The 144179-nt window shown below is 35.5% G+C and overlaps 6 protein-coding genes across 9 annotated transcripts; 3 read left to right on the top strand and 3 right to left on the bottom strand.

Annotated features, from left to right (window-relative positions):
- Positions 1-25681: 25681 nt before the first annotated feature.
- LOC121408739 (trafficking protein particle complex subunit 11-like) lies at positions 25682-51065 on the bottom strand. Of its 3 annotated transcripts, none has more exons than XM_041600352.1 (28): positions 50999-51065; positions 49776-50074; positions 47783-47955; positions 46439-46509; positions 45653-45867; positions 44477-44550; positions 43570-43666; positions 42997-43130; positions 41962-42103; positions 41100-41270; positions 40467-40545; positions 40074-40128; positions 39215-39295; positions 38738-38802; positions 38129-38190; positions 37515-37732; positions 36611-36848; positions 35609-35790; positions 34953-35078; positions 34023-34072; positions 33322-33416; positions 32373-32567; positions 31531-31638; positions 30810-30861; positions 30084-30192; positions 28818-29037; positions 27679-27846; positions 25682-27331 (listed from the first exon to the last, which is right to left on the bottom strand). In XM_041600352.1, exons 2-28 carry the CDS (start codon positions 50049-50051, stop codon positions 27299-27301), a joined length of 3489 nt encoding a protein of 1162 aa, XP_041456286.1. In that variant the 5' UTR covers positions 50052-50074; positions 50999-51065; the 3' UTR covers positions 25682-27298. The 3 variants fall into 3 exon arrangements, with proteins under 3 accessions (XP_041456286.1, XP_041456288.1, XP_041456287.1); XM_041600354.1 differs by having other exon boundaries at positions 49776-50065; XM_041600353.1 differs by having other exon boundaries at positions 51003-51024.
- Positions 51066-52556: 1491 nt separating this feature from the next.
- On the bottom strand, positions 52557-78192 carry LOC121408738 (MAP kinase-activated protein kinase 5-like). Its single transcript, XM_041600350.1, has 11 exons — positions 78056-78192; positions 67096-67452; positions 66287-66376; positions 65649-65744; positions 64748-64828; positions 63975-64162; positions 63052-63172; positions 62341-62471; positions 61690-61811; positions 59505-59609; positions 52557-58690 (listed from the first exon to the last, which is right to left on the bottom strand). The coding sequence occupies exons 1-11, from the start codon at positions 78080-78082 to the stop codon at positions 58599-58601; spliced, it is 1410 nt and encodes a 469-aa protein (XP_041456284.1). The 5' UTR covers positions 78083-78192; the 3' UTR covers positions 52557-58598.
- Positions 78193-86404: 8212 nt separating this feature from the next.
- On the top strand, positions 86405-97989 carry LOC121408737. Its single transcript, XM_041600349.1, has 2 exons — positions 86405-86593; positions 94195-97989. Exon 2 carries the CDS (start codon positions 94220-94222, stop codon positions 97208-97210), a length of 2991 nt encoding a protein of 996 aa, XP_041456283.1. The 5' UTR covers positions 86405-86593; positions 94195-94219; the 3' UTR covers positions 97211-97989.
- Positions 97990-103292: 5303 nt separating this feature from the next.
- Positions 103293-120527, bottom strand: LOC121408736 (protein CUSTOS-like). Of its 2 annotated transcripts, none has more exons than XM_041600348.1 (6): positions 120394-120527; positions 113925-114021; positions 113257-113370; positions 111568-111638; positions 110405-110540; positions 103293-105024 (listed from the first exon to the last, which is right to left on the bottom strand). In XM_041600348.1, the coding sequence occupies exons 1-6, from the start codon at positions 120488-120490 to the stop codon at positions 104337-104339; spliced, it is 1203 nt and encodes a 400-aa protein (XP_041456282.1). In that variant the 5' UTR covers positions 120491-120527; the 3' UTR covers positions 103293-104336. The 2 variants fall into 2 exon arrangements, with proteins under 2 accessions (XP_041456282.1, XP_041456281.1); XM_041600347.1 differs by having other exon boundaries at positions 103297-105027.
- A 117-nt stretch (positions 120528-120644) lies between these two features.
- On the top strand, positions 120645-133203 carry LOC121408735 (prostaglandin reductase 2-like). Its single transcript, XM_041600346.1, has 7 exons — positions 120645-120793; positions 122439-122557; positions 125521-125715; positions 126368-126538; positions 129681-129890; positions 130246-130458; positions 131514-133203. The coding sequence occupies exons 1-7, from the start codon at positions 120751-120753 to the stop codon at positions 131619-131621; spliced, it is 1059 nt and encodes a 352-aa protein (XP_041456280.1). The 5' UTR covers positions 120645-120750; the 3' UTR covers positions 131622-133203.
- Positions 133204-138925: 5722 nt separating this feature from the next.
- On the top strand, positions 138926-143014 carry LOC121406928 (spore wall protein 2-like). Its single transcript, XM_041597803.1, has 5 exons — positions 138926-139103; positions 140291-140391; positions 141107-141436; positions 141684-142550; positions 142892-143014. Exons 1-5 carry the CDS (start codon positions 138926-138928, stop codon positions 143012-143014), a joined length of 1599 nt encoding a protein of 532 aa, XP_041453737.1.
- Positions 143015-144179: the final 1165 nt, after the last annotated feature.

Below are 144179 nucleotides of genomic sequence, written 5' to 3'. Positions count from 1 at the left end.
ATATGTCCGCTTGAGTGAGCACCACTTAATTTTGAAAAGTTGGTGAAAAATGATTTGCGCAGAACTTTGAAATAGTTATGCAAATGAAAGTAGACCTTAATCATGAAGAACAAGTGAAATGTAGCTAGTAACATTGATTTGAAGATATCTTTTACCTTTTTAAACTTGTTTCCTTGCCCAAAACACTTCGAAAAGTGCATTGCACCCCACCCCACTCCCCCACACTGAGGCCATCGTGACGATATTTGATTTACACTAAACTGTGATTTACATGAAATGGCTTAGGCTTGATTTTCATTTTGTTAATCATTGCCAAGCTTTGGAAAAGTGTGGAGAAACAAGTATTAAATGAAAAATGAAATGTAAACCAACTTTAAATGATAAAAACTTAGTGAAAAATGCTGGAGAAGTGTGATATGAACTTTTGTTCAGATTCAGTTAGGTCCTCAGATCAAGCCGGCACAAAAAGGGTAAAGGTTGTGCTTACTATGTGTTGAAATTTCAAATTTGGGCAGCAAAATTGTTACAAAATGCTTGAATGTATCCGTTTCATTTCAATTGGCTAAAGGGTGCTCGGGAAATTTATGAGAAATGCTTCGCAGGGTAAGTTTGATTTTGCCCTTTCCCCTTGACACAGCGTGAAAACAAGCATTTCTGCGCAAACATATTTCTGCGAGCTTTACAAAAATGGAGAGTGCTCACTCAAGTGTAACGTTCTGTCAAAACTTTTACTTTCATTGGATAGATGAGACCCAAACCCATAATTATATGTGAAAAATTTACCAACATGTTGTATATTTTTTAATTCCCAGGGCTTTTTCAAAGTGTAAACTTTTTTTTGATACGCACTGTATATGACAGAACTCATCTCATTCTGATAATGAAATTCCTCCATGAGACAGAACTCATCTTACTCAGATATGAACCTCCTCTATAAGACAGAACTCATCTTACTCAGATAAGAACCTCCTCTATAAGAGAGAACTCATCTTACTCTGATATAAACATTTTCCATGAGACCTGACCCTTCTATGATAAATGAACCTCTCCCATTAGAAAATACTCATCCAACTCTGATTTTATAAACCCATTCCACGAGACGAACCTATCTGACTGTGATATGAACCTCTTCCATAAGACAGAACTCATGTTACTCTGATATGAACCTCCTCTATAAGACAGAACTCATCAAACTCTGATATGAACCTCCTCCATAAGACAGAACTCATCTTACTCTGATATAAACCTCTTTCATGTGACAGAACTCATCTCAATCTGATATGAACCTCCTCCATAAGACAGGACTCATCTAACTCTGACATGTCTGATATAAACCCATTCCATGAGACAGAACTTATCTAAATCTGATATGAACTAATACTTTCTAAGATTGATCTCATTTAACTCTGATACAAACCTCCTCCATAGGACAGAACTCTCCTCACTCTGATTTAATCCTCTTCCATGAGACAGAACTCATCTCACTCTGATATGAACCTTCTCCATAAGACAGAACTCATCTCACTCTGATATCAACCTCCTTCATGAGACAAAATTCATCTCACTCTGATATTAACCTCCTCCATAAGACAGAACTCATCTTACTCTGATATGAACCTCTTCCGTAAGACAGAACTCATCTCACTCTGATATAAATCTCCTCTATATGAACTCATCTCTATTAGACGAAACTCATCCATTTAATAATTTAGTATAGCTATCATTGTATCAATATTGAACCCTGATTTTCATATCCATACCACTATGCGACAAAAATCTTTTAACTCCGATATACACCTATTTTAGAACAAATTCGTCAAAAACACTTGCTCGTAAAACAACGGTCATGTAACTGTTGTAAACCTCTTCCACTTGATAGGCAGAACTCATCTAACTGCGACATAAACTTCTAATAAACAGAGCAAATATAACTCTAAATCATTTCCATGATACATCTCTTTTCCAACTATCATATTCATTAATAAACTTATTCTGAAGTAAACGTCCTTTATAAGATACATAACTACGTCTAAAATGATCTAACTTTGATATAAACACCTTCTGTTATGACAAATAACAAATATCGTTGATATTAACTTCGTCTTGAGACAGACCTGGGCCCCGTCTTACAAAGAGTTGCGATTGATCAATCGTAACTGTATGGAAATCCGTCAGTGTCATAATTTATTCTATGGGAAATTTGCACGATGTCCTTGGTAAACAAAAAGAAGCACAGTGAATTTTCAAGAAAACTATGAATGCATGAATATAAATCATAGTTAGAAAATATTTTGAACAAATATGCATAATAGATGTTGATGTTGCTGGCCATCCATAGTTGCGATTGATCAGATCAATCACAACTCTTTGTAAGACGGGCCCCTGATCTAACTCAGATATAAACATTATCCATAATTATGTCAGAGCTCATCTGAATTTGATGCATAATTTGTCCAAAATATAACTCTAGACCCCCTCGATAAGACAAAACTCATCTGACTCCAATCCGCTCTCGCTAAAACATGGTTAAATGATATACACACATCCTACACTTACATAACTCCTCTAAATATGGTATAAATCTCATATAACAGGCAGAGATCATCTGACTATATTCGAAAAATCATCCATATTGAATTTGATTTAAATCTCTTACTCAAAAATCTTGATTAAAAATGAAGCATGTTTATTTGGCATTACAACACCAAATGCAGGGTGAATTTTACGCAACGTTGCACAATATTATTACCCATGAAACATGCCTTTTACTTGTTCGTTTACCCTACAATCATGCCTGTACAATCTGTATATGGGAGGATTTTTTTAACTCTACATTATTTTACTCAACAATTTATTGTATTACAAGGCAAAACTGATATATCTTATATATAGGCCTATATGTTCTTTGTCTCGTATAGGTAAGGGGTATAGGTCTATGTGGGTTTTCTGTTTTTCTTCGAATCATCGTCTTCTTAGAATATGACTGCACGAATCGTCTTCACTGACACCACCCCGTCCCTCCAATCAATACTAAACCCTCGTTTATATATGGGCAACACTCAAACCATGTTTCTTATCTGGTGATCTTGGCCTGGTAATAAAATAATTTTCATATCGCACCGGCAGTTAATTATTTTCTCCAAGTGTACTCGGTGCTACAGGAGAGACGTGATCCTATGTCGTATTGATCTCCTTGCAGACTGCGGAGCCGTACAAGGACACCATACTGTGCGTCCATGGAACATATAGAATACACAGCATCAACATGTATCCCTATGTATCTGTATTAGCATAAACTCAGTTGTCGCTATTCCGTATTATTACCTCAGGAGAATTACTAAATTAACGGTAACAAATTTGAATTTTTATAATTGATTTAAAATCATAGGTCCGTAGAAGGGAATGAAGGGAACCTGCTACATGACTGCCATGCATGTTACACTCATGTCAAGAAGCCTTGTATTAACCCCATGCAATTAAGAGATGACCATCGAGTTAAACCAATGTTCAACCAATTCCAAGTACTCTTTTCGCTTTTTTGATTAATATTGCCATGTATATAGTATATTTCGAGAATAACTTTTGACTCTTCTTTTCTCATTTTGCATCACCATTCATTCTTTTAATTTAGCACTGACTTAGATCAGATAACGAAATTTCATTCCATCCTCCATTATAAATTGCCCCAAATGTTTCCAAAAGCTTGGACGCATGTGAACCCGTTACTTAAAACTTACTGTCAAAGGTTATTTGATTATCATATAACTTTGTCATCAATGTCTCCCATCGTGGTAGTAGATTTATGTCATAGTTTCCATCTTTACTGGCGATGAAAATATATGATCGAATGTATTGGACCTGTGAGCCGATTCGTAACGCTGTTCATGAGTTAAGAGTGACTTTAAGAACGACTGGTGATCCTTTCTTGTGGTAAATGATATTCACTATTACAAGATATGCAAATGAGATAGGTCTAAGAGGTTTCACAGTGATGATTTTAAAACGTAAACGTTTATAAAGACAATATACTTGAATCATATTTTTATACCCATGATATAAAAAAGGAATTTGTCAAAGCAGTTTATACACATTCAAAATCTAAAAACTTATGATGAAAAATATTTCGTAAAGTCATAAATGTCTGTTGTAAGGGTGGATCACATAGTAAAACCGTAAAAGGCCTTAGAAAGCCCATAAGAAAATAGAAGAAATTATTTTGCCTTAAATTTTTATTTTATTCTAAGCTCACTGAATAATCATTAGCAAATATGTAAACAGTGTATCATGACTTTCTTTTCAATAAATCTCTACCTACACTGTTAACTATTGCATTGATACTCACGATAGGGGTATATATCCTTTCTTTAAAAACTGTGTTCAATTTCTTACCCGCCCCCACTTATTTAATACTTGAACGTATGGCAAGAAAAACGCGCCAACTAAAATTGCCACGTCGAAATTATTCGCAATCATTCTGGCCTTGTAGTACTATTTTATTAACGGGTTCTACATGAAGGTTTTAATAATAACGGTGACATGCGACACAAAATAGAAGGTCACAGCCTTTTCAAGAGAGAACCAGTTAGAATTAACACAAACAGACAACTCATATCAATGCTGATTTCCTTCTGTTACTATATACAGCAGGTATTCATAATTAAGACTGGTACAGGGTAGCGTTTGTTTGATAAGAAACCCAACTCACCCCCCTAGATAAAGTATTAAAAAAAATGTATTTAAAAATAAAACGACATTGAGAGTTGTATCGTTTAATTTTTCTATTCATACTTAAGTTTTGTTTTAAGTTTTCGACACCTTGGTGATATCAACTAATCTGATAGGGACCTCCTTACAGGGTGGAGATAATAATAATAATAATACTAATGATAGTACAGTTCTTCATACGCATAACACCTACAGGTCTCTATATGCGTGAGGAAAGCGAGAAATGTGGTTGGAATTATTTATCATTGGAATGATTTTACATCAAATAATATTAAACATGGATCGAACCTACATGTAACTAAGTTAAACATTCCAGGGAGTATGCCCCCCCCCCTCTCCTCCCCTTCATTCTATCCTATACAGTAGACAATGATGATGAATAATGCCCCCTACACATGCACCCACCCACCAACTTTTGAAAGTGAGAATGAAATTAGGCTCCTTTTTAGATTGGAGAGCTTTATTTCTTTGCCCCGAAATTTTGAAATCGTGAATTTGCTCTTGCTCAAGGGTATTATATAAAAAGGTTACTTAGGCGTGCCCTCCCCCTCCTTAATGTAACGCTCACTGTTTCAAAACCCTCGATACAGCTTCAACTATTTTTCAACTTAAAATAAAAAGGAGTAAGGACTCCACATCAAATGGACAAACTATCAATTCAAGCAACAGGTGTTTACCTACCGGTGTATTATGAAATGTCTTTTGATTCCGGTTATCTGACCCCGACCCCAACCTTAAACTTAAACTCACCCTCGCACCTCATAGTAACTTCAAGACCACCTCATTATCAATTTGATTTGAATATAATAGAGATAAATCAAAGAAACTTATTCAAAGTTTGTATGTAAAAATAATAAAGCAATATCAAAATTTACTAATTTTATGTAAAATGATTTTTTGTTCATTTTATAGTTTTGTAGATAAAGAAGCTCTTGGTTCACAGTATGGTCTATTGAGTAACCAGGGTCGGCGCCGGATGGGGGGGGTAACTGGATAATTATTGTGAAATTGAAATATTTCTGATAACAAAATGGAAAAGGTACATGCAAGTAAATGGCATTATGGTCTCCCCATTTGTATAATGTTTATGAGGCCCAATTTACGATTTTGTAAAAAAAAAAAAAAGTAATTTGTTTGGCTTTCGATTTTACCATGTTTACTGAGATTTTACAGTATACTTTTTTTTCCTACAATGACTTTCAAGGTTACAATTTTGGGAAATGGTTGCCAAATATAGCCAAATGTTTTTAAGTATGATCTTATTTTAAAGTGATGATGTACCCCAAGATAAAATGTTTATATAGGTCTACCCGTAGCTTTTTAATCATTATCTAATGTTCTGGTGATGCAATTACGTAGCTTCATATTAAAAGTGTTAGAGCAAGCAGGGGAGATGGAACTGAATTTTAATAGGGGACAAGTTGACCCAAATCTGTTATCAATGTGACATTTTATTAGTAAAAATACAAATATTACAAAAGTTACATCACGAAGGTGGATGTTAAATGGGATAACTTTGTTATACGAGTCTTTTTTTAAGGAATACATCTTGTTCATATTCATAGATACTTGATATAGGAAAACAGTGAAATTCCTGTTAATCCATGAAGGACTGCTTGTCTCAATAAAGAATCCCCCCCAAAAAAAAAAAAAACACGATATGATTCTGTAATTTACGCACTCATGTAATAAACGTCTTGAACAATTGATTAAATTAAACCACTGTCATTATCATTGTCATGATTGTTATGATTATCATTCATATAAATTGTGTAATTAGTCTTTTATCATTGTTTTTTTTCATCAATAGTTTCATCATTATCATTATCATAATCACCACCTTCATCATCATCATCATCATTAATATTGTAATGCATGCACATATTGTAAACGAATGAGTTATTCATGTTAGGCCTACTCCTCCTTCATCCATGAGTATCTAGTTATCTCCTCGACTTTCTTCGCATTTTAGTCTCCATGTCTAACTATGAATAATTGCTTTAGCAATCCTTTATTTGTTTGTTGTTTATTTCCTCAGCTTTCTATGTAAGTCGAATCCAATCCTCTTAACTGTATTATCCATTTCAGTCTTTCGGCTTAGAAAGTAAATGATTTAGATGAATATTTTAGAATATTGTATTTTAAGAGAGTAAAAATGTGACAAAACTAGTTGAAAGGGAGACGCAGAATAATTGGTAAGATTAAAAATAATCCAGTTGCCAATTAATATCTTCACAAGAAAGGTTGAGCATGTTAAAAATGATAAATAACATACAATATAGGTTTACATAATGGTATTCTCTTTGACTGAACTTGCAACTGTATAATATTAACTGTTGCTTGCCTGTGTCATTCCATTATTTACCTTTTTTAGTTTCACTCTTTATTTTCACTTTCTTCCCTTGAGAAACCAACTCAGAATTAATGTTTTTAATATAATTTTGTGAATTTCTCGTTTCCAATATTCATTTCCCTTCTTACAATTCATTTTGTCTAGACGGCATCTAACTTGTTCTGGGGTTCATGAAATAGGGGAACGATGTATTATATCAATGTACGATATTTCTGTCTCAAAATTGATATCACATAATCATTTAAATCTCCTTTCAGCCCAAATAGAGGTGTATAATTATTTTCTTTAACTCATTTGAATTATATAAAGGTGATATTGCATGGAAGACTCATGTCATAGACATTAACTAAGAATGCTCTGCAATGATCCATCCTACTGTATTATCATTTTATTATAATTATAATTCTATGATTGTGTTAAAATATGTTCTTGAATTTCAGGTATTGGGCGAACAATCTGGAATCTGTCAAACATGCTCATGATTTCCTCAAGATAATTATCATTAATACATCGTAAAGTAAGAGACTTGCCCTAAAGGCATATTTGAAACTTCCTTTTGACATTATCTTGATAGTCACCATACCAAGGTGTAGCGTTTATAGAGTAGTCGTTGCTGAAGGGCTGATTTGCTTTTTTTTCTATAAATGTTTAAGCGAGTAAGAACAACAGCATAAGAAGATGTTCAAAAAGTATGAGTTGGTGTTCTGTAATGATCATAATCAGGTGTTAAGGATTGAGGTGTTAAGCATGTGGCTTAAAAAACAACAGTGTTAAAATAGAATGTGTCATAACACGAATGGGTTTTAAACTAACACTGCGAGTTTTACAATGGTGTATATAGTGAGTGCATGGTCCTCTGTAAACCTTTTATGGTGTAGTTTTATACCACTGTTTTAGCAGTGTTGTTTTCAAGAGTGTAAAGGCCTAATACTAAAACTGGTTATTATGCTCCCGGCGAAACCAGTTTATAGTCTGGGCATATTGCGACGAAGTGAAAATATTAATAATTATTCTAATTATCACTTGAATTACTAATGTGGCAAACAGTTGGCATAATCTATGTCGACGTAGAATCTTTGTAGTCAATTAATTCCGACGACGTTTTATCAATTTACGGGAGCAGAGAATAAGACATAATTATACACGATTATTTTCTAGTTGATCGGTTTATTAAGAATCAATGTGCAAAATAATCTGGATGAATATAAATTCGATCCAGCATCAAAAACATAAACGGTGTAAGCAAATTCAGTAATTATTACATACAACTTATTCAATTATCAGTCATATTTATCCAGGGTAGTCTTGTCAGTGATTGATATTCTTCAACACTATTTTTTCCCTAAGGGCCATGTAATATATATATGAATACAGAAAGAGTTTCTCTAAATTACCACGGTATATTTTTGAAACATCATAGTTTTTAAAGTGATACTGTAGACTTGAATATTTATTCCGGCATCTATCCATCCTGTTCTGCATGCTTGACAGATTTTTAAGGGGGCATGGAGGTAAATACTTATATACATCTCAGGCCCCTTTTCAAGAATGTACCAAAAAGATTTTGCTATTATTTGGGTAATACATGAGAAAAGCCATGCAGTGACTAAATTTAGAGCTGTAAAAATGATCATGTTGGGACAGTCTAGAGTATATTTGAATCCTAAGTGGATTAAAGTGATAATTATGTACAAAACAAAATAGTCAGCATTAGTAGAATATTTTGGTAGAATATATCCAAGTCCTTTGGAAACGCATATAGGGGACGTCATGGTATAATGTGGTATGCGCATGCAATACAAGAACTTCGTTTATTGCACGTTACAGTCGTTTGTGACAATTAATCATGAAGTGTATTTTGAATTACAAATTGATAACAGGTATGAAATGGTAAAGATAGGGGTAATATATACAAATCGCCACACAAATTCTTAAATGATTGCAACGGGAATAATGAAAATTGCTCCAATATGCCTATACATTCCACTATTATGAATATTTGAAGAGATTTGATGATGAATTTTTGAAATTGAGAAAAATGCCGCTTTATATTGCAATATGTTGAAATTCTATACATATTATACACATTATATATATATATATATATATATATATATGTATGTATAGTCTGTACGTTATTAGATCGGTTGATGTTGCTATTGCATATTCACGTTTCAGTCATAAACAGGTATAAGCCTATGTTGAATTCATATCACAATAGTCAGTATATATTCAATCATAGAATATCAAGTAAGATGAGCGAAACATAGAGATGACTCGTGTGATATTATATTCCTAAAGTTTATACCACATCAAGTGAGTTCATTATAACGCACTTTCATTACCGTGCTTCATAATTTTATCTTAATGGCTATAAATATGTATTCAAACTCAATGCAATCACATTTTGTCACGATTAAAAACAAGTAAAAGAATACACACACGAACATCTAGGCTTATGATACTCACCAATACATAAATGACGAAATTAAAAGCACTGATCAATAAAGTCGCTTACCGAATGTTATTTATTCCGAGGAAATCCCTCGCCAATTTATCGAGGTAAATTCCCATTTTATGAAGCTCTATACAAAAACATGCATTGTTTTCAATCCTGTATAATTGGCACATGAAAATGAATAGAAAAGCAGTGAACTCCGATTGATTCATTCAAAGTCACAGAGGCGTACATCCACGTACGGCACATCCTCGGATTCGGTTGTGAGCACGAGAGCTGATGGGCAATCAGCCAGTCGGTCAGACAGACAGAGCACATCTACCGTCAATATAAAAACACTCACAGAGATCCACCTTCACTCCCGCCTTTACTGTTCTTCACTCCTGTAGTAGCTCACGACCAGTGAGAGGAGACTAGCCAATTGGACATCACTTGTATTCTACTTGAGACATTCACAAATATATAGACCTGTTTTGTTTTTATTCCTGCCAAGTTGGGACAAGAAAGAGAAGAGGGTGTCAACGAAAATAAAGAAAAAAGTGTGACCGTTCTTTTCTCCATAAAGGCAGAAGGGCGGGAACTGCGCTCCCTTTCCCACGCCTGTGTCTCGGGCGAAGCGACGGTCTAGTGATCGCCGAGTTAGCTGGCAGAACGTACTCGCCTTCACCGATCTTCACCACTTCCCCTCCCCATGTTTATTAAATTCAACACCATATTCATAAAAGCTCACGCAAGACTAGATATCTTTCTTGTTTTTTTTCTATTTGCTTTTCATTACAGTGTGAATCTCTAGATACGGGAGACAATAGCTTGCAGAACCATTTGAGCATGTTTGCACCTTTTAGAGGTTAAACGATGGTTGTCTATTCCATTGTTATTTTGGTTATCGCGGTTACGTACCACGCTTTCCACATGCACCACCACCAAAAATCACCTGGAAGTCCTGGAACAAAATAACATATGATAATACTTTTATTGTATATTTAGTACGCTCTACATCAGGTGGTATATGGATTATAATTATCTAAAATACATGGCACCGAAATTTAGAGTGATTTGAAGTCAAGGCATCCAATCTCAGAAACCATTGCATTGGGGCTTATATAGTGGAAACTTTTATTCCGATGGCTTTTCAGTTTTAAAAAATTACCTAATCAGTATTTTTCAGATCATTCTAAGCATACACTTCTAGCTTAATTGTAAAATAGGTTAATATAGCTTGTTTGAAATACACACTTTAAAATAAAATTCACTGTATTTCTGAAGAGTATTTAATAAGAACCTTTGTTTTTTAGTTTATTATATAACGGCATTTCCAACGATGAATGGTGGATTTTATTATTATGATTAAAACCAGCCATATATATATGTATATATATATATATATATATATATATATATATATATATATATATATATATATATATATATATATGTGTGTGTGTGTGTGTGTGTATATATATATATATACATATATATATATATATATATATATATATATATATATATATATATATATATATATATATATATATATATATATATATATATATGGCTGGTTTTAATATAATAGCGGAAGATAAAGAGGCTGTGATATTTTAAATGTTTCATTATATATATATATATATATATATATATGTGTGTGTGTGTATATATATATATATATATATACATATATATATATATATATATATATATATATATATATATATATATATATATATATATATATATATATATAATGAAACATTTAAAATATCACAGCCTCTTTATCTTCCGCTATTATATCCAAATCGTATTCTTCAGTTTCAATCTAACGTTTTAAGTATAGGCCTATATAAGTTCACCTTATACATTAAGAAAATATTCCATTTATGCATGCAGGTATAATGAAAGGGACACTGAGTTAATCATAAATTATAAGTTAAGAGACTAAATAAATTCATGTTCTACGTTTTGGCATAAGAATTATGGTAATAAGAAAAAAAGGACGACTGATATAGTACCTATATAGAGAGAGGGAGGGAGAGCGAAGAGAGGGGTCAGGACAAACAGACAGGGTAAATATTAAGAACTATAGGGACAATTTTTATGACAGGAAAAAAATATGGAATGGCTCGTTGCATGATTACGTCACGAAGGGGAAGTAATTCATAAGGTCATTATCAGTGAACTCGTGCATTTCAAAGCAGGTTACAAAATATTCATCATTGCTTTTACTCACGACATAATCATATGCTGGATATGTCTTTAAACCATTTTTAAAGAAGAAATTATTGCTGGAAATAAATCTAATAAAAAAAACTTTCTGGTATGCCTTTTTTTAACAAGCATGGCCATAACATAAAACATTTTTTTTGGGGGGGGGATTTTACGTGATATTTTGCGAAGTTTATTTTATATGCAATATAACATATTCAATTCAGGGTCTGTCTCACAAAATTAATAATTTGGAATGATTAAATTCAATCTCAAATTGCGAATGAACAATCATTAAAATTTGTGCATTTAATAGAACCTAGATCAATGTGATTTTAAGCTTGATTTCATTTTATCGCAGAAAGGCGCAGTCTGTTATGCTAATGTGATTTGTGAGCGGTGAACAGAAAAGGAGATAATATATATAGGCCTACAGTATATACATATATATTAAATGTCAATAAAAATGCAAATCTATGCGATTTGATATTGAACATCATGGTTACTTCGATTATGAAGGGTCGGGTGAGTCTTCTCAGAGATATTCAATTTTCATAATATATTATCAAAAGATAGTTTTATGGAAAACACGTTAATCTAAGATTAAATCCACTCTAACAGCCATCCATTTGGTTTGAATTAATAAAGTAAAATCACACAAAACAGGGCACAAAATGACACCAAATATCCCCAAATCAAGTTATGAAAAATGAACATGACGGATGCTATGCAAATGGGGGGCTTATATAGGTGTCACTACTACATTTCTTGTTATTTCATATAATCAAATAAGTAAAATTTTGTAGGTCACTTTATTACAAAAAGACGTCCGTCATTGAGCGATAAAAGTTGCTTTGTATTCACAGCAAGCTATAATTTATGTTATTAGGAAAATTTAAATAAAAATTAACATCTTCTTGAGGTACAAATATATTTCTATCTCAAGGAGATTGTAAACTTGGCATTTAGCATTATACAGATGAATGATAAGCACACGTATATAATGAATGTCATTCTGATTTCTTTTTTAACTGACAACAGGGGAGGGGGTGACGGGTTACTTTGTTAGGGGACAAGAGACCAAAATGTTACGTTTTTCCTCCCAATTAAAAAAATATTTGTATTTACCAAATTTATAGCCTTCCTTCTTAATTTATCCCTCTTCTTTCTATTCTCCTGCTTGAAAAATAATAGGGCGTTCTTCCCCTCCCCAGCCCAATGGCACCGCCCCTGATTGGTATATGTACATGCGCGATGTATTTTTCTTTGATCTGTTGATTGTCTGGATTGGTCACGAAATGTTGAACGTGACTGGTTCATTGATTGACAGTTCGGTGTATTATGCCGCAATAGCATCCGTGCATATACTAAGTTGGAGTTCTATTTCTATACTGTACCTTTCTTTAGATTACCACACCTGTGAAATGAATGCATGTAATATGTTTTACACCTAATTTTCTTCAGAAATGACCCTCTAGAAAGGATAGGTCGAATACAACGAGGTTAAGTGTGTATAATTATACACAAAAATATACAAAAACTAACGCTAAATATTCTTTTTTTAACTCGTCAAAATAGACAAAAATATACAAAACTAACGCTAAATATTTTTTTCTTAACTCGTCAAAATAGACAAAAATATACAAAACTAACGCTAAATATTCTTTTCTTAACTCGTCAAGATAGACACCATCCTGTATCATAACATTAACAATCTTGTCCATCGACTTTAACTCTGTATTGAAAGTGTAAAGATTATTACCTGAATAATGCCTGAACAAGTTATTGGTAACATTTACTTCGAAGGGTCTACAAAACATTAACTTTACTCTTTAGCACTCCTTTACATTTGAATATTTATTTCATTAAAGAAAGATATTTTAATCCATTATTCATTGCAGGGAACCCACATTAACAATCTTTACTTTCCAGTGGGTTTCTTTTTTTGCATATCTGTATATTGTATATGTGTTTTGTTTTGCCTTACATTGTGAATTGTTTGTTTAAAATAATAAATACAATCAATCAATCAAAACGATTCATAAATAATTATTAATCTTGTAATATTTTGAATGCATTGTTTATCACTTTATAGATTAGAGTTTGCATTTTTAAAGATGTATGTAAAGTAAGGATATGAATATTGATTTTAAAAAATACAAGGCCCCTCTCGGTGTGCTCAAGTTGCGTTTGGTTTTTGAAATTGCATTCAAAATGTGCAATCATTTTTATAATTGTCCCACCCTCTTTAAAAAAACAGTCAAATTTACTATGTTATACTTTAGTGTAAAAAATCACTCACCATGAAGTGCCAGTTTACAATGTTCCTTCTAAATTGAAACAGTAAAAAAATTACTCTCATTTTGGCACTTCTTATATTCCAGCAATTCCGTTACTTCCGAACAGCCCCATCCCGTCCATATTCCACGTCTTTTGTATGGTTTCATTTCAGTAATTTCTATCCCTTTCCAATAAAAAATAAAAGAGCATCCAACATGAAAACATTCGAAACAGAGGCGTTTCGTATGAAAGTTCATTCACTCTTCATTCAATTAGATTTTTGGAGGGTTACATTTTTTTTATACCAATTTGATTTTTTCTTTCTTCAAGGAATTCACCATTAATGTGAATGTTGATGATTTCTAAAGCTAATCACATTTTGTACTATGGCTTAAATTTGTCTAAATATTGTCTACAATCTCTAATAAGGAAATCAGATTGGTTTTGAATATGAACTGGAAACACAAATGGTGTGTACATAATAAGAAATCGACTCTTTAATTATTTTAGGTTTACAAAATTTGGTAGCTTCGTATTATAACCATTTAAGTCCTGAGAGTATCATCGCCTTGCTGAGGTTAGTTATGTATAGCATTTCGTCGATAGCCGCTGCTGCCTTTTCTCTTTGTAAGCATAAAAAGGTGGGAGGGGAGGTCAGAAGACGGATGAAAGATATTTTGTTGTCAAGCTGATGTATGTCACAAATAACCTCATTAATTTTCAAAATGAGAAAAGTAAGATTCTTATAGAGTTCCAGGATTGTCTTCCGACGTCATTCGTAATCCTGTAATGGAAAGGTAAACACGAAGCTCATTAGAGCTTCAGTATTAAACCAGGATGTACGTCAAAATGAATAATCAAAATAGTTATGTTCTATGGGTTAATTGCTTTTGATTAATTATTGTTTTCGCGTGCCATGCATTTCCGCTGTTTTAACTTTTCTTGTCGCTTTTCGAACTAACTTCATTTAATCCTATATACCATTTCGCCTTTTCGTTTATCACGTTCTTCTTATTTTATTGTAGAACAGCATATGAGTTTTATTACAATTGATACAAAAACAAGAGTACAAAGTATTAGTTATAATAATAAAACTACATACAAAGAGTATTGGATCATAGGTACATTTTTAAAGTATATTGGATGATATTCGCAACGTGATATGTGCTTCATTGTGGAAGTATATAAATACATGTACACGTGTGTAAAATGAAAATCAAAATAAGACTTTTCTGACCGAAATATAGATACAGCTTGTGAAGCTTAAAATGGAAATTGATAATGGCTGTGATTAAGTCAGATTAAAAGAAAACAATCTATGCCAATCAAAGCCATAATTACCGCTTTTTGAGCTGGAGCCTTCATACCACCATGTTTGGATGCATGGCGCCTCATCAAAATAATGTTGATCCAATATGATTGTATTCCTCAACTTTACTTCAAGGTAGTTCCATGTAGCTTTTAGTTCACATCAGATCCTAATGTCCATTTTTTGAAGAAATCTTCAGCTGATTGAATTTGAACCTTTTTGAGGGGATTCCGAAATGATCTCCCGCTAATTGTGGTCTTTGACAACAGTATATTCACCGCAATGTCGCGGCGTCCAAGAAAGGCATGTTGCGCCCGATGAAAAAGCTGTGTATCTTTCTGCCCCTTTGCGTGACGCCACGCCGGTACGGCGAATTGAGTGCTGACTGTTGGATCGACCAGAGAGAAAAGACATCCAAGTGGTTAACCTTGAACCACGTGTAGTGTGTTGTGTCATACCATGATGATGTTGAGAAGATAGGGAGAGAAAGAGAGGGAGAATGGGAGAAAATAGAGAGTGGAGTGTGTGAGATGAAAGAAAGAGAGTCAGGGAGAGAATTTAGGAAAGAAAGAACAGAATTATTTTGGAAAAGCTTATAAAAGTAGAACATGCATCTTCGGCCCCTAATGTTTAAGAGGGAAAAGAAACCGGGGCGCCACGCAAGACTTATTTGTAAAAAGGAACATTGTTCAACTTGATGCCCCTACTCCCACACCAATACACACAAAAACAATTGTCAGTATGTGAATACTCTTTTGCACAGCAGACTAAGAAAAGCAGCTTAATTTATATTAAAAAAAACATCCAAAACCTTTTCTCTGATCACAGTTATAGCACGAGTGAAGTCTAGTTGTCAGAAAACAACTAAAAATTTGTTTCATAAAGGGAGTTTCTTTCTAGCACACGAATACTATTGTTAATAGGGTGCAAATGGTTGCATAGGCCTGTCATGGTTAATGGTTTAATTGTATATGATCAATAATGGTTTGGCAGAGGCGGAGAAAATAGACGTATAGACTCATAATAGCAAATTTGTCTGTTTCCATGATTGATAGGCTGTTGCAATTATTGAATGATTAAGGGCATTGGTGAAACTACTAATGTAAAACGTTTTATTTGAATGTCATCCACCTCAAACATATAAATTTGTGTACACCCCCCCCCCCCCCCCCACCACCAACACCACCCTCTCCTCTCGCTTTTACATAATTATGCATAAATGGTTGAGGTAAGCGTGGAACTATGGAGTAGATATGGATCGAGATTGAAAGAAAGAGCGAGAGCTGGAGAGAGAGAGACGAGAAAAGCAATGAAGAGAGAAAAACAGTGAAATCGAAAAATAGAACTAGACTAGATAGACTGATTTCTATTTGTTCTGGATGTTATCAGCGGGAAGCCGGGCGTGAGTGGAGTGAAGAATGAAAGCTGGAAGCCTCAAAACACGGTCATATCATTCGCGCCATTGCATCCCGGAGAACGCGTCTCTTATCAGAGCCAATTCAAGCTTGGTCGAGCCGGGCTGTGACGGCCAGAACACGGGCGCCGTTGCCGTGTCAAACTCTCCAAGATTGGAAATTGAAGAGAAAGGTTCCTTTAAATATATATTTCTGTATATTGAAACCTCCTCCACCATTCATTCCTTGTCTTCGATGTTTACGCGAGAATTATGCATTGTAATTGAGACTTTTGGTTGTGTCAATGTTGCGGTTAACCTCTATTCAATTAGACATTCTTACTTCTTGAACCGAGGAATATGTCTCATTTTAGTTGAATTCGCGGTTGGGGCATCATGGCGTTTCCCTTAACATGCTTAAAGTGGGACTGTTTGGATATAACAATTTGGAATGTAACAATTAGTAGTTATCAAAACATTTTCGATTATTTTACGTTCTATTTAAGGGAATGGGGATCTTAATATTGCTTTGTTGTATGACCATGGTTATTATATCCGCGATGATTTGCCATGGTGTATAGCCGTGTCTTGTCTGCCAGCGCATAGAAACAAAGAAAAGGACAATCTTTGCAAAGAATAGATAGCAATGAGACCTTTAAAGTAAACATCAACACAGTAAAAAACATATTCATTATCATAATTGGGTCTTATTTACTTTATCATTCAGAGATCACGTTTTAGTCTATATAAACTCCACACACCTCTCCATATTGGCAGTATGCATCTCTTCTTTTTGGCTTGAATAAGTCAGCGGCCTACATTTCCGAAACGGTTATCAACAATTAGGTTGTCAATCAAATAAAGAAAAGACAGAGCTGTAATTGATTTTATATTTCAGTGGGAAAATTAGACCTACTTATTTCCCGCCAATCGAAGCTAGAATGATATCAAACTTATGCCAACGGTTGGTCAACTCAACCCTGATTAAGTCGAGTCAAACGCAATTCATTTTCCTTGCATCAGTTGTATGTAAAATCATGTAAATGGATGGTATTAACTTTATCTTGCTTTTAAGCCAAACAAGAGAAAAATTCAACCACACCCCCAACATATTTCATCAGGTCCAAACTCTTCATGCATTATTGTCGACAATTAATGTAAAACTAATTTTGTGACGGATTGTCCCTCTTGCTCCTATACCCCCTCCCCCCTCGACAATGGATTTTTTGTAGCTGGATGCCCTCAACCCCTCCACCTTGCACGCAAGGTGTTCTTGTTACAATTCTTGTCATTATTAACAGTCATTGCTGCTTGTATACACTTTAGATTTATTATATAAAAATTTGGTCTGTATGGGGTCATTACCAATATTCTGTGCATCGGCCTTTACAGATATTTAAATTCAGCAAATAATTTCAACTTAGAGGTATACATATATAGAGAAACCTGGGGAGTGTTTCATCAACATTTTCATCCGACAAGTTGTCAGATCTGACATCTTTCTCTGATGTTGATTGGCTGAGAGGCACTGTTACTATAGTAAATGTCGGATAAAATGGGACTTGTCAGATAAAACGTCCGACAAGTCCTTTCATGAAACGCTCCCCCGGTGTAGGTGAGACTTTAAATGCAGGGGTGACCCCTCTCGGCGACTGCCCTGCTCTAAGAGAAAAAAAGGCGGAGTTCAAAGAATTAAAAAAAAAGAGGATTAAGAGTATCAAATATAGAGGATTGGGTCGTGAAAATCGATATAACCCCTGTTATTCATTTGTAAAAAAAAATGTCGCTTTTTGGTTTGCTATATGCAACTCTCCATCCCACCAAAATATATACCACAGCAGATCATTAGAATTATATAATGATGATAAAAAAATACATAAAATAATAATAATGATGATGATGATGATGATGACAATAATAATAATAAACGGCATATTTACCCAGGGTAGCCACTTCAGTTCCGAAAACTGTTCTCCCAGTGGGCCCTGCTATTAATACTGATAATAATGATGATGATAATAATAATATTTATTTCAAGACTTGTGTAGAATAGGCTTATTATTCTATAATTTATGTTACAAACAGAAAAAATCACAAGAAAACACAAATACAGCAATACTTAATGAGAAATTATATAAAAATAGCATTACAAGAATATACAAAGCATGAAGAATTATATAATTGATATGACTTTTGGGTCGGTATGAATGCAAACAAATAGCGAGGTTACCAGCAGAATATTTGAAATGATAAATTATTCATTGCAGAAGTTTCTATTTATTTGCTCAAGAGATCGTTATATTAATTTTTGAAATGCACTGTAAAATTGGACTAGAGTGGATACCGAAATAAAAAAAATGAGTGTTATAAAAATGTTAAATGCCTTTCGCAAAGGAGTGTGGTATTACAAGCAATATTCTATTAATGTTAGTAAAGGGTCCACAGTCATTGATCATTTATATTCACCTGTATATTAAGGTACGTATTTCACATACATTAAAAAAGGTATCATAATAATGTTAACCTATATGATTCACTAAACAAAGATTCGATTTATGTTTTATTCAATAAATGATAATAACAATGATAATAATATTGATAGTAAATAATGATGACGATAATGATGATAACAAAAATAATAATATGAATAGTAATAACAAGAATAATAATCATAATGATAATAATAGTATCATTAATATAGTGATAATAATAATAATGATAATAGAAATAATAATAATATCACCGTTATTATCATTTATGGTGTTACTTTACTATAGTACTAAAACAGGTTATTTTACGTTTAGATATGTAGGCTTATAGAAGACTGTTGCACTGTACCTATTTTATGATCTTATTCTACTTGGTCTAGGTATTAATATTTACTCATTGATAACTACTTTGTCTGTTTGCATGTTTTTTTTTCTCCCTTCAAAATAATAATTATATAAAACGCAATTTAACATGTGTTTACATTATATTACTTTGAATGAACCCATAATTGAACAAATTCATCTATTAACAAAGGATACTTTTTTTCATGAGAGTGTTATAATTCCATACATTATGCGTGCATTTGTCTCTAGGATGAACACTTCTGCTCTGAAAACATGGAAAATATGTGTCATCGTGGTCTGGTAAGGTCGGTCAAAGCCATTAAATCGGAATTCACTTCACTGATCTTGAGCAAAACCCACAGTCAAATGAACTCCAGAATTCTCGACTTGATTAATTATACTACCGATGTGACTATACCTTCCCTCTGTCTCATTAATAGCACTACACACGAATGTGAGTCACCTTATAGAATCCGGACCATTTCAAGGTCACGGCCCGCAGTTGTAAGGTTTAACCTCACTGCGGGATACTTATAAGATGCAGCCCGAGAAAGCGTGAAAGTTTGACTTCAGAAAAATCAATCGCGCGGAGATAAATTCCACACGACTGCAACATGAATAATATTTCAATTCGCGTAGCTTTTCTCCACCCCTTTCTTTTTATCCATTCATCCTTTCCTTCTTTCTCCACAACACTCTTTTCCATCCATCTGTGTCATCCTTTTTCTTTCATCTTTCCTGTCTTCATTCATTTTGACATTTACACAACTACCGGTAATTACTTCAAAGCAAGGACGTAGTTTTTTTTTGTTCATTGTTTTATACAAAAACACACGAGACACGAGATTATGTTTCAAGTTTCTTTTTTTATTATTATTATGCACGTAAATGTGGGCCTATTCCAGGTAAATTATATCTTACACGGTAAAAACGCTGTTTAATTTTTTTATACAACGCTGTTTACTATATGAACCTTACAGTAATTGTTTAAACAGTTTAAACAAGTGTTTAAATCTTTATAAAAAAATATATTTTCAATATCTAATCTTCAATAAATTAAACATGATTATTTAAACTGTTAAACAACTACTGTAAGGTTCATATAGTAAACAGCGTTGTATACAATCTTTAACAGCGTTTTTACTGTGAACGTGGTGGGTGTTACGTTGTAATATCCCTTAAATAAATTGTAGACATTAAAATGCATACATATTATTACAATCAGTTTTAATTACACAATCATTTACCTTGCTTACCTCGTTATCACTGTTTAACACATGCTTGTTTTCAAGAGTTTATACTTCTTAAAAAAATAAAACATCAATTTGTTCTGTCGCATGAAATGCATAATACAGTTTTCTTTAGTCTGCATGAACACTTATCTCTCGAATTCAAAATTTCAAAATGGTTCCAAATCACTTTTTTTTCTTTGAGAAACCTTGCTTTTGTCTACAATACGATATATAAGTGACTATAAAAATTTGGGCATTACGGGGTACAATTTTCGTAATTGCTCCTTCAAGTTTTTTCAAAAGAAAGGTATGATGGATGAATAAAAAATCATTTATATCTATTATCATTGTATAAATATACATTCCATTAAAATCAGTTTGGCGCTTTTTAGAAATAAACTCCCTATTCTGAGAATTTCGATTATTTCAGCCTCACAAATCGCAAGATGGAAATATCAACAATTTCGACACATTAAAAAAATATTGCAGACAACGAGATAATACAGTTTCGTAATATAATTATTAACAAATGAATAAAGTTTTAAAATATATATTTTTTTTAAATATGAAGATGTTCACGTATTTTAGTTTGTTGGCGTCTGCGTAGAATGGAGGAGGGTAATAAGCTCATTCAGTTAAAAGCGGTGGTCTCGTAATTCGGCGACCTGGGTTTATTTCCAGTCAATAGAGGGTTTTCAACCTCGGCGCAGAACCCTTTGGAGCACATAGAAAATGTATTGTCAAGTGCCGATCATGACATTGGGCAACCAAGTATAGGCTTTGTCGAAAGTGAGCGAATCAAAACACAAATTTTGCCCTGGACTCTGGACAATAGAGACAAATTTTCAGTTTTTCGTCAGCTCCTAAACTTAAAACGAACTGCTGTTCCGGTTGACCAATATTTTCGCCAAAGACCTCTCAACTATTCATAATGAATTTGTCTTGCATTTAAAAACATTTACCGTGTTACTAAATTCGTTCTGCGTAGCGTTGCGAAAACTCGCTATTGCCTATTCACGCCCTTGATGGTAATATGCAAGAGGAGTATTATTGGAATAAAGTTTAAATTATGAAAGAATTTGTAGAGTAGAAAGAGATTAATTAAAGAGTGATGAATAGTAAGATTGCGATCAGATGAAAAATTATAATATGAACTTTAAGAATGTAAGCTGGAAATTCCAGATACATACATCCATGTCTCCTCTTCTATTGCACTGTCTTCATTCAGCCTGCCTATATTTAAACGTTGCTCCCATTCATTTTTAAATGATGTCTAGGGCCCGTAGCAGAAGGAGTTGCAATCAATCGCAACTCTAAAGATTAAGCGTAACTTGATTTTCAGCCAATCAACAGCGCGCATTTTTGACTTGCGTTTAAACGCAACGCTTTCTGCAACAGGCCCCTGATGTACAGTGCCCATTATTATAGTCACACAAGCGAAACTGATTTCAAACCAACCGATGGTATGTCACTGGCAATAAAATATCCTTGGACGGCCTGGGGCCTTTTCCATAACACTTTTGCCATAAGATGGTAAATAAATAAAACTATGGCAAACAAAATTATGTCATTGACACTTAACTCATTGAAAAACGGACAAAACACTTGCCATAGTTTTTTATGCAAGCACTACAAGACTCTGGAGTCGATCTCATCGGTGTAAGTAAAGACAACCTTATTATTGAATAGAGGATTCTGTTTTATCCAAATATGACTAAAACGGAAACTAATGAAAATAAAGAAAAACAAAACAAATGTAAAAATTGAATAATTTGAGTAATCTTCCAAATTCTAACAAAACGCTTTGCATTTAAACTACTCCTTTGATGATAATTATGTTGTACTCAATTAACAAAAAATCGTAAGCATACTCTCTGAGAGTAAGATGTAGAGGATACAGCCATGTTTATCAGGTCATAAGTAGGAATGTGTCGGGGCCGCTGTTCAAAGTATTGGTTTTCAGAAGTGAGAAACACAAACTAAAAAACATTAAAAAGTATGACTTCAATGATTACAATATGGAAACATTTTCCTTCTTCTGTCTCCCCGATACCTCAAAAGTTTTAGAATTTGATTTTCCTTCTCCCACTCTTGGATTTCATGGATTTTATTTTTGCTTTTGTGTGTGTGTTGGTGAAGGTTTGGGGTAATAAATTCTACTTGTACTCGGGGTTATACATGAAACTTATTTGTAATCAATGCGGTGTTCGTTGATCTTGTATTATCATACATAATCTCTTCAATTATTGTCACTACTTTTCTATACCTACAAGTTCTACACCTATAGGTGTTATTACAACACCTTTGGTTGTTACATTTACACTCTTTGGTGTTATGATCAATCTCTAGGGTGTAATTTTAACACCTCAGGGTGTGGTCCTCTATTAACATCATTTGGTGTCAGTTTTAACACCACAGTTTTTACAGTGTGTGTTCTTTATGTTTGTTTGTCCGTCTCTTACTTTCGGATTCTCTCTCTCTCCATTTCATATTTGTTCGTCTTTTTCCGTCCTTTTCTTCATCATATATCCCTCACTCCTACTCATAACGTGCGTCCAAGTTTAATTTCATCTTCGAGATAGGCTGCAGAGCCCTTTGAAGATTACATCAGATGATGATGAACACTCTTATTGCTTCACCTCTTCTCTTCTGAACAAGCGTTCGCACTCACTAGCTCTTTTTTTTTAACTCTTAAAGCCTGTCCTTCACTTTGGTAAAGGGTCATTAAGGTGAACTTTACCTGACATTAAAATCGTATGAAAACATGTATTTGTCTTTCAATCTCCCCTTTTCAACTGGCGATTCTCTGTGAAAGTTTGATATTGAAATATCTAGCGCCCTCTGTCAGATATTATTGTTTTCCTCTGAGCATTTATCTTACAAATTTAGGGATTGGATATCAAGAAGCTACAGACAAATATGTCCAGAAATTTTCATCCAAGTTCATGCATTTTAATCGGTTTTATACAAAACATATAATAATTATTACTAAATTGTAAAAACTTGAATCTCTATACCTATATAAACATCAAATTGGCCACATTTGTGTTGTGATTTAGGCAGAGACAACACCACCACTTACTCCAGTACACAGTATGACTGAAATGTCGCTTTTTCAAAATGCCTTAGAAAAAAAATCAATATTTTATGAAGACTTATTAAAATATACTTTCTTTGTTACATTAATTCCTGCCTTGGGGGGAAAGTGCTAAGGAGATAACCACAAAATCATGATAATCAACTGCACATGATAAATTGAAAAGTTGTCCTTATCTTTTTTTGAGTTACTCAAAAAGTTGCCAATTTGAAAATTTTCCTAGTCTTAATGATCCCTTTTTCCAAACACATATAACTTCCTTATATTCCAATTTCTTTCAAATTTTCATAACATGTTTTTCTGCTTTCATACACACAAAATGTATACCAAGGTTGGATTCCCCATATGAAGTCAAACAAAACTCTTTTTTTTTTGCATTTCAGCACTGTTTGACATTTATCTTAGTTGAGCATGATGAAAACCTCAACACACCAAATTTGGAGGCCATCAGTCCATATATAGGGCTAAAGGTATGACTTTATGAATAGTTACATTGCCCCATTGGAATCAATGTCTCAGTGGTCCGATTCTAAATGTAAGGAACCAGAACAATGGTCAACTGATTTCAGTGGGGCCTGTAATTAGGTATTCATTTGGCAATACCTTGTGCCCCCATGGATCGATCCTAACCAAATTTGGTGCGTTGAGGTTTTTCATCATGTTGTTCAGAAATATGGTTTCAAACACTCAAATACACAAAAACAAAAAGAGAGAAATACTATGACATCATACTTTGATACTCTATAATACACAATATATAACACTAAGTATTAAGTTTATGATGATATAATAAAGAGACCCAATCATATATTTCTCGTTATATTTACATGGATGATTTATTTTTGTTTCCAATAAGATGCTAATTGTATCTGTACAATATATATATATTCTTTTGTATAAAGTACATTAATACTCATTCTCAAAAGAGACAAAATATCTATCTTTACTGATCACATCCTCTTTCATATGGGTCTACATAGGAATGCTATAGTAATAGGGTCATGATATCCAAATTCTTTGAAAGTACACAGACATAGTTAAAAGTAGGATATGATTTCTTTAAAAGAAAATACTATTGTATCATTATGTTGATGTATTATGGAATTTTAAACCCTAACCGAATAAAGAGTTGTAGGCATCATTTATTACTGGGAAATTACATTAAGTAAGTTTGTCAGACTCCCTTCACATGGGACCTTCTTGAAATGGTTTGTCCCTATTTTCTATTTAAAAAAAACTGTTCTGGGCCCCCGTTTCATAAAACTGTTCGTAAAATACAAATGACTTAACGCATGACTGGTGACCATTTCTTGTGCTAGATGATATCCCTATTAAACTGATTTAGCACCTAAGAACAGGTTTCAGTTGTGCGTAACTTTACAATCAGCTTTATGAAACACCACCCTGGAATTATCTTGAATTGAGCATTTAAAAAGAGTTGATTATTTATGGAGTTGCCTCCTGGAAAAAAAACCCATCTTTGCATATTGGGTTTCAACTCCTTTATGTGTGACTTCATCTCAAAACCAATGACAAGTAATCAAACAAGGTTCTCTATAGATAGCCAGAATGGTAATTTGGTCTTCAAAATGTAATTTTTTGAGAATTAGCCTATCTGAACTTCAAAATATCAAATATCAAGTGGTAAAAATAAAAGGAATATTTTTTTCCTGGCCTGATTGGAAGTTTACCCTGAAATTGCACAGTATGCAAATCTAATGCATAAGTGAGCTCTCAACTTCAAACCTTGTTTTCTTCTTATTCTTTGAAGCTCTCACCAATATTCTCTTTCTTTTGTGGATATTGTTAATCAATTTGACAAGTTATATATCTTTTTCCAGCCTAGGATCTGCTTATTCAAATGTAAGAAAATCCCAAAATTCATTTTTGTGACTTAATGTTGGTCTTAGGTTGAAGTGTCACATTTTCCCTCTTAGTGAGAATAAAGAGACCTTAAAGCATCTAGATTCTGACTTTGCTCACCACTGAATTGCTAAAAGTGAGAAACTACAATAAATCACATATAAGTTCCCAAAATACAATGTATTCACAGGGTACTATTGGAGTAGGTGAATTCAAATTAGATTTGAAAGAATGTCACACCCATATAAATCTATAACACAAATGCAGTGGTTAATAGCAGTAATGCATACTTCTATATCCAATGACATAGACAGACATGACAAATACTAAATTATATTACTCACACTTTATAGACATACAGTTTAATTCGGTTAACATTCTGCAATTTGAAATTTCTTTTTAAAGAAAACATTATACTTAAAGTTCAGTAATTCTAAAACAAATCACATGCATTTAAATACAGTTTTAAAGCATAAATTCATTACATGTTAAATTTCAATGCTTAGCCTTTTTCCCATCTTGTATAGAATAATGGCATAATTTCTGCAATCGATGCTAAGGTTTTAATACATTTATTTCACTTTTCATATTTTGGAGGAACATGATGGAAAACATTTGCTTGATTCTAAATGTCAAAATCTGTCTTTTATAACATCACACTTCAGTACTCTATAGCCAGAGATGCTTCAATCACAAATATAAATTAAGCTAACATTAATTTGTATCATCAATCATCAATTTTATGAATGGGAATGATATCTAAGATTTTTGCAAACATGATATTTAAATCCTGAAATCAATTTGCTGAATGCAGAAAGGAATGGAAACAATCTACAACCAATATCCTACCTGTTTGTATTTCACTGAGGGATAGTTGGGTGAAAAAATACTGAAGTGTTAAGCTTATTGCACAATATACCTAATCTTCAAACAATCATGAGTTATCTCATGATATCAGTGTCAGATAATTTGTATTAAAAAAATTAATCATTTTCATACATATTCAATAAGCGTTCATATCACATGCAAGATAATACAAGCTCACCAGACATCCACTTTATATGTACTTCCCCAAACCTGGCATTGAATGTATTCTTGGACTCATTAACACATGGAGCACAAGTTCTCACTACAATTTTCTGATACTTTGTCAGTCAATGCTGAGAGGTACACTGTCTTAAGCTTTCTTGGAGAGAGGATCAAATTAGGTTGACCTCTGACTCTTTGAAAAGCACTGGAAAAAGCTGTCATACAGTTGCATTTTTAGGACTCAGCAATATATGCTGTCAAACCACATAAATCCCCATGCCTTATTCAGACATTGTCAGGCCAGAGAAAGTACGATGCCAGGAATGAAATATATATATATATAACATCACATGCCACCTATTTGTCTAAATGCTTGATCCTTTTTTGTGTGATAGACAACACCTCTTACATGGCAAACATCCTGGTATCAAATTTCCTGTGAAAAGAAGCTGATACTTGACAGGCTTTGATGTTCACTTCCAGAGCAGCTTTGTATTCCTTCTCTTGTGTTGTGCAATGGCAAAGACTAACTCGCAACAGCCAGATCTTTGCCTTGAGGCTAAGAATTGCAAAAAAAAAAGGAAAAAAGAAATAACAAGAAGAACAATAAGCGCAAGAAAATATTAGGATCCTATTGGTAGTTATTATGAGGATAAAGCTGTAAGAAGGAACTAATTAATTGAAAAGACATCAATCTAATTTTGCCATCCTATACTTATGTGTGGTGATTGAGTTCCGACTTCAATATACCAAGTTCAATAACCAAGCCATACATTTGTCAGAGCTAACACAGTGGTAATAAGTTGACAGATCTTTACCAAATAAAAACCAGGTGCAACAATTGAGCTATGCATCAAATTATCATATACATGCCACTACTTTTTTACAATCTCTGCTTAAACTGACCTTGATGAAGATGTGAGTTGGTAGTATCTTTGACACAAAGTCCTCTCTGAATGATGGTGCATAGGGAACTTTCAGCTTCAACTTTGGTAGTTTGACATAGCCAGGTACCAGGGGATAAAGGTTGTAGCTCAGTGTCTGCTGGCCAGATGGCAAGATCCGGAAGAATATCTAAAAGTGACATTAGGAGAGAGAGAATGGCATTCCTGAGCACCACAAGATAATATTTACATTCCTCTATGTTGTAACATATCACTCTTGATGCAAAATCATGATTAATATTAGGAAATATACATGTAGCTCTATCTGAATCATTGGGGTCTTTTCTTTGTTACCATACAAAAATACCCCCAAACTCTATTAAAGTTTGAATGAAGATATAATGGTTTGGAGAGGAATGTAAATTTACCCAATATTAGGTGTATGCATACAACCATCAGAGATGGAAAAAGGGACTTTGGTATGACAATGTTTTCAGCAGCATCCCTAACTCAAACTTTTCAAACCTAAATTTTTCAGTCCTGTATCAAGCTTAGCTCCGGTCTAAACTTAACAGAGTACAGGACTAAACTTATCCCCAGGAATTGTGATTGACACTTCAAACTTTAGTCCTGTACTAGCAGCCTAGCCCAGGTCAAGAAATTATAGTGTTCACATCAAAAATTTCTAAGCATGTGCACAGTGTGGGAAGAAGCACACATTCTTTTTTCTTACATCTGGCATTGGTAAGCCAGCTCATGCCAGGCCAATTAATAATACATGATTTCCTGCTGTTTCATTGGAAGACATACCGTTGCCTCTGCTCACCTGGCTTAGGCAGTCTAGCCCTCAAAGCTTAGCAATGCAATTGAGGTGTTAGCACTGATATTTGGGAGGCTAAAACCACTTTTGTCTCAAGTCAGATAATCCTGGACTTTATGCAATGCTAACCCACCTCGGAAATTTGAAGTGTGAATCTGAGAGTTACTCCTGTTCTAAAGATTTAAAAAGGTGCTGCTAGAGTGGCTTTGTACCACAAAATTGATGTGTGAAAAGCCTAATAAAGGTTACAGGATTGGTAAGAGGTAATGATTTCATATCTATATTACAATGTGTTGTGACTGAACAATGCAGGTACCATGAGATAACCTTGTGGAACTCACCTGTTTGTGGCCAGAGTACATGAATGCATCACTCGGTTCCATACATGCTTCTACTGATTGAACAATAGAAGTCTTATTAGAGATCTGGTACTGAGCTAGAAGAGGGGCCCTGACGAGCCCAAACGGAGGGAGATCCGAGCTGATGTAGATGGGTAGCTGTTGTAACGTTACCTCAGGGAGAGGTAGAATAGTCTTTACAGCCGGTAGCTTTAGATTGGCTCTGGATAGAAAAGAAATGATCACATGGTTGACTGGTCGTTCTTCATGGATTTTGACTGAGTCAAATAGTTAAACGTTTCATCAAATTCTAAAAGATTGCCTAATATACGGTGCTTTTCAGCAATCATGAATGATGGACGAGGGGGGGTGAGGTTTTAAGTGTGATGATGTCTTCAGAAGATCCCCTAGGGTACATTATGGCCATGGCATGTGTAAGTATTACATGTACATTGTTATTCTTGCCAATTTGTATCGTATTTGTTTTACATACCTGGGTCCCATTGCATAAATATTACCATTATGGTAACTTGGATGGAATCCTTGATTCTGATTGGCTGTTGATCAGCGTTGCCATGGTAGTTTTCACTGGATTGAAAAGTTACCACAATAGTAACTTTTATGCAACGAGGCCCAGGAGCGTGATTGAGTCAACTAAACTAAACCAATATCAACTAACATGGTAATCTTTTGTTTACTCATGCTGAATTATCTCCATTTATCTTCTTCTGATCTGATCATTCATATTTAGTTAAAAGTTAAAGTATGGAAATTAATGCTTTACCAAAACTTCAATTATTTAGTGCAATGACAAAATGAGAATGAGAATGAAAAAGAGGGGGAGGGGTAGTGGAAAGAATAACTGTGTCTTGATAAAGGACATTGATAGTTTAAATATTTACCTTATTTTAAAAAAATGTTTGTCCTTTTCAAAACAAATTTGGGATCAAACAAAGAGCTATCATGTTATACACACAAAGACATTAGACATAATTTTTATACAAAATGTTGCAGAGCTTTGTAGCATCACGTTTGAATGGGACTTATGAATAACATTGTCACTGGAAACCCCCAGATCTACAATTCAATAATTTTACTATACTGGATTGCTCAGAAATATTCCAAGAGATAGCCAATATTGCCCCTAACAAGTGGAATATCCTGTAACTCTGATATTGCACAAGCAAATCAAAAAGACCAAAAATATGCAATTTTGATGCACCACTAAAAGGCTTTATCTTTACTTATATGATATAACATGATGATTACCTTTTCCATTCAATGGCATAGCTTCCAAGAGAGATAAGACCATGAGCAGTATCTGGTTGTGATTCCATACAAATACACTCGGTAGCATTCTCTGATGTCTTCAATGTAACTAAACAATGATAATAAAAAGAGAAGGTAATAATGATATATGCAAGATTCTAATATCATGCATTATATGACACCTAGACTATTTTACAATGACGTCATCAACCGTGCAATTTAGGATCCATTCATGCAATTTTGGATCACATATGATTTTGTCCATTGCACACGCTTGGGCATTGTATGTGACATCCGCGACAATCAACAGACCAAGCTCGCACTGCATGATCGTATTTTGCATCAAATCTATTAAATGATAAGTGTCATATTTATAAACCAAAAAATGAATGTTCTTTTATTTGTGCAAAGGACAGAATACTTCATTCAGAGAAAGATGAAATGAATGATCCATCCATTGATCTTTTTATCTTTCACCTCATGAAGTATTCTGCCCATTGCATTCATAAACATTCATGATTTGTATAATATACAATACAACAGTAATTATGACATAAAATGACTGACTGAACAAATAGATTCTGCACTTTTATAGAATTTTATTGGCTCGGTTACAGAGGTTGGTGTACAGAAAATTTTGTATGTCTCATATGCAAAAATATCAGATGGACCGTTTTAAGGATTCTAATCATTATAGAATGATGCAATGGACACATGGATACTTACCTCTGGCTACTTGAGATGCTTGGTTTTCATCTGTTGCTCGTACATGATCATTCTATCACAGACAGGAAACAGAGTTAAATGTAAACATGCTGCACTAAGTATACACACTTATATAGTCATAGAGTTAATCCCATCTATATTGACCACCAAAGGGAGACATGGATAGAGGTTTCTGAGCAGATGGTCTTTATGGGCAAGTTCCTGTCAATGATGTTTTAATGGGGAAGTTATTCACATGGAACCATACTTGTGGTGTTTAATGATAGGTGGTCCAGGTTTAGTGGTGCTTTGGAAGATGAGAATTAGCATTTCACATAAACAACTTCTGTGCTGATGTTGCATAACCATAACAGGAATGTTTAATACTGATCACTACATACCATTGAAATATAGATTTTTCTGAGAATTAGGAAGCAGAAGGGCCTCTATGTCATCATAGATTTATTGCAATTCATTATTATTGCAATAAGCAGGAGACACTTTATGAACAAATCAAGAACATTTGACATACGTGACATTTCAAACAAAATAAAATGTGAGTGTGTGTGATTACCCAAATATTTATTTGTATACAGCAAATTTTGGGATAGATACTGTTATTAAGGCAGAACTACATGCAAACCTCCATTGAAGTTAGACCGACGAATGATAAATAATCATACAGAACACCTGTGCCGCATGATAGCAGGCTACTTGTAGGAATCCTCTTGATTAAACTCACCAATATGAGAGTACTGTCTTTGATAGTGATTGGCCATGGTGATAAACACTTGATATCAGTCATAAGAAGGAATGGATGATCTGGGTGAACTTGATCTACAGCTTCAAACTGAAACAAAAAATGCAATTTTGTTGACAACTTATGAATCATAAATTCAATGGTACAATATTTTTTTGGCTTCAGTGCTTCTATAGGATAGACCCAAGGTAGAAAATAAGACCATGTCTGGTTTTGAAAGACCACAGATGCGAGGTCTGTGTTGATGAATACATGAAGGCTAAAAGCAGTTGTAAAGTGATCCCCTTTCACTTGATGTTTGTAAAGATACCCAACATGAGATAAGGCTAAATTGGAGTCAATATTTTTTTTGTGAGGGCTTCTCCTCCCTCTCTCAAGTTTGTTTCTTTTACCCGCTTGCAAAAATAAATTGATTCATAAATTGTCAACATTTGATCTCAGATCAAACAACTTATAACCTTCATAACTACAAACAGAAGAATTAACCTATACTTCATTGAAAATATAAAAAATATAAAAAAAACTATCAGTTGGTTTTCATATACCCTTCCAAAATACTTTGTAACAGCTGAATTTTGGGTGGGTATATTTTCTACAAGTACATACGTCTTACGCTGCCAAACTTTCTATTTCTATAATTTGTCATAGCTGCATGTGAAAAGAACAGAATTGTTTGCTCTCAATAAATGCAAGTCAATTTTTGTAGAATGTCTTCAATCAGTGCCCTCAAAATATTAATAATCAATGAATAAACCAATAATGAAAAATAAGTTTGGAGTAAATCCCTAGCATGAAATAAGACAGTAAAATGAACAATTTCATACCTTAAGAGAAGCCATCCTGATTTTCACATCAAAAGGAGTCACAGTCTCTAGTCTGAATGCTTGGTCTTGGTAACATGTACACGAGACCTTTGAGCTCTCTGATGACCCCACACTGACCTCCACCTTGTAAGACACTCTCACACTGATACTTCGAGCATCCAGCTTGGTACAACGGATGAACAAGTCTTGTTCAATCTGTATTGATTCAAGAACCAGATTTTTTATTACTCTATCCATATTTAATACAGAAAAAACATGGCACCTGATAGAATAAGAGGTATACCACATCTCTTCCTAGAGTATCATCAAGAAATCCTTATTTTTTTAGAGGAAATAGAAGTTTATAGTTGCCAAACTTTTGAGACCAGAGATCAGAGTGAATGAAGTAAAAAGTAGGAATCTTTACTGAAGTTGTATACTTTGGAAAATAGGAATATGGATGTTATCAATTGCCTAAAAAGACAACAAACATTAGAGGTTCCCGGTATGTCACGCTTACTGGCATCCAGAGGGCAGACCATGTGAGAAGCCCAGAGCAGCAGCATGTGAGGCAAAGACATCATACTACCTAAAGACTTCTCAATGATATGGTGGTACCCTATCATCATATCATAGAGGTTTAAATGACTATCTGACTGCTTGGTCTATAAAGCTCAAACCATTCCTGTCTGAACAGAAGGATTGTAATTATGCTTCAATTTAAAGAATTAGCAGCTTAATCTGGGATTTTGACTTTTAATCCTGGACAAAGCTACTAACTGCTTTTAATAGAGCATTTATTTCCATACTTCAATAAACTCTGATATCATTAACTCACATTTCGTTGATGTACCACTTTGATTTCTTTACCATTAAAGGGCAAATAGAATTCGGCCCATTCTTTACGAACACCTCTACCTGTCTATTCCCCACCCCCTTTCATTAGCAGGAACAATGATAAGCAACTTACTTTAGACTTGGCTTCCATGACACCTAGACTGATTCCTTTCAGACGAGATGATTGTTTGCCATCAAGAAGAAGCTCTGCTTTCTGGCTAACTTCAGCTAAAAAAAAAAAAATGATTATACATTTAAGAAGATTAAAACTTACCATATCTACAATATCTTATGGACAAAGATTATTTCAACATGCAGTCTTTAGTTCCTCAACTATGGAAAAAAGTCTTAACTTTTCCAAAGATAGTCGCAAAATTTTCTGATTTATGATGCATTGCTGGTAGTTCCCAGTCTGTTTTTTTTTATATTTATAGGTTTCTATAATAAGATTATATTTTTTCTTTTTCATTCTACTTCAGAGCGTTAAGAGACTTCTTGAAATTTGCTTTATATAAAAACTGAACATTTTTATCATTGCATCATGGAGAATTTACTTTTAATCTTTTGATTTTGAATTTGATTTATTTTGTTCTTAGAAACTAATTGCTAGTAATAACTACATATTTTCTCTCTTTTTGGTTGATCGCAATTGTATTATTTCATATAGTTCACTAATCTAATTCAAAGATGTAAATATACTCTCTATATATGCCAAATCAATTTATCATATGGTCACCATCATCAGCAGCAGCAGCATTATCTTTGTCATTATCACCCCCACCATCACCACCACCATCATCATCACCATCACCATCACCATCATTTAATACTTACTGCTCTCTTCAATGCCAACTTCCTGTCCCTCAGATAGCCCCATAGTCAAACTAAATTTGTTTTTTTTTAAATAAAGAAAATCAACATGTATGAGTCAATGCTAATATCCTGGCATAGCGTACAAATAGAAAAAAAGAAGTTAAACAAAACATGTGGATAACACAGAAAAGGACATGAGGTGGCAAAACTTTGCTCAGGCAGGAAACTTTTTTGTCATTAAGATTAAAATATCACATGACTGAGGGCTAACCAAAATTATTTGAAAAGTTGGAAGAAGACTTTTTGTCCAGAACTGAAAAAAAAAACGTTATACATAATGACACATGACATGTTTTGAAATCATTTTTTCATTATTATGTGCATCTGTGGTCAATTGCTTCTTAAACTTTAAGCACAGAAGCCCAAGAATGCCAATTAGTCTCACCACATTTCATGGGTATTCCAACAATTGTTGTTTAACAAGTTGTCAGATCTAACAACTTTCCTTGGTTTTGGCAGATGAGAAGCACAGGTGTCTGACTGTTAATATTTTGGATTGTGACAACTTGTCAGTGCTGTCAACTTTCATGAAGTTCCTAGAACACCTAATAAATTAAGTTGCTAAGATAAGTTGCACCTATCTATACAAGGCTTCACGAGAACAAGGAGAAAAATACTTCAACTACATCATTGATAGAAGGGGGAATTATTTGTGAAGAAGCACACATACAGAATAAATAAAAAGACAATGAATAATTATTTGACAATCCTAAATGTTTCTAATCTTCATAAGCTCATGCCTTTCTGCAGTGGCCTAGGTGGGGAGAAGGGGGTGGAGAATGGAGTCTGACATTTACAATCCACTCCAACTCCACCCTCGACACTGCAATCCCACCATCTGTTCATTCCTCTCTATCTTCTTAGTGTCAATATTCATCTGTGTCATCTCACCTTGTTTCTGAAATGGACACGTCCTCTTCATTACTGATTTCAATGTGCACATGGTAGATCTCATTCTCCAAACAGGGGGGTTGTTGATCAAGTTTAATTGTCACTCTTGAGGGACGGCACATGATACTAAAAATAATGAAGTATAATGGAAGAAAATATTGTAATTTTAAAAAATATCTTATATAATCAGACATAAGCCATATGATATAATGAAATAAAGTAATGAACTTTTATGTCATTACAGATGTACATTTACATGCATGAATTATGTGAAAGCCAATATAAACAATGATAAAAAAAAATCATTACATGCATATCTGCTCTGATGCTAATTGTCTTGTCTATAGGAGCACTGTTGTCAACATTGCAATTTTCAGGAATAAATCTTTATGCCATCCCTTTCACTGCAAAATGTGAAAAAAGTAGTCCAAAATAGGTCAGAAGAGGACTTGTGGCAAATTTTACGAGCCTAATCCGAATAAAATTCATGCTTAAGCGCTAACGATATCTGAGCAATGCTGTAATGCGTTATATGTAAAGCAACTGGAGATATAAGTGTGATTTTAATACTGACTTCAACCTTGTGAACCATCCTCCTGCTATTGTAGGCAAATCCTCGTTAAGGAATTCATCTCATGAGTGCATGTGACACTAACCTTGTATGAGGTTCTACCCTTATAGCATTCCAGTCAACATCCCCTTGCTTAGCTGGTCCTCTTTTCTTTGGAATACTCTCTAGTGGATTAGTCAATGAGGCAGCATCATGTCCACCAGCGGCCCATACAAGCAAAGCACACCTCGAACTCTCATCCCCAAATGCCAAAGTCACTGATGCAATCTACATTATGGTGCCAGAAAAAGGACAATTTTCACATGGTATGAGTTAAACAAGCCATGTGAAACTAACACAAGCATTTTTTTTTACCAGAACCAGCCTTACTTTGTGGGCAGTATGCATGGATCACTTTTGTTTTTTTATACATGACTATATGACCAATGCTGAGATGTCATCTATTATGCCCCAGTTGAAACCTTAAAGATGACGATCCAACCCTATAAAAACAATTTAAATAATAACAATAGTAACAAGAACAATTTGTTGGTACCTGCGCCATCAACTTTCATTATCATAAGAGGCCCAATCTTACTTGAGGGTCTACAATATTAATGTAAGATCAATTTAGATAACATATACTGGGTGTGAGAATATTCAACTCATTCAACAAGCACAGAGAAGCGTAGAGGAATCCCAGGTATAATGCATCATTTGTAGGAGGTTAACTCGCACAGAAAGAGAAATACCGTGATTAATGAATGGTGTTGAGTGCTCTGTTTCCGAAAAACTCATAAGTTAGCCCAAAGTAATGACATCACAACAATAGCACAACTTGCACACATGTATAATACAATTCAATAATTAATAACAAGATTGATATGGTGCTTTCCATATAACATGTTCTGCTAGAAAATCATAAAAGACATTTAAATATTGTAGGGGTACATTTAAATTAAATGTCATTATTAATACGGAAATTAAGACATTTTTTGCAGATATCAAAGACATGTCAAAGAATATTGGTCTAAATACCGACTGGAATATGAAAATCTTTATTTACTACCTCAAGTGCTATTTACAATGGCAAACATATTGTACTTACCTCTAGTTTCTTGCCTATGTCATCTGCCAAAGGAACGAATTGAAAAGTGTAGCGGGCCACCTCCCATGGCTTGAGGAAGAGATCACCTGACTGGCTAGGATCATGTGGGGTCACATGACCAGTATCACCTGACAGTTGTAAGGGTTGCCCATCTACAATCACACAGTGGCTGTTGTATGCTTGGTTACTCAGATTAACAGACAAGCGTGAGAAGCGAACAGGAAACTGGCAAGATGAACTGAAAGACAACAAATTTACAATGAATTTCTCAAAGCAACAGAATGGGTGGGACAACCAATACTAATTACATTAACACGCATTGTAAGAGCCTCCTAAAAATTGCACAAAACTGTATTAAGTCTCCTTACCTGTGTGATAAATTCTATTTTTTCCCCCCAGTACCTAGATCGTCTCTGTATTGTATAAACTTTCTACTACTATGTAATAAATCTAACATGTAACTTACTTCAGGCCATTAATAGCACTTTGTATCCTAGAGCTACAAAAGACGCTATATAAATCCAATCATTGTTCTCATATTCGCGCTATCCTTGACATTTAGAATAGCCCAATTTTAACATAACCATTTGCACTGGCTTTCTGACATACAATTTTAAATTAGGTTAGATATCACATTGATGTGAAAAATAAATCCATTCAGTAATGAATGTTAATCCAAAAGTAGAGTAGATAGGCCTATTTGTTTTTTTGCTACTCCCTCACATCCCATTCATTACCATATTTTTGGTGTTATTTTGTCATAATTTTATAATATCCATTACAGTATTTACTCCATTACTATGGAATCATTTTGATTGATTTGAATTGATCTCGATGTATTGTATCTTGTATGTTTTTAGAGATGTAAAATAAATGAATTTGAAAAAAATATTTCTCTACTCACCGTAAATACACCTCAATCTCGACAAGTGAGTCTGCAGTGAACCGGGTACTGGTGAACTTTGCTTTGCATTCTACGAATGGTACCAGATTTCTCATCTCGATAGGGAAGACCCGAGAGCTTTCATCTTCAGAGGGGTTAGCGGTCTTGTTCTTCCAGAGTACTTTTGCTTTCTCAACAGCATCAGGGGCACACCCATGTTCAGGCTCAGGAGGATTGTTCTGACAAAAAAGTAAAATTTTCCGATAAATTCATCTTCTAACATTGATGTAGTTAAATTTCCTACTAAATTCACTTTCAAATACTGATGTAGTTTTGCTGGTTTTAGTAATGGATGATGTGATCATTATCCTGTTCTTTAAAATCCCTATACTGTCTTGCTTGTGCTGGTATTCTTCATTGGGAATAGAGCCCTTGCTTTCATCAACAATCTACCTCTGCTTGTCTGTTTGTCAATCCGTCCATCTTTGTCTCTTTCTAAGTCTTTCTGTTCATCTGTGCAAGTGTGTATCTGTCTGTCAGTGTGTCTGTATATCTATCTACATGACTGTTTATCAATATCTTTATGCCTGTCTGTCTGTCTATCTGTCAGTGTGTTTGTATGTAAATTGACTTACTGAGAGAACCCTAACAAGGTTCATCTGAACTCTTGTCTTCTCATCTGGTGGGCTCTGGGAATCTGAGTGATTGTCAATCTGGTCAAGAAAAATTATTTACTTTTTACATAACAATTCATTAAAATACATAAAATTCCCAGAGAGAACCTGAACTGATTTACACATCATATTGAAAAGCTATATAAAATATGGAATACCCCTGAAATGTTTGATCATAAAGGTTGCTCATAACATAACATACTACATGTAATTGTAATATGTCACGACAAATGCATTTCTAAATCATTATCAATTTTTCCACCTTACATTAAATAAACAAGTGACCAATCACTGAAGAAAGCATAGGGGAGTGCATGATCTTGTTTTGCTCAGCTTAATACCATTCTTACCATTAAAATTTGTACTCAGTGAAAATTTTATATTTCGCCAAAATTTAAATGAAATTTAAAAAAAATGATTCGTACAAAATACAGGACATACTTTGGATATAAATTTTGGCACTTCATATCCTTATTAATAGGTCAAGCATAACTTAAAGAAAAGCTGCATTAGTTTAATCATTCATAATAAATGAGTGATTTCAGAACATGATTTCAGAACAAAGGATACATCTTCCAAGTAGTTCCAGACTGATTGTAACATACTCCTCCATGCTTGCCACAAGGTATGCACACCTAATGATAACAATGAAATCATATAATGTAGTTAGAAACTGCAAACAATGATGTTTAAAGAATAAAATAATATTGTTGGTACTATAAAACTTCTAAGAGTTTATAGTGTAAATGTTGTTCCGAGTAGAGGTAAATTTCCAGTCAGGGAAGGGTTAAGGGTTAATGCAGGGTAAACGTAGCACATTTCTTGGTTCATGGCAAAATGCAATTCTTTTCTTTATCCTTAGTTTCAATCTAAATCAGATATTATTATAAGTGCTGAATAGGTAATGAGCTATAAGTGGAAATGTAACAACGCGATACCCTCAAAAAGTATCAAAATCCCTGAATATCTCTTCTATAGAAACCTTAAGATCTTGGTTGATAAATGAATAGATGATAATAAGGGAGAGAATAAAAAGAGATACTTTACCTGAGAGATGTAACTAATATAGATGTGAGTAGTTGCCACCATCTCTCTAGTCTATAATCCCATGTCACTCGTCCAAGAAGTCTAAAGATCAACAGAGAAAGATAGTACAGAGCAATCAGAAAATCAGGCTATTTGTGTACTAGGAAATTATGAGTGGACACTATTGACTAACACTTTGCATTTAAAGATAAATTCCAGTATTGGTAACGATCTCAAAATTACTTTATACAGAATCTAATATAATGACCACACAAGTGTCTGTATGTATGAATAAAAAATATGTGCCAAAGGATTCTGGAAGAAATTGTGTAATTGCTAAGAAATAAGCAAAATAAGCGCGGATTCAGTCACTTCCTTCGGGTCTTTATTCCATCAATAATAATACATTGTCCCACGTGTGCCTATCTGTGTTGGTGATCTTCAGTGTGAACATTTTTCAGCGTAGATTTCACAAAGCTCAGTTTATGTAACTGTACCAGATCTAGATCCTCGATGATATACTGACAATTAAGCCTGGTTTTACAGACTTTCTCATGAAATTAGTGTTTACTGCACTTACTGGTATTTCTCTTTAACAGTCTGGAATGTTCTATGAATCATAATGTACATGTATAAATGCACCTAGCTTGTGCAGTTTCAAGACATTCAAGCTAATGAAAACCATAATAACGATGAAGGAAGGGGAAATCAAAACAGATTACTTCTGCTTATATTTTATGATTTATTTTTAATGTCTAGAATGGATCAATAATAATAAGATCAATAATAATAAGATGGACCTGACTTTCATGCAAAACCTCATTAGGTTCATGATCTATTTGGATATGTCCACACTATTCAAATGCTTCAATATACTTACGTAAGAGCCTTGCTGTAGTCTTTGGCATGATAGTATTCTTCACCCATCTGAACCACTGTGAAGAGAACAAACCATATCAGATTCATGTCCATGGTACTATGTCATACACATGTATTTTGATTGGGTGCTAGATATCCAAATTTTGGTTTTCAACGTTTCAAAATGACTCAACGGTTGAAAGGAAAATCAAGATTGGAACCTTAGAGGACACTTGAATATTATTTACATTATTGACCTTTACCAAAGCCTTAGACAAGCTTAAACTAAACATGGTTCGCATTAGCCATAGTCACTTAACTTTAAGCTACATCCTTCAAAACAATGACCCAATCAAGTATTATGTATAAGTTTGATTTTATCAGAAAAAATATCATGAATTGTTAGATTACATACTCAAGTATCTCTTCATCCTTGCTGACTTGTATTTCTTGAACTGAGCTACAGCACTGCTTAGAAGAGGAATGATAATCCACTGCATGAAGAAAGAAAAGAAAGAGAAGGCAGTCACAAAATCTGGACAAAAAGAAAAGTTAAATCTTGGTGAAGAATTAACATGTAATCATTGTCAAACTATTGTATTTGGCTGGTAAATTTGGCAGAAAAATCCTTTTTTAAAAGCTGTTCGGAATTCAACTTCAACTAATTGTGATCTAGAAATATGGATCAACGGGCAAACACATGAAATAAGCATTTTATTATAGTTTCATATGTACATGATTTTAGGAAATTTGAACATGTTCATAGAACATAACTTCAGGAAAAATGCTGTTTTACAGCTAACGTGAAAGTACAGAATTAGCCATGACCCAACACTGTTTTGATTTTTTTTATACAATATGATGCCAAAAGATGCAATATTTTAATCAGCAAAGCACTAAAGATAAAACTAAGACTGTTATGACAAATCTCACTTGGTGTTGAGCTTTCTATTTGATTTCAGTGTTGGAGCGAAGTAAGGCAATCTAATCTAAACTTTGCTTCCAACACCAATGCCAGCACCGACACCACTTGAAATCACCCACTCACCGAGTGATCAACTGTTGATTCTAGATACTGAAGAGCCAGGATTCCTTCCTTCTCTTTCTGAGGATCAGGTGGGTCAATGCTCTGATGACCCTGTCTCCAAGGTCGTTGACCCCAGAACTCTAGATGATGCATACCTTCGAGGGGATCACCCGAGGGCATACTTGTGGCAGCCTGGATAAAACAAAACAAAAATAAATATAAAATAGCAGCCAATTTCTAATGTAATTCTACTTTATGAAATTCCACCTGTTGTACAAATTTCAAAGAGAATCCTATGGAATTAACACCCACGTATTTGTAAGTGTAAATAAACATCATGTGCCAACTAAGTCTGGTATAAAATGTGTAAATGCAGAAAAACTAGGAAAATAAGCATGGCATTCCTGCCAGATGATAGATCTTTTTCCAAGCTGTTTTTATGGACATTCCCATATGGCCTTGGTGATTGTTGGTGATTGGTGTTGGTGATTTTGACTGTGTTCAATTTCCAGCTTTGATTTCAATATTGCAGTTAGGTTTTATACATAACCTTTCTAGATCTAAGAAAATATGGTGTCATTAACTAGAAAGTGTTTTTCATTTTAAAAGACTATCTAAAGAAATAATGTTTACTGCGACTACTTGAGTTTAGCAGCAAAGAAAATTCTAATCCTCTTTTTATGGCACTGTTTCTAAGTTAAAAGCTTTCACGAGGAGTGAATTAGAATTTTCCAACAACAGAAAATAGTGGAAAGTACAGTAGATAAAATAGTTACAATAAAATTTACAACAGTTGAAAAGCTGACTCTCGATCCCATCAATCAACTCTCCCAATAAAATAACCTTGAAATTCATTAAAATATCAGTTTGTATGGTATCTTACATGGCAAAGTCCTCTGCAGAGTTGTTTCCTAGCGATGGCATGGTTAGCAGCTTGCTGGTAGTAGAATCCTGGATGCTGGGTCATGATTGCTGTCAATCCTAGCTTTATAGCATCATCAAACAGATCACCAAAGATACTGAATCTACCAATGCAAAAGAGATAACATGGGTTTATTTTCACTTGGTCTACAAGTGGTCTACTTCTCAGGTAGCTTAATATAGCATGGTCTAAACTTCTCGACCTGAATTCACAAGGTGGTCTAAACTTCTCGACCCGACTTCACTAGGTGGTCTAAACTTCTCGACCTGAATTCACAAGGTGGTCTAAACTTCTCGACCTGAATTCACAAGGTGGTCTAAACTTCTCGACCTGAATTCACAAGCTGGTCTAAACTTCTCGACCTGACATTCACAAGGTGGTCTAAACTTCTCGACCCGACTTCACTAGGTGGTCTAAACTTCTCGACCTGAATTCACAAGGTGGTCTAAACTTCTCGACCAGAATTCACAAGGTGGTAAGCTATTTTATTCATGTGTCCACTGTTTTGAATTCTTCAAACAGTGGAATCATGAATAAAATAGTGTACTCAACCACGGCAACAGGCGTCAACTTGGCACACTGTAACAAATACACACATCAGCATTGGACATTTTTTAATACACGCGGTAAATAAGTGTAATTTACACAGGAAATCTGCATAAACCATAGGTTCAGCCGATGGTTTTAAAAACCACCTTTGTGAATTCAGGCCCTCTAGTCTGCTATCAATTTGGTATAATTGCTGTTCGGTCTACACTACACTTTGTTTAAAACCCAATTTGTCTAAAATATAGTCTAATTCTCCCTTCGTATATCAATTATTTTGCACTTTTGTCAATTGAGATAATAGATAAATGCCCTGCAAGGTGATATATCAACAACAGATTATGTACACTGTCAAAATCTTAATATCTAAAACAAATTATCACCATGAAACTATCATATTGTATTTCATTGAAAAATTAGAAATGTGTCTGAAAATAATAACTGACTTACTGTTTTGACATCCACGCTGAGTGCTCAAAAGCTAGTTCTGCACAGCCGATCTTGTTCTTGAACAGATCAACATGTTTACGGAACTGACTAATAGCATCCAGTGGTGAGTTGTGAAAGAAACAAAGTCTGCAAATCTAGAGAGAAACAAATAAAAATTATTTTAAAAACCCAAATGTATACCTCTCTTTCTGCTAAAAAATAAAATGTGACAGTCACAACTTACTTGAATTACTTGAAACTGAATACATTGTTATATTTTGGTCCATTTTTTTTCTTGTACTGAATTAACTTGCATAATTTTGTCAGTATTGTTAATTGGTATTTCTTTATCTTTCATGCTGATGTTATATTCTGTACACTTTCACCAACCTCGGCCTTAAAATGGTGCTTATATAATATTTCTACCCTTAAATGATTAAATAAACTGAAATAACAATACTACTGAGTATTACTAACCCAGATATAGGCAGTCATATCCAATAGAGTGTGATGAAAAGTGGTAGGTAATCTAGAGCATAGAGATTGGATCTACATGGAATTAAATTATACAGGATTTGACAAACAAAGACATACTTTATAGTTAAGGAACCCTGCAATGGTCTTAATCTCCAGCATGTTGGTGTCATGTGCTCTGATTTCAGTCAGGTGAACATAAGCTGCTTTGTACTGCCTGCGAAAGTAAATCAAGTTGTCAAATCAAGTAATATAAGACTTATAATTTACTTAATTTTTGTTAACATCAAAATAATAACACAAATGATTACTAATTAATGATGACGATGATGGTGTTGATGACAATGATGATGATGATGATGGTGATAGTGATCGTGATGATGATGACAACGACAATGGTGATAGTGATGATGATGATGATAAGAGTAATAAGAATATTGCATTCTGGTCAATATGTCTCTAATCCTTTCACAGCACATAATCATTTCAAATAAATAATTCTTGACAGGTACCCATCTACCTCACATGGGTCAAGAATGGCCTGTGTAGTTAAATGTCTCACCAAGCATGTATTTGAACCCAGAAACTTGTAATTCAAAATCCAGACACTTTTCCTTTGGGCCACAACACCTCTTAATAACACTGACCAATCAGTTTTGTGTTCAACATTGTATGAGTAGATAATGGGTGAAACTTTTCTATGTTCAAGGCATAAGTCCCAGGCATGTTTAGTCCCCTTTCTTTAATTCTATTTTTCAGTCAAAAGGGTATTAAACATACAATATATCATAGGGCAGTTTCCAGTTTGTATTAGGCTATCAGTTCTAATAATATAATAATTTTATTTGCAATACTCATTTGTTCCATTTCCAAAGTGCTTTGAGATTCAATTTTAATTGGGATCACATACAAAGTGAGTAATACACAATCTTTCTAATGAAATAGTCAACTATGAAGAGAGTTATGCTTGTCATTGAGAACTGAGAGGACACTAAAGTTCTCTTGTTTAATAAATTTGAGTACTTACTTTAGAGCATTGTGGGTGTCCTGCTTAAGTTCATTGAAGAATCCAATCTTGAAAGCATGTCTTACAAACAGCAGCTGTAAAAGGTCAATGAAAGAGGATGCAAGATATTATCATCGATCCTTTATTTTCACCTTCTTCTCTTTCTTCCCCAATCCCTTTTCTAGCCCTTCTTCATTTCTTTGTATATGTTTTAATGGTATACCTCGCTAGAAGCTACTGCTTTCAGGGAGTCACAATTTTTCTCTGTAAACAAGCCTGGTATATATATATATATATATATATATATATAACTTTGATCACAAATTGATTTCGTATGAATTCATGTTGAAAATTTATATCTTGTAAAAAGAAATGTTTTGTTTGAATGAACAATTGAAATGTTTACATTCCATTGCCATAAAGCCAGTTTTCAATTTGGCTTGCATGGAAAAAGACTTCAATTAAGGCTTATCTGTTGTTATCACTTAAGGTTCAAGTGTCAGGGTATTCATTCATTGCATCCAGGTTTATATGGATTGTCCGTAGACTTACACTTAACAAAATTCAGAGACCTTAATACTTCTCTCCGAGGACCTCAGAAATATTATCACTTCTTACATCCTTTATCATAACCTTACTAGTGTGCAACAGATCAAGAATTGCATTGCTTTTGATATCTCATTACTGTTAATAATAATCATATGGACTGGCAAATACAACAAGGGAATACAACAATTACCTCTGTATATGATTCAGACAATAACAATATATCTTTTTTTTTTGCAATTCCAAATTACATCATTATTTTTCAAAAAGAGTTCTTTGTGTCTTAATTCATATTACTTCTTGGTTAAGCTCCTGGCTACATTGCAAAATCATTGAGGTATAAAACCAGTAATCACTGTCGCAATTTGCACAGTTCAACAGATCCTCTCCTTTTACAGATTCCATCCTTCAAAACAAAAGTAACGCTAGGTGATCGAGCATTTGCTTGTGTAACCCCCAAGCTTTGGAATAGCTTACACCTGGAGGGTTATAAAAGCACCATCCCTAAACAACTTTAAATCAAAGCTCAAAACACATCTATTTAATTAATAACTAGCATTTTAGGAGTCCTGTAAAGTGCAGTAGAATATATACATTATGGAATAGTTTCTGTGCACTATGAATTTATATATCATTATTATTTATTATTACCTGATGAGTTGTCTTATTGAGGAATTCTTTGTGCGCTTTGACTCTTCTGGCTTCACCATGATAATAAGCCTGTGTAAGCTCATAGAATGCATTCTCTAATCGAATAGTATAGCCAAGTAGATGATCCACGCACGGTAATACAAACAGAGACTTGGCTGATAGTTCACAGGCTGCGCACAGAGCAGCTGCTCTCTCGGCTGCTACCACATCTTCTCCTATCATAAAGAAAACACACCAACAAAGTATATTCAACAATTTAGTCTTTTCTTAGCATCAAATGAAATTGAATGTTGAAAGGGTATTAAATAAAAGACCTGCTGTGAAATGCCATTACATTTTTAGGTGTTCTAGTTTTGTGGATATATGTCCACGGTGGCACTTGTAGCTTCAGTAATGACATACAAAATCGAATTTCTTAATACTTCAATAAATTGCATCGCAGCCCATCTCAGATCAGTGGAATTCAATTTGCAAATCATGAAATATCACATATCATATCTAATGCATTTAAATCTCTGCAATCTAATAACTCGGTCACATTTGCTCAACGGCGGCCGTACCACGAGTCAAAAACAGCAGTTTTATTCATTTCTTATACAAACCACTTACATGTAGCTCGTACATAAAATGTTAAAACAGCCGTTTTTCGACTCGCCAAATGGCCGCTGTAGAGCAAATGTGACTGAGGTATTAGTTCTACCAAAATAATACCATATTTTTTTTATTTTGTGTCATATTTGGAGCTAGGTCTTTATTTCTTCTTCTTCAAACTATCAATTCACTCACCTGGGGGAAGTGGAGCATTCTTCTGAATCAAAACAACAGCTACTTTAGATCCTCTTCCATGGAGACTTGTCCTGAAGAAAAAAGAAGCAAAAATAGAAATTTGATTGGCAAATTATGTCAAACTTGTATGTACCAGTGTGCCATTATATAATGTTCCTCGGAGGAATGGAATGATACTTTTTTGATATAGGAGTAGCCTTCCAACTTCGATATAATACATTAGTTATCAAATTAAACACACCAATATCACCTTTATACACCAGTGTAATACAAAAAAATTCATGTTAATATTGGCATTTGAATGAGTCAGGCTTCTTTGAATACAGATAAATGAGTTTGAAATACTTGCCTCCAATGAACAATCACTGCTAAAACTGACCATTGATTAACTAATCAGGACTAAAATGTTATTTACAGGTAAGCATCCTTCAAATGGCCTGGTACAAAAAGATATAGACTGAACAGCTATGAACAAGAGACCTTTCATGTGACATATGATAAAACCACAAAATAAAGCTGTTTATGATTCTCTCATTACCTTACACGAGTCAATGATCCATTCCTAAGCTATAAAATCTTGATAACAAACCTTGCATTCAGAAGAAAGTGAACTACTAAACTTCATATTTTAAAGGGGAATCCAACCCAAATAAAAACTTGTTTTTATAAGGAAAAGAAAAATCAGACAAGTTGATAGGTGAAAGTTTGAACAATATTGGACAAACAAAACGAAAGATATGAATTTTTAAAAGTTGTAAATATTGGTAATCACTATACCCATGGAGATTTCAAATTGGCCGCATATGGGATGTCATAGTGATGTAAGGCAAGGACTACTCTTCCATGTACTCCAATACATATTATGGCTAAAATGTAATTTTTCCCAAAAGTTTTATTTCAAATTATATTTTTCTTTCATGAGGACATAAAACAATATACTACATGGGTTATGTTTAGATTACTGCCCCAGGGGAATGGGTACTTAGGAGAAAACCACAAATCCCTGATAATAAAGTACATGGCCTATGGGAAAGTTGTCCTTGCCCCTTGTCATAATTTACTTACCCAGTTGCCAATTTGAAATCTACATAGTATTAGTGATCTCAATTTTAAAGCAGCTATAACTTTCTTATTGCTTGTCCAATTTCTTTCAAACTTTCACCATTCTGTTTAATTTATTTTTCTCCTTCCAACACAACATTTTATGGCCAAGGCTGGATTCCCCTTTAAAAGGTTAATAGGAAGGGTCATCAGTGACAGTGATGAGTAAAAAGGTGCATAAATGCAACACTGCCTGGGCATATAAACATATCACTAAAAGCAAAAAAAAATAATAATTCATACCTGACAACTTCTACCCTTGTAGCGCACTCCATTTGTTTCTCCTTCCACTGTTGTTCATCCCAGTCTAGATCATAGAAGACAACAACTAATCCTGGAATATCTTCTTGATGTTTTTTCATCCAGCTCGTCTTTAAGATTCCTTTCGGGATGTACCATTCATATGATGTCCTTTGCTGTATGTACCAATGAAAACACACACAAGCTTATGAAAGCAAAATGTTCTGCTGAGTAGTTCCTGCATACATCATACATATGTGTTAAATGTGTAGAACATAAATATTGACCTGTGCCAAATGATAAAATGATATTTTGTTAGTAATATACTGTATCATAAGAATATGGAACGCTGGTTATACTTTTAGTGTTAAAATTTGCTATGTAAAAAGGCAGCTGAGCAAACTGTTTAAAAAGCAATAAAAAAAATTCCAATTCAAAGTTGGATCAATACAACACCACCACCTCTTCCATTACCATCACATCCTTTACACCAAGTATCTCACAGAACTCATCAAACAGATAATTTCCAAAGAGATTTCAATAAAAGAACAAACAACTTTCTAATAGTATAGTGAGTGATTGTATTACCAACCGGCCTTGTATTACCGAACGTGCGCATCGTACGAGTCAGAAAATAATTTCATACGCTTAATTCTTTGCAACATCCTTCCAAAGGGAACTTGAATAGAAAGATGATGAAAAATGGTCAAAACACATTTTCAAAGTCTTAATATTCTGAAAACTATAAAATATGGTCAAAATAGCTCATCAGTGATTTTGTTGATTTCTCGACTTTTCCCATAGAAAACACATGTTCGGTAATACGATACCTTTTTCAAGTGACCAAAATATTTCACATCCGAAGAGGGGTCCGATTGCAAGCTAATATCATCAAAAGGAAAAACGATTTCAGCAAATTTTTTACATATTTATATTTTGTAGGTAATTGTGTATTTATGGTGAAAGTTTGGTGAATTTTATGAGAATAATATTTTCAAAATGATTGAATTCATGAAAAGTGTTTGGTAATACAATCCACTACCATACTCAGTTCTACATATTCTCTGCTGAAATTTGTAGGCTAATACAATAGAATCCTTTTAATATCTTTTAAAGACATAACTTTCTGTAGAATAGTCTAAATCATCACTATCAGTAAGGTAAAACAGAAAGAGTTAATTAATATTGAAGATGAAAATTAGAATAAAATGTTGCTTCGTAAAGAGTACATTTTCCTTCAATTCTTTCTTTTTTCTTCAATTGCTCCAAAATGCATGTAGCGATAATCATTGTGAGAAATGCCATCGATTTCAGTATTGAATGATTTGACAGATAATCTGAAAAGTTCAATCAAAATATCACGCCATACACTCACTGTAACAAATATTCATGATAGAGATATATATTAATTAATCAATTTAGAAATGAAACAAAATTTACAATTTTGAATAATTTTTCAATAATTAATGTGATGGAAATAGGCCAGAATTTAATCTCAAGCAGCTGACAATGTTCAATTCATTTATTAAGATCTATTTTCATCGTAACGTCTATGCACAATGTCAAGACAAGTGAATTTCCTGCTATACAGCTCTGCATAAGGAAACACATACCTGTACAAGCAAAGAAAAATTCCTATACATGCGCAACCCTTCGCCATTTTGAATGTACTTTTGCAAAGAAGATTTCTTCCTCATCTTGTTTTAGGGGAAAAAATTTGGGATCACAATTTGAGGGTAGCGTAGGACCGGAAAAACAAACATCCATCAAATATTGAGGTGGTTGCTTACTTTCCTTTGTTTTATTTTCTTTTGGTAATGGTCCTGGGACATAATGATTGATGATGCTAGCCTAGTAAGTGTTTAATAATAGGGCCGTGATTTGTTGGTTGCTTTGTTTGAGTTTGATTGAGATCGAGTGGTCGGATTCTGCATTCTGGCGCCTGGAATCTGGATTACCGATTAGTCTACCAAAAAACTAAAGCAAGTGGTCCTACCTTTGACCGACACTTTGGATATTCATGGTCAGCTGGCAGTGTTTTGAAATTCAGTGGTACTCTATCTGGTCTCCGGTTGGCGCTAAACGAATCCCAAATTGCTCTGTGAATGGCGTTATACGTCACGTCCAATCCAGTCAGCACAACAAGCCCCACCGGCCTAGAGGTGATCTCTGCCGACAGATTCCCGGGACCGGGAGATGGTCGTCCGATGGGCGACGTAGAAGTGGGCTGCACATCAGCAGCGACAGCTGCGGCGCCATCAGGTTCGGTCATTTTTACAAGCTAGTCTAAGGAAACTAAAGTGAAAAAAGGATACAATCATACGCAAAATTATGATAAAATATAAATAATTCATCATGAACCTTATACAAATTGAAATAAAGAACAAAAAAGAAAGGCAGTGTATACAGCCACACGCGTGTGTCTTTACCATCCAGCCACACGCGTGTGGTTATATCCAGAACACCTATTTGTGGATACCGCCACACGCCGCCAGTAATAACAGTAAAACGCGTATGTAGGTCTGACCGTCTATATCACGATCAAAATAACCTCATTTCTTCATTAAATTCTTACATTCTAAACCACTCTGATTTCTTTAAATCGTTTCAATTTCATTCTCACCGTCTTCTTTCCTTGCTTTTCTTGTCGTTACAAAAGGCCGCCTGTTAAATAGCAAATTTCCACACTTTTTCTACTTGTGTCGATTCTCTACTGACTCTAGGCTATGTGCGTGTACGTGCGTACGTACGAAACTCGGGATTCGTGCATGCTTAACGCTTGGTACGAAAATTATTCGTACCAAACGTAAACGTAACCCAAACTGTGTATGTCTACTGCGCTGCGCTTACGCTGTATGGGTCTGCCACCGTACCGCGAAGGAAGCCAGAATCGACACAAGTAGAAAAAGAGAATTTGCTGTTAAACAGACGACCGTTTGTAACAAGACAAGAAAAGCAAGGAGAGAAGACGGTGAGAATGAAATTGAAATGATCTAAGGATATCAAAGGGGTTTAGAATGTAAGAATTTAATGAAGAAATGAGGTTATTTTGATCGTGATATAGACGGTCAGACCTACACACGTGTTTTACTGTTATTACTGGCGGCGTGTGGCGGTATCCACAGATAGGTGTTCTGGATATAAATTACACGCGTGTGGCTGGATGGTAAAGACACACGCGTGTGGCTGTATACACTGCCAAAAAGAAAAGGTACACACCTACTTTCCTTGGTCAGCAAAACAGGGTACACCGCAAAACAGTCGTTAATTGACGTCGTAGATGGCGCGTTGGATATCATTTTGGTTGTGAGATACGGTATAGGTATGCAGATGAATGTGTATTAATTTCCCGAAATACTAAGTTTTTTGTTAAGGATTTTTTGTCCCAGTTTTTACACTTTCACTTCTACTGATCAAAAGGGGTATTAAAATTCAATGTCGCATAATTAAACAAAAAGTAATTATTCAAGCAAGTCCAGACCTTATTTCATCCACTTGATATATTCACATGTTATAATGTGCCAATAATTAATCATTTAATATCTTGGATTTACTTTAAAAAAACTTTCAGAGAAAATCATCTACCTGAAAGACTATTTCCCAAAATGTGTCATTTTCAACAATAATCAAGACATCACTTTTTATCTGTTTCCATCTTTGCTTTCTCCGTTTTTACATAAAATACTGTAGGATACTTATCATATGCTAATAAGTATGAAATATGATGCCACTTCACACTGGTGGCAGCGGTGGGATCAATACACAGCAAAACTGTACATGTGGTGCTAACCAGTGTGTAATAAGAACCATACAAGTAATATTACTCCTGTCTGTGGGTAATGTTCAAACAATAAGGGCCCTGTCTTACAAAGACTTGTGATTGATCCGATCAATCGCAACTATGGAAAGCCAGCAACGTCAAAATGTATTTTTGTTCAAAATATTTTCTAGAAGTGACTTATATTCATACACTGTTTCCTTGACAATTCAGTGTGCTTCTTTTAGTTTTCAAAGGACATTGAGAAAATTTCCCAAAGAATAAAATTATGACATTGATGGATTTCCATATACTTGAGATTGATTGGATCAATCGTCACTCTTTGCAAGACCAGGGCCCTGGTGTAGGACTTAAATACCTCAGGGTATGGTCCTCTAGGACTATAATGCCACAACTGGGCGTTGTGGCGTGCGCCTGTAATCCAAGCTTAGGGGAAGTTACAAATTGATGCAGAGGTTATAGCCGTGATCACGTCTTTCGGATGGTGGCGTTAAAGGTCAGTCCCAGACATAAATAATCATACCTGATTGATACACGTCTGTCAAAAACTCAAAATACAATCTAGGGACAGAAATTAGTGTCTGTTGTTTCAATCCCACATTTTTTGACAGTGTATACAGTACAATATTGATAAGTCCAATAAACTCATGGGTATGTCTAAATACTAAGCTGCTAAAGAAATAAGGATGTGTAAAAATTGTTAAATATTTTTTTTTTGGAAATAAATTGGGAAACGGGCAATAGCATTTAACTCAAAGCACAATTTCATGTATACTATAGAGCAAAAAAAAAAAAACTTCAGATACCATGTCTTATACTTCCATTCAGCATCACCAATCAAACACAATTACTCTTATACGCCATTCATCTCCAAGTTAATATAAACAATCTTTTCCAATGCAACAACACCAAACATTCCCTCAATTTTCTTCTTTTCCTACAGTTTTAAAAATATTTTTTTAGAAAATTCAAAGGGGAGACGTCACTCAAAACAAAATTAGGTTTCCATAAATGTCTTTATAAAGCAATACATGCTAATTTCCACAAACCATTATCCTCTATTTCTTAGACAAGAATATAAGTAAATAACATCTGCCAAGTAATGACATCATGAAGGCAGCAACTCTAAAAGAAAAAAACATTACATAATTGCAATAAAATGTAAATTCATGTAGTCATTACTACATAATATAAAATTTTGAAAAATATAATTTGACCTGTCAAATATTAAAAGACCATAATGGTATATACAAACCATATTCTTGAGTGGGTTTTCAAATAATCAAAGATGGCCAAAAAAATTGATTTCCTATTAGGAAGTGGAACCAAAATTATTTCATGAAATATCTCTCTAAAAAGTTTTTTAAAACATTTCACGATTAATTCATAAAAACGTGTGATAAACATGAAATTAAAATTAGTAAGCTGTATTTGGAGGAGTCATAGATAAAAAGTATCAAAGCTTGAAAACGCAGGATTTCCTTATATTCTTTTCAACTTCTGGTTTGTATACTATAAATAATAAGAGTTTACAAGAAAATATTCATACAGAAATACATAGGTTTCAGATCAACTGAACATCAAGTATGGGTGAAAATACATTTCCATACTCAATTAATACAAACAATACTTTTAGTTTTTGTACACTTACATCTCTAATGAGAAATACAAAATGAGATAGACCATATAAAACCATATAAAGTCAAATTTTATGAATGCTATTGAATTAATCAAATGTAATAATATAAAATATATCAGTAAAGTAGAACCTCTATTGCAAAGATGATTCAGCAAATCAACCATAAACTAAACTAAAATTTTGTAGTATGTAGTACACTATTCAGAAAATATTTTTTGCACATAAAGTACTAATTTGTTACCTGAATTTATATTGCATGGATAACAAAATGATAGTTTAAGATGAACAAAACACATTGTATTATTATTCAATTACAACACCTATTCTTGCAGAATTAGTCTGAGGTCTGTATTACAAAATCACAAACTAAGACTGCCATAATCCACTGTCAATGATCATTAATACCAATGATTTTGGTGGACTGATCGGGCAATCAAAAAATAGTCTGGAGCCTTGCACATAGTCTTGGAAAAAGAAAAAAAGGGTCAACTTATGAAGTAATTACAGCTTATTCTTAATCAGTCAACAGGGCCTATAAAAATTAACTTATATTGGCAGTGAAATTGACAATGTGTAACAAACAAGAAGTACAATGTTTCAATAATCTTTTAATCACACACATCCATCATTGAGAGTTGGTTACATTGTTATTTTTATTATTATTATTATTATTATTGATCATTCAATAAGAATGGCCAAATAAGTAGAAACCCAAATCACACAATTCTTTGAGCAGTTTGAGGTAATTCTGTCTACATTTTTGCAATATTTACATAATATCAATCTAGTCTTAACACATTTCTTCAGTACAATGCAATCGATACCACTCATTGTGTTTTTCAACTTTAATAAATTTTTATCATTGGAAGCTCAATCTAAATTCTAAAAATCAGATATTGCATGCTCTTGTAAAAAAAAGGTCAGGCACATCTAATACATTTATTTTTCACTGCTACAAACATACATACACATACTGTATAAAAATAAATGCTGGAATTTTTTTAACACTGGAAATAACTTATCAATTCACTTTTAATATACAATTCTAAATGAACAGGCTAAATAAGAACAATAACCTTACTTGAATGTGCATCCACTCAAAGACAAATTGTATGATTGACTTTTTTTCTTCAATAAAGTGTGTATGACGTTAAGTTAAAAGGGAATCCAACTAAAATCAAAAGCCATGTAAAAAAAGGGAAAATCAAAGGTGTAATTAGGCCCCCACCCCCCCCCCCCTCCAAAAAAAATCAGGCTAAAGATCTAATGAATTTCTAAAAAATACAAGAAGTAGTAAAATCTATGGCCACACAGGTAATGTAATATGATGGATAAATTGCCATTTGGTCAACAACCACTTTGTTTATTGCCCATGTGGTCTTATCTCAGATGGTCTAACTATAATCCTACTTCATCTACAACAAATTAACCAAATAACCTTTCAGTCTATTTGCCACTCTATATTCTGTTTACCATTTATTCTTATTCTTGCTTTAGCTTTACCCATATATCCACTTGCTTAGGTAAGACAAACTGCTCATTTACCAAATTTTCATTTGAGAAAGTATAAAAAATAATAAAACGAAGTGGAAATTCTACCAACTGGGCAGGTGCAAATTACATAAGTGGGTATTAGACCAAGCAGACTAAATGGTAATAAGCCCAAATTGATGGTAGATATAATGAAATGAATGACCAAATTATGAAGAAAGAAAATATCAATTCTTCACAAAAATCTGAAATTCTCACTTTGCTTTATATAAATTATACCCCCACATCTATTGAAGAATACCCATAAATATTGGCAGAGTATATATGGAGTCAAGGCATGAAAATGTAATATTGAGTTATTACATGGATGATCTAGAATTGTTATTTTTGCATTATCACGATGCTCCTTTTCATCACATGATCATCACCTCCTTCTGTACTGCTATATACAGAATGTCCATTTGAAATATCAGTTACACACTTCTGATCTTTCTGAAGTCAAGTCAGCAGGGCAGTACTCTGAATATTGATTTAGCATGACCAGTCAAAAGAAGTACATGAAGTTCCCCTTGCACCTTCAAAAATAAGCTAATATTATCTACCACGGATTATTGATTAGCCTTTATATATCATTGGCATGGCAACACAGTTCTATGGTATCACAAGGAAGTGTTACCCATGTTACAAAAGGTCCAGATTTAAATCAATAAGATAACTTTATTACAATAACAATTAGAACCAGCTGAAACCAGCTAAGATTTGCAGTTACTAACACAATTCTCTAGCTTAGCTGGAATGTCTCTTCTCTGTATACACTGTACTTTGAACACAACCTGAGATCATTATGGACAAATATACAATCATTTTAACCATAATTACAAACAAATCAGTGGCAGTCATCAAGTACTATCTATTCAAATTCATATTGATTTTGTCTTTGTGTTCAAAGGGTTGTTTCATTATGCCGTCAAAGTTACTTCATGAATAACTGAACCATGTTCTTTTAATGAGATGAACAAACTTCCTTTCTGTTAACGTACAACTCCAATACCTGTAAATCATAAGAATTCCTTAACTGGTAAACATTATATTTCAACTCGAGTTGATGTGAATGAAAATGATTGAGTTTGATTGGCACCCAAGAGTATTTCACCAGTAAGCTTAGGACCAGCTTCCTGAAAAAGCATCAGTAATGGATAAGTTTCAGGAGAGGGGGGGGGGGGTGTTTCACAAAGCTGTTCTTAAAGTTACACATGGCTCTATGAACAACTTGAATATAGAATGCCAAAATATGAGCCAAATGGTTTATAATTCAAGTAAATCTTGCAGTTCATTTAAGAATCTCATTGAAATTGCATACACACTGTAGGCCTACTAACCACCTATGTTAGTAGTAATGTTGTGAATTAATATCAGTGTCCTTCAACTTTAGCTAATATGAATGGACTGACAAGGATAAACCGCCTTGGATTCTCAGATTCCATTTGCTTTGTATGATGGTGGTCCCCAAGTCTGCGCACCTAACAATTTTAGTTAAGGTTAATGTTGATAATGTTCCGTACATCATTATGAGTTAGCATGCCAAATATCTCATAAAATTTGAAAAATATGATTTTCTTGGAAAAAACCTAGGGCAGTCATTTTCAGATTGAACAAAAAATGGTGCCCCATGTCTGCGCACCGATTCACTTTGAACGCGATTCAGGGATTTTGATGAGAAAGGCTTCATTTTGAGGTCGTCACAAGAAGTATCCAAAATTCATTATTATTCCACCATTTTTAATCTGATTTAATGAATATCTGTCTATGTATTGCATGTGTAAAGTTTGTGTTCTTTGCATATCTTCTTTTACTAGAATCGTGCAGATACGCATGTGCGCAGACAAGGGAGACTGCGAAGACTTGGGGGAACTTGCCACATAGCTGCTTTCATCTTTTCACACAGCTTTAAGACACAGCCCCCAATCATGATTTAAAAATTTGTGGATCCTGCCACTGAAACATAATTATGACTAGGCAAATCATCAATCTACGTTTGCAACAGACAACCCAGGTGGGGGATAAGTACCTGATAGGTATTATGCAATGAAATGCTATCATGCATAAATAGTTAGAGCCAGGGTGCTTTCTTTGACCACAAAGAGTATCATAAAAGAAAGAAATTAACTTCATATGAGAAACAAATATCATATTCAAGCTCAAAGGGTGAAATGCACCATTTTTGTGCAAAAAGAAAGAAGTAAACATCTTATTCAGACTGGATCTTACAGCATATCTTTTGTCCCTCCAAGTGTATTAGTGTATAAGCTATGTCAATACTGTACATAATGGCCAAAATATAGATTTGTTATATGTGGATAAATACATGAACTACTCTGGTGATTACAGTGTAAAACTTCTCATTATACATGGAATATAATCAATTAGGGGAATGTTTCACAAAGCTGTTCCTAAGTTATGCCTGACCTTACACATGACTGGTGATCCTTTCTTGTGCTAAATGATATATGCAGCTAACTTATCACCTAAGAACATGTTCCAGCTGTGCATAACTTATGAACAACTTTATGAAACACCACCCTGGGGTAGCCTACCCTGATAATAAGTAAGGAAACAAGACATATATTAAGTAAAGAAACAGCCTAGCATCTCAAAAATGTACTCTATATTTAAAATATTCCCACTAATAAATTGGTCCATTAAATATATAAAAATGATCTTTTTCTGATTCATAGATGCACAATAATTCTAATCAAGTTACGAGTGATCTTTACACTTTTCCATCATTGGCCTGACCCCTATACTATACACCAAGCCTCTAGAATTTAAAATTAACAAATTCTTCGACCTTTTTCCAGTGACATTGAAATCCCAAAATCAATGCAGATCATCATGACCCATACATGCAAACGTAAAGCAAGATTGAAGATATACCTCAAAGAAGATTCTTCAATTATTGTGTGAAAGAGATATTTTCACAAGTGACCTTTGACTTCATGACCCTGAATCTAATTGGATTGTTGTCCTTCAGGCATCGCGAAAACAAGGCATTACAATGTATATAATGGCCTCTGAGACCTCACTATTCCTCAAATCTATTCAGATCAATGCCACTCCCAGCTGCATGCAAAGAGCCACGTTTGAAGTTGAAAGCTCAAACAGTTCTATTATTTCCAAGATTTTCTTGCATTGATACCCCCGAAAATAATTGGATCATTGCCACTCCTGTATGTATACCTAGACTATTAAAGTTGTAAGTTGATACGCAAGATATTCTTTCAGTTATCGCTAGAACGGATGGACGGACGGATGAACTGAAACATAATACCTCTGGGACCACCTATGGTATGATGTGGAAGCATACAAATAAAATATATTCAATTTCAGAGTAAAAGAAAGAGTTAAACACTTCCAAGACATGGACAGTGAAAGAGTACTTAGCTGAAGGTGGACAAGATGACCCAAACTTGCCCTTGATTTATTCTTTTAACCTATCAACTACTGAATTTTTTAACACCCACAACCTTTGTACCGAGATCACCTGGTTCCAGTATGCAACAGGTTAAATGAAAAAGGGGCAATTGCATAAAGTTACATGATCAAGCCATCTCTCTATCCAAACACTTTCAGCAGTTCCCCATTGCAAGAGTTTTCTTTCATGTTCCTTTCATTATACTTTTGAAATATAGCAAATCAATTTCAAAATTCTAAAAAGATATCACATCACTCTCCCTTATTTGTATCTTATATATTCTCATGTTCTTAAAACCAACTTGATATTAGGGTGAACTTTCCTGTTGAAATAACTTGAAGATCTTGTCTTGATGAATAGCCTTGTAGATTGTTTACTGTCTTGTTTTGTTGTTGGTCTGTCTACACCAAATATCAAAAGGAATTTGAAGAAGAAAGATTCAGTGTTTCCCATGCCTTTCCTTTTGGTCTACAATGTCCTTAAGAAGAAGTGCTAGTTCTGAGTGGTCAACTTTATGGCAAAATTGTTCTCCTGTAAAAAAAAGAAAAAAAGAAAATATATAATGATATGGAATTGAAAGGGACAGAACAGAATAGAATATAGTATAGAATTAGGACATTTAAATAGAGATGATAATATCACACTTAAACATCATAGATGTTGGTGCTTTGTAACACATTACTGCAATGACCAGTACATGCTCAAAGGATGCATAGTATTGTCTAGTCAACAATGAATTCACACGTTGCAAATCACAAGTGCATTGGTAATTAAATGTAACATTTGAGTCACACTCACACTTTTGTGAAAAAACCCGCCCTATAACTAAAGCTTTGATTGAAAAATATAGGTTGGTATCAAGGAGTGTTCAAGGTAGCACCTAGTCAGACATGATCAATGACCAGCTCTAAGCCAATCAAATGCAAGGATTTTAGTAGCTTAGAAAAGTTTTCAGTGAACATCACTATCACTGGCCATTGGCCAGACTTCAAGAAATAGGTACTAAAAAGTTATAGAAAATAACATTCAAACCATAATACGAACGATAAACCAAAATACGAACGATGTAATAATCTTATAACAATACTGAAATTATGTCTCAAAAATTAGATTGACAGCACTTAGCATTCTCTCAAGCTGAAATAACTACACCTTTTAATTCAAATATATAGTCAATCAGCTTAAATAAAATATAATTCAAGAATTTTGAAAAGCTTATTTTCTATAAAAAAATAATTTCCTCTACTATTGCACTATTGGATTATCAATGGGACATTCATTTCACAACTCAGTTTGAGGATGAAAAAGTGAAAAATAGCAACAAAAAAAGTATATCGGATCATACCATTCCATGATAGGTTATGTAGTGCTTTATCAAGGGAGGGACAATCTGTGTTATATTGACAAGCTCTCTTCATTAGCTCACATAGTGTATCTTCCCCATTGGTATCTGATCAAAATAGAAAAGAAAAATAACATTAAGAACAAATCAAAAACTTAAAGCAAAATTGAAATAGACAATATCTGTTGATACTGATTCCTTGGAAAAGAGATTGTTCTCAGAATATGCATAAAATGTTCTACAGTAATAAATTTATAGAAAGAATCAGAATTATGTTTAATAATAATGCTTCCTCAAGATAAAAATCTTATGCTTAATCATACAAGACAACATTTAAGTCAGCAAACCTGCAAATTCCTCAGCATGAAATATAATATAGCTCACAGATTTGTGTAATAGTGATCAAAGAAATTATCATAATGACTAATATAGAAGCACGATTTATGATTATGCTCTTAAATTTCTTAATTATCAAGATAATAATAATTTGCATTGAGTGTAAATGCCATAGCATGAAATAATACATGGTTCAATGTATCTGAATTATTATTTTCAAGTAATGATTTTCCAAGCATGATAGAAGCTTAAATTATAATACTACAGATATGGTTCAATGAATTTTTTGACTAAATTCATAGAGAAGATTTCACATGCAAGTCAGGACATTTTTTTGTTAAGTACGTTGAGTTTGCATTGTTAGTATGCAGTGCTATACCTTTAGCTAACAACTGTCCGGGCAGTAGGCCTGCAATATGTGATTGCATGTGTGTGTTTCTTGAGTCTGTCTGTGTACATGACTATCTATACATATTACTGAGCAAGTACATGATTGAAAGATTACACAAATGGGTGAATCGGCATGAGTTGAATCTCTTTGGAATACTGAAATCTGTTTGACTTATATAAGATTGAATTACAATTGATGCATGCTTTGCATTTTCAGGTCTCACAAATTGCTTAAGCTTAGGCAATAATTTGACTTTTGGAAGGTCAACATATGCAGACTTAACTGTATCATGAACATCTCTCATGCAAGCCTATGAACACAAAGTCTAAAGACTCATCTGGACCCAAAATTGAAATTGACAAATCCTACACCAATAAGCTACAATAAAGCCTATTTTTCAAACCCACCAATTAGGAATTTTCTAAAGCAAAATAGTCAGTTGGCAAGTGGGTATTATGCATAAAACTTTTACATTGTTGTGTTTTGTATCTTATAGGATTTCCATAATAAATTTAGCTCCAGTTGGGGTCTTTAAAGGGTAATTTCTGTTCCTGTGTTACATACCCCCCCCCCCCTCCACTCAAGTTTAACCCTAAATAGACTGGGCTATTTCGACACCTAAGAAGACTGGGGGGGGGCTGATTCAGCCCCCCCTTATGATCTCGGCCGTCGATCGCGCGATCGCGACAAAAATTGGCACACGTGTTACCCATGGCATTATCTACAAGACTATAACATCAAATTCTGCAAAAAATCTCATGTCTCATTAATTATGCTAATTTATGCGTAAAATCATAAGTTTGCTCTAATTAATAAAATAATGCCCCAGAAATGCTAATTTTTGTTTCACGTACTCTAGATAAGCATCTGATCAAATTGATTTTTAAAAAAATTCAAAATCGCATTTATTTTCTTAAGTATTCTATTGTTTTCTAAATTTCTTATGTATTTCTTTGTTTTTCGACTTTTTGTTTTTTATTGTTTTTTCAATGGAAATTGTGGGGGACTTTATTTTGACCATAAAAAAGATAAAATTAATTGATTTTAAGCAGTAAAGGGAAAAATAATGATACATTTATGAAATTTGGCTAAGTACACTATTTGCATTGGATTTGTACACAAATTCACGTTTTTGAGTAATTTTGGGTCTGCATGCACTTACGAAATGTTACGTAATTTCGGAACCGCGTACCCGGGGGTCACGATTTTGGTCTCAAAAGTTGCGCAAGACTTGAAAGTAAAAAGTCAGTGAGCGACGCGGTCAAAAAATTTTGCGCTGCGGATTTATTGCGAAAAATGTCGAGGGGGGGGCTGAATCAGCCCCCCCCCAGTCTTTTTAGGGTTAATCACACATTTTGGGACCACATAGATCTGTGAGTTAAATTTGATTTTGAAGATGATTAGTAATCAACGCATGCCTTGAATACTGTAATCTGAAAGGTACACTGAATAATACATTACCTTTAGGCGGTACTACACAATGTGCAATAACATTCCTAAGACATCTGAGACCCTCTGAAATCTCTCGGTTCTGTTTCCTAGGAGGCTGTTCCTCTCCTGTTCTGTTGTCTATGGAATGACCTCTGACATAGGAAGTAAAAGAACATGTGGACAATTAATTTTGACAAATCAAAAAGAACATCTTTTTATCATGACCGCAACCTTTTCTTAATGTAAAAGCAATTTTCCTTTCTTTTTCATGTAAGAACTGGTGGAATGTTTTGTCCGGCATAGTCTATTACCAAAATGAAAGCTATGTTTTGGTCAGTTTTGTGCTTGTATTGTAATCAGAAATTGTGCCAAACTATTGAATATTAAATAAATCTCAGCAATGAAAAAGAGAGCAATTAGAAAGGCCTTTTGGGTAATAGTCTCAAAATTTTAGTATTGATAATACTAACATTTCTAAAACATTATGAGCTCTGGTGCTTATTCAAAGGCACACTATATATCACCACAGCATTAGCTCCAAGGCCTGTTTCCAGCCCTTGGTGCATTCAATACATTAATCATGCCCATTCACTTTATCAGGGTCTAATACAGCACAATGTGGATAAAACTAGGTCAAATATATACATTTCAACATTAATGATAAAGGCTTTGATTAAGTACCTGCTGTGAATTCTTTTCCTGACGATAGGATTGTTAGCCTTAGCAACAGGTTTCAAAGTGACTTTCTTTTCAGGTATTCTCATGGCAGTTAGCTGTTCACTGTGGGCCTGTTTAGCATTGTCAAGCATATTCTGAAAAGAAAAAAAAAGAAAGAGATGAAGATAGTTCACAGGTACATATTATTTAATATTACAGTGCTAGGGTTTTTTCGCTTGTTAGAATATTCTTGCAGAATAATGTCCAGAGTTCTATAAAGTCATGATCACCCTAAAGAGAAGAATATCATTCAAGTATGATCTCATCATATTTTGGAAATAAGTATCAAATGTATAACATTTTCAAGATGTGCTAATTTTCACAAGACCATCACTACAAAATTGGAAATGATTTCATAGCAGGTGAATTCTTCCTATATTGGTAGCGACAAAGGCGGCAGAAAGTCAGGCTCATACAATGAAAGTGGAGGTGCACCTATTGTTTTGCAGACAAAAGGTGCCCCTCCACTTTCTTTGTCCGAACCTGATGGTCCGCCGCCTCTGGGTAGCGATCTTACCCTAAGATCTATCATGATATCCAGTGAGTTTCTTAGTAAAGTGGTCACACTTTTGCCCATCTATCATGATAGCAAATAAATTTCTTAGTAAATGGGGAGTGATTTTACCTTATCTAACATCATAGCAGGTGAATTTCTTAAAGTGATAATGATTTTACCCTATCTAGCATTATTGCAGGAGAATGCAGTTCTGTGTTTGGTGCTGAATTCTCTTTCAGCCAGGGATGTGAGCAGAGTTCTTCAATGTTAAGTCTTTCTGATGGATCAACCCTCAGTAACCTGACAAGAAAATGAATACATACCAATTAATGGATAACTCTCAATTCATTTTGTAAAGCTATTCACTTTCATTTGAATAAGATGTATGAGTAAAATGCACACAAGTCTCCTGTAACCATGCTATCCAAATCCTTGTAAATATCAGTTCAGATTATTTATACTCCCTGTTAATTAAAATTAATGACTTTCATATTTTTCATTATAACATTGATTTTCTAATTTATGATGTTATATCTTGAGTATCTACATTCTTGATAAAAGCATTGGTTTTATGCCTTATCTTTATCATTATCCTTATCCATAATTGTCATTTTATTTGTCTCCATGCTATATTCTTTTCCAGCATTCCCAGTGCATTGGGAGGTTTGGCAGAGGGACCATCAGGTTACAATGATTAAGTTTGCTCTCCTCTTCCCTGGCCGCCAACTAATTGATGCAATGGGCTAAATGCTATCAAATATTGCATTTTTATGATATTCTATGTAATTTTATGTAATACCAATTGTTTTTGGAAATTGAATGTGTTTGAAGTGTCAAATAAATAATAAATAAACCTGTACACATATATATATAGTTTGCAAGTGCATGTAAAGATATCTACAACAAAAGTTGAACCCCACCACAAAATGAACATATCTAAAGTGTTCAACTTCTGCCATTGTGAACTCCTGTGAAAATGTATTACATTCAATAAAGTTTGTAGGATTGTTTTCTACATACCATACAACACTCAGCATGAAAGAGTGCATTTTGTGATGGGGGTTCACAAACTTTTAAGCACAACTGTATTTCTACAATATACCTTTTCACAACATCTTTTGCCTCATCTGATATAAGTGACCATTCTTCTGTAGGGAATTCATATTGACCAGCCATGATCTTGTGTCTCATGTCCTTTGAGAGTTGTCTGCTGGGTGTGTCAGGATAGAAAGGTGGATAGCCGCAGAGCATGATGTAGATTATCACCCCAAGAGACCACATATCACATCCCTGGAAAGTCAATAACAAGTAGTAGGAAAGAAATATGAAATGGAGGAGGAAAAGGAGAAAGAAGATGAATATATTCACTTGGTCTACAAACATAAAGAGTTTCAACTGTTGTAACTTTGCCATTATGGCAACTACAATGGTAATCTTGATTTCACATACATTCGTAATTCTGAAGCTTCGTTATACCGAAGGTCAGAAAATTTCGAAGGTTTGTAATTCCGAAGGTTCGTTGGTCAGAAAACGAAATGAGGTTCGTAATTCTGAAAGTTCGTTAGTCCGAAAACGAAGTGAGGTTCGTAATTCCGAAGGTTCGTTAATCTGAAAACAAAATGAGGTTCGTAATTCCGAAGGCACTTAAACTAATCAAATAAAAAAGAATCAATCAATGAAAACACAGGTTGCTACACTATTGTAAGATTTGAACATTATTATAGTCCATATTATTAACATAATTAATTATTAATTAATAATTAACTCTTTACCAAAACTTTACACAGGCTTTAACAATCAAACTACTATTCACTGCTGTAGCCCAGAATGCAGACAAATTAGTAAATAAAGAAAGCACGATATTTGATAGATTACCTTATCATATGTATATGGTCTTGGCGAGGTTTGGATTAGGTTCTTCTGTTCCCGTCTCTGTCTTTTTTGTGCTTCAAGAACCTGCTCAACAAAAACAGATATTTCTGTAATTAAATCACTTTAAAGATGATCTGTAAAACATCAGCCTTTAAATTTCAATATTCCTTAGGGTACATTTCTACATTACAGTATATATACATGAGAAAATCAAAAGGGTACAATAATTCTTAAAAAGCCAATGGGAGGGGCATGAAGTCCATTCAAAAGGACAGCCATGTCAATGGCATTCAATGTCATTGGATTAGCATAATTCCTGAAACATTGAACAGGAAGATATATATCTAATTATAAAGAGTTTAACTTATTGTAAGCATCGTATTCCTGAATATTCATTACACTGGTTTAATATAACTTTTTTTTTCCAGTAGAGCCTTGGCAGGAAAATATTCAAATCTGTGACTATGCTACCATCCTTATTATGCAAACTGAATAGAATCATACGCCGTCATAGTAATAATTCGATTCACAACGATCTTAAACCAGCTTGGTCTTTACTCTAAAATAAAGGCTTGCAATCATCCCAATTGCTACAATAGTATTCTTTAAGTTGATTTGAACATCAGATAAAAAGAGAATTCTCATTCACATTTTCAAAAAATAAGCAACGGAAATACAATTCACTCCGACATAGGATCATTTTAATCAGCACATCTATCACACAGGAATCCCTCAAGAGGCCTTTCATGACCAATACTCACATGCCATCACAGAAAAAAATACAATGGGGAATGCAGTAAAACTGCTACATGAGTGGGATTCCTGCTACACGTACAGGCTTTTGACAAGGTAAGTTATCTTCAATTTCATGGGATTTTCAATGCCATACAGAGGAAGTTAATACCTGAGGTGCTACATAGTATGGGGTAAAGTGAGGTGTCATCAATGTTCCATCATCAACCTTTGCAAATCCAAAGTCTGAAAGCTTGACCGGTGAATCCTACAAAAGATGAAAACAATAGCGCATGATGCAAAAGTGATTTGATGACAGTGTCCATAATAAGCACAATTTTATGTAAACGATGGAAGAAATACAAATCATACTGAGAGTATGAACATAATGATAATGGTAGCAATCAATACAATGTAACTCCAACATATATATGCCGATACTCTCCAACCCAATTACTTATTCTTTTCCCAAACATAACACTGATGTAAAAATCAAGTTTGGTTACATTGGCATCTTAAGCAATATCCCATCCATTAAAATGAACAATTATTTTACTTAATGTAACAATTACTTAATTCTAATGGGAAAAACATACAAACTAATAATGAAAACAGTGATTTGACTTTCCAACATGTTGCTTTTTCATTTCAAGAATCTTTACGTCATAGATCACTAAGATCTTATCACTATGATAGAGATATTATCATGAAAGAGGGCAGTGATAATCTCCAATAATTTAGTGCATTTTGTAAGAACCACAAAATGGAATGCTTTTCTGAAAACTTTATCTGTAATTTGAAGTACTGTACCTCAGAGTTATCTTTAAGAAGAAGGTTCTCTGGTTTCAAGTCTCTATGAGCAATGTTTAAACTGTGACATCTTAATACAGCTGATGCAATCTAAACAGAAAATAAAAGCAAGTAAAACACTATTTAAACCACTTTTCCTCTGATTTTTTTGAAAACAGCCTGGATACAATTTGTGACAATATCGATATTAATTTTTTCTTAAAGATGAAAAAGTGTCAATTTTCATCGAGAATTTGGAACCTCAAAGAGTATTTATCCATAAATTAGCAGGTAACTAGTTCTACGATTATAATCTATGTTACATGTATATATTCTCCTCCTTGTGTCATATGGGGCCTGTTAACATTGCCAACTACCAAGGAAACATGACCCAGCAGCTAATCACAGTCAAGGTTTCAATGTTAGTTCCCATAATAACAAAGTTACCATAGTAGTAATTCTTATGAAACGGTCCTTGGTTAATTATGTGCCCCTCTTCCAAAACTTGCAAAATCCAGCAAACGAATGTTTTTAATCCAACTTGATGACAGTATACAAGCTACATGTAAGTCCCAGATATGTAGGTAATGTATGTTACAGAGGTTTCTTATGCTTCTGAACACAGAATTTGGTATCATCAAATTTGTCATTCATACTACATTCACTGTACAAAAGATTTCATACCATTCCTTGCTATGTATAAATATTGTTTGTATGGTGATCGTAATGGTATTTGTGACTGTAGCATAACAGGGGAAGGCAGTTCAAGACACACTGGAAAAATCATCCAGACATAAATCATGTGATGTAAATTCCATAAAATGTCATACCTGTTTGGTCAGAATGACTGCCTGCCTTTCAGTAAATCTTTTCTGCTTGCTGATCCGATCAAACAACTCCCCACCATCCATCAGCTCCATCACGACCAGAAGGCGACTTCTTGGGGCAGGTTCTCCCGGGAACTGGACCTCGTTAGAATAGACCTCAACAATCTTCACAATGTTAGGATGACCACTGCAACGAGAATGAAGGTTGACCTCTGCCCTAGCACTTGGTTTATCAGTGAGAAGCTTGAGAGCGAACCTCTCCTCACTTCTCTTATGTTGGCATGGCCTGACTGGTCCGTTGATCCCTGTACCAAGTTTCTGGGTCCAATCTATGGTGTACTCCTCTAGGATAGAGACAGTCTGTACAAGATGGAGAGCATTGATATTTTGATAATTGTTATTACATCAAAATCAGATGTAAAATAAGTTATGACATTTTAAAGTTTCTCTTTATTTTTCACAAAACAACATGCAAATGAGACAGTCGATGATGTCCCTAATTCACCATTTCTTGCTGTTTGAATTATACAATATTTCACTTTTTTACAGATTTGACGATAAGGACCAACTTGACTGAAGCATAAAATGTTAAAACAATGCAATTCCACATGTTTAGGGAAGAATTAACTCTTTAAGCACCATTGGCAGCTATTTGTGACCATAGGCCACTCGTGCCGGTGGCAGCTATTTGTGCCCAAGTAACTTTTTTTTGTTTAACCAATTTTACAGCCAGAAAATCAACACCATATTCTGTGTTTTTTTATGTTGTTATACTGGCAAGGAATTCACAATTCATTTTATCATATAAAAAATAGTGGTTTACATAGACATTTTTTGAGTAAAATTGTATTTTTGCATCATTATTTTGAAGAGTTGATTTTGGATATTGCCGCGATCTGAATCAAGATTTCCCTTATAGAAACGTGTGATATAACGGTTGTGTGTAGCAATACACGTACTTCTATGGGCAGAGCAAAGGCGAGTGTGCGAAGGCATTCAGCTCGGAATTGACCAATGACAGAGCGGTACGATGTTCCTCACCCAGCACTACTCGCCCATTCGCTATTGTCACATGAATATTCATGAGCTATTGATCGGGTCTTTTGCAGGCCGGTATGGTAGTATTCTTGTGTCAAGGCTTTTTTTTTTTTTTTTCGGGGGGGGGGGAGATTTTATACTTTGTTTTTTGCATTCTCACAAAATTGTTCTCGTTATGAATATATGAGTAAAGAATGCTGTCATTTCCAACTCTCGTCGCACTGCAATCATCACACTCATTGTTTATTTATTCATTTATTATTGTTATTATTATCATTATTAGTATGACTATTATCATTATCATTATTGTTATTTTAATTATTGTTATCATTTTCGATATTTTTCTCCTTCACCTTATTCTTATTATCATTAAAGGGATGGTCAGGGCTGAAAGTATTTATAGTTTTATAAATAGGGCAGGATTCACTGAGCAAAATACCGAAAAATTCATCAAAACCGGATAACAAATAACAAAGTTATTGAATTTTAAAAGTCAATGCGGCAAGGGCGAAATAAAAAGTATGATGTGTGTGATCTTTTATGTACAAAATTCTGTGAATGTCATGCATTTTCCGCAATGCGTTTTTTTTTTATTCTTCCTCATTTGTTTTATTAGCGAGAAATAATTCATATTAATCAATGTATCATTTCTTCCGATGATCCGCTTTCTTTTGATTTTCCCTTTTTGCCAGCAAAAAGATGATGGGTAAATACCCCTACACGCTGAGCTCATATGTCAAATCTGATATCATATACTACTAAATCTCATCTCTATCCTTTATCCTTATTTCTAAATATGCAAAGTAGGCTTCAGCTACAAGTTGATTTATTTATTTTAAACTATTTGCTTTTCTTTATGCTATTGATAAGTGGAAGTAACGATGTCAGTGTTTGTGCTGGTGGTCGTGGTGGTGGAGGTGTGCTGTTTCCCCCTTGATTTCTTGTTATCATTCTCGACATTATCCATGGCATCTTTACCATCATCCCTATCATCATCATCATCATTTAGATTACAGGAAATTTGACGCATATTGTTGATGCTAAATGTCTTGAAGTCGAAACAAATATTTGAATAAAAATTATGTATTTTAATGGCAATAAGTCAATGGAAGGTGTTGGGGAAAGAGACAGAGGAATTTTAATCTTGATCTCAAGGGAGAGAAAAGCTATTGTTCGTATCGGAACCTTTGAAAGTATTCAATTGTCAAATCAAAAGACGCGGGCGTGGCCCGATTTCTATAAACATCCTGTGCTAAATTGCTTTCCTCGATAATAGGTCAGGAGGGAGCGCGGATTAGACATTCCTCATGAAAGGGAGTCTGGGCATCTATTGTTTATGACTTGGTGGCATGAACAATAAAAATAATGTAGTCGCTATCAGACAGGTGGCTACTGTGGTCGAACATTATTCCTTTTAATGCCGAAACAGATATAATGAATATTTCACCCCCATCATGAAATGTCCACAGAGTGAATTTTACCTGTTATATTTATAGTTCTTTCACTGTTCAGCTACGATTTTATATCAAATAGTGATCCCATTGGGCTTCCTGGCATGTCGACGAAGACCGCTGCCTTTTTTTCAAACCGCTTGCTATGTATGCTCGCTCGCTGAATGAAATGAAGCCTAAAGTTTGAAAATAATCAATTATTCAAAGGCAAAATATGCAATGAGGCCCTTTTCTTGTCTCAGATTGTCATTATATTTTCATATTTATATTGCATTATATTTTCCACAAGAAAAAGAATATCCGGCATCTATTGTCCATTCCTTGGCATGTACGAGATGCATAGTTGGCTCAGATTAATATCCTTTCATAGATGAGGCTACAAAGATCAGATATGATCATATTTAAAAATATTTTTTCCAGAGATCTTTATATCCTCTCTATACAAATCATCTTTATTTCATAACAAAATATACAATTTACCCAGGTCCTTTGCCGGAAATAGTGGGGCAAAGTCCGCTTCACTGGCAATATGCAGGATTATGGAGTATATATATATAAACATATAGGTATATTGATATAAAACAAACACATAATGAGCTACGTGCAGTACATAAAAAATCGTAGTATGGGGAGATATGTAACTATAAAAGGAATGAATTATGTGGACAGATGTCACGGGAAGAGAAAGTAAAATAAAAGTGAAAAAAAAAACACGAGATGAAAAAGAAAGGAGAGAGAGTCCAGAGATTACGAGAGATGGATGGATAGATAGATAGAGAGAGATGTGAGATCAGTTACGTAATAATGATAACGTATGAATATTATGCTAGAATTATGTTTTGTAATAAATACATTTAATTTTGTATTCAACCTGGGTCATCACAAAAAAGGGCTAAAAATTAACATAAACACTTCCACCTGACCTCACATTTTTTAGGGGGGGGGGGGGGTCAGACCAGAAATACAGAGGCTTATTTTCATTTTGAAAATTTGTATTGATTTTTAGTTTTTAACTGATCTGCATTTCCTCTTCTTGATTCAGTACTGTGTACTTTGCCAAGAACGCTCACATTATTTTGTGGGATTTTACACCCCAAACCTGTTATACCCCTTTCATAAACCCAATTATGCTGCTAATAGCAGCATTATTTGGTCGTAAAATCGGAAGAGGACCAGAGTTATCCGCATTATTTTGATGCTGCAATTATCGGCATAATAGCAGCATCGGGACCAGATTTTGACTTTATGAACGCATTTCGAAAGTAATGCGGGTAATTGCCATGGAGCGGTCACAAGGTCACCCTTTTCAAACGCAACCGCATCGGAGGGGGTGTGTGCGGTTTCCATGACGATTATCCTCCTTTTTCAGGACGGGCGCTCGTAAAAATAACGCGGATTATTTTCGGAGCTTATGAACGCAATTTTTATTGAATTATCCGCATAGGTTTATGAAAGGGGTATTAGTATTGAATCTGTCCTATCCCTCTTTATCTATATTTCAACATATCATCTTTAGTTTTCTATATTTTGTCTCCTTGTGACTGGCAATAACTATGTTACAGTACGAAAGCCCGTATGTACGACGAATAGACCCTGACAAAATATGACCAAACTTTACACTGATTCATGATAGAACGATAGTTGTCTGGGTCGCAAATGTTTGTTGCCGACACTGGATAGAAATCGCCTACATTATCCAAAACAGTATATAGTTGAGTGCATCGCACACCACAAATCGTATCCAGGTTACGATTTTTCCAAAGCATGTTTTGCATTACGACAATATTGACAAGAATTGAAATGACATAAAATTTATTCTGATACCGCGCATTCTAAAAAATTACAGGGTCTTGTTTTGAAGACTACACGAATGTAAGGGTACGGTTGGCTGCACTGTGAAGATACATGGCTCTAATATATTACTGCGTGTGTTTGCGTGGGGATCGCAGCTGTGCTGTGATTGGTCACTTGATCGACGACAATGCCCTTTTTTGGAAAAGGACGGTTTCAATTGTGTGTGTATAAACCCTCTCGTATTTCAGAGGAAATAACTTGAATAGCAAAATAGTATTTCATTCAAAAGAACATTATTTTTCACATTTTCGTTTGTTCAGTTACATCAATAGATACGTCATTTGAAAGGGTAAACATTGAACTTTCATTTCATCTTCTTAATTTCTTGGTATCTCTAAAATTCCTTGGGTTATTTACTCTTTGAAATGTTCATGAAATCATAAATTTCTAGGTTTTACTTATTGAAAAAAACAATGTAAAATATTTCATCTTTTCTCAATTTTTCCAAACGCAAATTTGAAAGGTCATGACATGATCATAAAGTCCATGAACCATGCATCATTTCATGTGTAGAAGTTTTCATTATACAACATACGGGTAAAGAGTTATTACCGTTTTAAAATCAGTCTTTGCTTACGTTTCGGTCAATTTAGGATTCCTCGAATATCCCTGGCACTAGAGGGGTATTGGACCTGGCATAGTAAGAGTTAATCATTGTTACGATTGAAAATGAGGAAAAAAATTATAACATTTGAATGAAATACAAAAGAATAGTGAGCAGATGCCGTCATCAGTCTCATTCGCAACTCGACCAGAATGTGCATAGAACTGTTTTGTGCATTCCATTGAAAAGTTAATATGTCATAACTTTTTTAGTTTACATCTTATTTTGATTAAATTTTCAGTGTTATGCTTCTTTGATATTTTCTTTTTATCAACATTTTTCTGGGGTGGACTTGACCTTTAAAAACAACAAAACAAATCAATAAAATACAATATTCAATAAATACCAATATCAGTGGGCGATCATAAAAAGCTCAAATTGGCTTATTGATTATCATTACTTACTTATACCCCTTTCATAAACCCCATTAAAATGAATTAGGCGGCTAATAGCAGCATAATTTGGTCGTAAAATTGGAGGAGGACAAGAGTTATCCGCATTACTCTGATGCTGCTATTATCCGCATAATAGCAGCATCGGGACAAGATTTTGAGTTTATGAACGCATTTCCAAATTATGCGGATAATTGCCATGGTGCGGTCACAAGGTCACCCTTTTCCAACACAACCGCATCGGAGGGGGCGTGTCCAGTTGTCATGGCGATTATCCCCCTTTTTCAGGACGGGCGCTCGTAAAAATAATGCGGCTTATTTTCGGAGTTTATGAACGCAATTTTATTGAATTATCCGCATTACTCTTAGGCGGCTAATTGGAGGATAGGTTTATGAAAAGGGTATTATTAATATTATCATTTTAGTATTAATGTTAATATCTTTATTATTATTATTTGTTTGGCATCACCTGTGCCTGGGAGGAGAAAAGCGAACTGAATCACTATGACCCGGAGGTCTCTCCTCCCGATATAACTGATTGGGGGGAATGCAGGTGGACCACTACACCGGGGTTTCCCCCTACTCTTATACGAATAGTGTAGTGGGTTCTTAACGTGCAAAGGTAGTGACTCTCCTCTACACGGGGCCTCCATTTAACGTCCTATCCGAGGGACGGAGTGTTTTCCATTGTAACATAGCCTGCATCTATGAAAAATGGTAGAGACGTTTACACACAATGCACTGGCTTCAGTCATCCGCCCGCGGGGTGGACTCGAACCCACGATCTTTGGTTCGACGGGCAGACGCGTTACCGACTGAGCCAACACCGCTCTCTTTATTATCATTATAATTATTATTCTTTATCATCATCATCCTTATGATCATTATTTCTTTAGTTGCCATAGGTACTGGTCAACAATGGGGAGATTGAGGGGGTGGGGGTAAAGGATAATTGTGCCTCCATCCAATACACGTACAACCACTGTAGACTAATTCAAAAACAAAATTTCTTAATATTATCATCATCATTATAATTATAAACCTTTATTGTTATTATTGTTAATATTATTATTGTTATCATCATAATCAATCTTTATTAGTATTCTTTATTATTATAATCAACATTATTGTTATTATTCTTTATCATCATTATTATCCCCATCATTATCATTATTGTTATCATTACTTTTAATACTTATCATTTCTGTCACATATTTGTAAATTGTTTCCTTCAATCTCTCATACATAATGTTTTGGGGTTGATTCTTCGAGTCATTCTTTATTCATTCTTGTCCCCCCTTCCCATTTGTTGTTGGAGTCCCTGCGCTTTCTCTCTCATTTTTTAGTTTTAGCTTTCTTCTTTATCATCAAAATTTGTTATTTTTCATAAAGATGGTAAGTTGATTGTAACTTATATTAATTTATCTTTATAATTTCTTCCTTTTTCCCCCATCAAAAAGCAAAATTTAGTAGTAATTGAGGAGGGTGCAAAAGAGTACCCTTTCTCCATTAGCATAGACACTGTAGTTAAAACAATTAAGGCTTTTGTTAAGCGGCGGTTGTTCGCTCCACTTTTGACTTACGTATCGCGTACATTACGAGCCCAATTTGGCCATCATCCGTTTGTGTGGAGGCCGGAGGAGGACGAAAAAATCAGAAAATGTTGAAAAACTCCTCCAAAACAGAGGATTTAACAGTCTTTAATATTCACGAGAAGCAACGCTTTGTTGATAAACGTAGACCAAAAGCTTCGGTATGGTTGTTCTGTTCCACTCACCAATACGAGGAGAAACTAAATATGTTAAAAACTCCTCAAAACAGATGGCTGCCAGCTGTCTAGATAAACGGAGCTTTTCTCTGGACTAGGTCTAGACCTATATTAGATCACTCACACATATTGCGAGGTTAGTACATGTATGCTTCGCATGTCTCTTCCATGGAAATAAAACAAAGGTCGTTGGTGGCGCTAATACAATTCACAACCTTAACTCAGCTTGTTGGTATTTTTTAAAGATTCTTTATTTACTGTGTGCTCAATTCCCATGATTATTTGATAAAGTATAGACACCAATAAATGCAAAAACTTAAAAAACATACTTTTTATATCATTTTTTCTGAAGATAATACTTTTGGATAACATTATTATTTTTGCTGACAATTAAAACATTAAAAGTGATGACAAATTAAACAAAAAAATAGAAAATTCTATGATCTTGAACGAAGCCCGCAGTGCTACCATTCCTTTGTCAATAAACGTTCCACCAAAGTCTTCACAGTAAAAAGATTGGACACGTCTTTGCCGACTATGCGTAACGCTTTGCATTGATTTACGTGTAACATGTGCCTTCCCTTGTAGTGTCTTTGATATGAAGATATAACATGCGCCCTCTTTAGCTAATTAGATGGAAAATTTGGGAAATAGAAGCAAGCTCCGTATTTTGTCAATGAGAAGAAAAATCAACACTTTAGCCTTTAGTTTTAATCAAATGACGCTAGTAACATTTTCTCTCGTGATGTATCCTGGTCAGAACATGTAAATTATGTTGTTAATAGATGTTCAAGATTGTCAGGGTTTATCAGAATAATTAACTCTAGAAACCAAAATGTACTCAAGCATCTAAAAGAATCACATCAATGCCCTTGAAGCTGTCCAAAGACGTTTACTCATTTTTGTTTTTCATACAATGATGCAAAAAATCTGACATACACAGAACGTCTGACAATTTTGAACATCTCACCCTTATACAATAGATTGATTTACTTGTCAACTTCTTTTATGATTAAATGCCTATTTTGTTTGTATAATGTGCCACAACATATACTACCTAGCCCAAGGAAAAGGAAACTAGATACATTATTTTTTACTCATGAATTTGCCAGATGCAATGCTTTAAAACATACTTCCTTTCAGTTTTGCCCGCTTCTGGGAAACAATTCCTAGGGCTGAGAGAGACCTGTGCCTGGAAACAAATATTAACATAATTCTCAATGCTCTTCGAGAGCTCCAATGTATCATGCCACCAATCGAAAAGCCATTTTAAACATTTTTTTAAAAAAATTTATTCAAACATTGCAGTCCCTCATTCTAGCCATCAATCGTTTAAGAAAAAAAATGCATATTCTGCCTTCTTACTTTGCTTTCACCATTTCTCCTTTTTCACTTTTTATCCCGCTTTTGCTTTCTTTCTTTCCTTCTTGTCTTCTCCTTTTCTTCTTCTCCTTTTCTTTTTTTCTTTCTTTCTTTTTTTTCTTTCTTTCTTTCTTTCTTTTCCTTCTAAACCTGCATCAGCCCAATTATGTCTTCAAATGTCATTTTCATTTGTTATTTGTTGAACTGTATTTTAATGTTAGTGTTCTTTTTTAGCACCAGCTAATGAGGAGTCTTTTAACAGAATGATTTCTTTTGAAAATCCCAGGCATTAGCTGGTGTTTTTTCCTCTTTTTTGAGTGTTTTTTTTTATTTGATATATTGTGTATTGGGTGTTGTATGATGATTATTTTCAATGTAATGAATTCGACTATTGTTATGAGTATGTGCACCTGGAAATGAAATAAAATAAAAATAAATGAATATTGAGGGATAGTCATCATTTAAGCAATTTAGGGGAAATTGTCTTCACATCATTCAGTAAGTTTTGCCTTTCGGAGAAGGACTTTATTTCTTAAAACCTCTTTTGAAATTTGCGGGAACTTGTTGCAATTTTCCATTCGCCGTGCCTTCAATTTTCCTGTACACCGCGGCAGTATTGATGTTGGTTGAGTTTAGTGTGGAGCACTTGTTTACTGCAACCATCCTGCCTGTGGGGAATCTACAGGTAGGACTATGGTATGGCCATGCTGTACATAGCACACACTTTAAAAAATCATTAAAATAACACTTTTGTGAACAAAATTACTAATTTCCATACAGTTGCAATTTATTTTTCATTAGTAACTTGGGAATAATTTTTGTATTCACCAGAGCGCTCAAAAGCTTGAATTTTAGGCATATTTTTGTGTACGACCTCTATTGGTGGAAAGTAATATGGCAAGAAAATTTTCATTTTTCAATCTCTATTGTTAATTTAGAAAAAATAATTTAAAGAATCAAATTTACATAAGAGCCAAGTTATATGATAAATAGCTGTATTGGAAACTGACAGTGTAAGAAAATCAATCATTTGTTTTAAATAAAAAGAGAAAATAATCCAACATTGTCGACCTTATTTCGCCACACATATAGTCTAGAGATGTAACTGAGTCCGAGAACGAGGTTATTATCATAACCTTGTTCATTGAATGAGTCAGTGAGTTATTCATTTTTCTTACATTTTGTTTTTTTCTCAATTTTTTTTCCTGTTCTTTGTTTTTTCTTACTTCATTTTTTTATTTGTCTTATTTCACTTATTCATTTTTACAATTTTTTTTTCAATATACTATTCTAAAAATTATTTTTGTTTATTTCCCCCTTTTATACATTGTTCTAATTCTGCAGCATATTTTCTGTGATTTTCTCCTGCTATAATATGCTGGAAAAGAGAAAATAAACTGGATTTGGGGCCTGCATAATCTAGGTTTTACGATCAAAAAGGAAGGAAAAATCATTGTTTTGTAAATCAATCTGAGTTTGCTATATGCACTATTTATTTACTTTACCATTATGAGTGTGTGTCTATACGGAGATTAAAAGTCCACACAACCTGGGAACAATACAATTCTTTTATTCTCTTTCAATCATTTCATATTCACAATGATAGAACAATTTATATATTACCACAAAATAAGCAAAGTAAAATAACAGCAAGCACGATTAGTTTAGTTTAGTTTACTCCAACGATGTTGTAGGACGAAGCCTGTTCATCGATCAAAGTAGAAATGTCTATTGCTGCTCTCCTTCAGACAAAATTAGATTACGTACAAGATGTACAAAGATCGAATAGTGGTACGTGGTAGTGACTGCAGGATATTTCAGTTTGTTTTATTCATTTTTAATTAATGTTTTTCTTTATATTTTTCGGGCCACCAAACTTTACTAATGGGCCACCAAAAAAAATTATTTGAAGGATTTGGTGGCCCGAATGGGCCACCACCAAAAAAAGTTAATGTGGAGCCTTGCGCTATCCATCGATATCCGATGATTTCCGCCAGGCTAAGCGAGAGGGATTCCACCCTCCCCTGTACAGCTCTCGTCATTCGATTTTGCTATTAATTGCACTGTGTGTAAGATGTAGATTCACAGAGGAAAGGCGTGCCGTTGTGTAGTATTCAAATCTTATTTTGTTTTAACATCGTTTGTTAGATTTAACAACAGTTAGTACTCGTGCTTGTGAGTTGTGTTTTCCTTTCATGGATGTGGGTATTAGTTTATTGGTTTTAATAATGTGTCTTTGAAAGCATTCATAAGCGCTCCTTACTCAGAGTCCACCCAGGCATGTACCCAGGCATGTGAGTGGGTCTTGTATCGGGAAGTCTGTCGCGACGCGCACCGGGCCCTTCCCTCAAAGCTCACCATGCTAATTCGCTGCGGATATCGACAGACAGTACAGTGTCAGTGAAAATAATAATGAAACAAATGATTTGTGACAAACCATGACACCGACTTAATTCAGACATGTATGTAACTCAGGATCGGTTTGAGGTCCTACCTTTATCTTTACTGGTTGGCCACTCATGTTCCTTTGGGATACAGAGTTATATCTGGAGCAAAAACAAGTCTAATAGGATCAATTCCAGAATCCCGACGTCGCAGGAGGAGCCGGCCTTCATCAAATGCGCATGCGTGGTATACCTGGGGAATTTCCCCTTTTCCGAGCGCGAGCGTTCAGCCCTAGTTCGGTGTGGGATTGAGTTTTGTCATCAACATGTCAATCAGAAATTATTATTTACGTCTGGACCGACATTTAACATCGAACCTCTGCATCAATTTGCAACTTCCCCACAGCTTGGATTATAGGCTCACGCAGCTCTACCGCTCAAAATGTTCAATTTTGTGATTTACACCAAGGTTTTATCCGGGGGTTTTATACCGAGGTTTTTACCTGACTGCTAAGAAAGCACGAAATGCATGTGAGCAAGCAACCAGGGGACCGACGGCTCAAGGTCCTCTCCGAGGGACCTGGTAATGAGGATGAATGCCTTACCGTGCAAGGGCACTAGCGCACGACTTGTGAATCGAACCCGGGTCACCGCAATCCGAAACCCCCGCTCTACAACGAAAATAACCGACTGAGCTATCGCGCCTCCAAAATATGGATATCGATCTAAAGGCCAGCTATTAAAGGTCAAGTCCACCTCAGAAAAATGTTGATTTGAATCAATAGAGAAAAATCATACGAGCACAATGCTGAAAATTTCATCAAAATCGGATTTAAAATAAGAAAGTTATGAAATTTCAAAGTTTCGCTTATCAAAGTTTTTAACAAAATAGTTATATGAACGAGCCAGTTACATCCAAATGAGAGAGTCGATGATGTCACTCACTCACTATTTCTTTTGTTTTTTATTGTTTGAATTATACAATATTTCAATTTTTACGAATTTGACGATTAGGACCTCCTTGCCTGAAGCACAAAATGTTAAAATACTGGAATTCCACGTGTTCAGGGAGGAATGAAACTTCATTTCACATGACAATGACGAGAAAATCAAATATTTCATATTTCATATAATAAAATACAAAAGAAATAGTGAGTGAGTGATGTCATCAACTCTCTCATTTGGATGTAACTGGCTCGTTCATATAACTGTTTTGTTGAAAATAAGCGAAACTTTAAAATGCCATAACTTTCTTATTTTACATCCGATTTTGATGAAATTTTCAGTGTTATGCTTTATGTTGAATTTTTCTCTTTTTATTCAAATCAAGTTTTTGTTGGGGTGGACTTGTCCTTTAAACTTGAAATTGTTGGTACTACCAACAAAGAAAATTTAACGTTTACAGTTTGCAGGAGAAGGATTGTCATTAAGCAGATTGCTTGAAAAAGAAAGACAACCCCGGAATCAATGTAAATGTTATTTTGTTCATAATACTTATTATGATGAAGATGATGAGGATGATGGTAATGGTTCAAATGAAGGCCATGATGGAGATCAGATTTAGATGATGATGATGATTTTTTTATAGACTCTGGTAGGGAGTTCCATAAATCGGGACCTTGGTGTCTTATGGATCTCAGTGCAATAAGCAATTTGGGGTTGATTTAGTGAAAATTTGAAGAGTTCCGTGTATAGAGTGAAGGAATAGATGTGTTCATTTTATAAAAAAATGTGGAATGAAGGTGGAAGCATGGTATTTACGTACTTGAACATCGATCAGCAGTAAAATTTGATGTCAAATACTGTTGGAGTCTTTAGTTTATGGAATAATGGGTTTGTGTGTGCTAAATACTGCGATCAGTACGAATTCGAATAGCTTTTTTCTGTAATAAATATATTGTATTAATTTTGGTTTTGCATAGGACTTGGACCAAGCGCGGGAGAACAACGGCAGTGTGATTTTTTTTTAGGATGCGAATTTGGCTAATTTAGGCATTTAGCATTTAAACAACGTAGAGAGATAAATCCACCAAATTACAGGACGTTTGATAATAACAGATAAATGCATGGGGGAAATGATTGTACATACAGGCCAGTCCCCCCCCCCCTCTCAGAAAGTGTGGGATAAATACCCCACTCCCCGTACCAGTGTTGTAGTGCCTTGATGCTCGGCCTTGGCCTTAAGGCGCCTTAAGGCCTATTTTTTCAAAGCCTTGGCCTTGAACATTCAAGCCTTGGCCTTGAGAGGGCCTTGGCCTTGGCCTTGAGGATTTTGAGCCTTGAAATTTCAAGGCATTTTCAAGGCATTTTCAAGGCTTTTTCAAGGCATTTTGTATTTTGTACTTTCATTTGTTTTATAAAAGTAATTATAAATGTTTCAATTGTTCTGTATATCTAATGACACTAAATACTACCAGTCAGCAGCAGCAGAAGCAGTAAGTGTACTTAGCAGTGCCATCAATTACAATTATCATCACATAATTATGTAACAAAGAGAAGTGATGAAAATTAATATTTTTATTGGTAATATGATGTAATCATGACTAATAAGGATAATGACAATATCAATAATAATGATAATAATTATGATTAGGATTATAGTCAGTGGCGTAACTACAGGGGGGGCACGTGCCCCCCCCCCCCCCATCAGCTGACTAAAAAAAGGAGGAAAAGAGGGAGAAAGGAAGAGAAACGTAGTGGGAAAGAAGACATTAATGTTCATTATAATGTTATAATTATGTTATGTTACATTACATAAGATATATTTTTTTCATATAAATGAAACATAATTGGCTCAGGGCATATATGTCTTCATTGTTCCTGGTTCTCCCATTGTCTTTTTACCGAGATATATAATCCTGTTATACTAAAACCTCCCGTTTTCAAGTCAATATACACCAAACTACCAAATATATTTCCTCGCACTTCAAGTTATTCTTTTACATGTACAATAGTATGCTTCTTTTTTATGAATACTTTAAGTGATTGTCCCATTTTAAGGTCTTAATAAAAAAAATTTCCTGTCCGTGCTTACATTCGCAGTAGTGGATTGGTGAAAGATGTCTGCTCTCCATCAATTCCTAGAATGAGTCCTTAAAATGTCCCTTTTTCTGTTTTCTGATCTAAATATCAAAAATTTTCAGCTCGCGCTTCGCGCTCGCATCATTTGGTTAGTGAACTATGTAAGGTCTTCTTGAATTCCTACAAACAAGCCTTAAAATGCCCCTCTTCAGGTCCGAATTTCCTAAATTTTCAGCTTGCGCTTCGCGCTCGCAAGATTTGATTGTGAGATGGGTATGTTAATCATGATTACAAGTGCTTTATGTGCATGTTTAGATGTAATTCTAACAAAATCAGCAAGCGTTTATTGGCACTCCCATTAAATGACTATGATGAGATGTGTATAATCTTAATAGATAAAAGATTCCTAAAATATAATCCTTAAAATCTTCCTGTTTGGGGTCAATATTTACAAAAATTTCAGTTCGCATTATTTAGCGAGATAGGTACGTATCATGATTACAAAAGATTGATTGTAATGTCCCTTTTTAGGTTTGAATATCAAAAATTTTAAGCTCGCGCTTCGCGCTCGCATTAATTGACTAGTGAGATACATGTCCGTTTATTGGCACTGTCCTTATAAAAATATCTCTATTAGGTCAGTATACCTGGCAACTGGGCGCGCTTCGCGAGCTCACTAGGCAGTTCCAAGTTTTTGCTGGTGTCCCCCAATGCCGTGACCCACGGTACGCCACTGATTATAGTGATTTTATGACAGGAATAATTCTGACAGATCTGACTGCAATTTTGACAACAATTTTCATACTTTAAAAATAGCTTACTCTAAAGAATGATAACAAGGTTGATTTCTATTCCATTAGGTTTTCCTTGTATTATTTTCTTTGACCAACAAGAATGTTTTAAGTCTTAATGATATTCTGAAAAGATTCGGTAAACTTGAACACAAACTTCAATTTCGTCATTTCCAAATGGGCTATGGCATCAATGGCATGATGAGCCAAAAAGTTTTTGAGGGACCAAGCATGGCATACAGAGCAAAATTTTAGGTTTCAAAATCAACAAATTTTTGGATTGTGCTTGCATAAATTATTGTTAAGTAAGGTTCGCATTCAATTTACACACAAAAAATGCCTAGAATGTCTAGTTTTTAGGTCGGAATATTACAAATTTTTGAGCTCGCGCTTTGCGCTCGCATTATTTGATTAGTGAGTTATGTATCCTATTTATGAGTCACCAAATGCAGTCCAGAACAGCTTCCTTTTGTGGTCAGTAAAAATTTCAGCTCGTGTTTTGTGCTCGCGTTAATTTGTTTAGTAAGATGCACACCTTTTTCATGATTACAAAAACAGCTCGAAATATTTAAATTTAATTTATTATTACATCTTATTACAACATCTCGCAAGGATGCCCTTTTAACAGTGATTAGCACCATAATTGACCCAAAATCGAGTTTTACAACTTCAAAATTGATTTTTTTTCAAAACCACTTGCTCGCTATGCTTTCTATAGCGGGAAATTAAAGCCTAAATCAAAATATCTGTCTTATCAATTAGAAATCACTTAAAGAAGCTTTGCTGAACTGCACCAAAATTCTCATTTTGACTTTGTAAGTGCATTTTTGGCTTTGACCTCCCCCCCCCAAAAAAAAAAATTCTGCCTCCCCTGTACCAGGTAGAGGAGAAAGACATATGTTGAGAATGGGCATGCGAGGATCAGATCACCTTGGTAACAATAATTATTGCAATGTGAATCGCCTAGAACAATAATTAAATGTTTTTATGTCTAAATCTACATCATGAAATTATTTTCGTTTTAAATGTACAAGGGTCAAAAATTTTGCTCGCTCACACCTTTCATACATTTGGTCCTGTGTGTCATGTATGCCGCCTAAGCATTGTTGTCTAATTTTTTCCATATATTGTACAATTGAAATGCCTTGGCCTTGGCCTTGGCCTTGAGGTTTTCAGGCCTTGGCCTTGGCCTTGAGTTTCCATGCCTTGGCCTCAGCCTTGGTTATTGAAGCCTTGGCCTTGGGTATTAAAGCCTTGGCCTTGGCCTTGGCCTTGGAGGTTTGAGCCTTGACTACAACACTGCCCCCTACCCCTCCCGAGATTTTCGTCCGGGGAAGGGGGGGTCATGTATTTTGGCTAAAAAATCCAACTTATTTGAGGAGCACCGATACAACGTCAAGAGCTATATAATACTGCCAAAGGTGCAATCTATAACTATAGAGTCATGATCTTTCAAATGCCTACAAAATTATTTCGATGGTGTTTTGCATCATGCAACTACGCTGCCTATATACGCAATAGTTTGCCTTACCATGAAAATCAATATGATATTGATATTAATATTGACTTTATTTTACACATTTCGCATAGTTATGAACATAATCCTGCGGAACATAATACAGTATGGGATAATCAAACTGTAAAGCAAAATTTTATGATTTATCGTGTCAAAGGCCTTGGAAAGGTCCAGGAATATCGAGCAGTGTGCAAAGAATTATCTATAGCATTTGCCACCTTATCAATAAAAGAAAGTATTATATAGCATGTAGGCCCTACGGTAGAATTTTTTCGGAATCCAAATTGGGAATCGCATAAAATACGACAATTAGATAGAAAATGTTATTAAAGGAGACCAAAACCCAAGAATCTTATTGGAAAGAGTAAAATGGGAGGAACGTATTCAAAACAATTAAGCTCGATCAAAATCGGCTATGAAATATAGGCAAGTTTAAGTTATATGGGGGTTTAAAAATTCTTGTAAGTTGTATTTTCTACGGGTATCCTCAAATTGGCAAAAATGCTTCAAACTGATGGCTGATTTTGTGGGTATCGTACGTACATCTCTATATGGCAACTAACCTCCAAAAGTACTCAAATTTTCAGGTTTTCTCCTTTATTTTATACATTTCACATAATTTCCTCCTGGGGAGCGTTTCATGAAAGGACTTGTCGGACGTTTTATCCGACAGGTCCCATGGTAACATTGCCTCTCAGCCAATCAGAATTAAGGAAAGATGTCAGATCTGACAACTTGTCGGATGAAAATGTTGATGAAACACTCCCCACTCAGAATTAAAGAAAGATGTCAGATCTGACAACTTGTCGGATGAAAATGTTGATGAAACACTCCCTTGACCTTGACATATTTGGTGTTAATTATATTTTCCTATGATGTATGCTCAGAATGTCGAGACAATATGCAATTCGAAAGATAATGGGGAAATCCTGAAAACTGTTAACATAAAGATATATTTACTAATAACGCATCTCTATGGTAAAAAACGAATGCATGGAGAGGTGACAAAATCAGTCATTTTGAAGCATGTTTGCCAATTTGAGGATCTCCATAGAAAGTAAACAAGACATTTTAAACGTCCATAACTTTCTTATTTCACAACCGATTTTAATGAAACTAGTTTAAATTGCCCCTCTCGTTTTACTCTTTCCAATAAGATTGCTTCTCTTCTTGGGGTTTGGTTTCCTTTAAACGGGAACGTATCAATCTTTCTTTCATTTTTGAAGGGGAAGTAATTAGGAGAAAAAATAGTTGCGGACAATCCGTCTATCACCCCCCCCCCCCTGTTCATTGTTTTATAGAATATTGGCCATACTGGGACAACCTTAGCTATGTTTGAGGAACAAAGCCAGTTTCCAGGGATTGGTTGAATATAAATTTGTTAAGTTCATCGTACCCAGTGGCAAGCGAAGCAAGCGAGCAAATTTTCTGTATATTTGGAAAATTGAAAGGTGAGCAAACACATATTTATTTCAAATAAGCCATACGTTTACAAGAAACTAAAAGACTGCAAAATATTACTTGATATTATACTGTGAGAATTAAGTCGCCATTTCAATTAATATTCACATGATTATAAGCATAAGAGTAAAATAAAAGGTTGCTTATAACAAAATAACGAAACTTCAGAAGAGAGAGAGAGAGAGAGAGAGAGAAGGATAATATCACATCAAACACGTATAAATGAGGATTAAACAGTCGATATTAATATGTTTAATGAAAAATCTTGTACACATTGGTTAATGTGAGATAAGAATTAAATTTAGATGGGATCACAAATATCATGAAAAATGGGCTTATGAAGTGAATTTGTAATCACACTGAAATCAAAATAAATCCGAAGAAATAGCACATTGATGCTATATAAAATAAAATGTGAAAGGTTGAAGAAAGAAAAATCTATTTTTTTTCTTGAACAAAAGCTGATCATCGTAGATACTCACCCTAATATTGTTCTGTTCATATAATATACTGGTCTCCTATAAACTATGAAAATAATGGTAAAGTTGCTAGAAAATATTGCTGTCCTATAAGTATTAATGTAGTTCATTAACGGGATGGATTTGATAAATATCATATACTCCGGCGTTCATTTCCCACCTTGGCTACCTTTTTTGTGAAAGTCACGTTCTGATCTTATTCCTTATATTATATTAAACCAGAAATGTAATTTTTGTAGGATATGAATTTATTGAAAAAAACGGAAATGACGTATAAAATATTTCTTTTTCTTCCTTCTCCATATTTCCCCTTTCAAAGTTTTCTCATTTCCGAAAGTTCATTTTTTTATTTTTTTATTTCGTTTCTTATAAGTTACTATGTATTTCCTTTTATTTTATCATCTTCTCATGTTTCTTTTCTATTCTTTTTATTTTCCTTTGGTTATTTTGTATTTTCTTTTATGTTTACCTTTTCCCCCCTTTTCTTTTCATCTCTTTTCCTTTCCTTTATTATTTTCCTTTCTTGTCTCTGAGAGACAAGAAAGAAGAAAATAAAGTTCTTTTCTAATTATATTCTAATTGTAGCCAAGTTTTAGAGTGCACTATATTCTTGGTTTCACAGCACCTATCGAGAAAAAACCTACACTAGTTAGCTGCATATGCACAGGGAATGAAGGATAGTTGAGGATATATAAATGTCAGGGTCGGTCAGGGTTAGTAAATAACACTTCCACAGTCATATTTCGGTCTTTTTTCTTCAAATACGCCCTCTTTTGACCATCTTTGGTATATGGAAATCAATTAATATTTGAAATAATGATACTAAAGTCTTAAAAAAAATGTTTTGCCTTACAAAATATTTAAATTAAAAATAATATAATATGTACTAACATTTTATAATTGTATAAAATTGATTCAATAGAATATGACAAAATTATTAGATCAATTATATTTGATGCTACATATCCTACCTTACTTTCGCTCAAAATTTGAAAAAAAAAGGAAATGGAAAGAAAGTTGATCAAAATTAAAGGTAAATTATTGGATTTTTCGTTATTCAAGTTATTTTTATGAATTTAATATGGATGTTCAATTCTCATTTTATTTATAATCCATGAGCTCTTACAAAAGATATGTTTTGTTTGAATTTTCCTTTCAGATTTATTAGCCTGCTCCGTCTATTTGTCCGTGATTTCAAAATTTCTGGCATCACATCACAGTCCCACCTACCGAGACTCGTGTGCGTGCTGGTGACTTTTGAATTGAAGTTCGTTGCCGTTGGTTCGATGTCGTTGAATTTGGCCTAAGACTAAGTTGACGAATTCAGCTGATTCATTCTTCAGTTCACTCAACTCAGGAAGAGCCCAATTACCTTGTTCGGTAAATGGAAATAAATTGATACTTGACATGACAAGGACGGAAATAAATTGATACTTGACATGACATTGACAAGGTCAGTCGACAGGGTGCTAGTGCATAGTGCTACATATATACAATTACAATTACAAATAATGCATGGAGCTGAGTGCAAAATGCATTGGCATTGCAGAGCACACTACTCGCTAACCCAGGGAGCGCTGGACCGCATAGCGGTCCGGCGCCCAGGAGCTTACCGTGTATTTACCCAGTACTCACGGGCACTCATAGTACCAATGAGGTCCAAACATTAACATGTATGGACCTCATAGGCGACATTACCCAAAATTATGGGTTAGACAATTCAGTTCTGATTTCAAACCCAAGACTTTGGTAAATGTACGCCTTAATACAAATTGGAGTTATGCGATATGACTTTCATTTGGTGGGAAGCCTTTAAATAATTCAAAAAATGAGTTGAAATTAAAATGAATTACTATTAAACTTACATTTCAGGCCCTTTTTGTTGATTTTCGGTGAGCGTTCCACACAGCTGCGACGAGTGATCAACTCCGAAGTGATACGCGAACTGGTCAGCTGATCGGTCAGGTGATCGGTAGATTATCTTTTTGTCAGACGTTCATAATTTATGTAAAGCGTATCAATCTTCAGTATCTTGATTCCAAAGTATCAGTATTGCAGATAAATGTCATTATTGATTGGAATCAGTGGCGGATCGGGGGGGGGGGGTGGGGGGGGGGGGGTGGGGGTGGGGGTGAGCATTTCTGCCCGATCCCCCTATTGAGATTTGTAGTAAATATTTTGGAATTAAATACGTTGTTCATACTAGTTATGCGACCCCTCCCTTATGATGATCACAGCATTATTTGTAATGGGGATATTTCATTCATACTCTTGTCTCTTCTTTCTCTTTTAGCCTTTTTTTGCTTGTTAAAACCTTTTTTCCTTTTTTTTGGGGGGGGGGGCTCGCCAAATTTTACGTGGGTCAAAATTACCTTCATTTTTTTAGTGACAATCTTTTTTTCATTTGTCCACTTCTACGCGAGACAAAATTACCTTCGATCATTATTATAGTTAAAAACTTTTTTTATTTATTTATTTATTTTTTTTGGGGGGGGAGGTTGCCAAATATCACGCGAACGCTTTTTCAGCTTTTACTGTTTTATTCGACTTATAATCAAATATTAAATGGGGCTTACCACAGTTTTTTTTAAGTCAATTCATAAGAATATTCCTCCTCGGGATTTGAGCTTTCTTTCATGAAATATCAATTTTTTTCATGATTACCAAAAATACTTAAAATTTTTTATCGGTGTATGCCTATAAAGCTTTAGCTCATGCGTTGCGCCTGCCATATTTTAATGCTGATCAACTTCATGCTTTTAATGAATTCCTAAAAACAATAAATTCTCAGACCATCAATTTTGTCGCAATCGAATAATTCGATTGCGTCTCTCTATCAGTTTTGAATATTCATAAAAAATATCAGCTCGTGCTTTTTGCTCATAATATTTTGATTAGTAAATTCTTCTCTTATATAATCGAGTCGGATAGATAGATAGATAACTAGAGAGAGTTGGGGGGTCCCTCAGCTACTTGTCCTCGCTTATTTGTTATTATTTGTTATTATGCTCATGTTGTGAGAGCTTTGTGTTTTCACATTTTTTTCTTTTTCAACCTTTTTATTGTCTCGGAGCTTCCCTCTATTTCTTTACACTATATAATGTAGTCCTTTTTACCTCATTGTTTCAATCATTGGCGGCGGAAGCCCCAAATTTTAGGAGGGGACAACCTAAAAAATTTTGACAAGCAAAAAAAAAAGGCTCTCAACCCAAACATTTTAGGGGGGACGTAGGAAAATAAATTGACAAGCAAAAAAAAAGGTCAACAACAAATTTAGGGGGGAACGTCCCCGCTTCCGCCGCCTATGGTTTCAATTCTTTTTTTTTGTTCTCATTTCAATGAAAACATCATTATTAAACTGACGTAGAAGACTTTATTACGAAATTTTGACATTGTTTTGTTTCATTTGTTTGGCTTTCTTTTTTTCTTCTCCTCATCTTCTTTTTCTTCTTACTTTTTCCCTTTCCTTATTTTCTCTTCAGTATTTCATTTTATGAGGTATCCGCCAACAACACCAAGCATATAGAGGCGGATAATCAGTGAGGGAGCATGACGGTGTGCCGTTTTAAAAAAAAGGAGGAATATTGGAAGAAAAAAAGAAGGGATGGGAATATAAAGAAAAAAAAAGATGATGATGGCAATGATGATGATGAAAATTATCTTGGTGATGATGATGGTTGTGGTGACGGTTGTGGTGATGATGATGGTGATGCTAATGATAGTGGTGATGATGATGATGACGAGATGTAATTTTGTTATTTTGTCTTTGAAAAAATTAAGTAGTGCAAAGTTGAATTCATTTAAAGTTTATTATGAAAATAGCAGAAAAAATTGGTATGCGTTCGAGGAAAATCCATCCCCCACCAATTTTTTTCAAAGGTAAGATTTTTTTTTTGCCCGGGGGGGGGGCCACTTCCATTCACGAGTGGATACCATGCGCGACCATGGGGTCTCGAAAAGCACCCTAAACACGTAATTTCCATATTCTGAAAATGCACCCCTTAACAAGTATTGGCGTGTGAAACCCTACCCTTAACAAGTATTGGAAACAAAACGATACTCTTGGCAAATATTCCCTGAAATGAACCCCTAAACAAGTACAGGAATGTTTTATTGTTACGGGTCCTTCGGTCGTCGGCTTTACCTTATTTGGTTTAGTACGACCCCACCTTCTACACCTCGCGCAAATCGGACTCTAAACACGAAGTGTTGGAGCAAAAAGGACATCCTTTATAAAACATTTTGATTTTGTTTTATCATCCCCGCAAATTAGACCCTAAACACGACGGTTTTCCTAGCGAATTAATAGATACCCCTTTTTCGTTATTTTTGTGTTTTTGACACCCTTATCACGTTACGTAGGTAACGTGCCCTATCGTGAAAAGGACATCCTTTTTACGTGTTTTTTTGGTCGCGCATGGTATCCACTCGTCAATGTAAGTGGCCCCCCCCGGGTTTTTTGTGACGGCGTAGGCCTTTGCAAGCAGCTATTATTATGGTAAAAAAGTAAATGAAATGTCAAGAAATACATGATAATGATTTTTATGGTACATTTAGTATATCAATTCATACTTGTTATCAAAAAGAAAAAAGTGGGTCGTTACGGACCATTAAAAATGGGAAATTTGGGCATTTTATATTTAGGATAGAGCAACTGCTCGTTATAGACGTCACAATAAATCAAGCATTCTAAATTCTATCAACTCCATTTTTTGTCAAATAACACCTTCATCGATATTTTGAAATGATTTTTCTCATATTTTCATCATCTTTTTATCAGGGTGAAATTCCCCTTTAATTTACAAAACAGATTCGCAAACAATATCAAGAGTAGTGGGAGGCAAGGGTGGAAATCTAAGGTAGGGGACCAGGGGCTGGAAAACAGGCAAAAAACAAAAACAAACTAACAACAAAAAAAAGGAAGGTTTATCACCCCCAAAAGAAGGTCGTCTCGTCCAAAATACATGTTTTACTTCGATTTAAATGATGTAGGCCTATTTCTTTCCATCATATATAAAAGAACAAAAATAGTAGGGGGACATTTGATAATGTGCCCCTACTATTTTGGGTTAGGGGGAAGTGTCCCCCTGGGATTTGCGCCCATGTGGGTGGGGGTGTTGCACCTCCTTTCGGAATCATTATGGAACAGTGTGAATAGTCGCTGTGATTTCGATCTCATACCTATAAAAAAATAGAACAGAAGAACGCCTTGACCACAGGCCAAAATGCCTAACAATTTTTCCGCGGCATTAGCGACTCTCGTAAGGGGCGCTCCATTTATAAATAAAGTTGCATGTGTAGCTGTCTATGGCGACAGAATTTATAGCAGAATTGAAGCCAGAAGCGTGGGAATTATCAAGAAAATTCAAGAAAAGAACCGGTGAGTACCGATTTAACAGGACTAATCTAATCAGTTACATGTATTGAATTATAAGAATATTCAATTTTTCGTGAAACAAAGCTTAGTTCTAAGCTAGGGCGGCCCAAATGCACGTGAGTGGAGTCCCAGTTTCTTAACACGGGTAAGTATTGCGTTGTCGCCTAGAGTGCTCACGGGACAAGGCCAGGGTAGATTATGGTCCTAAATCTAGCAAGATAAATTGTGAAAACAGAAATTATGCATCGATTATATGGATAAAGGACTACGAGTGGTAGAATCCTGACATCGATGCACGGACTGAAACCTCAAAAAAACGAAAAGTTCTCTCCTACCCCAGTCTCGATCGGCCATTTTGTCATGATTCACAACAAAAACGGCCGATCAAGACTGGGGAGAAGGAGAGAACTTTTCAGGTTTTTGAGGTTTCAGTCTGTGCCTCGACGTCAGGATTCTACCACTCGTTTAATAGACCTTCATCCATATAATCGATGTTAGTGCATAATTTCTGTTTTCACAATTTATCTTGCTAGATATTTTGACCATAATCTACCCTTGTCCCCACTCATTCAATGAACAAGGTTATAATATAACCTTGTTCTCAGTTATATCTCCATGTGTGACAAAATAAGGGTGGCAATGTTTGGCTTATTTTCTCTTTTTATTTGGGGCAAATGCTTGATTTTTTTACACTGACGGTTTCCATTAGACCTGTTAATTCTTACTGCTTGGCTCTTATTTAAATTTGATTCTTTATATCATTTTTTCTTAATTAAAAATAGAGATCAAAAAATGAAAATTTTCTTGCCATATTACTTTCCACCAATAGAGGGCGTACACAAAAATATGCCCAAAATTCAAGTTTTTGAGCGCTCTGGTGAATACAAAAATTATTCCCACATTACTAATGATAAATGAATTAAAACTGTATGGAAATTAGTAATTTTGGTCACAAAAGTGATATTTTAATGATTTTTTAAAGTGTGTGCTCTATACAGCATTGGCATACCATAGTCCTACCTGTAGATTCTCCACAGGCCAGATGGTAGCAGTGAACAAGTGCTTGTCCCGTGAGTATGGGTAAATACACGGTAAGCTCCTGGGTTAGCTACTCGCTAGTCTTGAGGATGCAATGATGATGCCTTTTTAAAATCCTGTCATATACTTCTCCATCATTGACGTCTTGAACAGGCCTCATAGACATGTAAGAGAACGGAGTAAACAAAGATGGATTTCCCTAGGAAATCCATCTTTTCATAACAGGATCGCACGAAATATTTATTAATTTCTACACCTTCCTATGCATAATGCATAGGAAGGTTTTAAAAAATGTTAAATGAAAATGTAAAAAATGAAGGTTTCTTACCTAAGCTAATTGATGCTGCGTAGACCCCTCGATCCACATGTAAACAACGGAAATACAATAGTGTCGACCCTTGAACTGCTTATGTATGACGTACTTCCGGCTAGCGATGCCGTTTTTGAAAAACCATTTATAGATAAAAATTATTATTTTACAAATATTGAAATTTATTACTTAATTATAAATAATTGCTTTAATACTACAAATTATTCATAATTACGTAATACGTCCATACAGCCATAATTATTAAGCGACACCTACATACCCAGATGGATTTCCCAAGGAAATTCATATTTACTACAGGGTGAAAATCGGATTGTACGGTTGAATTTTATTTATCTATGAACCTTCATTCGTACGCCTAATGCGTGTAAAGGGATGAAAATTATTTCATTGTAAATGGCAAAAATGAGAGGTTTCTAACCAGACCGATCTCTTGTAGATCCCTCAGTCCATTTGTCAACAAAGCAAATACAATAGGCCTGTCCCTTGAACCGCTTCGTTATGACGTACCTTCGATTAGCAATGTTACAAAATGCCATTTTGAAGAACAATTTATTGATAAAATCATTATTTAACAAATACTAAAATTTAATACGTGATTATAGGTAATTGTTAGTATTATAATAATAATTATTTATAATCAAGTATTAAATTTTATTATGATAATAATAATTTCTATCTACTGTATAAAATGTTCTCCAAAACGGCATTTTGTAACATTGCTAATCGAAGGTACGTCATTACGAAGCGGTTCAAGGGTCAGACCGAGTATTACTTTGATGACAAACTATGGAACGGGCATGCGGGCATGCATGCAGCTAGCCTAGTGGTACGGTCGGCAGGTGCGCTTTGCGGCCGCTTTTCGCCAAAATTGCAGCTCATTGTGGTGCATCAATGCGGCTGAAACAGCATAACAAAATTTATGCAAATCTTTGGAGTGGATTTCTTCCTTTTTTTTCTCGATTAGAAGAAAATGCTATGCTTTGGAGCAGTTTTCTTTGTTCTTTTTCTCAATAAGATAAAATGCCTCTGAACAGAAATTTGAGTTGGGGTCCCCTCCACGGCACATACCCACAACGCATTATATACTGAGTGCTCCCCCCCCCCCCCCCCCCCCCGGATTTTCTTAATATTTTTTGTGTAGCATAATTTTTGACACATCGATTAGGTTGCATGCCATATTTTTGACCTTTGCTGTTGAAAACTATTACACAGCTTATTACATGTATTTTGGTTGATTCTGTAATGTATTTCTCAATTTTTTGGAATAGCTCTCGGTGACAGTGAGCATTACTTATAATTCAATAGATGAAGTACTTGTAATTCAGTACCATGTCATCTGCTAGCACATTTAGCCCAGAGTACCTATCCAGAAGTTTATGTTTGTGCTAAAAAGCAGTTAGGGGTGTATCAATAGAAGGGAAACTTAACTCTCATGATTGTTTGTGAGAAAAGTATCCAATCATTTATCATAAAACTCAATATACTTGTCTCATTAGGGAGAAATAAATCTTCATTTCACATGACAATGACGAGAAAATAAGAATATTCCATATTTTATATAATAAAATATGAAAGAAATAGTGAGTGGATGATGTCATCAACTCTCTCATTTGGATATACATGTAACTGGATCAATCATATAACTATTTTGTTGAAGATAAGCGAAACTTTAAAATACCATAACTTTCTTATTTAACATCCGATTTTGATGAAATTCTCAGTGTTATGCTTGTTGAATTTTCAAGTTTTTGTTGGGGTGGACTTGTCCTTTAAAAAGAAGGAGGAAAACAGTGATTCACTCTCTCACTGCACATTGAGTAGACAAGTTGTGCATATGTACTTTTGAAGGATTTTCTCAACATTACTTTTAGTGGTTATTTTTATGCATTTAAGTTGAAATTACTCAATATGTTTGAAGCAAAATGTTCTTAGATAAAAACAAAACCATATTATTAGACATGGAAAGTGGTTGGATGTTTTCTTGTCCTTCTTCCTTTCATTTTTCATTGTTTTGTGTCTATTGTGCTAAGCATATGTGCACCCAGTATATTGTAGCTTTGATGATTCACATAAACAGTTAAATTTCTACTTTTTTTTTAAAATGAGAGTTCATCCTATTTATATGTTTGCAGGTATTGTACAGTATGGTGTGCTTCTGTAAGGGATAGCTCAGGAATGATCATTGCCAACATACAATTTTTACCCTTTTTTCTAACTCTTCCCTTCATGTTACAGATATGTAAATAAAGAGTTAGAGACCATGGCCGAGGAACTGATTTCAACCCCCAAACTAACTGACAATGGGCTTGACAACTGTGTTACTCCAGAAAGTTGGGAGATGCGACCCGAAGCCATTACTCCTGGCAAGCATCTGCAGATTTTGACCTCTAATGACCAGGCAGAGACAACGCCTTGTACCGGTAATGATGGCGGTTCATATTCTTTCAGTGGGTTCATGGACTTTGACATGTATGAAACACCACCCGGAGCACAACTATACAGAGATCAATGTACTGACGACATTTTATGTATGTCTTATCAAGAAATGGATACTCCAAGCAAAGCAGATGTTGCTCCTCCTGAGTCCCGTGCTGGAACACCTGATGACATGGTCAACTTACCTGAAAATCCTCCACTTCAAGCTGATACTGAAGAAGGCTATTTTGCATACAAGGGTACACAAAATAATATGGAGATTGCATTGACTCGTGGTGAGCCTTCACTTGAAGCTTATGAGGAAGGAGGCTATTCTCCAAGCAGGGATGTCCAGGATAATACTGATATTGCTTTGAACGGTGAAGTTCAAAATGGTGAGTATGAAACTGAAAACAATGCTGAGAAGAAGTATATCAAGCTTGGGGACAGTGGTTTGCAGAGTTCTCTCAATGAAGATGAAATAGACAGTCAGCAACTTAAACAGCATGAAGTTGAGGAATGTATCCTGGAAAGATTGGACCAGCAAAATTATCCTGAACAAGAAGATGAAGTTGGAGAGATAACTCCAATAGCGCTGCCTGTAGTTAACCACCAACCTTTCAAAAATGAACCTCAGCCATCACCTAAAGTTGAATCACTACATGGCTCAGATCTTCTTAATGGTAATTCATCCCCAGCTTTTATCGATAGCCAAGCAGCAGAAGTAAGCCACTCAGAAGAGACAACAGAATGTCGTACAGAATACCTAAATTGTCTAACTAGAAAAGATACAGAAGATAGTAAGGTTGAATGCCAAGGGGAACCAGAAGTACCGCTGAAATCTTCGCCTTTTCTTTCAGAGAATACAATCTCTTCTCTCATTTCGATGGGGGTTCCCCGAGATGCTGATGAAATGGATCAACTCGCAGACTTCCTCAATATGGATGACCCCTTCACTGAAACTGTAGCATCTCCAACTTCGGCTGATTTATGCACAGTTCAATCTAGTGACATTACTTCTGAAGAGATGAATAGTGTTCCAATGGATGTTGAAAAAATTGTAAGCCCACCAGCACCATCCAAAAGGAAAAGGAGACGAAAGAAAGTCGTTACAGTCACTGAAAGACGGAGATCTGTCAGGATTGCTAGAAGGGAGTCTCTACTGAATACACCTTCTGATGTTGGTCTAGCCAAAGATACTTCTGGGATATTACCAACCTATGATCAGAAAATTATAAGAGAAAGTGTAATTGGTAATTTCCATCAAGACCACAAAGATCAGAATGAATCACAAGATGTCATTCATCAGGAAATGGGGGAGAGCAGCTCTGCATTGAATTGTATGGAGATCAACACTTTAGATTCCAGGCCAATGATGGAACCTATCACAGTGAAGGAACCTGAAGATGCTAAAGAATTGGGACATTTGAAAATTGATTTACCCATGACTCAAAAGAGGAAGAAAAAAGCAAACAATGGAAGAAGAAGATCAGTAAGGTTATTGAAACAAGATAAAGACAATGAAGATGACAACAATGAAGCTGTTGCCAAAATGCCTGTAGTAGACAAGGAAGAAACAAAGTGTGACAGTGTTTTCTTGGCAAATTTTGCTGACTTTGGATTGGGCGATGATTGGATGCCGGGAGAGATGTTTGGTGAAAGCCAATTTGCCAAGACACCAAGGGATAAATCTTCGAGAAGAAAGTCAGCTCGCTTGAGCGGGGTCCATATTCCACTCTTAGAACTTAAAAACAAGTCAGAGGTGAAAGTCTATGGAGTAGACCAAGCTTCTTACACTGATGTCCCTGATGTTTCAATGGGGAATTCACATGTACCAGACCCTGCATTAACTCTCCTATCCACACCTCCTCCCATGATCAGTGTTTCACAGCAGTTTCAAGATTCTGTTGAAAGTAACAATGAAAATATCACAGAGGATTCTCTTCAGAAGCAAGATGCAATCAAACCATCAAAAAGGAAGAAAAAGGGATCTTGCTCTAAAAGGAGAAGATCCATACGACTTATCAAGAAGCCAGAGGAAGAGCCAAGATGTGTTACAGAATACGAGCAAGAAAACTGGAACGCGGCGCCCATCAAGAAGGCTGCTACAAATTACAAAAGAAAGGAAAGTGCACCTGATAAGGTTTTACAAGAAGTGAAGGTTACAAGCTGTGATAACATCTTCCAGGAGCCAATGATAGAAGAAGAGCTGTTCACCGGTCTGAAACCACATGTTGATGATGTTCCAATGGATTTAGATGATTGCTATGGAGAGACATTAGAGGTCATGGACTTCCAAGAAGTGGTGGTGAAACCAAATGTAAAAAAAGATACACCTTTCATGGGTAGGAAGAGGGTCTCCAGGATCTCAGAGAAGGATAAAGAAATAGATGATGCCATAGCACAAGAGCAAAGTTGTCCAAAGGAAAGAACTGCTGCTGAGAAACAGGGTGATCCTGAACAAGATCATCAACAGCCACCTGAAGATATTGCTGAAGGGATTGAAGGATCAAGTGACAATAACTTCAAGGTCTCAAATAAGGTTAAATCTTTGTATCTTAAAAAAGGAGCAGCAGGTACGAAGAAGCACAACTTAGAGACAATCTTTGAGAGTCCAAAGAAAAGAGCGACAGGCACTCCCGTGAATCTCCTTGGAAAGAAGAAATTGAAGCGAAGTGTTGTATTTACTGAGACACCATGGTTGGGGAGAACGGGAAGAACGAAGGGCAGGAAAGTTAAAAAGGGAAAACAAGTGAAAAGAGTACTGAGCAGTACGGTAGAAAAGAGCTGGAAGCTTGATTTAAGACTATCTGATCTGGATATCCTATCGATATGAAATATCAAAGAAAATTTAAAAACCATCTAAACTTAATATTGTATTGTTTTCATATATTTGTTATCAACTTATTATTATTAGCATTATTACAATCTCTTTGGAGTATTTTGACTTCCAGAAGGTAAATTACACACATCTTTCATAATCTGTTAGAAATATCTCCAATATAGGTGACTTTTCAATTTATGGAAGGTTGACTTTTACAGAGTTGATTGATATTATCATCATTAGATTTTTTATTGTTATTATGAATATCATCATCTTTATTATTTTTCATGTCAAAAATCTATGATTATCTAGGCCTCAGGAGAATCGATGTTAGAGAGGAACTACATGTAAGCGGGAGTTTTGAACAATGGGAGATAACAGAAGAATTCTCCTTTGAAATTTTCATGTCAATAAAGAATGATAAATATCAATAGGCTATTTGGTAGTATTTTTATTAGTATATATATGAAGAAGTAGTCTAATGCAATCATGTGTTTGAGCTACACAAAAACTCTGTCCATTTACATATTCAGGTGACATCAGAGTTGCCAACCCTTACAGAATTTAATGAGATGTGTTCTAATGTACATTCATTGTTAACTTCCCGATTGGATGACTGAGTGAAACACTTTTGTTAATAATATGTTTTGTCTCGTAAGAAAACATATGGTTCAGCCGTTTGGTTATTCACATTGTTATTTCTTATCTGAGTAAAGCCCAAGTCCACCCCAGAAAATTGTTGATTTGAATCGATACAGAGAAATCAAACAAACATAACGCTGCAAATTTCATCAAAATCAGATGTAAAATAAGAAAGTTATGACATTTTAAAGTTTCGCTTAGTTTTCACAAAACAGTTCAATACACAACTCAGCGATATGCAAATGAGAGAGTCAATGGTGTCCATCTCTCACTATTTATTTTGTTTTTTATTGTTTGAATAATACAATATTTCAATTTTTACAGATTTGACAATAAGGACCAACTTAACTTGACCATAAACTGTTGAAATAATGGTAATTCCACATGTTCAGGGAGAAATAAAACTTTGTTTCACTTGACAAGGAGGATAAAATTAGAATATTTTATATAATAAAATATAAAAGAAATAGTGAGTGGGTGATGTCATCAGTCTGCCAATTTGCATACCGACCAGGATGTGCATATAATTGTTTTGTGAAATTAAGCGAAACTTTAAAATGTCATAACTTTCTTATTTTACATCCGCTTTTGATGAAATTTTAAGTGTTTTGCTTGTTGGATTTTTCTCCTTTTTTTCAAATCAACTTTTTGTTGGGATGGACTTGTCCTTTAATATTCTGTAACGGTAGGCATCTCTGTGACATGTAGAATTTTTGTGTTTTCTTGATGCAACAATATTTGGGATATGTGTTGCTATTGTTTCTGAAAACAAAAATATTTGAATGCTTTTGTATGTGTATGTCTTTGCACATTCTATCTCTATTGGATTAAAAAAGAAATCAGAGAATATTTCAATTAATCCACCCATAAGATTATAAATGGTCAATTAGAGATTTTGTCACTTATTTTCTTTTCTTATTATAATTTCTAATTACGCATCTACTGGTGTCACAAAAAGAGAAACTTCTCCTGACATTACCATCATTAGATTGACAATTTTGTTCTTCAATATTATTCTACATATTGTGCTATACTTGGGTTTGAGAAGTCAAACATCAAGAGATTCCTACAAGATGATCAGTAAATAAAAAACCTTTCTTTTACCTCTGGAGAATCAAAATGATGATCATATCAATCAAATTATAATAGAAACATATTCATGTGAATTGTTTTCACAGGGTGGTTAAAAAATAAAGCAGGAATAAATTACTCATAATCTAATATTTCATAACTTTAGGGAGAGGTGACAAGATTTGTATCCCATTACCATGCTCTGTACATCTCATGTATAAAGGTGTCATTTGCTAAGATAGGAAAATTAATTTTCTTAATCTTTACATGTATATTGATTCTATGAATATTCATATATTACAACAAGTAAATTCCACTTAAATAAAAATAAATATTCATATATTACAACAAGTAAATTCCACTTAAATAAAAATGGATGACTTTCATAGGAAAAGGATTTGAGAAAAGCACCTTGGTAAAAGTTTTCCAAAAATTAATTTATCTGTAAAAATGAAATTGATGCATCAGATTGTGCATGGGTGAGCAGACATTAACAGCAAAATTGCCTCTTTATGTATTTTATTAAAGCAGACAATTTCGGGTCCAAATTTGGAGTCGGTTATAGCATTTCTTGCCATTTATTTTAATGTGTGCTCACTCAACAATAATGCGAACAGCGCATGTGTTCACACACAAGTGATGGCCCACTTTACAATCAAGCCATTTTTAAGGTGGTTGATGAACATCAGAATTTCCCTAAAAATAACCCATGCAAAATGAAAAAAAAATGTATCAGGATAGGTGCATCTGAGATGAGCAATGAATGATAAAAAACCACAATGCTTTCATCACCTGAAAAGTTGTAGGACTAATTCGTAACGTTACAATTCAAATGACTTGGAAAGTAACAAGTGTGCTGTGTGCATAGTTCTGTAGTTATTCAATAGGTAAAGGGACCCTCTTTAAAAAAATCCTTTTTTTATCAAAACCCATTACAAAATAAACTATTTTTATTTATGGGGAACTTACTTTTTCTGTCGTTTTGAAATGAGACTGCAAATAGTTTGTTGCGAAAGTCATCTTGAACATTCATATGAATATTAAAAAGAATCTAGTGTTGTGTATTTTGTTATAACATTGATTTGAATGACAGTTGCAAAAAGTCTGTTAAACATCATACTGAGAGTTCACATGTAGATATTTTATGTTTTGTTACATACTGCTTGAGTGAAAAGAAATGTATTCTGTATAGCTCATCAAAAAGCAGTAATTGTACAAGTGTATATTCTATATAGACAGGTAAGCCACTTTGTGAGACAGAAGTGAGAATTTCTAAAATACTGAACATTTTCTACCTCTTTTTTCAATTTTAAGTGGCCTTCCTGATAAGAATCTTGATGTACATATTCATTCTCAGGTGGATATCCACAATTCAGCTGATAGTGCAGGATGTACATGTATGGGGTATGTTTGGCCTGAACTATCCTTAGTACCCCAGGCAAAAAAGGCAGGTGTTAACCATTGAAAATATTTTTTCTTTGCATGTCAGATTCTTCAGTATCCAAACGCCAACCTATTTTACCTCCATGGCCGACCATGTTTGTTGAAGAGAACCAAATTCTTGACAAGGCAAACCCCCTGCAAAAAGCTTGTACTGTATTCACTTCAGCTATAGATTTCATTTACTTTATGAAATGACTCCACTGTATTTTCATGATTCATGCTTGTTTTCCTGCCTTCAAGCAGAGATGTTTTTCATGAGGATGAGCATGTCTATACATGTACATGGCAATGGCAACCAATAATTCTAATTTCAGTAGGAGTCATGTATTTTAATTTGAATGTTACATTTCCATTTGCTATAAATACTTGTTTTGACCACTATCTTTTATGTCTAAATAAATAGAGTAAAATTCACACAGTAAAATGCTGAAAATGTCATCAAACTTGAATTTAACAAATAAAAAAAGTTATTGAATTTTAAAGTTATTTTTCATACATGTGTGAATGGTATGAATCCCTTATAATGAAACAAGTTGCAGCAATGAATATCTAATGAGTTAAATCAATCCAATTTTTAAGTTCTAGGTAGAAAATATTTTCAGAAACCTAATTTCATATAATAAAATACCAAAGAACAAGTTGTAATATGACATCAGTTTGCTCATTGAATATTCATGAAGACATGCCTAGAATTGTTTCACTAGAATAATGCAAATTATGCCATATGTAGCATTGTATTTCCTTGTCCGATTTCGATCAAATTTTCAGTGTTTTGTACTTTATTTGTTCAAATTTATATTGTTTTAAGCCTGGAGGATCCCTAAAATTTAAAACTAATGTAAATTGCAGTCAACTCTGCCTGATCTAGTTGATATCTGTGTTTTAAAAATATATTTGTTGTAGAGGGGATGCAAATCTAATTGTAAAGAAAAGGCAAATCCATTTAAAGGAAAAATCTAAAAATGTAGTGTCATTACCAGTTGTCCCTTTTGCAGTTGCTCAACTTGCACAAAGTACACATAGATCTCTTCGGAGTATGCATTTTGTATATTGATGAGGGCAGGCATCTTGTGCCTTGTATATGAATGTACATGTATAATAAAAAAACGTATTTACCATAAAGAAAGTGAAATGTTTATATTTGCATGCTTAATTTTTTCTGTGCATTGATCTCAAAGTAAATTTCTAATTCCATAATCTTAAGTTAACTTGATCATAAAGCTTTAAAACAACTTTTTATGCATAAATGACAAAGTTAAATTAAGATTGTGGAATTAGAAATTTACTTTGAGATCATGATCTCCCTCATAACCAGATTTGCTGCAAACCTTATGAGATGATATGCAACACATCCTGCAGTTATACTGTAGAAACTGTAATGTTGGCTCTATAATTAAATATATTTGAAATGCATCTTTGCTGAAGTATTAGTAGCTTTTGAAAAGGCATAATTATTCAGTAATGAGGTTTATATCCAAGAATTCAGATATGACCAAATGGGATAGAAATTAAAGGTTATTTTGAAATCAATCTGTTGGGACTAAAAATTATATTTGACCTGGCAGAAACATTACCTGTAAGAGGGAACTAACATTTAACATCTTCTGGGGGCGTTTCACAAAGATTAAGTATGACTCAGAGTTGCACTTCAATGCCTAGTTGCATGCGTTATGTAAAGCATGACTGCAATGGTCGGATCATGCTAAGAGAATACACCCTACTGCGTATTAAAGGGGAAGTTCAGTCTGACAAAAAGTTTATTGTAAAAATAGCAGAAAAAATAATAAAAAATATTGCCGAAGGTTTGAGAAAAATTCATCAAATAATTAAAAAGTTATTAGAATTTCAATTATTTGATTTGTGACGTCATATGCGAGCAGCATTCCTACATAGCGAATGGTAAAAAGACAATAAAATGCCATTTTCTCAGAAAATTGAAAATAGTTTTCACTGTACCTTTTGTATATCAATAGACAAATCAATTCACATCCGATCATGAAAAGAAAACAAAATTAAGTCATCAGGAACCATACAAAATTTGAAATTCATACATTTTACATTACATAACACATGAGGCAGCTGCTCGTTTATGACGTCACAAATCCAAAACTTTGAACTCTAATCACTTTCTTACACTTTAACGGATTTTCCTCAAACCTTCACCAATATTTTTTACTATTTTTTCTGCTATTTTTACAACAAAGTTTTTTTCAGGGTGAACTTCCCCTTTAATAAGATTGTGCATTGCATATCATTTATGCCTCAGTTAAGTGCAACTCTAAGTCAGACTTAAATCTTTGTGAAACGCCCCCAGGTCTCAGATTTGCTTCAGCAATCAAGGCAGTCCAAATTATTATTCAAGGTAGTTTCTCCACCAACAAAGAGAGAGGGAGAGAGAATAATAAGTATAAGCGAGGAAGGGAAAAGAAGAACAATGGAGAAAAAGAGGGAGTGAGAAAAGATTTAGAAAAAGGTCAGGGAATGAAAAGAGAAAAATTGCAGGACAAAAAGACATTCACGTATTGGAAAACGGACAGAAAAATGCTGAAATAGATGTTGGCCTATTTCCTAGATTTGAAATTAATTTACAAAGCAATTACTTGGTCACTGAAATTAGAATTAACCAACATTTTATTAGATTGCAGATATAGTCAAATATTTGCCCAAGTTCAGGCAGTTTTTAAGAACTCACGCAAAACATCAAATTTCTTTCTTGGTTGTAAAGATTTCTTTTACCTTTCATTGTCAACTTTAATTTTGTTCATTCTACATTACTTTAAAATATTTGTATTCTATAGGTACACAAAGTGATATGACTATCTGTTTCCCCTTTTTTCATTTCTAATCTAGCAATTTAACCAATAAAGAGAACACCCCTTGCACCTCTCCCTTCATGTGCCCCTCCCTCACTAATCCCTTCTCTCTTCGTCACTGATGCAACCTTTACCTTACACCTTTGTATCCCCCCACTCTCTTGGAATAAACTTAGTTAAAACCAGACAAAATTAGGAAAACACAACTTTTTAAAAATCCTGCTTTTTTATACCCTATCCCCCCAAAAAAAATATCAAAAAATTTGTTACCATCGCTATTCTCACTCCCACATAAGCTCTCCTTGATACCTTACTTTAAGTTGTCAGAATGAAAATGTTGAATCATCCACATAAACCATTCCCTCTCTTTTCTTCCTTACATATTGGCATGCACACATAAAATGAATAACTACAGGTAAAAGTAATCATTCATAGATATGATTTTAATCATGATCAAAACTTCAAAGAAAAATATAGTCAACTCTTTAAGACATTACAGAAAAATATCAAATTTGCTGCTATATGCCCTCGCTCTTTAATGTACTGATATCGAGTAATCAGGATGATTTGAAATTAAGAATAGAGTTCAAACCATACAGTGACTAGTTTTTATTTAAATCAGTTTCCAAAGTTCCTTGCCTTTCATATGACTTTCTTTGTAATAACCACTGGAAATTCTAGACTACACCAACACCGATAATTGGTTATTCTGACATTTCGATCTCAACATTTAATGTGCTTTGCACTGACTAATTCTTTATGAAAGTTTGAAGTTTTTGATTAATTAGACTTAGAGGTAATATTTTTGTTTATTTTTCAAAAAGATGCCTTCAAAACACTTGAAAATTTAGTGTTTGCTTATCAGAAAATAGCATTCAAAGAATACATCCTGAAAATGTTTCCTCATTCCATTCTCGAAAAGTGGTTTGGCAGGTATTAGCCTTAACTTAAGCAACATTTGCCAGTGGCAGATATAGCTGGATTAGAAAGAGATTTTAATTGATAACTTTCTTGATTACATTATTCATGATAATACACAAACAGGACAAAGACATTCAAACAACAAAGATAATTCAAGCAATTGAAGTAATGGCATAACACAATGTTAACATATAAGTTTATGAATGTGAAATTAAGTGAGCAACTAACTGAACTAAGTCTTAGACATATCAAGGATCATTATTATTACTTGTACTTGTATCCATTCTCTTTTTCTTCTTCTTTTTCTTCTTCCTACCAATCTCCACAGACAAGTCATGAGCATCTGTCTTCTTAGAAAGTTCTGAGGATCGTACAATTTCGGCAAAACAGTTCATTCTTTTCGCATCCTCAGTATTATCCTCATGAAATTCACTTGTATCAGCACTGTCTGTCTTTGTCCTTTCCACGTTTTCAACATTTCCATGAGAAAATTGGCCATCTCCATGCTCTCCTTGTTTGATTGCAGTCCTAGTTTTATCATCACCATGACCATCAATTGTATTCGTCTTCTTTCTCTTTTTCTTCTTTTCAACATTTGCATAAGAACATTCATCGTCTCCATTTTCTGTCTGTTTGGATGCAGTCCCAGTTGTATCATCAGCATGAATTCTACTTGTATCCATCTTTTTCTTTCCCCTTTTCTTCTTTTTAACATTTATATCTGAAAAACTACCATCTCCACGCTCTGACTGTTTAAGCGCAGTGCGAGTTTCAATGGGATCATCAGCTATATGGGAATCAGTGTGGTCGCTATCGCTGCTGCTATTCTGTCCTTCTTGAGGCTTATGATCATAAGATGCTAATGCTGAGAAGCTTAAGACATCGTGTCCAGATACGGCCGCTTCAAGTAATCTCTGTTCCTGAACATCTGAATCACTGCTACAAGAGAAAAAGAGAGAGGGAGAGAGAGAGAAATAGTCATTATTTTGATAAGACTAACAGTGATGATAGTGAAAAATGTTGATAATATTGTTATTGCTGGTGAAGACAATAGGGTAAAATAATAAATCTGAAGTGATAGAAATCTTTGATGAATGTATCTTTCTAACAAAAAGTTTTATAAAGGTAATACATGTATTTACATTGCAGAGAAAGTAAGAGTTTGTCCTCTCACGTTTACAATTGGAATTTTTAAATGAATTTTACTAACAATAACATCACTGAAAGTATAAAACTCATAAATCTAGAAAGGGAAATAATGGCAAATTCTTGATAGGAAAAAAATTAATCATTAGCTCATGCACTGCATATTCATGATGACCTGCATGCAACCATTTCACTGAAATTAAAAATAATCTAAAAAGATGGATCGATGTCTATGGCTCTGTCATTGCCAGACGAAGAATGTATTACACATCTGTTTTCTAAAATTTTAAAAGGATCTCTGTGATCTTTAACACCGTGACCTGGGAAGGCCCCACAGTTAAGGGAAGGAGGGCAACCACCCCTTCATTCCTCTCTCCCCCAAGTATTGAAAAAGAAAGAAACAAGAATTGAGAAAAAGGAAAAAAGAGGAGTGTAAAAAGGGAGAGGTCTTGGCTGTGCAACTCTAATAACACCTATTATACAGACATTGCCTGCCTAGAGTTTGAATATAACATTTCCTCTCCCCGACGGAGTAATATTTTTCCCAAGGGATTATATTTTGCCTGAAGCTCGCAGCGCTGAGGGAAAATATTCTCCCGAGGGATAAATATAGCTTCGGAGGGGAGTTGAAATGTTATCTATTCAAACGATAGACCAGGCAATATCTGTTATATTACATAGTCTATGTGAATTCGCCATCAGAGATTGCATTCATCGTCTGGCTCCAACCCGAAATTCTTGTTACAGCTCTGATCCATCTACGTCATAATAGAATTTTCTTTGAAAATACAAAACCAAAAGCCAAGAAGAGAAGTAATCTTATTGGAAAGAGTAAAATGAGAGGAACAATTTAAAAAAAGTTTCATCAAAATTGGTTATGAAATAAGCAAGTTATGGGAGTTTGAAAACTCTTGTTGTACTTTCTATGGGCATCCTCAAATTGGCAAACGTGCTTCAAAATGGCTGATTTTGTGGACAACTCTCCAATCACACCACGGCGGTTCCGGCACCGACGGCCCGTAGCCTACGGTATAAAAGGCGCGCGCAGCGAGTATCCACTTCATTGCCTCTCCAATCACACCATGGCGGTTCCGGCACCGACGGCCCGTAGCCTACGGTATAAAAGGCGCGCGCAGCGAGTGTCCACTTCATTGCCTGACGAAGACTAGCAGGAGCAGTCGAAACGTCGCAATTTCAGTTTGCCGCATCGTGAGACAACAGATTAATTCTTTACTCAGTTTTAGCTACCACGATGATCAACATCATCCGTACTATTGACCTTACGTATGGGCGCCCTGCCCTAAGGCTAGCACGTAGACACGAGCGCTGTTCGAAGAAACTCGCGAGATTCACCAACCACCTGACGTTCCTTACGCGCTGCATCAAGAACTCCGTCATCCCGAGAGACCTGAAGATTCGCCCGCCAGTTCCTACCAAGACAGCAAGACTCATCGCTTTGAACACCTCCCGCCGCTTTCTCCGAGAAAGAATCCGCCTGACTCGCATGACTCTGAAGAGCATCCAATCCGAAGTAGAATCTACTACCGCGAAAATCAAGGCGTCCGTCCGTTGCCGTGATGCCGAAACCATCGGCTCAGTTCGCAGAGAGGTCAACGCGATCCTCGCCTCCGCCAAACCACCGAAATCCAATGTTACACCCGGCATGCACAAAGCCTTGAAAGCGCTCAAGGAAGATAGCACCATTATGATTCTGCCAGCCGACAAAGGCCGCGCTAGCGTGGTAATGGATACCAGTACTTACCGTGATAAGATTTCCGAACTTATTAGCTCGGGTCCTTACCGCGCCTTACGAAAGGATCCTACCGATTGTCTTGCTCGCAAGCTTGCAACCATTCTCCGCGATTTGCACAAGAATGGTGATATCGACGATGCGACCTACAGGGTACTTAGACCCACGCAAAAACAGCCTCCTAGGATTTATGGCTTACCGAAAATTCACAAACCCGATGTTCCGTTACGCCCGATTGTTTCATGCATAAGCTCTTTCGCTTACAACACTTCTAAATTACTAGCCGACATACTCGCGCCGCTTGTTGGTAATAATCAACACGCCGTCCGTAACTCCGCTTCTTTTGTGGATTTCTTGCGCAATGAGACCGTACTTGAGCATGAAGTCATGGTCTCCTTCGACGTGGTATCTTTATTTACCAATGTACCCGTTGAAGCAGCATGTGATGTCGCCCTCCAGCGCCTGGAAGCCGACGCTATCTTACCCGACCGTACCGATCTTTCTCCTACCCAGGTCACTGAACTTCTTCGTTTCGTGTTGAAGTCCACGTATTTCATGTACGATGGACGCTTCTATGAACAGCAAGAAGGCGCGGCCATGGGTAGCCCTGTTTCTGCTGTTATTGCTAACCTTTACATGGAATCCTTTGAGGAGGATGCGCTTCACGCTTGCCCACCCGAATTCAGTCCGAGAATTTGGAAGCGCTATGTCGATGATACTTTCATTGTTACCGACAGGTCTACAACCGATTGCCTATTGAATTACGTGAACGCGCAGCAACCGTCTATCCGTTTCACTATGGAGAGAGAAGACAATAACCGCATTGCCTTCCTTGACACTCTTGTACACCGGGATGATGAGGGCCGCCTCACCACTACAGTGTACAGAAAGCCTACGCATACAGATCAATATTTAGCGTACGATTCGCATCACCCCCAGTCCGTCAAACGCGGGGTAGTCAAATGCCTTTATGACCGAGCATCACGCATTGTATCGAAACCACAATGCACCGCCGCTGAGAAGCAACGCATTGCTTCTGCACTCGTTTCCAATGGTTACCCGCGCTCCTTTCTCAACCGTGTAACTAAGAGAAAGAACGTCGCCGAAGAAGACATTGTGCGCTGCAAGTCTACCGTCGTACTCCCGTTTGTCGATTCTATTTCCCGCCAACTACGCCGGCACTTAGAGAAGTACAGCATACGCGCGGTTTTCAAGTCCGACACTACTATCCGTAAACAGTTAGTGCGCCCCAAAGACCCCGCGCTGCCCGGCAGACTCGATGGCGTTGTTTACAAGATACCATGTGGGGCTTGTGACAAGGTTTACATCGGGGAAACGGGCAGACCCGTTAACGAGCGAATGCTAGAACATCGCAGAGATGTCAAGCACCGACGCATAGATAGTTCGGCAGTTGCAGAGCATGCTTGGAATGCAGATCACCCTCCCAATTGGGACGAGGTAAGCTGTATAGCGCGGGATAAGCACTGGTACACACGGCGTGTTAAAGAGGCTATCCAAATTCGTCTTCATCCCAATAATGTGAACAGGGATAACGGCATTGACATCCCTGAAGAATGGCTTCCGACCATTCGCCGACATGCGCCCCCTACGACCGCCCGTAGCTCTCCGGTCGACCGCCCTCCGACGTCCGCATCCAACCCCATTAGTTTTTGCACAGCTACCGCGGTTCACTCCTCGACGTCCGCAAATTGCCCGCTTTCTACGCCGACTGCAGCCGACGGGTTTTCCCCGACGTCCGCAAGCCCCACGGCGATCGCACCGTCCGCGGCTTCTGATTGGTCGGTTGCGCCGACCAATCACACCACGGCGGTTCCGGCACCGACGGCCCGTAGCCTACGGTATAAAAGGCGCGCGCAGCGAGTGTCCACTTCATTGCCTGACGAAGACTAGCAGGAGCAGTCGAAACGTCGCAATTTCAGTTTGCCGCATCGTGAGACAACAGATTAATTCTTTACTCAGTTTTAGCTACCACGATGATCAACATCTTCCGTACTATTCTCCATTTGTTTTGTACACAAATTTTCAGATTTTCCTCATTATCTTTCAAATTGCATCTTGCCTCCTTCTGAGCACAACATATGTCATGGGAAAATATAATCCACACCATATATGTCAATGTCAGGAGGAAATATGTAAAATAAAGGGGAAAATCTGAAAATATGTGTACAAAACAAATGGAGAGTTGTCAACAAAATCAGCCACTTTGAAGCATGTTTGCCAATTTGAGGATCCACATAGTAAGTACAACAAGACTTTTTAATCATCCATAACTTGCTTATTTCATAACCGATTTTGATGAAACTTTTTTAATTTGTTCTTCTCATTTTAATCTTTCCAATAAGATTGCTTCTCTTCTTGGGTTTTGTTTTCCTTTAAGCGCGTACATCATTACACAACTTGTAAGCAGCGAGTGACGTCACCTTAGTGAATATAACGCCGCCATTGACAATAAAACGCAGTTATATTCACTGAGGTGACATCAAAACCTGAAATATAATAAATACGATCCTCGCAGCTATGGTCATGTGATGGCGTATTGACATATCACTGATTCGAATCTACCTAACCTATGTAATATAATCAAATATAGTATTTTTCTTCATTATAGAAGCAAAAGGAAACAAAATAGTAAACATAAGAAATATACAATAATTTTTTAACTTTTGGCTCCCCATAATTTTAGCAGAGTTAGACCATTGTCTAATTTAAACCTGACTTCAGAATACGGACCACTGAGTTTAATAAATATAATTTCTTATCAAGATCTTTCACAATTTCATTTGCATTAATTGCAAAAAAATATATAAAATTCGCATTTAATGGTGTTGGGGTATTGCATTGTCAAGACTGACCGACATTTGAAAAATTATCTCTGGAATCGCAGCTAAAGTAAGATTATGATCAACTGTATATATTGTTAATTTTCTTATCTTATTCAAAATATCATTGATTACTCTCCAAGTATCTTTCATGTACTATTAAATCAAATTATAATTTAGAACAGTAAAACTTCTTTTTGAGGTTGTAAAAGTGTCTTTAAAATTTTTTATTTTGACATATTTGTCACATATAACACTCCAATTATCATCAGACAGAGATGTTCAAAGCATTTTACTAGCCCAAGGATTTCATGATTTCTATAATTTTTATTTGACTATGATTTCATCAAAGGAATGCGTTCAATAAAGAATTGACACAAATATTCCAAAATCACTGCATAATGTGTAGAAGTGTAGGTCTGTCCAGTCGGTTGACCCAAATTCATTTTCCAGTCTACTTTGATTTTCAGAAGTATATTTTCTTACTAATTTGATAGATGAGGTGCATGAATTAGAGTATAAACCATAATGATAAAACCTCTAGGAGTATAAGATCAGAAACAAACAGTTATCAAGTCACCTGTCATCATCAATGTTGTTGTTTAACTTTTTGGTGTTACGTCCAAGCCTGGGTCTTTTTCTCTTCTTTGGAGGTTCAGGCTCACAGGGGTTGAGATCAGGTGCACAGCATGATGAAGAAAATAACCGTAATGTATCTATGCAAAAGAAAACTTGTTAATTTGTTACCGCTGGCTGATTGTGGTTTGGAAAGGACAGGGCAACTTATTTGGAGGAGATCTGAAGTGGTTTATTTTTTTAAGTGAAAAAGAATGAATATCATCAATATCAATCTAATCAAGCAATGCTCCTTGTGTTATTCCAAAAGGAATAAGAAAGAAGAAACAACTCATGAGTACAACTTAAATACCAATTAATAGACTGAAGAAATAAAGATAAAAGTTTACTTATTTTAATGGCTTTTTATAAAGTAGGTTTTTACATTACAAAAATATTATCTGCTATGTCTCATAAGGGTATGTAGCATATGACAGTACAGTGTATTGGATCAAGCAAAGTTATTACATTAATAGCAGAGGTGTAATTTTCAGTACTGCAGCAAGGTTTCAAATTAAAATGAACAGACATATGACTCCATAGGGTTAATTAGTTAAATGAAATCTTAACTTGCAATATATTTTTCATTAAAGGTCACGTCCACCTCAGAAAAATGTTGATTTGAATCAATAGAGAAAAACCAGACAAGCACAATGCTGAAAATTTCATCAAAATCGGATCTAAAATAAGAAAGTTACATTTCAAAGCTTCGCTTATTTTTAACAAAATAGTTACATGAACGAGCCAGTTACATCCAAATGAGAGAGTCGATGATGTCACTCACTCAATATTTCTTTTGTTTTTTATTGTTTGAATTATACAATATTTCAATTTTTATGAATTTGATGATTAGGACCTCCTTGCCTGAAGCGAGAAAATAAAAACATTTCATATAATAAAATACAAAAGAAATAGTGAGTGAGTGATATCATCAGTTCCCTTATTTGGATACCCAGATGTGCATATAACCGTTTTGTGAAATGAAGCGAAAGTTTAAAATGTCATAACTTTCTTATTTTACATCCAATTTTGATGAAATTTTCAGTGTTATGCTTGTTGGATTTTTCTCTTTTTATTCAAATCAAATTTTGGTAGGGGTGGACTTGTCCTTTAAAAATATGCAATCACCCTCTTCATTTCTTCTGGATTTATCATCATCAAATATCCTCTCCTTTTTTGACTTGGTCATCTTGAGTTGTCTGTAATTGAAGCAGAATATTGAATAAAGAGAGAGAGGGAATAGAACGAGGAAGAGAGAAAGAGAAAGCAAGAGAGCAAGATAAAAATAGCAGGGCCCGCTGGGAGAACAGTTTTCGGAACTGAAGTGGCTACCCTGGGTAAATATGCCGCTATTATTATTATTATTATTATTATAGAAGAGAAGGCAAAATATGAAATTAAGTAACATGTCTGGAAATTCAAATTACAAGACTTATCAAGCAATACAAACAGATTCAATATGATTTTTTTCACCTGGGACTTTATGAAGGGACAAGTCTATTGCTAGCCTTTCCAGTGTCCAGCAGACATCATATAATTGATTCTAGGACATCTACCCCCTGGACATCTACCCCCGGACATCCACCCCCCGGACATCTACCCCCGGACATCCACCCCCTTAGGACAAGTACCCCCTAGGACAAGTACCCTCTAGGACATCCACCCCCCGGACATCTACCCCCCGGACATCTACCCCCCGGACATCCACCCCCCGGACATCCACCCCCCGGACATCTACCCCCTGGACATCCACCCCCGGACATCCACCCCCTTAGGACAAGTACCCCTAGGACAAGTACCCTCTAGGACATGTACACCCCGGATATCTACCCCCTCATCTTTAAATTGATTTTGAATTGATAAGATATATATTTTTGCTCGTCTGTGAGCGATCATAACGAACGAGCAATTTTGACAAAAAAATGACAGGGGGTAGATGTCCGGGGGGTAGATGTCCTAGAGGGTACTTGTCCTAAGGGGGTGGATGTCCGGGGGGTAGATGTCCTAGAGGGTACTTGTCCTAAGGGGGTGGATGTCCGGGGGGTAGATGTCCGGGGGGTAGATGTCCGGGGGGTGGATGTCCGGGGGGTGGATGTCCTAGAGGGTACTTGTCCTAGGGGGTACTTGTCCTAAGGGGGTGGATGTCCGGGGGGTGGATGTCCGGGGGGTAGATGTCCGGGGGGTGGATGTCCGGGGGGTAGATGTCCGGGGGGTAGATGTCCGGGGGGTAGATGTCCGGGGGGTAGATGTCCGGGGGGTGGATGTCCGGGGGGTGGATGTCCTAGAGGGTACTTGTCCTAGGGGGTACTTGTCCTAAGGGGGTGGATGTCCGGGGGGTGGAAGTCCGGGGGGTGGATGTCCGGGGGGTAGATGTCCAGGGGGTAGATGTCCGGATACGCATATAATTATCTAAAATCTTATGAGCTCCTGATATTTGAGGCTGTAACATCAGAGATATAACAACTGAGGAACGGCGAGAACAAGATGTCACAAAGACTTCTAGATTCTGGCAGAGACAGAAAACCATTAATGAGCATGATTATACAACAATGCTGGATTAACAAACCAATCAGGATACTTCGATGTGTGATGGTTATGCTGAAGTCTCAACAAATAAAAAATCTATATTGTTGTTCATAATGTATGTAGAAAAGGAAACCCTCTGTTCAGTTCTGATTCAGAAATATAAAAAGGGTTTATTCTATTTCCTTTATTTCATTCTGGTCTTTGACCAGTTCAAGTAGAGTTTCAAAAACAATATGAGTGTGTGTGTGTGTGTATTATTGTATCATAATACAATAAAAAAAAAGTACATACTCATCTAAAACACTTGATAACTTCTTGGCCAAATAGCTCCTGAATTCTGGTGTAGTTTTCAAACTTTTATAATCTTCTCCAAATTGTTCCGGAGCATCATGATAAATCATCTCCCTGAAAAATGCAAAGATTCCAAAGTATACGTGTATAAACTAATGTAAAGCTTTTGAAGTACTAATTTCTGTCAAAGGGAAACAAAAAATATTAATATCAAGACAATCACACTGAAAATAGAACATATTGGTAGTTTTAAGACCAAAGATCGAAGTTGAATTGTTCACCATCATTATATTTGATTTTTATAATTAGCATGACAAATATGAAATTTACTATCTATAAATAAAACAACCTAAATTAATGACAAAAATAATTCAAACAGAAACTTTGTCTGATAAATTGTCTTAATGTTTCTCTTTCTTTGTGTGTTCCAAAATATCTATTCAATGAAGATATCTGTTGAAATTAATTGGAATATCCAAATTACTATTCACTGGCAGACAAATATAATAGTTAAAAAAGTACATAAACACGATGAAATAACGAAGTATGTTAAATAAGTATATATTCTATTCACATTGGTGTTGAGCTTTAATAATTTGTATACCGGTAATAAATCTTTTTCCTATAGACAGTCTCCTGGACACAGTTAATACTGTAATTCAAGTTACCTGACACTCGGTTTCTTGACTTTGGATGATATGATCTCTCCGGCACTAGTTTTACTTCTTGCCTCGTTTGTCTCAAATATTCTGCCTTGAACTCCATCTGGAGAAAATAATAATTTGAAATTATATGCTTGCAAACTCATGCAGGACTGTGTGCAGTAGCGGACCGTGACCCGGAGGAGACAAAGCATGGGGGGGCACTGCATTGTTTGTGAACAATGCTGTGCCCCCCCCCCAATGCTTTGTCTCCTCCGGATCACGGTCTGCCACTGACTGTGTGAGTGATCATCAACAAACACAGAGTGAAAAATGATTTGTAGAAAAAGCATAGGAACTTCACAATACATGTAAACCTCTTAAGGTGAAAAAGAGGAATTTCCATATGAATGAAAAACATGTGTCTCATGCATGTATTGCTTAGCGCTGAGAGGCAGCTTGCACAACCTTCTCTGAATTCATCTGAATTTTACTATATTTCTTCTATACGGATGAGTGTTCTTTTTTAAGTGTCAAGTTATTATGTACCATAGATTCAACTAGACCAAGATTGAGCATTTCTGGTGCTGTTTTGATGATCTTTTTTCAAATTTGATTTTTGGCTTTCTTGCTGTGTGCACTATTAAGTATGGTAGACATCTTATCATGTACTTCATTCAAGGTATGTAGTTATTCAAGTAGTATTTAAGATCCAGACATGAATGGAATGTTGGAGCAGCTAAATGGCGACAATGAAGCTGCACAGTCATCTATTGTTGGTTATATTGTTATTCAGTGTCTGTCCACCAGATACTAATTCTAAAGATATTAGGTTCAGTCTTTGTGGGAGGACTGAATGGTTGTCAGGAGGGCATGTGAAGTGCAAGTATATTGGAAAGTCAATTAATTACTATAGTAATTCTTGTGCTTCTTTTAGAATATCCCTATTGCTCCTTGCAGGTGATATTCACCCAAATCCAGGCCCTGATCCTCTTTCCAGTAGTAACAAGGGTGGTGAAAATAACACAGAAATAAATCTGAATTTGATTCCTAATAAGTGTCAGTATGTGTATACTAGGGACAATCTTTTAGAGTTGAATTGTGCTTATCGACTCCCCAATGATGTCTGGGCAAACATTCGTTCCCTTGGTCTGGGGCGTTCTTGTAACTATACAAGGCGTGGAAGAAAAGGTGGGACCAAGGCAAAAAAGAAAAGAGAAGCTCCAACCTTAGGGGTTGTTGACACTGGTTCCCTTAAAGAATGTAAGTTATGCTTAGTTAATACTAGATCAGTGTGCAACAAGACAGATGTTGTTATTGATCACCTAATTGAACATGACATCGACATTATGTGTTTAACAGAGACCTGGTTATCAGACACAGAAAAACATAAAAAGACAATCGGTGAATTAACACCACCTGGATTTAATCTAATTCATGTACCTCGCTCCATTCGTAGCGGTGGAGGAGTTGCCATTATACACCATTCTTCAATCAAGAGTACATTTATGCAAATGGAACACACTGCATCCAGTTTTGAGTGTATGAGTGTTTCTATGAAGTTTGATGGAACAAAATTTCCCATTATGCTTGTTGTTATCTATAGACCACCGTATAGTCAAAAGAATAAAGTGGGGTTTAATGTCTTTATTGATGAATTTTCTGATTTTCTAACGTCCTTATTGTCAACTTCAAGTAAGTTGATTGTTGTTGGTGATTTTAATATTCACTGGGATAATCCTGCTAATCAAGAGAACAAAAAGTTTTCTGACTTACTTGAGTCTTTCAACTTAAAACAGCACGTAAATGAATCTACTCATGAAACTGGTCACATTATAGATTTTGTGATTACACGTACCGATGAGGAGCTTATCAGAGCTCTGGAGGTGTCATCTTTTCTTACTGATCATGCTGCAATACACTGTAATTTGAAATTAACTAAACCTATGAGAAACAGAAAGGTCATTTCATACAGGAAGTTCAAAACCATTGATCATGAAAAGTTGGCTGTTGATATTCTTACCTCAGATCTTCTCTTACATCCTACTTCTGATGTCAATACTCTTGTCAATCAATATGATTCTTGTCTTCAATCTATCTTGGACAAACATGCTCCATTAACAAAAAGTAAAGTAACAATCCGACCGAGGAATGTCTGGTATACATCTGACATAGCGGAAGCAAAACGCTTACGTAAACGACTTGAGCGTCGTTGGCGAGCTGAGAGAACAGACATAAATAGAGAAAAATTTACTAAACAGCGCCTCTTAATTTGGCATATGATAAAAGATGCCAAAGCAAAGTACTTGAAGGAACAGCTGTCCAATTGTAAATATAGTGGACAGTTTTACAGAGTTATTGATAGTGCTCTTCATCAAAAGAACAAACCAAAACTGCCGGAACATATATCTCAATTAGACCTAGCAGAACGTTTCAGTAATTTCTTCGTATCAAAAATATCCACTATCCGGGATAATTTAGACTCAATGCAGGGTACCTTATCTCATAGTGTTGAAGAATGTGATTCCTCACATACAGCTACTCCTAAAATGAAAACATTTGAAATGACAACTGATAAAGAAGTTAAGGATATTGTGACCTCTTATCCTGCTAAATCGTGCTCATTAGATCCAGTTCCAACCTGGGTTCTTAAGAAACATATGAATCTGTTGCTTCCAATAATCACAAAAATTATCAACATTTCTCTTGAAACTGGTAATTTTCCTCATGATTTCAAGCAAGCACTTGTCACTCCTCTCTTGAAAAATCCATCGTTAGACTCAGAGGAATTAAAAAACTATAGACCTGTCTCAAATTTAAAGTTTGTGTCAAAGATATTAGAAAAGGTTGTTGCTGTGCGTCTCACCAACTATTTCTTGGATAATGAATTGTTTGAACCTTTCCAATCTGCATATAGGAAATGTCATGGGGTAGAAACTGCTTTGGTTCGTGTATCAAATGATATTCTTCGTGCTGTTGATGACAAGAAGGCTGTTTTCCTCCTTCTGCTTGATCTTTCGTCAGCATTTGATACTGTTGACCATGATTTGCTATTGGATCGGTTGAAATATTGTGGCATAGAAGGAGTTGTTCTTGATTGGTTTTCATCTTATCTTCATGATAGATCACAGGTTGTCAAGATTGGTGAAAATATGTCGTCTCCTGTTAAACTTCCTTTTGGAGTGCCCCAAGGTTCAGTTCTCGGGCCGTTGTTTTTTGCCATCTATTCCAGTCCTCTTGCAAAAATTGCGCATAAACATGGCATAGACATTCATATGTATGCGGATGATACACAGTTGTATGTGTCATTTGATCCAACTGACCCTGCTAGTGAGTTGTCTGCCAGGCTTCGTTTACAAAATACAATAGATGATATGCGGTCATGGATGATAAAGAATAAGTTGAAATTAAATGAAAGTAAAACAGACTTGTTGATTATTAGTTCTAAATCACAAAGTCATTTGATTAAGGACCGGACTATACAGGTTGGGGACTCCTTGATTAAAGCCTTGTCATCAGTTCGAAATCTCGGTGTCGTATTTGACGAACATATGTCTATGGATGCACAAGTAAAGAAAATATGTCAATCAGTATACTATAATATTCATAATGTTAACAGCATGAGGAAAGTCCTTGACCATAAGTCTGCTGCTATGCTTATACACTCATTTGTACTATCTCGATTAGATGTTGGAAATGCTCTTCTTTTTAATATAACCTCACGCAATGTTAATAAACTTCAGTATGCTCAGAATACAGCTGCCAGGGTTTTAACTGGTACATCAAAATATCAACACATCTCACCAATTCTCCAAAAGTTACATTGGTTGCCAATCCGGAAGCGTATAGAATTTAAAATACTTCTTCTCACTTGGAAAGTGTGTAATGGTTTGGCACCAAAATATCTACAAGAGCTTGTCACGCCTTATGCACCAGCTAGAAGCCTGAGATCATCACACCAGCAACTTCTTAAGACTCCCAAGACACGTGTTGCATATGGTGCACGAGCTTTCTCTGCCTCAGCACCTTCTCTCTGGAATAATTTGCCATTAAATTTAAGAATTATACAATCACTGGAGACCTTTAAATCAAAACTGAAATCTTATCTTTTCTAACAGTATTAGTTATTGGCACTTTGACACTCATCCAAACTTTCTCTTTCTTTTCTTGTGCGCCTCGGAATAGAATATTTCTAGATAGATGGCGCTATATAAATGCCTATTATTATTATTATACAACTTAGCTATCACCATTTTCACTTCACCCTACTTTCTGCACTTGACTTGGATGGACACAATACATTAGGTGTAACCAAGCACTGGCATTATATCTACTAGATGCTGATATTTTACTTTTCTTATCTGGATCTACAACGCTGCACCAACTGGTGCAACTGGTGAGATAGACAGGACTAACCGTCGTTTCTTGGGGTTTCTTTAACAATTTCTAACATTTTACTATAATCTCCGTTCACAGACAGTAGTGTGTTAGTGCGAGCTAATACCTTGGTCACATTTGTTCTACGGCGGCCGTACGGCAAGTCGAAAACAGTCGTTTTATTCATTTTTATTCAGACCACCTACATGCTGGTACAAAAAAATGTTAAAACGGCTGTTTTCGACTCCCCGTACGGCCGCCGTAGAACAAATGTGACCAAGGTATAAGACTGCGCTGATTCTTTTTAACCGCACGTAGAATAGATCTTCCACAGCACTGTACATACTCCAGCACAATTCTACAAGTACGATGATACACCAACCTGGTGGACTGTACTTTAGCGGATGATGATGAGCCCGCATACGTGTTTTGTATAGATTTTTATCTTTTTTTACTAAGTGTAAATGACATAATATCATCTTTAACGATAGCCCACATTTTCTTTAGACTCTACGCTTTCTTTTATACTACTTAAATTTAAAAACAAATACCGAAAATATATGTTATCGATGATTTATTCCTTACTTTTTAAATTAATTGCTGGAGATGCAAAACTGGCAGATGTGTTTTGCTGCCTCTACGTTCGTTAAATATATCTAGGCTTTCCCATTAGAATTTTTGATACTTTCCTGGGCAATCACAACGCACGCTCTATCAATTAGCGATTGAAGGTAAGCACAACAGCACAAATCGCGATCTAAGGCAACTGGTTAAGACGTCTGTAAGGATGATGACATCATTCAAGATTTACAACAACCAACGCGGAGGATCAAGGATGACTCTGTTTTGATCATCATTTGAAGGGAATTAGCAGGCAACTGCCGTCTACGGTACGAAATTTCTTAATTTTACATGTTTTCTTGTCAAGTTGGATGTAATTTCTTTTTCAAAAACCTGATATTTTATGTAAAAAAAGATAAAAAATTGTGTTTCTGCAGAATGTTATATAACTAAATAAAGTTACTGCTAATATGCTGGCTTTACATATGGGCCTCCAACATGTTCACGCTTTTCAGTCTATATGTATTGGTGAGTGGAGAAAACGTTATAATATAGTTCAGCGGAACAACCAAATACAGAGACTGAAGCTTTTGGTCTACTGTGACGACTGTTGTGTTGAGAGAGCTAGTAGTACTAAGTAGAGCACAAAATAACTAGTCATAATTCATATTGTAGGCTAGACCAAAAGCTTCAGTCTCTGTTATTTTGGTTGTTTAGCTGAACTACGTTGGCTTCACTCACCAAATACAGAGACCTAAGTTCTAGCGCAATCTGTACAGGGGACTCGAGCTGGATGGCCATATGTTTATGTACTAAGTTTGGATAAAACAGAGAAGTGAAGTTGCGCGACAGCTGAGGTAAGTCACTGTTTTTGTTCCTTTTAATTTGATTTTTTCCCCATCTTTTGTCAATTAATACCGAGAGGGAATATTAATTTGCATTTTGGTCACATTAATTTTCAAAATTTTGTTTCATTAAAGACAAAAATTGAAGAGCCCCGACGAGGGGATTCTGCATTGTAAGTCCCCTAGGTAAATAATGGTGGCTCCACGATAGCGAGCCGTCTGTGTGTGAGGAGAAATAAAAAAAAATTAAAAACTCTAAACAGAGCTGCTGCCAGCTGTCTAATTGTAGGCCAGCACCAGTGGCTCTTCAGTCTTTTAAATCTTCGACTTCATGCCATGTCATTGACAGCATGGACCTATCCACATCCAGAGCCGGGCAGAGGATCCTACATGGATAGGTCCATGCATTAACACTGACAGGAGAACTTGAACTTTGAACTTGATTGAATAAATACCTTTTGGCCCCGATTGGGGCAAATAAAGGCTCAAACATTTGAACAAAAGTAACATATTTACAAATGGGTAATATACATACTACATGGAAGAACTCGACTGACAGAATCACAGGCATGACCGATGACAGGACACGGATTTAATCGAATGGGATCACACTTAATTTTATTACAAATTCGTTAATTAGTTTCAAGTCAATTTCGCGAGGAATGTAATTAATAATTTCACAGATCACGGTGTCATTATATAAAATTTATCACCTCTACTATTATGTTCCCAAACAGCATCCATTAACCGCTGATTTTCACCCTCATCTTCTGAAGATGATGAACTCGCATCACCCACGTGTGCAGACATCTTTGTAAACAAATCCTGATGAAAGATGGGCCGGAGGCCGAGGGGATTTTACAGAGTGCACGCAGGGTGCAGCAGCGCATACGGGGCAGTCCAGGGTGCACGATGGGCGTGGGCGATTGGACCGGCTGCTGCATATGAATTGGTTACGTCAAGCCCACTTGCACTGTACTGGCAGCACGATAAGCAAAGCTGTAATAAGTCAGGAAGAAGAGTGGGACTCGACGTGGTCTTCACATCAGTAACGTTAAGACTTAGCAGTGATGTCGGAGTCAAATAGGAGGGTTATTCTTCGTTCGCGTCCAGGTAGATGCCTAATTCAACAAACTAAGCCAAGGCAAGGGGGATTGGCATCATATTGGGGGTAACCCAGGCCAGGGAGCTCCCGCTGCGGGGGCGGGAGCTCCCTGGGTTACATTGGGGGATGCGTATAAAGTAGCAATTGCTTTGTTTTGCTAGCCTAATGGCTATTGTAATTTCCAAATTCATGAGTTAAGAGTTAGGATTTTACTCAAATCAATTATGACATTGACAATGACACTGAAAAGAGTTACTTGTCTCAAAAGCTGAACGTTGAGTGTAACCATTACCATGGTAACGTAAACCTGTAATCTCAGATTTTAACCCATGAAAATGATGATAAACAGAAACAGGTATTGTGCATGCACTAAAAAACTGCTGGATAGATTATCTAGATCTACTGTGAGAATACCAAGTAGGCCCTAAATGTAGCTACCTGTACCTGCTACGGGGGGGGGGGGGGGGGCACTTCCATTCACGAGTGGATACCATGCGCGACCATGTGCAGAGATGCCAAGTTCAAAGACCAGCTATGCGTGAGAATCTGAGATTTTCTGTGAATCTGAGTGAGATCACTGACATTGTGTACAATGTATATATAAGGATAGGCTGTGAGAGTTGCGTACGTGAGACAGAGATTTGAGGGGATGAACAAGAGTCCAAAATGCTTGAGTCTCATGCCTGTACTACTTTAGGCTTTATCATGATCTTCATCTCATACAAGATGAAGGCGGTTGCTTCTTGTAGGATTAGTGGTTTAGTGGTGTTGAAAACTACGGTACTACTCCATGAGCCCGGGGGGGGGGGGGGGGCACTCGGTATATAATGCATAGTGGGTATGTGCCGCGGAGGGGACCCCCATTTTTACACTCAAATTTCCGTTCCGAGGCATAGCATTTTTGTCTTGTTGAGAAAAAGAACAAAGAAAGCCGCTCCAAGGCATAGCATTTTCTTCTTATCGAGAAAAAAGAAGGGAGAAATCCGCTGCAAAGCTTCGCATATTTTTCGTTACGCCGCTCCGATAGCATCAATCTGCTGCAATGAGCTGCAATTTTGGTGAAAAGCGGCCGCAGAGCTCACCCAACCGCGCTAGCTGCATCATGCACGCATGACCGTTCTGTAGGGATGCATATACGCACTCACACGCTGGCCATCCGTACGAAGGACCCCCGTTTTCACAAACATTTGTCGTTCCGAAGCCCGTTCCGAGGACCCTCCTTTTTACAATAAGCCCTCTCCAAGGCCCCCATTTTTTGTCTTGCCCGCGGCACACCCCCACCACTTTTTTGGTCGAGTGCCCCCCCCCCCCCCCGGTCCATGAGCTTGTGTGAGGTGTCATGGAAGCTAAAATAATTCTCTGTATGGTACTTCTTTTAAATTTGTCTGTTGTTGGCATTGGTATTAAGTCTTGCAGGTAGACATGCTCGTCAGGGGCTTCAGATTAGAAGGGATTTGAAAGTGGGGGATTGCACCAAAATTAAGTAAGGGGGCGGCTATACACTTGCATAAATATTAAAATCACAGTAAGATGGTCATTCATTATATGATTCGGGCTGTATAGGCCTGATACATATAGGTCTTACAGGTCATCTCTTTGACTTTTTTAATTATTTCCAGTTCTTTGCCACTTTCTCTACATTTTTCTTTGAAGGGGACAGTGGTGTGACGGTAACAGAGAATTTTGCAACAGAAGAATGTCCATACCCAGCTGACCTTCCAGATGGCCAAATCTTGGTGAAAACTCTATGCCTATCAGTGGACCCATATATGGTATGAAAATTCAGGTTACTGTGATGATCAATAACCAGTAGCGGACCGTGACCCGGAGTAGACAAAGCATTGGGGGGGCACTGCATTGTTCGTGAACAATGCCGTGCCCCCCCAATGCTTTGTCTCCTCGGGGTCACGGTCCGCCACTGTGATGATCAATAACTATTGTTGGAGTTTGTATTATGTCATTTAGATACTTACTCAAATATGTTCAAAACTTTTGTGAGAACCTTTAGTTGTACCTAATTAAAACTACCCCAGCCATTAAAAGTCTCATATGTAGTTTGATAATATAACTTTATTCAGAGACTGGGCAGACCCAAACCAATGTTTAGAAGGTCGCAGAAGTGCATGTAGGTATAATTAGTTAATTTAGTCAACTTCAAATGGATCTGACAGGTTAAAATCCTTTGGAGATATGGTTTTCATTTAATTTACAGCTTTAGATTCTTTTATTTAAATTCTTGTTTTTGTCTCACCTGCATAGCAGGTGAGACTATAGGCACCGCTTTTCCGACGGCGGCAGCGTCAACATCAAATCTTAACCTAAGGTTAAGTTTTTGAAATGACATCATAACTTAGAAAGTATATGGACCTAGTTCATGAAACTTGGCCATACGGTTAATCAAGTATTACTTAACATCCTATTAGAGTTTCATGTCACATGACCAAGGTCAAAGGTCATTTAGGGTCAATGAACTTAGACCATGTTGGGGGAATCAACATCAAAATCTTAACCTGAGGTTAAGTTTTTGAAATGTCATCATAACTTAGAAAATATATGGACCTAGTTCATTAAACTTGAACATAAGGTCAATCAAGTATCACCAAACATCCTGCAGGAGTTTCACGTCACAAGGTCAAAGGTCATTTAGGGTCGATGAACTTTGGCCGCTTTGGGGGTATCTGTTGAATTACAATCAAAACTTTAAGTTTTTGGATCTGATTCATGAAACTTGAACATAATAGTAATCAAGTATCACTGAACATCCTGTGCAAGTTTCAGGTCACATGATCAAGGTCAAAGGTCATTTAGGGTCAATGAACTTTGGCCGAATTGGGGGTATTTGTTGAATTACCATCATAACTTTAAAAGTATGTTGGTCTAGTTCATAAAACTTGGACATAAGAGTAATCAAGTATCACTGAACATCCTGTGCGCATTTTAGGTCAAATGACCAAGGTCAAAGGTCAATGAACTTTGGCAATAATGGGGGTATCTGTTGAATTACAATCAAAACTTTAAAAGTTTTTGGATCTGATTCATGAAACTTGGACATAATAGTAATCAAGTATCACTGAACATCCTGTGCAAGTTTCAGGTCACATGATCAAGGTCAAAGGTCATTTAAGGTCAATGAACTTTGGCCGAATTGGGGGTATTTGTTGAATTACCATCATAACTTTAAAAGTATGTTGGTCTAGTTCATAAAACTTGGACATAAGAGTAATCAAGTATCACTGAACATCCTGTGCGCATTTTAGGTCAAATGACCAAGGTCAAAGGTCAATGAACTTTGGCAATAATGGGGGTATCTGTTGAATTACAATCAAAACTTTAAAAGTTTTTGGATCTGATTCATGAAACTTGAACATAAGAGTAATCAAGTATCACTGAATATCCTGTGCAAGTTTCAGGTCACATGATCAAGGTCAAAGGTCATGTGAGGTCAATGAACTTTGGCCACATTGGGGGTATTTGTTGAATTACCATCCTATCTCTGTAAAGTGTATTGGTCTAGTTCATAAAACGTGGAAATAAGAGTAACCAAGTATCACTGAACATCTTGTGCGAGTTATAGTAGTTTTCAAAGTTAGCACTGCTGCTATCTTGAATCGCGTGATGCAGGTGAGACGGCCAGAGACATTCCACTTGTCTTGTAAAGGTGTCTTTTTTTTGTGGTCTTGCTATTTTATTTCTAGATTGTCTTACCATTTCTTCCCTTTTATAAGACCTAGAAAGCTCATTTGTTGCCTGATATATTGTTGTCAGTCTGATGTTAACCAGCAAATAACCCATCCTTGATCAAAAATACATATTTTAGTGAAGAAAACGCTCAAAGTTTTGAAAGAAAAATAAATAAACTTAAACTTTTTTTTAAAACAAGTCCATACTTATTACCAATAATGCATATATCATTTCCATTTATTTGAAGGCATGATAAAAGGGCATTGTAGATTAAATGCCTTGCTCATGGGCATAGGTGCCGCGGCCAGGGATCGAACCCCAGACTTTTTCATGAATAGCCAGGCGCCTTAGACCACGCGGCCACGGCACCTCCACTAAACTTTTACTTTAGTTTATTTCTTAGATTTAATGCACTTAGTGCGCATTGTTAATGTAAATATAACTTGAGTCAAATGTGGCAGTCATGTTACCCTACATGTAGTCAAACAAAGCACAAAGAGTTAGCATTCGGTTTAAATACCATTTAGTCCATTTCTGATTTTATCTGAGAATTTACTCATAGGCTAATACTGAATTATCCATTTTATAACAATAAATTTTTTATGATCAAAATGTTCTCATTTGAAAAAGTGCAAAATAAAATGGTGAACAGTGGAAATTAAGTCATCTGGGCATTAGACTAAATTACAGTTAGATCAAGTGAATATTAGCCAAGTGACAGATGGACTAATTGGTAATTAGACTATATTAATATAAGATGTTTAGATGTGATGGTGCTTATAGATAATCTGAGCATTAGACCATCTGCTTGCACACCAAGTGGATACAATGCTGGGCGTTGTGGCGTGCGCCTGTAATCCAAGCTGTGGGGAAGTTTCAAATTGATGCAGAGGTTCGAGGTTCGAGCCCTGGTCACGTCTTTCGGATGGTGACGTTAAAGGTCGGTCCCAGACGTAAATAATCTGATAGATACATGTCTGACAAAACTCAAATACACACACAAACCAGAAAAATTGCCCCTGCTCAGAAAGTGTGATTATTTTAATCTCTGCAGAGAAGCCGACTGAATGAAAAGACAAGAGCTGCATATCTGCTGCCGTGGAAGGTTGGTCATACTGTAGATGGAGGTGGTGTAGCACTTGTTCTGGAGAGCAAGCATGATGATTATAAACCTGGTGACATTGTACAGACTGCCTCCCTACCATGGCAACTGTACAGCCAGGTCAAGGTCGGTCAGTACTTTTCAAAGGTAGGCAAGCATATTTTACAGTAATGGAAGTATACGAAGAATTGGCACTATAGACTACTCATACATTTCCTGGATCAATACCCAGGATTGTGATATATCAAGCATGTAGTCTTAGATATTTGGCATTAGAATGATAAAACATTTTCTGTTATTTTCATATTTCCCAATGACCAAAATGTTTACAGTACACTTGCGTGCATTTTTTTTTTCTTAGTTTGAATAAAGTTTGGTCACTTATTTTTAACTGAAATTCACAATTTGTGTTTCTGATTATTTCATGAATTGATACAGGAATGTGTATTGATCAGAAGGCTGCTGCTGTTTCTATACTACTACTACTACTACTACTACTACTACTACTACTACTACTACTACTACTACTACTACTACTACTACTACTACTACTACTACTACTACTACTACTACTACTTCTACTACTACTTCTACTACTACTTCTACTACTACTACTACTACTTCTACTACTACTACTACTACTACTTCTACTACTACTACTACTACTACTACTACTTCTACTACTACTACTACTTCTACTACTACTACTACTACTACTACTTCTACTACTACTACTACTACTACTTCTACTACTACTACTACTACTCATACTACTACTACTACAACTCTTTTTTTACAGGTAGAGAAAGCCTTGGTTGGAGACCATTACTCCTTAGCTGTTGGAGCACTTGGGATGCCAGGTCTCACATCCCTGCTTGGAATCAAGCATAAAGGTCATTTAGTTCCTGGAACCAATCAAACTATGGTCATCTCAGGGGCTGCTGGAGCATGTGGAACTGTAGCTGGGCAGGTCAGTTGGCAGTCCATTTATGTTACATGCTTAAGGGTCTCTTGCACTAGAGATACATGGTCAATTGACGGTCATGATGGTCGCTAAACTGTCACTGACCATTGTGGACTGTGCACCTGCTATAATACCGCATCACTGCCAAACACCATAGTACACTTAACATGAAATGTTCTCAGTTATCGTTATTGTGGAAATTGTAATTTTATTACTAATATTTTTATAGGCCTTTATGATCATTAACATCTCCTTATTAACTTACATGGTTGAGTATACTTGGGTGTAGGCACTGGAAGCATAGCTTATTTTTCCCTCTTTACTGCTTTATCCCATCTCAAGTATGGTTCCATCCTAGCTTTAGTATTATTATTTCTATCATTGTTATTGTTATTATGACTGGTATCATTTCATTTACTATTGATAGTAGTAGTTCTATAATTAGGTGGTCTGTCTGTGACAGATCACCTCTTAATTTCGTCAGAATTTTCTTATTACTTTATTTATTTATTTTTAACGATTTTCTTGTCGCCAAGTTATCTCAAAATAGACTTGATCAATTTCATTGAATTTCATGTCATCTATAGGATCTGTCATGGACACGTCAAAATAAGCTTTTCAAGGTCATCAGGTCATGATGACGTCATCTAGGCGCCATTTTGTAAAATCACATTATCAATCATATCTCCATTATCAATTATCAAAAATCAATTAAATTAACATCACATCAACTTCAGGTCAAGGGTCATCAGGTCATGTCATCAAAGGTCACCTGGAGGTCACGACGCGTGCGTCAAAATTTCAAAATGCTCAAAATCACTTTTTGACCAAACGAGAGTACGTTTCAGGTCATTCTAAGCATTTCAAAAATTTGCGCGCGCGCACGCATGCGTGCGCGTTTCCGCGCGTAACACCTTAACGCAACGCAGAAACACCGTTTTTTTTACATCATTGCATTGATAATAAAATTCTAAACAATTCGATACCTTGATCAACCTTCTACGACCATTAATAACGAAATTAACACCCGTTAAAGTTTGCAGCACGTGTGCGCGCGAGCTCTCACTATAGGCCATATATGGGCAAAAACATGCCAATTGAAAATTCACTGTAGCTCTTTAAATAGTCCGTTGACCCCCAATTTTTTTTTCATATATCGATAGAGTATGAGTTGTAGATTTGATTTCATGTCACCATTGTCCCTAAATTATATCGTGACGTCATCAAAATGGCGCCTAAACTAAAAATTTTATTTTTTCAAAAATGACGTCATCAAATTTATGCAAATTTGGTTGTAACTTCTCGAATATAGATCATTTTTCGCCCAGATTTCGATATGATGTAGTTTAGAATATACTCTTTCTCCTCAATATACATAAATTTTCGTTTTGAGAAACGCATCATTGCGTAAAACAGCGATGAAAAGAGGCATGTCATTTTTCCTCATTTTGCGTGTAATCTCTATGGGACATGACTTTTTCTCAAAACTAGATTCGACATTCCTCTATTTCGTGAGCCATATCTCCATTGTTTCTTGTCAGTTTTCCCTGAGCTTTTAGTATGTTGTAGCTGAGATTCTAAACTTTCGGAAGTGTGCCCTTCATTTTTTGATCAGATGCCGGGATCATGCCCGTATTTCACTTGCAAAATTGGACTTGTAATTCTCAAAATTGCTTACGTGTATTCTCTATGGGGAATATCGTGGCTTCGACTGCTTTCTAAAGGGCGCGGGTTCGAGTCCTGGGGTGAACAAGATGATTTTTTTTCACTTTTTTTTTCTTTTTGCCACTTCTTACATGATCCTTTATGATAATTAAAAGGTATAAAAGTTAAAATTTAACAAGATAAAACAGATTATAATTGTTTTTTTCATATCACATGTGTTTTGCGTGTAATCTCTATGGGACATGACTTTTTCTCAAAACTAGATTCGACATTCCTCTATTTCGTGAGCCATATCTCCATTGTTTCTTGTCAGTTTTCCCTGAGCTTTTAGTATGTTGTAGCTGAGATTCTAAACTTTCGGAAGTGTGCCCTTCATTTTTTGATCAGATGCCGGGATCATGCCCGTATTTCACTTGCAAAATTGGACTTGTAATTCTCAAAATTGCTTACGTGTAAAGTCTATGGGAAATATTCTAGCTCAATCGGTTAGGCGTCAGACTTGCAACTCATTCAATCATGCGGGCAGGGGTTTGAGTCCGCGGGTGAACATGATTTTTTTTAATGTCTTGCGCACGATCAATTATAACAATTCTAATAAATAATAGCTAAAATATTGCAAAATAAAACAGATTATAATCACTTTTTTCATATTAAATCTATCTAATCATATCCGTCCATCCGCTATCTGTTATAAATCTATGTATATTTCTTTCTATCTATCTATCTATCAATCCATCCATCTGTCTGTCTATCTATCTACCTATGTCTATCTCTCTGTCAAATATATATCTCCCTGTTTGAATATGTCTCTCTCTCTCACTCTATCTATCCATATATCTGTCTTTCTACCTACTTTGTATATGTATCTGTCTATCTATCTCTCTCTGTCTAATATGATTTATCAATCTCTTTACATATGTATATCTATCTATCTTTCTATATATCCATCTATCTATCTGCCTGTCTATCTTTCTTTCTATATGTATGTCTGTCTGTCTGTCTGGCTATCTATCTTTCTATCTGTCTGTCTATTTCTATTATATATATATCTATTTGAATATGTTTATCTATCTATATCAATATATCTGTCTCTATCTATCAATCTCTCTACATGTCTGCCTATGTTTTGTTAATATAACCACCTATCATTTATCTCTGAATCAATCACTTGATCCATCCATCGCGCCATCCATCAATATATATAGTCATGATCTATCTTCTATATACATCTGTTTGAATATGTATGTCATCACTACATTAATAATCACGATTGTCATCACCACATTAATAATCACATTGAGCAATGGTAAAAATTTATTCTTAGGATGTCTAGAATCAAGATTATCAATCATATCTAAATGATTCAATTTATACATTAGCCGACTCTGAATGAAAAATCATGACAGACCACGTAATTCGTCCGCATGACAAATTAAATTCTAGTGATTATCAGGATCGTTGTTGATATCATCGTTGTGTACAGATAGCAAAGATCCAGGGATGTGGACGTGTTATTGGGATCTGTGGTACCGATAAGAAGTGCGAGATGCTAACTGAGGAGTTGGGTTTTGATGTAGCTATTAACTACAAGACTCAGAATGTGGAAGAGCGTCTGAAGGCTGCCTGCCCTCAAGGAGTAGATATCTACTTTGATAATGTCGGAGGAAACATCAGTGATACAGTTATAATGCAGGTAAAATTGATGTGAGGGTACTGTACTAGGGGGGTGGGGGATGATCTACTGCTATTACAAGATGTCCACCAGAAAATCATTTAAAATAATTGTTTTTCATATGAACATACATCAATGCAGATTTTTTTGTTTAAAACACATTACAACCTCAGTTGTTTGAAATAATGCTGTACGTAGTATGGACCAAATATTGTCTTTTCATTGAAATTTCAATGTCAAAAAGTTTGGATGTTATCATTATTTTTCCCTCCTATGATATTTAAGAAGACTTCTAAAATCTTATAACTTAAAAAAAATGAAAGTATCAGTGTGATTTTGTATACAAATTAATGGTTGTTCAATTTATTCTTTGCAGATGAACAAAGACAGTCATATTATTCTGTGTGGGCAAATTTCAATGTACAACAACTTGCATCGTGAATATCCGCCTCTGTTAGCAGACGATATAGCACAGAGACTCAAAGATTTCAACATCAAAAGAGAGAGATTCTTAGTCCTGACATATGAACAAGATTTCCCAGAGGCCTTGGTTCAACTAGCAACATGGGTCAAAGAAGGAAAATTAAAGGTTTGTTGTTTTAGTTATATACATGTTATGTACAAATATAAATTTGTTATATGCACACCCTGGGGTCCATATACGAAGAGTTACAATAATGGCAACTTTCATTTTGGCAATTACCATGGTGACTAATCTAAGCAACCAATGACAATCAAGGTTTCATTTGGTAGTTACAATAATGGCAAAGTTACCATAGTTGTAAGTCTTTACGACACAGGCCCCTGGTCAGTATGCAAATGAGGGAAATATTTTATTTTTATCTTCATTATGATGTGAAACAAACTTTATTTTTCACCGAACATGTGGAATTGCCATTCTTTTAACATTTTGTGATTTAATCAAGAACATCTTTATTGTCAAATGAAAAAAAATCAAATTTTCTATAATTTCTTCTTGTACATCTGATTTTGATGAAATTCTCATCTTTATGCTTTGATTTGTTTCTTCTTTTTTTTAAATCAGATTCTAAAATGATATGTTACTATAAAAAGCCTTGCAGTATTCATCAGTGATCTGACATGATATTGTCCAAATCTAGCTCATTTTTGGAACATCTTATCCCACTGTGGTTTTGACTCAAAATTATAAGGGTATCATATGATGGATGGAATATCAAATGTAGAGGTACTATGACAAGCTGAAGGCTGTGTTCTTATCAAATCATTCAAGGACAAAAAAAATTGATTATGTTCAAAATATGTCAATTTTCAAATTTCTTCATGTTCTCTCAATTATTGTCCCGATGTGTAATAAGATTCATCGCATATGGGTGTTTGCTTGGAAAGAAGGTGTAGGGTAGTGCTTGGAAATGCATTCTAGATGCTCTTATAGCAGAGAGTAGTGCAAAGAGGGTGAAGCATTGAATGGAATTGCTTGTGAGCCTGACACTTGGAGAGACACTTGAAAATTAGGTCTATGTACTTATCATGATTTTGGCTGCTCACTATTGATGATAATCGCAAGGACTTTGTACACAAAAGTGTTGCTGATGAACTTTGTTGTTGATTTTGTTGTGCCGTATGTAAACAAGCCTTATTTGTGCTTTTATTTTTGTTTGGCAGGTAAAGGAGACTGTGACTGAAGGTCTGGAAAACACAGGAGCAGCATTTGTTTCCATGATGTCTGGTGGTAATGTAGGAAAACAGATCGTCCATGTTGCAGACCCATAAAGATGTCAGTTTATTAATTAACCCAAGACCTACTGAAAACAGGTTGTTCTTGTGTACTGAGTATAAGAATTATAGAATTTAGTGGGTAAGCAGACAAATAACAGACCTTGGGTCTGGGTCTGTTTCATAAAGAGATATGACTACATGTATGATAACTTACTATCATCATTTCCATGGTAACATGGCTCATCTGTCAATTTAAATTGAGGTTTCCATAGTAGTTACCAAAATGTCATAGTTACCATTGATGTCCTGATAAAGTTTCTCTATAAAAGTCAGTCTTGATAAATTATAATTTTGATGACACAATTCTGTGATCAAAAGCTATGTAAACCTCTTTTTCATTTTTATGAATAGACCAATTTGAGCCTTACGTGACTTGTATACTGCCACATCTAGAGGCTGGCATAGGTGGGTGGTGTGAGGAACAAGTTCCAAGATGACCATTGCTCCTCAATTGCTTGTAAGAGCAATCTCTGGGGAGCGTTTCATGAAAGGACTTGTCTGACGTTTTATCCGACAAGTCCCATTTGATCCGACAGTTACCATAGTAACAGTACCTCTCAGCCAATCAACATCAGAGAATGATGTCAGATGAAACACTCTCCGGATCTTCATGCGAAGCATGTCCATCTAAGATGAGGAGCACAGGATTTTCCTCTGTCCTATCCTGAGCACACTGCTTGAGGAAGATCTTTTCAAATCACCCCAACATCAAATCGCCATCTACAAATCCACTTTTTAATTTTCCGTACAGGCAGCCATTGGGACCTCCTTGGGTGTAGTTTCCATGTATTTTTTTTTACATGCAATATTTCTGTGGGCAGGTAATGGTAGATGGGCATCAATAGGAGTTATCCGGAAGGGTCTCTGCTTGAGCTGTTACTGACCAGTACTTCAATTTACTTTTTTATTCCATATCAAAAGATGCATGTCTTTGCACTTAGTTGACACTTGACAATGCCTTGATGGGCTTCATGTATCTTGGTCAGGTATTCAGCTCTCAACTTCTCTAGAATGATCAGTCTAGGTCCCTTGAGTAGTATGCTATCCTCAATCGAGAGCTCATCTCGAAATGGCCAGTACTTGCGAAGTGTCTGACTCATGCCACACTTCTCATCAGGCCATCCTTGTAAAATTGTATCACGATGAGGACATAATTCTTGGTCCTGTGCTGCACGTGTCGAATCTCTTGTCCGCTTTGTGTCTGAGAGCATTAGTTGATCTGTATCGATGCTTCTGGCTCTTTGTCCGGGAGTGGATTGAGTCACAACATGGCATCACAAAGGAGCATATCCTTGCCTGATTTGTACTTGATTATCAGGTCTTATTCATGAATCCTTAATCTTAAAAGGACTGGGGGGTTATGATGCCCCCCCTCAACACTTCGCACGATATTTTCGTTATTTTTTTTCACTGAAGTCTCATGCAACTTTTGATACCAAATTCTCAACATACGGGCATAGCATCACAATGCCACATGACTTTTTACAACACAACTTAATGCCGAAAATGGCTCATTTTTATTTTATTTTTTTCCTAAGTCTATGGGAGATGAATTCTTAAAAGGGTGATTATTTTTCATTCTGCTTAATTAATTTAGTTTTTAAATGGTCTAATAATTTCCATTGAAAAAATATGTAAGGAAAAAGTTGGCTTTTGCATTATTTTTGTTTGTGGAAAGCTTTAAATTAGATTACAAAGATAACATCTTGAAATCTTGGTATGTCCCAAAATCTTTGATGTTTCCCTCAGAGTGTATTGTTCCAAGTTGTCTACCTCATACTCAGAGAGCCTCCTAGTCTGGTCGAGAGACCCCTGCACACCAAGAAGCTAATCTGAGGTTGTTGACTGGATCAAGCTTTTTATCCACTTTTGTTAGAACTTCGTCAAAAGAACTTTCATTCAACTTGTTTCGGAGAGAAACCATAGCATCCAGTGTATCTTTTATGATTCCAGAAACATGGCTGGGACTGGCTTCTGGACCAGATCTCTGCTGCTGAGCCTGAGAAAAGGCAGTAGCACCATCAACAGTGGATTTACCATTATCCATCAATGAGCGAGCAATAGCTTGTCAGATTCACATATTTTTGGGGGCTGCCTACCATCGTACCATCTTTTCAGATTTTCCAAATAACAGCCCCCCTTTTTTTTGCTGTTGAATAATGGGGTGGGGGATTCCACAATTTACACCAGAATCCACCCCTCCCCAGCAATAGGCCTGATTTTTATATTTATAGGACATAGTTTAGAAGTCTGGAGACATAGTGGGATTGAGCCTTCAATACAAAAACAATTATCAATTGAGTTTTAAAGTAAGCAAAGACATTGATTATCTTTGAATCAAAACATATTTGGAATACAAGTTTATTGAATATAAAGTATAATCCAGGGGTCACTCATGAACATTTTTACTTTTATTAAAGCAATTGTTCCAAAGCCACAGTGTAAACAGAAGTCAAGATAACATAATTATGTTTTAGAAGAACAACTAAACAACTTGAATTTAATTAAGTATGCCTGCTGGAATTAAATTGCTCTGACATCTGTTTTTTCTGATTTTCTGAGAATTTGATTTCATATTTATGTGCAGTGCTTCATATGTGTATTATCAGCTGAGCAAAAAATTTTGGAAATGTTTTCTTTCTTGAAGGGCAAGTCCACACCATTAAAAAGTGGATTTGAATAAAAATAGAAAAATAAAGCAAGTATAATACTGAAACTTTTTTTTATAGAAATAAGATGTAAAATAAGAAAGTTATAGCATGTAGAAAGTTTCATTTAAATATCACAACACAATGATATGCAAATGAGAGAGTTAATGATGTCACAGACCATTTCTTTTTTTATTTTATTACATGAAATAAAGAATATTTCAATTTTATCAGATTTGACAATGAGAAAGCATCAGGTTACAACAATGGCCATCCCACAATTCAAGGGAAAATTCAAATCTTTTGTCATATTATTACAAGTACATGTATAAGGAAAAATATAAGAATTTTTATGTAATAAAATACAAAAGAAATTGTTGGTGATGTCATCAGTTACCTCATTTGCATACCAACTGGGATATGCATATAATAGGTTTTTTTTTCTTTTTTCATTCAAATTGACTTTTTGCTGGGGTGGACTTGAAAAGAGAAGGGTGTGATATAGACAGTGTGCACCCTGTTGGTATCATAAGTATCAGTGGCGTACCTAGGATTTTCCACAGGGGGGCAAACCGCCCGCCAAAAAATTTGACAAGCAAAAAAAGGGGGTCTTCGGTCACAAATTATAAAGGATTTCGTACCAGAAAAAAAAATTGACAAGCAAAAAAAAAAAAAGGTCTTGAAGCTCGTCAGGGGGGGGGGCAAAAAGGGTCTTTCAAGCTCGTCAGGGGGGGCGGGGATAAGTCCTTTGCATGGGTTGTGGCTCGTCAGGGAAGGCAGACTGCCCCCCCCCCCCCCCGTAGGTACGTTAGTGATAAGTATGTAAAATGGATTTTTTTTTTTTAGTATATCATCAACATGACCCTCTCAATAAATTACACAGTTCTTCTTAATCAGTAGCCTTATAGCTGTGCCAGTTATGTCAAGTGATAGGTATAACTATTAACATGAATATTGTGTTTGAACTGAACTTTTGTAAGTTGTGTACTTGCATTTCAATACCGGCAATGAGAGAATTATAAAGTCAGCTATGTCTTGTTCTTTAAATATTGTATAATAGACCAGTTCGTAATTACTTCATGGGCAATTTTGGTCAAATGACCTTTCATTTCTTTCATCATGATAGGCAGATTTCAAAGCAAGATATTGTGTAAGCTTGCCTTACATAGCAGGATGAAGAAATTGAATAGACCAGGTGACTAGAATAGCACACCAATGAACACTTAATGAATGTATTTGTTGCATTCCTACTTTGAATGCATATCTTAGCATGTTGCACAATGTACTTGACAAACTGTGAAATACCAGTCGTTCGTGGAAGCATTGTTGTTTTTGTGGATGTAAATGAAAACGACAATTTAAAAGAATATATGAATAATCAAGACATCAAAGTTGGTGCTTATCTCATTAGATTTTAAAGCACCATGTCACTTTAGTACAAATGACCTTCTGATCATGCGTAGAATCTTTTGATCATGCGCAGAAAGGAACTACGAACTGGCTTATAGGGGTAAGTTTGCAAGTGTCCTTACTATCTTTATAGGAGCATTTCAAAGTACCACTTTTGCCCTTCTTAACCTTAAAAAGTTAGTTAAATCTCCTAAAATGTCCTCGAAATTTCTACCGTGATTTGTGGTAATTTTCATTTCTGTCAACAGTCATATCAACTGATCCCTGTCTGCTGGGAAGTGACTCCATCCTGCTCAAATAAACTGCTTTGTTTGATGTCAGGGTTTAGGCATACCAAAGATTGTCTTTGAAAATTGATATTTATGTATTTCTGTCATTATATTTTAATGCTAGTAATGTTGATATTTTATTTTTGCTATAATAGTGTTTGATGTCAGTTTTCAGACATACCAAATATTCTCTTTGAAAATGGATAAATATGTATTTCTGTAATCATATATTTTAATTGTATTTTAATTCTATTAATATTTTATTTTTGCTATAATGTTTTATGTTTTTTAGACATACCAAATATTGTCTTTGAAAATGGATAATTATGTATTTCTGTAATCATTTATTTTAATGCTATGATTGCAATAATAATATTTGATGTAAGTTTTTGATATACCAAAGATTTACTTTGAAAAAATTTCTGTCATATTTTTGTTAAATTGTAAATGCTATTAATGCAAGTATTTGATTTCTGTTTACTGTATTCAAAATACATTACCTCATTCCGTCTAATATGTGTCACTGCCATAGAATCACCAGATTTATATCTCATTCCATTTTATCTATCCAATTCACTTTCTTATGAGGGTGTCACACCAGGGGAGCTTTTCATTAACATTTTTCACCTGACAAGTCAGATCTGACAACTTTCCTCGATTTTGATTGGCTGACATGTACTGTCACCATAACTGTTAGATGAAAATGGACCATTCCTTCATGAAATGCTCCCTGAACCTGCCGGCATATATCGACGTACATAGGCTATTGCAAGCCTTTTTATTCACCCCATTTCTTGATATCAAGAATTACCTTTCTTTAACAAAACCAAATAATTATTTTTTTATAAAGGCAATTAAATTGTTGATATTTTGTGCAGTTAGATAACACAATTCATGATATCAAGAAAGGAATGCTTTGTACCAAGACACGGGACTAGAGAAAATGGCTTGCCAGATCTATTCTGTTTAGATTTCCATTTCCATTTTGTATGTATTATCCATTTGATTGAAGATATATATTTGAATTTATCTGTACAATTTAGTATAATTTATGTGAGTAAAGTTTATGCAACTCTAGATCTCATCACCTGCAGGCATTCTTTAATTGTGGTCTCTGTTTTCAATAATTTGGGGCTGTTTGAAATATTTATTTAATCATTAAATCAAGAGACAGAAAGAAAGAGGTGAGGATGAATGAAAGAGGGGGATATAAAGAAACAGAAAAGAGGAGAGATAGCTAGAGATAAGCGGCCGAAAAATAATTGAGAAAACAACTGAGACTATCTGAATAAAGAGAAATACTTTACTCCACCCTCTAATAAAGAGAGGACACAATTAACTGATAGAATGTAGAGGGTAAACAGAATAGCTGCTGGCTAGGGGGAATGAAAAACATACATGAGAGAAAATAAAAATGTAGTTTTAAAGATGGTTCTCACTTGGATTTTGGTAGTACTTTTTAGGCAACTTGAATTGTCGACAAAAAAGCCATTCACCTATAAACGTATAGTGCTTATCAATATAACGTTACATTTTTTTTTTTGGGGGGGGGGGTATTTCAAGGCTTATTTTAGAAATATGAGGTAGACTTTTTTTATATCGATAGATTTTCTGAAGCCCTAAGATGAAACAAACTTCATGCATGACTGGGTTCCAAAAATGGTTTGCGCCAAAATGATAGAAATTGGCACAATTCAAGCAGCAGTATGGTTAGAGCACTCGCAATCAAAAGTATTGAACTTTGCATCATTATGTTTGACATATGTGTCGGTTTCATTCAATAATTTAATTTATCATTTGAGGATGAGTTATGTCTAACAACTATTTTTTAAAGTCAGAACTAGATTCGAAGTCCACAAAATGAATAGATAAACTCTCAAAAGTGTTAATATCTTCGAAATTTTTTTCTTTTAATTCTTCTTCTTTATCGTCCTTTATTCTCCCTTATGACGAGGAAGGAGAAGAAGGAGGAGAAAGAAGAAGAATTTTTCAGAGTTGAAGAAAAAAAGAAAAGTAAGAAGAAAGGCGAAGGAAACTAGAATGATATTGAGGAAGAATTTGAGTAAAAGAAAGTGAAGAAATGGAAGAAAATGAAAAAGTGAAGGAATGACAGAAGGTGATAAGGAAAAAGAATGATTAGTACATAGTAAATAAATGAATAAATGGTCATGAAAATACATTTCATGATCATCCAATGAAATTCCCTCGGATAGAAACCAACTATTTAGCACAAACAAGCACGAAATATAATGTAATTAAAGCTTGTTTTAATAAGTTATGATGTTCCATTAATAACCTACTTGGTTCTAATCACTACGAATGTCCCGTCCCAGCATTTTTAGGATCGATAATGAATGAAAATTTTAAATAAAGAGTAAAAGAACGAAAAAAAAAAATCATAACCCATACTGATGACCCTGTACAATCCACCAAGACCCACCATTGTTTAATCTACGCTTTAAGGAATTTTTCGACGGTAAATACTCGTATAAGTGTGGAAGAGGCCGTCATACAGGTAAACCCATAAGAAGGCATACAGGAGCAGAACAGAAAAAAGGGAGAATTTTGAATGGATGCTTCCAAATAACATCTTCATATAGGGGAAATAATTATTACGAACATGATGAAAGGATCTTTCCTTGCTCCATCAATGAGAGTTTTATCGCTCGTCGGGCATTTGTTTTTTATATACTATATTCTTTCCGAATAGACTATCTGAAACCCACATGGTTTTAATTAATTCCCGGGACCTATATACTTATTCTCCCTTCAGTTCATGCAATGTAGTAATCCAAGAATTTTGCGGACGCGAATGTATTATTACGTCATAAGCAAATTGCGCGCTCCAAGAGACAAGCAAAGGTTTGTTTACATTTTCTTATACTGCTATCAGTGTTCTATTGTGTTACTTGCGGTTAGCATTAGCCTATAGTTCTTTACTTACAGTGTTTCGAAATTTATCTCAATTAAAATGGGATGCATTCGGAGCAAACCGATTCATCGACAGGATGAAAGCGAGGATGAGTACGTCTTCGATAGCCTTGATGAATCTCAATCTACTGGATGCAAGCTGAGCATCGTCGAAAGTAAATCCACTGAAAACTCCTCTGACGTCAGGAGCCTACCAGAGAAGTTGGATATTGGGAATGGTAAGCATATCATACCTCAGAATGAATTTTGAAAAAATACGGTTTAAAACTAGTTCGTTTGTTCATAATTTTAATGTTTTATACGAACTCAAAGAACAACTCTAAATCAAGATTGACGAAAAATCTCATGGTATAGGGTGTTAACTGTCAATATTAATTTTCCGGAATCATAAATTAATCTTAGATCCCCAAAACAATAGTCTTTAAATTAGAAAATTGCAATTTGTTGATGGTATGGTTGTTGCATTATCCATTATATAAATCGGTTTTCTTCAAAATAGGGGCCGCGGAACGGTTTTCAAAGTGGGGGGGGGAGTTGGCTGACCATGGAAAAAAAATCATAATCCTATGGTAATTTTTACGTTTTTGTACACGTTTTTGGAAAAGAAGCCACCCCCCCCCCCCCCCCCGCTTCCGCGGCCCCTGCAATAAACCTGTTTTATATGTTGTTGATATTTTTATTGTCGAAAGATGAAAAAGCCAAATAAAATTACAAATCGGAAGTATATAGGTCTATAAAAAATAAAGTGGAATTACGGCTGGTAGCTCATATTCTAATGTATCCATGGGGAAGTTGGTAATCATGATTGTGAATGTTTTCTTACAAAACTTTGGTAGTTTATAAATGCTATAATTAGGGGAGGGGTGAGATAAGACTTTATGGAAATGTTAATAGCACGGCCGGGAGAATGAAATGATGAATGATGAAATGAGACACACCCTTTTCCCCAAAAAATAAGATGAATATAGATAAAGATTAACGAAGTTATAATTTGAATTCCTTGCATAAATCGATGAATCTGTATGTTTTGTCAACATTTACTTCAATGGGTGCTACTTTTCTATGTTGATTTTAAAAGAGGAGAGAGTTTATCCAGGGCTATGGGAACGGTTTTTAAATAGGGCACTGGTTTCCTAAAAAGCCAAAAGAAAAAAAAATCATTAAAAATTGAAGGCGATTTGGAGTCAAATCTTAATATTTTAGCATATCAACATAATTTCCAGGGGGTGTCACCTATAATATACACAGAACCCCCCCAAAAAAAAAAATCTTATTCTATGTATTATTTCATTGTCATGATCATTCAACGCTTTTTATGGAGTATGAAGAACCTTACAAGCAAAATCGTCATTTGCTGATGTAAGAATACAAGTGATTCATTAATTCATTTTATTTTCTGATGAAGATTATCATGTTGCGATCACCCAACGGATCGTTTCCACCTCAAACGACAACAATGAGGAATCTTCTGATGATATCATGACACAGAGAGTACAACTCATCAAGGTATGTTACTTCAGTCCAGGGGCATGTTGCATTAAACTTTTGCCATGAAAAACTCTGGCAAACAAACTTATGCCATCGACATTATATCAACATATAAAAACAAATTCTGGCCAAAAAAATGCCAAGGTCTTTCTTTTATGCAAGAGGTCACAGGGCGCCCGATCCAGAATGTACAGGGGGTACTTCACCCCCCCCCCCAAAGAAAAAAAAGGTAATTATAATTCAGCAAAATCAACAAAGGGTATACCCGCACGAGGAAAATTTTTCAGTAATACAAAAGCACAAATAATAATAATAAAGACTGTTAAGTATATGTCATAACTGTGTATCTCAAATGTAGACAAAACGTACAACGCTCATTTATAAAGAACGTTACGCATAGTGATTTTGTGGGGTAAGATTAAAATCGATCTTTTAACCAAATTAATGATTCTAACTAAAACTCTTCCAAAGGTGCACCTTTCATAAAGAGAATGAAAAAGCTCTTTATATTCTAGAAAATATTCATTTAAATTATATGTATTCATTACTCATATTGCTTCAAATTAATGAAACACGTTTCCTCATTCTATTGCCTATCAATTTTACGCATCCACGTTCCTGCAGCATTTGTGATTTTGTTCTTTTAATTTCTATGCCTATTTCTCATCCATAATCAAAACTCAACTCTTTTATTGTATTCTAGCTGATTCTTGTAATCTTGAATGTTATGCAGGATATTGCCGACCTTCAGATGGCTGATTTAAGAATGGCAAGGGAAAGGTTTCACAGAACCATTATCCAAAGAGATGCCAGGAAAGTAGTTGCCTTACTGAAGAGTCAATCATCCACTGATGACACACAGATTGATGGAGAGAACGAATCTTCTGCAAAGAAAGTTGCACTCTGGCAATTAGAGGAGGAGGAGCAGAAGAAAGAGGAGGAGGAGGAGACTGAGGAGGAGGGGGACAAGGGGAAAATGGAAGAGGAGAATGAGCAAGAGGAGGAGGAGGAAGGGAAGAGCCTTTCCGAAGACACAGCTGTACCCGAATTTAGATATTTTCAGGTTTGTTCTCTAATTATTGAAACTTTCCAGAAAGTGATACTAAAAGAGGATATTAGCCTCACCGATCTAAAGACCAACACTGAAGACACTATACTACGAACTAAATTCACTTTCATTCTTAGGCTTAAACCACAAGTAGATTGAGAAACAACATAATTAGTGTACAAGCAATGCATTTATATTATGTAGATAATAATAGATTATTGTAATATTTCTAAAAGACTACCAATTTGATCTTATATCGCAGGATATCATCGCCTCTCAGATGGAAGAAATGAGAGATGCGCGGGAGAGACTTCATCGATGCGTTATCATGAGAAACGCTATGAGAGTGGTGGAGGAACTGAGGAGACAGTCTACGAGTGATACGGAAGAGGAGAAGGAGAAAGAAGATGGAGAGGAGGATCAGGACGAAGGAAAGGAAGAGGAATCCGACAAGGATAATGAGGATGACGAGAACGAGGAGGATGACCATAAAGACGACGACGGAAAGGAAGAGGAGTCTAGCAAAGATAATGAGGAGGAAGACGATAGGGATAACAAAGGAACGGAAGGGGAATCTGACAAGGATAATGAGGATGACGAGGACGGGGAAGGCGAGAAGGAAGATGACCATGACGAAGACGAAAGAAAGGAAGAAGAGTCTGACAGGGATGATGGGGATGACAATGGAGATAACAAAGAAAAGGAAGAGGAGTCAGACAAAGATAATGAGGAGGATAACGATGATGACCGAGGAAAGGAAGAAGATTCTGACAAGGAGAATGAAGATGAAGCGGATGACGAGGAAGTCGAGGAGGAGGAGCAGGATGACAATGAAGATGACAACGGAAAGGTAGAGGAGTCTGACAAGGAGAATGAGGATGACGAGGACGAAGAAGATGAAGGGGAGGATGACAATGAAGATGACGTCGAGGACGAGAAGGATGCTGAAAATGACGAGATTGATGAGGAAGCGAATCACGAAGTGGAGAAGGAGGAGGGAGAAAAGGATGGAAAGAGCAATGAGGAGGAGAAGAAGGATGACAAGAAAGACGAGAAGGGACAGGAAGAGGAGCAGTTTCATGATGAAGAAACAGACGAAGACGCAGAAACCGATTTCAGCTATTTTCAGGTTTGTTCTTGATTCGTTCTTCTCAACATTTAGAAACCTGTTTGTGTATTTTTAGGGTGATAATTTGAGAGCACTAAAATCATTAATATGAACTAGAAAATAGGAAGAAATCAGGTGGGCTTTAAATAATGCCTAATGGATTGGATGTACTAATAAATTTTTAAAATTTCCAGTTCAATTCCACATAAATTATGTTTCACGGAATGAGTTATTCCGTATTCTGAAAGAACGGACCTTTTAATTAAAAAAAACCCAACTCATTCTAAACGTAAATAGTAAGATCTCAATTAATGCTAAGTTATATCAAGTAGATCATAATTGAATTTCACATTGATTCGCAGAACATGGTCCAGGCTGAGATGAGCAGAAGAATTGAGAGCTGCTCGGGAAAGAATACACAGTTGCGTTATAAGAAGAGACGCATGGAGAGTAGTGGAGGAACTGAGGGGACTCTCCCTCAGTGAGGAGGAGGAGGAGGAGGAGAAATACACGGACAAAGGATAATTATGGACAGTATGAAGGGGAGGAAGAAGAGATGGAAGAAGACGAGGAGGAGGAGAGGAACTGAGGGGACTCTCCCTCAGTGATAAGGAGGAGGAGGAAAACACGGACAAAGGAAATGGACAGTATTAAGGGGAGGAAGAAGAGATGGAAGAAGACGAGGAGGAGGAGATGGACGCCGTCGAATAGACAGAGCAAGTAGATGAAGACGAGAAGAACAGGAAAACTGAAAAGAATGGCGACGTCGAGAAGGTTGATGACAAAGAGAATGATTATGCTTGTCAGTGGAGATCTTGGGGGAAATCGAAGAGGAAAATTGGAAGGAGAATGGCGAGGGGAAGCAGGATGGGCGCCATAAAGAATTTTCAGTAGTTCCCCATTTCCACGGTTAGTCGCTTAGTTCTTACAGAATTATAACATTACATAACATCTATGAATTGAACTTAAACTTAAAAGGTTAAAATTAAAATTAGAAATATCTTTTTCTGAAATGAAATATTGCTCATTCTTTTAAGTAGTTCAATTGTAAATTGTAATTATTTAAAACTTGTTTAAAACGGTAGATTTCATAAGGGCGGCCGATCCAGAATGTACCAGGGGGTACTTCACCCCCCCCAAAAAAAAAGGGTAATTATAATTCAGCAAAATCAACAGATTATGTAACGAAAAAGTAACAGATTTCCTTTTACACCTATTTTTTTAATCTCATGTTGCAGGATACAATCGAGTTGAAAGAGCTTATAATTGTCCAGCAATAATTATATTCATCTCTGCGCCATCACAAGGGATGCGTTGAGAACAGTGGACGAGCTGAAAAGACGATCTTCCACTGGTATGAAGGAGGAAAATGAGGTAAAGAATGAGGAGGAATTGGAGGTTCATCAACATCGTAATCTGACAAGTCAGAATCATCAGACAACTTTCTCGATTTCGATTGAGTGAAAACTAAAGAACATTGTTCAATTGTTGAACAAACAGACTTTGTCGGATAATACCCGACAAACTCCTTCAAGAAACGTACCATGGGAGAAGAAGAGGGGGAACGGGGGGGGAGCCCGGGGAGGAGTCCTACGAGAAGAACGACGTTGAAGGTGATAACGAGGACTAGGAGTAAGAAAGGAGGGACTC

The sequence above is a fragment of the Lytechinus variegatus genome, chromosome 2 (assembly GCF_018143015.1).
Source record: "Lytechinus variegatus isolate NC3 chromosome 2, Lvar_3.0, whole genome shotgun sequence".
In the NCBI taxonomy this organism is placed as follows: domain Eukaryota; kingdom Metazoa; phylum Echinodermata; class Echinoidea; order Temnopleuroida; family Toxopneustidae; genus Lytechinus; species Lytechinus variegatus.
The sequence above is the reverse complement of the archived record's forward strand: the minus strand, read 5'-3'. Positions and strand labels throughout refer to the sequence as shown.

Bases quoted from the DNA above. Each gene is read 5' to 3' on its own strand.
- LOC121408739 (XM_041600352.1), bottom strand. From the start codon at position 50,051: ATGACCGAACCTGATGGCGCCGCAGCTGTCGCTGCTGATGTGCAGCCC. The intron at 38,191-38,737 runs GTATCCTTTGTT...ACAATCACTCAG, and splicing joins TCTGGAACTACTTGGAAGAT to ATTCCCAGAGCCCACCAGAT. The intron at 35,791-36,610 runs GTAAGTACAATA...ACCATAATGTAG, and splicing joins ACATAGGCAAGAAACTAGAG to ATTGCATCAGTGACTTTGGC.
- LOC121408738 (XM_041600350.1), bottom strand. From the start codon at position 78,082: ATGAGTGGCCAACCAGTAAAGATAAAG. The intron at 65,745-66,286 runs GTACAGTACTTC...CATCTTTTGTAG, and splicing joins TTCTTAAAGATAACTCTGAG to GATTCACCGGTCAAGCTTTC. The intron at 61,812-62,340 runs GTACTTAATCAA...TTCCTATGTCAG, and splicing joins AGGAAAAGAATTCACAGCAG to AGGTCATTCCATAGACAACA.
- LOC121408737 (XM_041600349.1), top strand. From the start codon at position 94,220: ATGGCCGAGGAACTGATTTCAACCCCCAAACTAACTGACAATGGGCTT.
- LOC121408736 (XM_041600347.1), bottom strand. From the start codon at position 120,490: ATGTCTGCACACGTGGGTGATGCGAGTTCATCATCTTCAGAAGATGAG. The intron at 111,639-113,256 runs GTATGTACTTTT...CTTCAATTACAG, and splicing joins TTATCAAGTGTTTTAGATGA to ACAACTCAAGATGACCAAGT. The intron at 105,028-110,404 runs GTGACTTGATAA...TTTCTCTTGTAG, and splicing joins AACAACATTGATGATGACAG to CAGTGATTCAGATGTTCAGG.
- LOC121408735 (XM_041600346.1), top strand. From the start codon at position 120,751: ATGTCGGAGTCAAATAGGAGGGTTATTCTTCGTTCGCGTCCAG. The intron at 126,539-129,680 runs GTCAGTTGGCAG...CGTTGTGTACAG, and splicing joins GTGGAACTGTAGCTGGGCAG to ATAGCAAAGATCCAGGGATG. The intron at 130,459-131,513 runs GTTTGTTGTTTT...TTTGTTTGGCAG, and splicing joins TCAAAGAAGGAAAATTAAAG to GTAAAGGAGACTGTGACTGA.
- LOC121406928 (XM_041597803.1), top strand. From the start codon at position 138,926: ATGGGATGCATTCGGAGCAAACCGATTCATCGACAGGATGAAAGCGAG. The intron at 140,392-141,106 runs GTATGTTACTTC...AATGTTATGCAG, and splicing joins AGAGAGTACAACTCATCAAG to GATATTGCCGACCTTCAGAT. The intron at 141,437-141,683 runs GTTTGTTCTCTA...CTTATATCGCAG, and splicing joins CCGAATTTAGATATTTTCAG to GATATCATCGCCTCTCAGAT.